Below are 121,896 nucleotides of genomic sequence, written 5' to 3'. Positions count from 1 at the left end.
TAACAGTTATCCAAAACAACACAACACCCAAGTCACAGACAAGTTGTAACCAACCCATTTGACTAGAATAATTTGCAGTTTCTGGAGCCTGGAGAAGAGTATATGAGTTAATGATAAAGTGACTATAGTGTAGTAACTAAACAATTAACTTCTCAATTAGAAAACATCAAGAAAAGAACAAAGATGAGGAAGGTTCTTAAATGGTGAAACAATTTTATTTTGCATAAGTTACTATCAAAATCATTTTGATTACAAGTAATTAATTCAAATAGGTCAATTTAATTCACAAAACTTGGTGATTTATGAAATAGTGGCAGCTGCAGAAATCTGCATTACAATACAGATTATAACCAACAGTCTTGGCATGTCTTACTACATTATGAAGCTTATGTAAAAATGAAAGGCACCAAGTAAACCATATTCCTGTAATAATGTCAAAAGGAAAAGCATGAGGGTTTAACCAAGAACTGAAGAAAAACAGTGGCTGTTTTACATGGGAGTTTAAATGCACCTAGTTGGCAAGTGGATATGTTTATCTGTAACTAATTCTCCATCATACCACAGAATAAGAGACTAGTAAGAATGGAAGTGCCATATTTTCAAAATAAATATGCATATGAAACAACACAAGTTGAATATGATATTCATTAATTTTTAAAAAAATGCACAGCCACCCCCAGTAATTATCTCATGCCCACCTACTTCTCCCTCAGCATCTACAAGTAGTTCAAGACAAATCAAAGTGACTGATGCAGTAAAGTTTCTTTTAAATTTTTAATCCACTGCCTTTACTCAGAATATACTCAAAATTACAAATTTAATTTGGTTCTTCCAATAAAGCATTTAAATAGTTAACCACCGTTCCCTTAGTGATGACAATTTTTTTGATTCTTGATAAATGGGACATTATATATTATTAAAACTTTTTTTTTACACAACTGACTAATCGTACAGAATTTCTTAAAAGATTACAGAACACTTTACACTTGTAAAAGGAAAATTATCCATCAAGTGTGTTATTTTTTGCTCATTAATACTGGTTATCTCAGTGTCTAAACAAAATTTTACATGTTCCATTTACAAAGGAGTCACCATTCAACTATTGCTGTATTGAAATGACGATCACATCAACATACTTGCCACACCTGAAACCTACAAAAGTTTCTTCCACTTGGTCATTTCACAGAATAAAAATAATTCCAACTCTTCTCCCATTTTGAAGTAATGTTGGTAAATATGCAAAAGGAGGCATAATACATTCTTTCTGCCCCAATGCGCCCTGAGGTTTGTGCAAGAGCAAGAATGTTTCCCTAAACATATGCTTCCTATTTAGTAGTCTCATCAGCTCAAAGGCAGAGTTTTATTCTTAGGGAGTTCAGTTATTTATTTACTTACTCAACTAACTTACCACCATTGATAGTTAAAAGAAAAATGTAAAAGGAAGCACTTACACATACTAAAATGGGAATGTGAAATCATCTTTGATAACTTTATATTGTGCTGTTTGTTGGGTGGAAAAGAAATAGGCGAAACCTAAAATTCTACAAAAAGTACAAATCTTGTATCTTCAGATTATACAATGCCATTGCCATCATCCAAGTAATTATTCTTTTCAAAAGATATGGAAGATTTATTGGTGACAGCAAGGATTCAAATAGCGACCATTAAAATTTTAACAAATTGGAGGTAACTTTGGATTAAAGTTAGCTCAGTTATATACACTAAATTCTGCGATTTGATTTCTACCTCTTTCCTTCTCTCCCAAAATACATTTGGAAATTAAGCACAGTATACATTTTATAACTAGTTTAACAATTCTCAATTTTGCAATACTCTAGTTTGTACAATGCGCTGACGTTTAATCAATTCCCGCAAATAGCTAGGTAATAAAATATTGTTTTATATGCTGATTAGTATAAAGTATATAATAGAAAAATACTAATGGCTAATTCTCAAACACATGCATTAATTACAAACACCATACAAACCCCTAGCTAGACAAATGTAATTAAACAATTCCCTCCACATGATCCCTCAAATAAAAAGTAGGGAATACGATGGGTGGGATTTCAAAGTGGCAATTCCGTAGCAATATGTGCAATTGATTTATCTGCAACTTTAGTGACCATCTTCAGATGGGTCAATTCTAGTCTAAAGACACTGTCTTCATGCAGTTTCAGATGTAGACATCTTTGGCATCTGTTGCCAGTAGCAAGTGTACAATGTAACAACCTTACAGAGTCAGTAGTCAGTTTATTTTAGATGCTGATCTGTCATTTGTTTTGGTTGGCTTCAATTTGACATTTGCAACAGCTTCTCTGCAGGGTGGCAGGGTGTGGGGGGAGGGGGGGAAAAAAGAAAGAGAGAGAGAAAGAAAACATGTTAATGCAATTAGTTATTCACAGAAACACAGCAGTGATACCATAACAGAATTGCATGCAAGAGCTTGTGGCACCCTGAATCACTTTGTGGTGAATAATGGAAACAATAAAAATTGGTCTGACTAGCTTATGGTTAAATATAAAAATATCTTTCTGCATCTGGAACAATGAATGTAGTTTATTCAACAGTAAAATTTTAAAATTTAAAAACTTGAATTTCAAAAGAATTCTTTCATAGTGCTATATTATAAGCATTATACCCTTTGTAAATGTTTAAAGTTTTACTTTGTTAGGTCACTTCTGAAAGTTCTCCTTCTAAAAGACGCATGTGAGAAAACATCTTTTTTTGCCATTCCTGGCATTCATATGCAACTGACAGACTACAGGATCACTGCTCCTTTAATCTGTTCAAAACTGTTCTTGAACTAGTTGCAAAATGTGTAGGTAGTGCAGAAAATGTGGTTTTACTATACTTCTGTACCTGATGTCTATTCTTACTGTGTCCCATATTGGACCAGGTTTTTAGGTTTTCTGACGTAACGTTACATTAGGTAATGTAGAAGACAAGAACTTAAATCGATTAATTTATACTTGGGTTCCTTTGGCAGATGGATTTCTCATCAAATTGAAATGTGTCCAAAGTTTAAAATTAGTGTGGTGCTGACGCCCAACTTATATTAACCTAACACTGGGATTGGTAGAATGATCAAGCCTCATAACTGAGCATCAAGTTTCAGCAACTCGTCTGCAACTTAATTTCTCTGCTTAAAAGATTTTGGAACTGAAAATTAAATCTTTAAGATAATTCTTTGAAAGTCATCAGCTGATCATTAAGGTTACATTGCAGGCTGCTTGCATTGTCAGTACTTTTCTGTGACACATCTGCTCTTGCCGTACTGAAATGGTAACACAACCATTGTGGGGGGGGGGGGGGGGGGGAATAAAAAAAATCACATCAGCCAGTAAATTACATGCCATAGGAGGACAAGCAAAGGGAGTTGTCAGCAATGAATCACAGAACCAAGTGAGTCAACGCCCTGAGACAATGAAGCATGTATGTGATCAGTGCAACAGTAAAGAGACCCAAAGTGCAGACAGCATTGAAGTTTATGAAATGACAGAAAATATCAACCTATTTCTTAACACAGTAAGAAAAGGGGAATGGAAATAACTTCTTAATTTTGTGTAAATAAGTTATTTGATAATAAATCTTTTAGGTAAAGCTTATTGAGCATATTTATGGTGATTTGGAGATACTGGTGTCAGACTGGGGCGTACAAAGTTAAAAATCACAACACCAGGTTTAATTGCAAGCACCGCTCCTTCATCAGATGGTTGCCTGGGTGCTATTCCTTAGAAGCCAGCTTTATTGGTAACTCCAATATAACTCCCCTGCGTGCCTCATGTAGTACTTCGATAGGTCCCACTTGACGGAGCAGCTTATGCAAGAGAAGCAGCTCTAGCTCAGAAGGGAAGAAATATGGCAGAGACCAGCCACATAACATGAAATGAAGTTTCTGTCAATCACTTGGGAGGTGGTACTAAACAGAGAGCATGGGAAGATAAATGCTGGCACAAAGCACCATAACAATGCCATGAGGACCATGGAAGATTCTAGAGATAATTGCCCTGATAAAGTTCTGACAATCCTAAATTTGAAATAGAGTTGAAAAATCTTTTCCAGTACTGCATTTGACACATTACAAAACAATGCAACAATAACATTTTTTCGCCAGTATGAAACATATAAACAGATGAAACTCAGGACTGTGGAGAAAGTGAGACAGAATTTGCCCATTTGTGAAGCCACAGTGGGAAATGAATGATTGTCACCAGCAACAGACAAGGTGATAAAAGTCAGACTGGCATAATGGTATGCCAAACTTACTAATCTAGAGAGGTCTTATATGTAGCAGAAGTTTAAATTCAAAACCTTTCAATCTCGGCATCAGAACTGTAATGAAAAAAATTCAGTCGATTTGTACCTATAATTGCAAAACTCTGGGGAGGGAAATTAACACTACAAAATATAAAATTCAGATATAACCATTAACAAGGCAGCAAAATTTTCATCAACTTCTTAGCAATGGAAGGCAACCTTCCTTCAATCAATGGTTCCAGAATACCATCCAGTGGAACGGATGCATATGGCCCAGTTGTTTAAGACACAACATATATCTCCAGGACAATTTGGGTTAGCAGTAGGAAACCCAATTATGTCCTGCTCACTACCCAAAGGGAAGGCTGCAAGTAAAGTCATGGCTAAGGACAGAACAGAGCTCTTCTTTTTGGTTCCAGCTGTGCAATGGTCTACTGACATTTACTATTAAAATCTTTGATTTAGTAATGATCACACAGTAATCAAAACCCATGGATTCATACTCTGACCATCAGTTCAGTTCAAAAAAAAAGGGCAGAAGAAAAATAATTGCACATAGGAAATTTTTAACACTTAAACTTTAAAATGCCACACTAATTTGAAGTGTCCATTGACATATCAGAACTTTGCTTATTTTTTACATAACCACCTTTACAAGCAAAGCATTTTCTACAAAAACATTTGAAGAATAAAGTGAAATACGAGTTACTTTCAGATGACACATCTGACAATAATTTACCATTCACAAAGATGGCTGATTGTAACATTCTTACAGATGGAGACTGTTTTCACAAAAGCACAATTTTGTGTTGCATGCTGACTGCCCGATAAGAAATCGAATAGTTAGCTATCCTAGCTTACAAAGCCAAAATACTATGCATATTGGAACTCTGAAATAAAAACAAGAAATACTGAAAATATTCAGCAGGTCAGACAGCATTTTTGCACAGAAACGGAATTAACATTTTAACTTTTTTTTTTCAGAATGACAATGAACAATATGAATTTGAAACCTCAACTCTGTTTCTCTCCACAGATGCTGTTTGAATTGTAATTTCTTGTTTTTGCATTTCTTGTTTTTGTAACCAGCCTGGTTTTGATCCTCCTTTTATTTACAAAATTAATCTATAAAGAGAGTGTGTTTGATTTATGATTTAGTGTGCTGCAAAGTTTTTCATTCCAATTTAAATAATACTTACTTCAAAGAAAGTCTTGAATTATTGCCATTTGGGCCCTGAAAGGAAGGAATAAAATAAATTAGTATTACAAGAATGCCCACTAGGTGTCAGCATCAAATCTTCAGTTACTATTCTGCTCAAACCTGCCCTATCACCAACTTGTTATGATGAATCTGAATGTAAGTTATTTCAACTTTCATATTGTGCACTCCACCAGGCAGCCCCAACACCAATGTGAAGTAATTGTTTTCTCCCAAGTATGAGTTTTCCTGAAGTAGTGAAAACTAAGAACTTGTGATTGCACATTTGTGTCACACTCTGGATGTCCCAAAAAACTTCAGAGCTAATAAATTACTTGAAGGATAGTGTTCCAAATGAGGACAAGTACAGGAGCCAAAGTGTGTGCAACAAGGTCTCACTTTTTAATGCAATTAAGGACTAGTTAACAAAAACAGAAATTACTGGTGAAACCCATGAGGTCTGGCAGCATCTGTGGGGAAAATGCAGAAGTAAGTTTTTAGATCCAGGGACCTTTCTTCAGAACAAGGACCAGTTACCCTGTTTTGGCTGAAGAACAAACACTGCTCAGTTAGGACAAAAGCTTTTTTTTGGAGAGCAAGGAGTTGAGGGCAGTGTTTTACATCAGTCCAATAAGGCAGGTGGAACGTCAATTTGAATGCCTAGAGAGTTGCACTGGCTCCGACAATGCAGCAGTCCTTAAGTATTTAGGAGATATAAACTTAGGAACTAACACCATAGTGTGGGGCTTGAACACACAACCTTCTGATTCTAAAACTGTTGCCGCTCAATCCATTACTTAGTACACTATTATCTCAATTTGTAGTTTGCCCACTTAGTAAAAAGCTGGTTGAATATCTGGTTTATTGCAATTTACAGTCTTTGAACAGAGTTTACATTGTTTCAATACATAACAAGCAGATGACCTAGAAATTTGGATTAAAGAGAGCATTCTGTAGCATGAAGAGGTCCACTGTGTGCAAACACTATGGTGTAATTAAAATCATGAAGGTCACTCTGTTTCTCGTGAATTGTTTTTTAACTTCGACTATGAGCTAACTAATCTTCTGCTGAGTAGTAGTGACTCAATAGCTCTGCTGTGTTGCTAATAACTTCTAAATCGTAGGCACATTGTGAGTATATTACTTAATTACCTGAAGACAACATGATGCCCAATTTTTCAAATTTAAAGAGTTAAATAATACAACTTTCTTTTAAAAAAAAAGCTACAAAGTATTAACAATGTTCAAAGTATACTCTGCTTTTAGTTATGCAGTTGCATTTGGCGATAAAACAAGCCAGTGCCTTTCCAAACAATTGATTTCATGTCATATGACAAAACACCATATTATTGCAACTCATCTTGCAGAGTTCCATTTCAGAGATGTGCTGTCACATCAGTGTGTTCATGGAAGGAGCTACTAATGTTAAATGCCATCATGGAATGAAGCTTTTTCTTTGCATTTGTGCAACACATTTTCCATAGTTGTTGCCCAAAGTCAAAGTCACAGATAAAATAGGATGTCATAAAAATATTGACATGGGATTAAGATAACTGCAGATAAATTTCAGGCCATAGCTCCGCCGTTTCCAAAAGTGGGACTAGGTGCATGCCTACTCAGGTCCACTGTACATAAAAGGGTCAGTTGAAATCAGAGTTGCAAGGATAGGACAACTGAAAATTTCAGCATACAATTCATAGCTCTTAGACTTTTATTAGGTCAGGGTACAATTAAATCAAGGCAGGTGTTTGGAGTTATGATAAACATCATACACTAGCTAATTGAAAGGTGAAACAGACTCAAGGGTGAAAGTTGATAAAATGTAGCTGGAAAACCACAGCAAGTCAGACAGTGTCAGAGGAGTAGGGGAGTTGACGTTTTGGGCAAGACTGATGAAGAGTCCTGACTGAAACGTCGACTCCTGTGCTCCTCTGATGCTGCTTGACCTGCTGTGATTTTGCAAGCTCCACATTTTACCGACTCTGATCTTCCAGCATCTGCAGTCCTCACTATCTTCAAGGGTTGAAAGGCTTACTCTTGTTCTTAAACTATGCCTACACATCACAAAACAGAACAATATCATAAAATGCAATTTGCTCAGGATTAACAATATCTAAATTTGAGATAAATAATGAGGTGATGTTAAACATTGATGGCAACACAAAATTATCAGTAGTTGTGTCAGTGTTAGAAATGCAAATCACAACAGCTCAGTTTGTTGAGAATATGTGATGCTCATTGGACTTTGTATTCAAGAACTGGGATCTTGTTGGACTTCTGGATAGTGGAAGGGCCCAGAAGGGAAAAGGTGAAAATTGGTGTTTGTGCTAAATTATAGATTTGCAATTTAAAAATTGCAAATCTCTTAAGGTCTACATATTCAACATATGAATATTGGTCTGCTAAACAAGTTAGACACTCCACTTGAATGCCAGAAATGGAAACTGAGTGGGATGTTGAATGTACTGATGATCCAATACTACCTGAACTATGCCCCGAAGTTGACAATTACATACAAAACATGTTTTAAATACCTGTGAGAAACCTGGAACTGCCATACTGTAAGGCCTAGGTTTAAAAGTGCTTGAGCTGGACACAACAGGAGATGTCATTTTTAAAGTTGAATTGTAGTCGGGTGGCGGAATGGAGAGATCTTCTTTCTGCAGGAGGTTCCCAGTGCTGCAGCTTTTGAGATGGTTCAAGCTGCAAGATACAAAACATGACAAAATTGTTACTTGGTAATAGATATGGATTACATCATTTCACACCATTTTATTCACCAATCAACTGTATTAAAGGCATTTTACATGGCAGCGTCAGTGAAGACAACAAATTTGCTGGCCTTGAGGACTCAACATCAATGCCAAATCTGAAAAGCACCCGTCCCATCTCAAAAAGTCTGTTGTGGTGTAAACTAGATTTTTTTTTATAATTAACATACTCTTATTAAACCGTCCACAGCATTAGCTCTTTGTTTTGACTGAAGTAGTGCTGCTACTATTCCCATTTCAGAACTTATAGGGAGAATTAATCAATTCAAACATGGAAACAATTTCTGGATGTTATGAACTCCAGATTAGTGAAATTAACTTTACTAAAAATAAATCTACTTTATAATGTTTATGGTTTTTCCAAGATAAATGTTTTCTGCAACACTTGAAAAGCATTGAGAATAGAAAATGCACTATTAAAAATAGGGGATATTCTATATGAAAATATAGGATCTGAAAAGGAAAGGAAACTAGGTTTAGACACTGGGTACTTTTAGATATTCTGGACTGGAAGATATAAACTGACAAACCTTCAGCTACCTCAGCATGAAAGATGCTTTCCCTAAATCAGGATCAAGACCTGCAAGTTCAAACAATTTGTATCAAATATACTCCCCTAGTGTGACAATATGCCTAACTGATATTGTGGTCTTAGCATACAGAGCATTTTCCAAGATTACAAATGTACTGATTTATAGCAATGATTGTTTATGAGAAGCTCTATTAGTGAAATTAAGTGCTACTTTTTGAATGGATGGGGGAAAATGATATTAAGTTAAACTAGCTAATAAATCCAGCCAAGAGAAAAATTCAATAGATTACCAAATATGACAAGTGAGGCAAAATGAAATCACAAGTCACGTGTCTGACAATGTTGTCAAAAATACAATATAAAATTTAATTTACTTCAACATTTATATGTTTATAAATAACTCTTGAAACCAAATTCCTTCTGACTTTAGCCTGGACACAATGAGCAATCAATACGATTTATAGTCTTTTGATTTACCATGCAAGACTTTTAGTTTAACATGAATTTAAGTAATTAAATGACAAAAGATGCTCACTTAAATAAATGTACATAACAAATGTTCAAGCAATCAAACAGAACAGACAGATTGAAAAAAAAACAGCAGTACTACATAGATAGGGTGCCATGACAGAAAATGGACCTAAAATGCCAGGTGATAAGCCAGAACTATTTTCATCTATTTCCTTATTGCATAGTTCACTAACATTAAGCATCACACATTTCTTTGCTAAATTTTTTATAAAACTTTTTCATAAAAGAAAAGAGAGTGTAGAAAGAACAAAAAAAATGCTTTTTTTCCCTTAATGGAAAGAATGTCAGAGACCAATTTCCACAAAAGAATGCTTAATAGTGGATGAAAGAGCTTTGAAGAGGAGTGTGCAGCACCAGAGATTAAACAGTTTTGAACAGCACCAGAAGATTAAAGGGTGTAAACGGTGCACACCGCACCAAAGATTAAATGTGTTTTAAAAGATAGGTGCAGCACCTGAAAGAAAACTGGACAAAATGGATAATGCAAGATGAAATTACTTCAAATAAAGGGTTTGGCACTTCAAAAGCAACCACATTAAAAATAAATCACTTTTTGCAAATAAGTTCTAATAAAGTCTGCTACACAAGTTGTACATTAACTTTGGTAATTATATGGTCTGCAAAAGCAGGTGGATACAACTCATGGTATCCTATGTCTCTGCCAGATAGCATAAAAGTTGTGAACGTAACAGAATTTTAAACAGAATATTTTGTTTAATGCATGGCTTTGGAACACTAACAACCATTCATTTGAAAACATCAGCACTATTATTAATTGCAAGTTTGATTGAAAGGTAATTTTGGTGTTAATTCCTCTACTGTCATTGCAACAAAATATATTTCTATTTCATCACCTACTTTAGAGAATTGCACCAATAGAAAAGTAAAGAAGTTACTTACTTGTGCAATAATCCACCCTGCATTACACGAGTGTAAGAGAATGGAAACCATCCTCTCCTAGAAAGAGAGAGAAAGATAGAATTAGTGGGTAGGATAATCTTATTCAGAATAAAACATCAGCTGGCCATAATGTCAACAAGCAGTTGTAATGTCTACAAAACACAGACAAGCTATTTATCCATGACAATGTTGAAAGGAAATATGAAACTGGGAGCAAATATAAACACACACACAATTTTACTTACAATCGCGTCTTTTCATTTTCTCCATAATGCCAGCCATCTTTAGCCTCAGGAACCAATAATGTGATGACATCTCCTTCGCTGAAGCTCAGCAGTGTGTTATTGCCTTTTGCCTGATGAGAGAAAATAGCTTGCACTTTGGTTCTTCCATTCTTTTCCAACCCAGCAGCCATTGAACTGGATCTGGGTAAAGTTCTGGTCTCAGCTGAAGAGTAAGAAAATGTGATATCACATTAGGTACAAAACAAAAGGAAAAGGAATATTTCTAATTTTTCAAGCTTCATTCTCACTGTTTTTCAGTTCCACCGTGAAACCCTGGCATAAATATAGTCTTTGCTAAAAGAACCTTGACAAAATATGTATATTGCCCATTACAGAGGAACCTCGATTATCTGGCATTCAATTATCCAAACAAGATGGCAAGGTCCCGATGCTTGGCTGAACTATGTTATCTGGCGTTCGATTATCTAAACAAAATATTCCCTGCCCGTATCATTCAGATAATTGAGGTTCCTCTGTATTATAGGCAATAATGCCAGAGGCAATAAGAGCAACACAACAGATTGTGGAAGTCTGAGATCAAAAAGATGAATATAACAAAACTACTGAACTGCTCTGGCACCACCTGTGATGAGTATTTCAAGTCAATGGTCTTTCATCAGAATAGTCATATTGGATGAGAATTACATGTGGAGATACCACATAAATTAGATATAGTTTCCTTTGACCAGCATTAGGGAAGCAGTCAGGATTTTTACAAAACTTTCACTGCTTTCAATGGTTAGGGCCATCTGGTATAGAAGCAGTTTTAGTGAACTTGGTTTTATATCTTGGTATAATGAGGATTTGGATCCATGACTGCTAGATTACTGGGACAGTGCATAAAGACAGGGTGCTCTGGAATTATAAAGCTTTATTACATATCTAATAATAATGGCCAGGAGTTAAGAGATTAACTGCCGGTAAATATCAAAAGGAGTAAAGTGTCTAAATTGTAAGTCAAATGCCATCTTCTCCTACATTGGAACCCATATCACTGACAGTACTAGTATGTAAAAGCAGCCAGCAGCAACTTTGCTATATCTGGACTGCAGTGGTAAAAATTGCCATGGTTATGGTAAAAGGTGTAGGTGTCTTTAATCCATATTTAGTACTATATTCACTAGAGTTTCACTTCAAAGTCTCAATTTAAAAGAAACTTTAAAAGCAACAGCACAATCCTTTCCAAACAGCAACCCTGGTATTGTGATATGTACAAACATGACAACATGGTATCTTTTGTGACTACATTGCCATGTATCCCAACAATACAAAAAAGGTACAGTCTACATCAGAAACTTTTGCTGAGCACTAAATATTAGTGAGCAAGAAGAAAATGTTAGAAATTCTGTGGACAGGCAGCATTGGTAAAGAATCTAAGTCACTCTGAAAATCAACAAGTTTTTGTCAAAACTCTGTTCACACTTGCTGAGTATTTTCAACAATTATTGTTTTTACTTCAGTATTTTGCTTTTGTATTAGCAAAGTAAACCTGCCTCAATCTTATGCCACAAGGTTACTGGTTGGCCTGTCAGTTCAAGGCTGAGCATGAAATTTATCCATTGCAAAAGCTATTTGTTCAACAAACTTGTAAGAGGTTTTAGTGAAACTGGAGACAATAAGAACAGACAATATCTGGAAATTTTGTCATAGCCGGCAATTGAAAACCAATGACTTTAACATAATCAATTTCATAGTGCTGCACTGTGTTGAAGTGCAGGTTTTATACAAGAGACAGGATCTAAAAGTTAACAGTGGTGAGGGCCTTTGAAATATTAATATTGATGCCACTGGTATGGAAATTTGGAGAGATTTAGGACAAAAGGTAACTAACACAAGACTACCTCAACTATTAAGGTGATTGATACAACACAAAAAAAATCTTCCCTTTGCATTAAGAAAATTTGAGTACATTTCACAATAATTTTGCATTAGGTCCACACCCAGTTAAATATCATTTTTAACTAAAGAAACATACAAGTCAGTGCAGGCTACTTTTGCTTTTGATGGCATTTATGTACATGCGCACATCAATAGAATTGCTTAATTCCCCTGAATATTACTAGTAATGCCTAAATTTGCATCACTCACCTGACAAAGGGCTGGCTTTCAATGGCATTGCTTTGCGTGTGGGTAAGGTGTTGGAGTACACATCAGATTGCTGTTGTTTTGGAAGTTGGGGCGGTGTAGGAGGCTTTGGTTTGGCATCAGGCTGGCCAGATTGCTGATAGTCCACAGAATTTGCATTTGATACGTCACCATTAGGTACTGATGGAATATCCTGGACCATCATGCGCTGAAACAGAAAACAGAAGTACATCAAGTATGGAGTATAATCTAATTTAACATTATATAGAAGTAAAAATATTATATTCTGAAACATACAGCACATATCCCATATCACCATAAATGCACATGGCCAAAATTAACAACTTTTCATCATTTCAATGTTATACATTTTTCATCAGCCGTTGAAGATTTTCCCTGTGTTTAATAATAATTCTGTTCACTGTCAATTAAACAAACTCCAGGCGGAGTTAATAAATAGCAACAGAATTTGTTACTAGCACCTGTAAACAAAATTCTATCTGTATAGCACATATTCAGTCTTACATATTAAATGATTTACGGCTAACAAATTATGCAAGTCCTTGATTAAGTTCCCTTTACTGGTAGCATTTTATGAGCATGAGATTTTGAGCCCGGGAACTCATCATTCAAAACGAGTAGCAGTGTGCGTCAGCACAGATTTGTGCAGTAACTGCACATCTGTGAACTGTGAAATATTACTGGTTGGGCCTCTGAGTGTAAATTGGAGGAGTAGGGAATAGGGAGTGAGAGACAATGATCTCAGAAATCTTCACTCTTATTGAGAGGAAGAGAGGGCAACAATTTGGAAGGCATGAATTTAGGAAGATCAGGATAGGACAGGATGATACTCTTGACTCTGACCCCCAGGTAAGGCCAGAGTGGCAGCAATTAAGATGAGCATTAACTTTTTCATTTTATGACATACAGTGCTAGGTGCATTAAAAAAAAAGACAATTAGATTTGTTCTGTGTGTGCAAACCAAAGTTGCAGGAAGGAGTAAAGTAGCTGTTCTATCCTTTTTTGATTATGCTAACAGCTTAATGCCTATTCCGGATGTAGGTAAAGGATGCCTCATTTGGTCCTTAGCAAACATCCAGCACAGCCTGCAACAGAATTGTGTCCATGTGCAGTTTGGGCATAATACAGCCCACTTTGCATCGACAAACTGGGCAGAACGGAGCCAAACATTAAGCTCTGAAAATCTAAGGACTAGCACATGCCAAGAGTTTGTACAAGCTAGCTTTAGGTTTTACATAATTTATTCTGCCAGATTGGTTAGTTCTAATTGCAACGTGTCAACCACAAAGAAACTTGGTAATACCATCGGCAATTCTTTTACAATATGTTATTCTTTATTAATTCCAAACACCAACTCAGTACCAGTGATATAGAGAGAGATTGGCTCTATTAATTCAAAAACAAATGCTTAGTCAGAATTTTATTTCCATTGAAACAGAACTCTCATCTATTAGCTCAAAGACATCAAGAAGTAGCTTTGAAGAAGTGACTCAAATATGATTAACCAAAATTTATTGATGTATTAAAATTAAAAGGACCGCTCAGATTCCCTATAGTATGGGAACAGGCCCTTCGGCCCAACAAGTCGACACCAACCCTCTGAAGAGTAACCCACTTGGACCCATTCCCCTAACCTACATTTATCCCTGACTAATGCACCTAACACTATAGGCAATTTAGCATGGTCAATTCACCTAACTTGCACATCTTTGGATTGTGGGAGGAAACCGGAGCACCTGGAGGAAACCCACGCAGACATGGGTGGGGGTGGGGAACTCCACACAGACAGACAGTCACCCAAGGCTGGAATCGAACCCAGGTCCCTGGCGCTGAGAGGCAGCAGTGCTAACCACTGAGCCACTGTGCCGCCCCGAGATCTTATTCTTCCATTATGTACTAGATAAATATATCTAACACATACACACAGTCTTACTCTCACCACCTCCTTAGTATGTCATGTGCTGAGTGGAAAGAAATGGAAGAATGCCCTGCACAATGTATCCCTCAATAGCAAGATGTTTGTATTGAAGCAGGTGGGATTTACAGGGTGGAATCTTCTGCTCTTGCTAATGGCGAGCTTGGAGGCGGGAAAGGCATTTAATTATGTGGGGCAGGGTTGCATTTGAACCTGCTGCCTTTCCACATTCCAACTGCTGTTCAATGTTCGTCATGTGGAATACATGACAAGTCAAGCTGTGCAGCTACTTGTCACCCAGAGTGCATCTTTTAATCAAAGGCAAAGGCAATCAGTACCTTATCAAGGGACCAGACATCAGAAGGATCAGGTTCCTGAGAGATATCCCCGACCCCTTTTCCTACAACCCTCAAAACGTACTGCCTGGTTGGCATGTGGTTCACTGGACCTTCTTCAAAAGTGGTCATGTAGATGCCTTGCCAGCTCTCAGCCAGCGGGTGAGACCTTCAACGCCTCAATAACATACTAACTATAAAGTCAGCTTTTCTTTCCTCAATAACAATGCTGTACAAGGAATGAGGTTGAAAACTATTAAAAGTGATTTGAGCTTTTTTGTAGGGAGATCAGGGAAGCCCTCTAGATGATATTCAGGAATGATCAGATGATACACAAAAAAAAATAGTAACATAAACAGATAATTTGACTGGCATTATTAAGGATGATCACAAAGTACTCCTTTTTACTCCACAAATGTTCTGCTTGTGTATCAGGTATTCAGGTCTTTGAAAATAAAATTCAAAATAGTTTCAAAAACACTAAATAGACTTTGACAAAACATCAATACTTACAGAACCTTGACCCAATCCACCTCCACCAACGAAAGGTGCAAGTTCTGGTGGCACTGGTAGAGGTTTAGCACCAGGAATAGGGTCTGATATAACCAGTCCTGATTTGGTGGAAGCAGCAGGGTCAGAGATGAGGGTTCCTCCATTGCCTGAAGACATCTGCTGCACCAATGACATTGCACGCTCAGGAATTTTGGATGGATCACTACAAGCCTGTTGCCAGCTAGGAAGCTTTTGTGTTATCATATCCTTGCCCTGGTAAAGAAAAGAAAATTCAGAGATTACTTCAGATGAACCCCACAGAGTAAAACATTTTCAAGGATCTTAATTTAATCAGTTTTAACAGAAGAGAAAAACCATTTGCCACGAATATTAAATTTTTAGGAAAAATAGTGATGAAAAGTAAAATGAAATGTTACAAGATCTTACTTTTGGATGTGTAGTTAGGTGGTTACAACTGAACAGGATCACTGATGTGCAAATGTTCTCTACCACCATCCCTCACCCCCAACCCCCACTAACCCTCACCCTTCCCTGGTCCTGATCATCGTTCAATAACTCATGCAGATTGTGTGGTTTGGGGAGGACAGAATCCGAACTGGCAGCAAAACCTTCCAGCAACATGTAGCCTCCTGACACCCCCTGTTAATTTTCATAAGTTAAGTGAAGCATGGATGATAACAGAATTGCACACGAGCAGAAAATCAAAACCTCAGGAGAGGCAAGGATAACAAGGAAACCGGCAAGGAAAAGAAGGGTAACTAAAATGATAATTCACTATAATTCCAGCAACAGAGGAATGGAAACTTATGAAAAAGGATGGAGTAACATTTTTCCTCAGGATATCCAATACAAAGAGCTTCTGTGGTGCTATTCATCTGATATGGGTGTGCACTACTACAACTAACTTAGTTATGTAGCACTACTTTTAGTATCATGATACTATCAAAATATTAGAACTGTGGAAGAATGTACAACATTGAGTAATACAGTTCAGGAAAAAGTGAATCTGCACCATAGTCTATGCTCAATAAGATGATTTCATCCAGAAAGGGTAGTTTGGCATTACAATTTCCATTACACCCATAAAAATTAGAAAAAAAAAGATGAATAATAAAATAATTCTGGTTTATGTTCCCAGTTGTATCATTGATGCCAACATTAGCAAAAAGGACAGTATCAATCTCAACTGTGTTACTCAGTTACAGTTCTGATGTATCAAAAATGGTCATTAGACTGAACTAATAAAGGCTCACAGATATCTAATGACAAATTGTCCATTTTAGTTGAGGACTAGATTAAAAACATTTAACCTAATATTTTTTTAAAAACTGTGTCTATATTTGTCTCTAACATTTTTGAAAAGCTGCAATATTGCAGTTTAGATTCACTTAATTTGAAAAACTTACCCTGCTGTGGTATACCATGTTATTCTTGGCGACTGCACACTGCTTTTCTACCAGAAAGCTGTATCGCCTACGCTCCTCGCTTAATGCTGTTTTGTAACCATTTCCAATGTAACTCTCCAGATCAGATTGCTTCTTGCTTATTGTCTCCACAAACTGTACAAGTCAGAGGAGATAAGAAAGCAAAAAGGACATTGAGAAAATGATGATGAAATAAAAGAAGAATGCAAAAACTTTCAGTTGTAATGACTGGCTATGGTTATGACATTAAATTAATATGGCTGCACAGAAAAAGATGAATGGAGGTATTTCATTTACATATTTTATACGTTGTTCAACATTTCGATTAATACCTGAAGACATATCCGAACAACGTTTCATTCAAAAAAGACAAGCTGCACAAAACACCGCATTGCTTCAAAGTTGGTCTTTCTTTTTCATATAAAATACTTTGTACTTCATTGATTCCCATCACAACCATAGTGTGATTAAAATTATCAAACAAAATTTGCTTTTGTGCATAGAAAATTGGCTTTTACATGATGAGTAAGAGACCTGCAGTGTTGGAACTCAATCTGCATCACGACGCTATTAGTTGAATTAATGCAATTTTTTTTGACAATTGTTCAACTTCTTAAGTATCAGTCAATTTATGCTAAATTGTAGATTCCTAATCTGAAAAATTGATCGAGATATTGTAAACAAAACTTTTATGAGAGTTTGGATTAAATCCAGAGTTACTCAGTACTAAAGCAGAGCAACATTTTTGCATTCAGAACATATGAGCCAATGTAAAGTGGCAAATGATAGCTATGAAATAATGAAAGTGGTCAAATAAGGTCACTAGCAAGTGTATACGCACTCGGTATGACCTCACAATATGCAATTCACTTTCTCGACAACAGGTGAAATGACAACCGTACAGATAATTAGAATTGAGCTCAATTTGCTTCTAGCTAGTGGGAATTAAATTTTCAACTTGTGGAATTTTAGCAGGGCATGCATATTTCTATGAGATTACAGTACTGTCTAAACTATGATTGTAGACTAATAAAGTCATTAAATGTTGAAAGAAATAGATGATGCCTCCGTTCCTAAAAAGTATTAAACTCAGTTCAAAATACCAGCCATTCTCCCATTTCTGTTCGCTGCACATCACATCAAATTTTGTTGCAAATGATGATTATAAAACAAGGCAACACATTTATACCAAGATGTAATAAACTTATTTGATAACACAATTTTTTTTTAAACAATTAATGGGAATACAGGATTTATGATCAGCCAGCACTAAAGTAACAAAAATGAAAGTTATTAAACTAAATAATCATTGTAATGGTTCACACGAAGTACAGCAGGACAGAATTCCTGAAACTGGTTATTTACGCTCCATTTTCATTGCTATGTTCTCACTGATGTTCAAGTGTGAATACATAATTCAACCAACAAGCAGAAGTTGCATTAAAACAATTTCTTTAATAAAAGTTAAAAAGTTAAGTAAACTTTTCATCAACAATGAGTAAACCTTTCTCCAGCATGTTGATTAAACACTGGCATTTCAAAACACACTGTTCAATGTATTAAATATTTCTGAGAGATGTTTGGAGGTAATTACAGAGATATAAACCCTGTGCATGCATCCAACATCTACTTCTTTAAACTCAAAAAAGATAAAAACTTAAATATATTGTGCCTTTTCAAAAGTCCTCCAGCAGCCTTTTAAAGCAAAGCTGATTAGCACCTGAGGAAGGGTAGCAAATGCTCTGACCGTATGCAATTAAATTCCCAAGCCCTAATAACTGACTTAGCATGTGTTTGAGGCAGGCAAGCCCAATGACTAAAAGTCACTGAATTATATCTGACATGGCAGACAGCGCTGTAAAACACAGAATTAATGTCAACCTTATGCTGGAAAAAAAGGTGACCATAATTTAAATTTCCCTCAAACATATTCACTGCTAGTTGTGTGTTTGAAGGTGTGAAAAGTTGAACACTAAGCAGTGAACACCAATACTTGGCTTGATTGCACGTTAAAGTTTGTAATTCTAATAGGATTTCTTAAAGTAAATCTGATTAAACGTTTTACAGTTTATATACATCTGTTCTTTAAGTTAATAGAATTGACAATAGCTTAATTGTTCAACTCCATTAATTTGTCCAGATATTTTTAAATCAAGTATCATGCTCACTAAAATTTCTGGACATATGAATTGTTTTATTGTGAACTTTTAATTCTATTTTTCTCTATTATAAAGAACAAGCTTCTTTGAATAATTTGAAGGCTAAGCAAGTACAACTGTCAAATCTAATTAAGTTATACAATTCTTTATATTGCAATTTTTTACATTATAAAACTACATTGAAAGCAAACTTGGAGCAGCCTGGATTGTTAGTTTTAAATGTATGAAGTTAGGCATAATTTATTTATTTCTTTTCAATACAAGTGCATGGCCAGGATAAAGTTACAAGTCCTCACTTAAAGCGAGTGTTGTTTTTGAAAATCATAACTTTAACTGAAACTTGTTTAAATAAATCAGAGCTGTCCATATAAAATCAATATTGAAGCCAGAGTTGGGTTCCTTTGTTTTATCTGGGTCAGAAATGTCTGATGCACAAGTTGAAATACTTTACTGTAGATATGCAGCCCTGTGCATCTCTAGCTAAAATAACAAAATACATAAAAAATATAAAATAAAGTACAATATGTTTAAAAAATGCATTCACCTGCACTGAATTGTGTTGATAGATTAACCAGGTCTGTTTAGTGACAGAGTTGCTCAGTGCAGGAAGGACCAAGTCCTAGGACTACCTGCACCACCCAATCTCTGCCACTAGATGGAGGACAGGACATGAGTGCTAGTTTAGAGCACGCAACAAGAGCAAAGCCAGGATTACAACCAGTAGAAAGAGAAGAAGAAGAACAACATATGTCAGGGGCTAAGGTAATTAGTAAGAATGGGAGGTAATTCAGGAGGTTGGGAAGAGGCAGAGAGGGGTAACACTGGGAAAGCGAGTGCATATAATGGGCAAGCCGCAGAAATAGGGAGCCTGTGGCAACCAGTATTACTGTAAAACTAGCAAATCTTAAAGATTATAATAATACTGTTTCACTTTAGTATTGTTAACAATGTTAAGTGAGTCAATATTAAACTCTGGCTTACAGTACCTAAATATACATTGTAACATAATAGGAGTTTAATTGTTTATTAAACTACCCAACGATCTATCAAATTTTGGAGATAGAAAAAGAGACAGGGTGACAAAAGTTCTGGCAAACTATGCATCCTGAAGACTTGGCAGAAAAGGAAACGAAACCTCATAATAAAGGCTTTATTCTGATGCACTGCCAACTAAAAATTTTTAAAGCTTTTTGAAAGTCAAAGAATGATGTCAGCAATTACTTTATACGGGTTCAACAATCAGCTTACTTCTGCGAATGATTCAAAACTAATCCTTTACCACAGAAAATAAATCTTTCTTCACTGGTTTCAAAAATAAAAAGTGAAATAGTATTTTCAAATTTAAATCTAGTCTACAAAATTACCCACATATACAGAAAAATTAGAATTAGAAGCAGAATAAAGTAGTAAAATAGATATTCATAGCAGTATGTAGCCAGCAATGACTAAATTAAAAAGAGATATGAACCATGCTCTACTTAACATGGTTCTGTGCAGTACTAATACAGACATGTTAAAAGTACAACCGTACCATTCTCCAATACATTACTTCAGATCAAAAGAGACTAAAGATATAACGAAAGGTATTAAAAATATGACCAGAGTCAGAAGAAATTGAATGCAAGTCAGTACTGTAAAAAAAAAACAAAAATGGAATAACATTGTCTAAGATTAACATGTAATCGAGGGGTACTGGTAAGGCAATACAATTCCTCTGAAATTTAATTGATAAATGCAAGTAAACATTTTCTTCCCCCACAATCAAACAGGGAAGTCTAAAATTGAAAATGTGCAGCATCACAATAATACATGCCTCCCTCACTTGTTTTGTAAAGGAAGGATCATGATGTAGAATAAATATGTAGCTAAATTGGACATCCAAAAAAAATTAAATTAATTTAGGATTTGGGATTTACAGTTAAAAGTCAAATGTTTTCATGATGTTCATTAAAGTGTATGTGCTTTTGGCAATCAAGGACTAACCTTGCTATGATCAAAGATGTAGCTCAAGATCTCATCTTTACTCATGTTTCAAAAGAAAATTAATTGAGCAAATCATCAACCAGTCAAGGTACAATTAAAAATCTGAAGCTGAAATTGTTGAGCTCAAATTCTCAAGGAGGGATAGGTTAAGCCACACCTGTACACACAATGCTCCAGAATAGATTCATAAGGAACATGACCACAGAAAAGTAGTGGTTAGTAGAAACAGATTATGGAAATGAGTATAAAAGAAAGTGGCCTACAATCATTGGCATTCTTCCAGTCACTAATTGAACTAAGTAAGCAGAATTCTCATCGTAAAAGCTCACTTACGTTCCCTTTACCTTTGAGCACTGCATTTTTATTTCACACAGAAAATGTAACTTTTGTTTCTTGACATTCTTCCATTGGTAAGATTTCCATAAACATCCTTGATCTTCAATTATTGCATGGAAATGTCACTTCTCATGACTCACAACTGTATTCCAATAGAAATGTGCTGATGATAGGCTGTTGCCATAGCAACAGAAAATAGGTCAAACCAGGAATTCTTTTCGTAGTACAGAACAGTATTACTTGAAAAGGATTAAATCTCAGAATGCTACAACAGTTAATAAAAACATAAGCCACTTCAGGTTGACACAATGGCCATAATATCAATTGCTCAGACAGACAAAATCAGAAATCAAATAATGCTACAATAAAATCTAAAAGTATTCCTAAGGACATGGAGATAATGATAGTCATGCTAGACTCATTCCATGAGTCACTGCCTGTCAGGGACATTCATTGTATATTCGAATCCTCCACTCATTTCATATAGGAATTAGCAAATGTCAGTGTAATATTGTCCTCTTTGCTCAGAAGAACATTCTTTAAGATATGGATTTTAATTCTAGGCCCTTCCTAAATGTTGTATGCCAGTCAGCCCATACAGTAACACATGTTTTGTTGTGATGGAGATGAGATGGAGGTCAAGCTAGTTACCAATTTTCTATCCTCCGATAGAAGTGTTGTTTTTAACATCCATAACAACCAGAGTGATAATCCAGAATGCCAAAAAAGCCCACATGCAAGTGCTAGAAGTAGCTCTCCATGTCAGATAATCAAGACAGGCTGTGGGAACAGTCTGTGCACTTGTGTACGAGCTGAAGGGTAAGAGGCTGGGGGTGGTGGAAGTGCAGTCTGGGAGCAAGTGTGAGGCAAAAGTGGAGGCTGGGGCTGATAAGGCACAGCTTTCTCACCACAATGTCTACAGAATAAATTTTTGCTGGCTGATCTCTTTTTGGGACACTTGTCCCCCTTGCTCTCTTGCCGCATAAAATCATAAATCTGACTGGAAATGTAAATAGACCATTCAATCAGAAAAATCACAAAATAAGTGACTGTACTAACTTGCAAAATGTTTGCTCTTTTGTGTCGCTTCCAAATCACATTGGATACCTCTTCATGCTTGTACACACTATGGCACCTAGACTTGACAATTGCAGCTTTCACAGCTTATAGAAACAGCTGCTTTGAAGAACTTTGTGAACTAAGCAGGATTTTTCTGCTCTGCCTCTTCAGTTCTACTTACAGGTTTCCCTAGGTGCTCTTGGAATAGCTTCAATGCAGTGTGAAATAATAAAACAGTATCATCTCCATTCAGCTTTTGGAAAATTCCATTGAAAAATAAATGCTGCCAATTTTTTTTCAAACATAGCAGTACCATGTTCAGTCTCAAGTGATTGCATTTAAATTCAGAATTAAACTCCTAAAATGTGGAAAATGAACTTTCTGCTTCCAATACAGAATTCAAACGTCCTGTATTCTTTAAGGGACTTGGGTATCCCTAATAAGACCAGCATTTGTTCTCTATCCTTAACTGCCCTAATTGAGTGGCTTGCCAGGCCATGACTGAGGGTAAATAAGAGTGAGGCAAATTGCTGAGCGTCTAGAGTCAGATGTAGGTCTCAGTGGGGAAGGATGACAGATTCCCTTCCTTCTAGGAGGTTAGCTTCATAGTCATCATTACACAGAGACTGGCTTTCAATTCTAGATCTTTTAAATTCCACCACAATGGGATGTGAACCAATGGCACCAGACCGTTAGCCTGATCCAAATACAGATTGACATAATTCCTGACTCCACACCCAGTGACACTTACTCACAGGAGCTAACAGGATTCAACTACACTCCCTCTGGAATAATGACGACTATTTGAATTCCAGTTTTTAAGACACAGCTGTCAAATTTTGAATACTGTGATTAACAGCTTTACCTTTCAGGTGAGACAATAAAGCAATTGTTTAAATATTGTTTTGTGGGATGCGGACATTGCTGGGAATCATTTATTGCCCATCCCCAATTGCCCTCGAGGACAGCAGCTAGGAGTTGTCTTCTTGAACTGCTGCAGTCCATGTGGTGAAGATCCACTCAGCTATTAGAAAGGATTCCAAAATTTTGATATAGCAATAGGGAAACAACGATGACACAGAATGCTGGAAAGCGTCCAAACCCATCTGTATGGACACCTTATTACAATGCAACAAAAATCTGCAGTGCAAAAATAAACTTAGAACGAAAATAATAAAAGCAAAACATTTTACAAAAAAAAATCAATTTCAATAGAAAAGAAATACCTATTGTGCGATTTATAAGGTAACTAAAAATAATGACCTTGTTCTATGCTTTGTAGTGATCTGAAAATAGGTACCATTCTTTTGATTTTGCATGCACAATCATTGGAAGAAATACAAAAACTGAACTCATTTATAGCATCGCCATAAATCTCCCTTCACCTAAGCCCCACTTCCCTCTTGGCCGTCTTAGTATCTCATCAATGCAAAAGTGCTGTGTACCTTTGAAGAACTTATACAATAAATCACAGGATAGACATGTTATGGGTGCAGTTCTTTAGGAACTGGAGAGAGTTCTAATAAAGAATTACACAAAACATTTTAACAGTGTAATATAATTATACACCTGCGGTGATTACATATCAAAAGTACTCCATTGGCTATAAAACTTTGAGACATGCTGAGATTATGACAGGTGCTATAGAAATCCTATCCAAGTAGCTTATTGTGAAGGTAATGACACATGCAATGAATAGCCAATGTACTCAGAGACAAATAATTTAGGGTCAGAAATCTAGGGTATGAGCAAAGGGAAGCTTCTTAAAATGGAAAGACTGAGCCAGTCATTTTTTTATAGCTATTGCAGTGTGAGGTTTAACAAATATCCAAAAATAACTTGCACTTGGGAAATAATGAAACCACATCAGAATTTACTGATGACACCAAATGGAGAAAAAAGGGTTGTTTACAAATTGTGACCAGGACTTTAAAGTCTCCACAAGGCCATATATAGAACAGCAGAAACAGTAGATAGGTCGAAAATGCAATAAATTGAACAGTTTCTTGTTTGTCCTTTCAGTCAAAGATGACCATGTACTGTTTAGTAGGATCCCAGTGGGTACGCAGATGACTATCAAGGACAATTTGTGCTTGGAAGTCTCTGTTGCAAATAGGATATCATACACAACTGAGTTTTGGAGGTCACTCTGGCTCAGGATTCTTCTGCTGACACTTTCCCATTGCTTCTGAAACATGCTAGCTTTTGAAGGAGGTCACACAATTTTTAATTCAGTTGTACTGGGCACATGACCCTGGGCAAGCTTTATCCAGGACTCAGGATTGATAGAAAAACTCCTAACCGAAGTCTTCAGAGTTTCCTTGTACCACTTCTCTTGACAGTCACGACAGTGCACCCCAGATTCAAGCACTCCATACAATGTAAAACAGTATCTGGTACTTTGCCTAGATGATTCTGTTGTGACCGCCTCAATATGATGGAGATGCTTAACACATCAGCTGGCGCAGCACCTCAGGTGTCACACATTTTGTCCCTCCATCTGATGTGGACTCTGAAGCAGTTTAAGTGAAAATGACTGGCTGTCTGACTGTGTATCAGCATTGGGCCAAGTCTTGCATTCATAAAGAAGAGTGGACTATTCATAGACTTGCATTCTCAGACTGATGCTTGAAATCGGAAGGCCCCACTTGTTTTGACAATTCTTTCATGGGGTCTCTGCTGCCAGCCTCTGCACATGGACATGCATACTATGTTTATTTGCATGACCAAAGCCTTTAGCAGTGAGGACGTTTGGAATTCAGTGCAGAAGCTCAGTTGGTCTGAAAAATTCTACCAAACAGTTCAACAATTCCACAGAAAGCATGTTTCCACATGTCCTGGATGACCAATTCCCAGTCTCTAATGAAATTAAACAAGAATTGCATGATAGCATCAATTTTCTTCATTTTTTTCCCCCATCATGCTGCCCAATGCTTTACATGGTGGTGATCCTGGCATGAAATCAGATATCAGATGAATGGTAGGTTGCTCAATCCAAGTCTACTCCATGCAAAGACTGAAGTGGCCAAAGACATACTTCATGATTTCCTGTTTGCCAATTATTATGCATTTGGTGCTGGTTCCAAGTTGAACATGAAATGTAGCATGAACTTGTTTTCCAATGCATATAAGATAATTTGGGCCTTAGAATGAGCACAAAAGAAAATTGAAGTAATATATCAGCCTCCTCCAGAAAAAGCCAATCTCAAGACCAAAGTTTCAATCCATGACCAGAACCTGTCAACATTGGATAAGTTCACATCTCGGTAGTACAAAAATATAATGTACTTTGGAAACAAGAGAAGGGAAAGGAAATTTAATTTTTGAAAGAGGAAACTTTGATGACCTTTGATTAGCACATACATGGTCATCGAATACAAAACCAAGGATTCCATTTGCACTTAAATCCTTTCAACATAATGTTTGGCCACATTCAGAGGCAAAAACAAAAGCAAGATTTCTACAACTTAAACCAGTTATAAAACGCTTGAAGCCACTGAAAAATTAATATAATGCTGGAACATAAACCCAAGTGTTTGCAATTCTAATTTCAAGAACACTTTTCAGTCTTTTCATGATCTAATTCATATCCTATTTGATTTGTCACATTAGTATTTTACAAACCCATTTATACTGTACTTGTAAAAGAACAATAATCAAACATACAATAAAGTGATTTTGTTCAAACTGTCAGGATTTGACAAGCTAAAACCCTCCATTACAGGGAAATCCTAGGAAATGTCTGGCAACGTAAGCCTAATTCTTACTCTTGGAAGCATCACTTGTATTGTCCTTCGAAATAGCACACCTACATAGAGCATTTAAACAGATTTAAAATGTTATGACAGCTTTTTAAAAGTATTGGTGATACACTGCTACCAATTGTACTGTGTATGACTCATTGTGGCTGGCTGTCATTTTAGACAAAGAGCATGTTGGGGTGGGAGGGGGAGGAGATGGGAAGTGCAGCAACAATCCATCCGTCATAGAAATAACTTTGTCAAAAGTTGGTTTGAAAGTTTTAAAATGCATTTTGGTTAGAGGTATAGGTTTGGGAGAACTAAAAGAAACTGCACCATAATATTAGCTACTTTACATATTCCCAACACACATTGTAGTATTCCTTGTGGTAGGATTACCTTGGATATCATCTAAGAAAAAAATTGCAAAGTATCATGTTAATTTGAAAAAAATTATAACCACCTACAAATGAATAAAATTCTCCTAACCTGTTCTTATTCTTCCACAAGCTACACCTGGCATGTCTTTTTCCCTGGGTGGGGGATGGGGGTGCGGTGGCGGTTGAGGCATATTGAGACAAGTTGATGTTCCAGAACTAAGGAAGAACAAATCCCCTGTAATTCTAAGAACTGTGGAGCATCAACATGTAGCATTGCTGAGTACAAAGCACAATAGTCCAAATGCTTTAGCATTATAAATTTTATTAGGAATATTTGTATGCAGCTAAAGTGAGCCTGCAAGTGATGTGATAACATGCATCAGGTTCACAAAGATACTCAGCAACACATCTACTGGCACATCTATAAAAATTAGTAAGAGACCTTGCGGACACTCAGAACTTCCTTTGCCTCCTGAGGAAATAGAGATATTGTTGTGCTTCTTTGACCATTTACTTTGACATGGGTGGACCAGGACAGATTATTGGTGATCATTACTCCCAAGAACCGGATGTTTTTGACTTCTGCTCCTTCCCCTCCCCCCACCCCCGTAACTGGATCCTCAACTTCCTGACCCATACACAGCAACACAGCAATAAGTATAGACGACAACGCCTCCTCCACCATAATCCTCAACAACAGTGCCCTGCAAGGCTGCATAATCAGGCCCTTACTATACTCCTTATAAACTTGCAACTGTGGGGTCAAAATCCACCCGAACTCTACTTACAAGTTTGGTGACGACACCATCACTGCAGGTTGGATCTCAAACAATGACATGACAGAACACAGGAAAGAGATTGAGTGCTTAGTGGCATGATGTAAAGACAACAAATTTCTTCAATGTCAGCAAAATGAAGCAGCTGGTCAGTGACTTCAGGCAGCAGAGTGGAGGGCCTGCCCTGTTGCATCAATGGTGCTGAAGTGGAGAGCGTCAAAGCATCAAAAGCATCAGGTCCCTGGGAGTAATGATCACCAATAATCTGTCCTGGTCCACCCATGTCAAAGTAAATGGTCAAAGAAGCACAACAATATCTCTACTTCCTCAGGAGGCAAAGGAAGTTCTGAACGTCTGCAAGGTCTCATACTAATTTTTATAGATGCACCAGAGAAATCATCCTATCTGGAAGTATCACTCCCAAGACCACAAGAAACTACAGAAAGTCGTGAACACAACCTAGTCCATCATGCAAACTAGCCTTCCATCCATTGACCCCATCTATATTTCCTGCTGGCTTGGGAAAGCAATCAAAGATTATTCCTCCCACCCCGGTTATATACTTTCCCACCCTCTTCCATCAGGCAGATAAAATAAAAGCTTGAATACACGTATGAATAGATTCAAGAACAGCTTCTTCCCTGTTTTTTAGGCTTTCAAATGGGCTTCTCAAATGTTAATTCTCATCTCACTCTCTGCATCTTCTCTGCGACTGTAACACTGTATTCTGCAATCTGTTCTGCTACCCTGATGCACTTTGTATGGTATGATCTGCTTGTAGAACATGCAAAACAATACTTTTCACTGCATCTCAATACACGAGACAACAATAAAATCAATAAATCACATTAAGTGTCTAGAATGACTGTCTTTATAGCATCAGACTCACAATAAATTTAAATTTGGCAAGGAAATAATTGTCCATATGGCATTTCACATCTTTTAATTGCCTATTTTCACTAGTTTCTATAAATCCAGTTCCAGTTTATATCACTTTATGATGAGAGAGAGCAAGGGACAGCTTTTCTTTCCATCAAAATTAGAAACTTAGTGAAACGTTAAGGGCAAATCAAAAAATTGAACCACAGTAAGCATAAATCAGCAAAAATGTTTATTCATGTCCGTTATTTCAATACTCTCCAAACCTACTTATCTTCCACCCTCTAGAGCTCAAATTCATGCAAAACTTCTGCCTTTTACCAGTTCAGCTCATCCATCACCCCTTTGCTCACTGTCACTGTGCAACCCCTGTCTGCATCAATTTTAAAATCTGCAAAATTGTTTCCAAAACTTTTACACCTCACTTCACCTGTAAAATCTTCTTACAAAAGATCAGAGGTGCCTCTGTTCCCCTGGATTCTCTCTATTCCTATTTTAGCAGTGGAGGCTGTCCATTCCAATTTCTAAGACTAAAACATTTGGGATTTCCTACCTAATCCTTTCCACCCCTCCAGCTCGTCCTTCTCCTAGAATACACCATTTCCCAAAGACAGATTCTTTTTCCTGAGCTTTGGGTGCAAAGGATTTTTTTTGGGGGGAGGTGGAAATTAATTAAAGGAATTTCTAATGGTAAACTATCAATTTTAAAAGGTTAAGTCCAATTACTTTAGCTAAAACATTTTTGGTTGGATCAACAGTCAAGTCAGTAGCTGCAACTTGGCTTTGGAAGAAAGTAAATTGAGAAAATGGATTCACAAGCATGTAACTTTTCAATACAAGTGTTCGCCAAGATCACCTCACAATTACAATGTTCCAAGACTGCAACTGGTCTGACTACAACATAACATTTTTCCGTTTATGCAAATTCTAGAGCAACACTCACATTAAAATTAAGAAGAATTTCATTCTAAATATCCAGTTTTTGACACTGAACAGGTCAGATGTTGCACAACTCTGTCTTAAGAGTCATACAGCACAGAAACAGATCCTTCAACGTGTTATATATTAAATGATCCAGCTCGTCCATGCAGACCTCGCAAACATATACTTTTGAATCTTAGAAAAGCATCCTCTGCTGCCTCAATCCACAATTCCCAATTAATCACTGTAGCCGATATGGAGGTCTTCCCAAACAAGACTAATATGATTGGCAATTTCACCGCGAATTATTTGTGCTGTGTCTTCATACTGGATATAAGATGCCTTCACAGAGTCTCCTTTCAGTTTTTAGTGAGAAATGTATTTTCATTACATTCTGGTTCTGATTCAGTCAGTAAGCCAGTTAATACTCTAATTGACTAGATTACTCAGCCTCCCAAAAATTGATTCCACCATATCCCAACACAACCCATGCCATGGAGATTAACCTAAGAGAATTTTTCTAAAAACAAAAGGAGTTCAAATAACTGAGCGTGTGAAGAACCACCAGGGTTGAGTCCTTACCTGCATTTCTTTATCTCCATATTTCTGTGGATTCTTACTCCCATGACTCTTTCTCCGAAGTTTCTTCAGTTCTGCATGGCACTTTTCCAATGACTCCAGCCTGGCTTTATGTTCGGCTTGATATTTCTTCAATGTTGCCTAAAAGGAAAAATGCAAGAAAAATTAATCTGAAAATGATGGAAATGATTACTTATGAACAGGAAAGAGATCTGCCTTTGTTGTTAATACAGGAACAGAATGAAATGAAGAAAAGAGCAAGAAAAAATAAGTTTGGCATATTATGATATTGATTTCTAATCACTATTGCTTCAATTCACTTCCTAATGGTTTCTGACAACCTATATGACATTTATGATTTCATATCAATAAAGTATACAGGTGAGAACATGTTCAGGTTTTCTAAAACAGAAAAAAAAAGTACTGATATAGTTTTTGTCTACCAATAAAAGAAGCTGCATCTCGTTCTATTGTCCACTATTCAGTAAGGTTTGAATATAGCTAAACCTAGGAGACTTGTTGGAATAGTGCTAAAATGACCTTTTGGAACAACTTGGGACTATAAGCTATATGAATGCAAAGTACTTGTTGCTTAGGCCAGCTAGCCTAAATCATGAGTGTTGCATTTCTGATGAATATTAAAAACATGCAAACTGACTGAAAACAAAACTATTTGCCGAAAGCTATATAATTCCTCAAAGTGCTTTGTAATGAAAATTCATGAAGTTCTCAGAACTTCTGTATAACGTGGCTCACAACAAACAAAGACTGTATTAAGCATCTATTAATTGACCAACTATTTACATAGAATTGCTTCTATAACGAACAGGAAATGACATCACCACAAACCCCAGGAACTCCATCCAGGAGAAAGATATAAATAGAAAGCAGGAGACAACAGCTTCGCTTCACTTGGAGGTCACCACTGATGCTACCTAGCCAGGTAATGAAATGTCTGGATATCAAACCTACAGCTCGGCGAGCAAACCTACACCCTTGGAAGACTGCCTTAGTGTTTATTGTGACATCTGAATGTTTCTCATCAGATCTGACCTGTTGACAACAGCATCCCTCTTCACTATTATCCAACTGGGTGGAACTGATTTCACCTGATTTCATTCTTGTCTATCTATCTAGTTAATCACCAGAGAATCCCTTGCAGTGGTTTCTCTTCCTACTCCTGCACCACTGTCTCTAGCATCCTTGGTCCCCTCCCATTTTTTCATCCACGTGATGTCCATTGATGATAATCGAGTCAAAATGAACAGCATTAATTTTCACACATTGTCTGATGACCCTCGGTTCCAGCTCATCACCACCTTTCTAGATTCCTACACTATTGTCTCTAGACTGGACTATTCCATAATATTCCTGGCTGGTTTTTTGCCACATTTTACCTTCTGTAAACTGAGTGATCCAAAACACTGTTTCCTGTGTCTTGACCCATCACACATGTTCGCTGACCTATACTGGTTCCTCATCACACAAGAACTAGATTTTAAAATATGATCAGCCTAATTTTCAAAATCCTCCATGTCCTTATCTCTCCTGATCTCTGTAGTCTCTCCCAACTCTAAAATCCTCATATCTCCATTTCTGAGCTTTGGTGTATTTCCAGTTTTAATCACTCCATTTGTGGTCAATCCCTCAGCTGCTCAGGGCATAAGCTCTGGAAGATCTTCCATGCACCTCTCCCTTCTTTACCTTACTTTCCTCTTAAAATACTCATTAAAATTTACCTCCTTGATCTAGTTTTTGATTATCTGAGAATGTTTCTTTATGTGGCTCAGGCTATTGTGAAGTACCTTAGGCTGTTTACTACATTGAAGTTGCTATATAAAGAAATGTTATTTGTGTTCACGAATAATATGCTAGTTTATAAGCTGAATTCTACAGAAAAGACTACAACAATAGGACTGCATGAGTAAAATGCATACGTAAAATTTAATTCATATGCATAAAATCAATCACCGCAGTGATTTTGCAATAACTGACAGAATGTCTGTAGCATTTGTTGATGGCAACTTTTGCGGTGGGATATCTTCTCCAAAAAGCCAATATGGAGATCTAAACCAGAAGTTTCAGAAGACTGTTGGGAACTAAGTCTGCCTGAAAATCATCCCAACCCTATGCTTTTTGAATCACCACTTTTTCCTAATAAATAACAGATGGATAGGAATAATTTCAAAGCTGTAATTCAACTCAAGTTTATAACACTTACAGTGGCAATTCTATTAGATTACAATGTTGCAATAAATTCATGCTTTGCTTACTTTACATTTGAAAATACACCTTTTTTCTTGCTGCAATATTACATGATAAAAAGTGAACAGAAAGACTAATGAGTTTATTAATCAAGAGATGTGATAGTGCAGAATTCAGCCTGAAACTTACACTTAAGTATTTGGCATCTAACTCAACCTTCTGCTCCAGTTGCATCAGCAAATCATTGTGGAACACTTTCAACTGCAATGAAAAGACAACGTCAGCAACATTTAATTTCAATAATGTCAAGAGTACAAGAAACCCCCTGAACACCCACACACGTTCTCTCACACACCCACGATGCAGAGGCACTGATTGTACCTTGGATCCTCAGATTAGTCATGTGCAAGTGATGCTTCCCTCCTCCATAAATTCAGCTCCTTGAAAGCTATAATTTCACCCTCCCCCCAAAACACATTCTCTCTACACTAATTGATTTGGAATTTTATCCTAAGGGGTACACATTACAATTCGGCATTGCCTTTTTTCCTGAAAGAATTCAATTTTCTCTATTGATTAAAAATCTTTAAAGCAAAGATGACAATTTTGATTTTTATTTTGAATTAAACTGCTATCCAGCAGTTTAGATTTTAATTTGCTGGCTACATGTCAACATGATTTAACCATATATGTATAATCTGCCAAAAGCAGCTATTTCAGTTTAAAAAGTATCCTCTTCTCAGGAACAAACAAACAGAACTTAATTTATAAAAATCTCTTGATAGAAATCTTTGTTCATCAGGTACAAGCTCTCACAAATCCATTATTGCATGTATACTACCTTAAAAGGAATACACACCATTTCTTCAAGCTGTATCTGAATTTGTCTGTGGACCTCTGCCATCTGGAACAAAACATCCCCTGCAAAATAACAAACGGAAGCTAAAATAACTATTTCCATCATTTTAGAATGTTAAGCACAGCATCCACACAACATATGGGCAAACTGATTAAGGCACATTTTTGCATCTTAACTGCCTCATCAAACAATACCGAACAAAAGTAGAACAAAAAAAACTATTTAAACATTGCTCTGAATTTTTAAAAAACATACAGTTTTGTCACTCATTTGTATTATTTCTCCAAATGAGGACACAGCAGCATATTGTACTGTCACTGGAGTAGCAATCCAGATATTACTACTGAGGACAAGAGTTCAAATCTCATGACAGCTGTTGCAATACATATTTAGTTATTGAATAAGAAATTAAAAATGAATCTCAGTAATGGTGACCATGACAATCATCATGGATTGTAATTAAAAACCCATCTGGTTCACCAATGCTTTTTACTGAAGAAAATCGGATGTTCTTGTCTGGTCTGCCCTACATGCAACTCCAGCTGCACAGCAATTTTTCTTCCTTTATTCTTTTATGGGATGTGGATGTCACTGGCAAGACCAGCTTTGGCTGCCCATTCTAAATCCAAAAGGCTTGCTCGGCCTTTCTGAAGGGCCGGTACGAATCAACCACATTGATGTGGATCCAGAGTCACAAATTTGCCAGAGAGTGTGTAAAGGTGGCAGATTTCCTTCCCTATAAAAGGAAATTGGTGAACTAGCTGTATTTTTGCAACAATTGATGTTCCATGGTAACCATTACTGAAAATAACTTTTTATTTCTAGATTCAATTAATAATGGAACTTAAATTCCACAAGTTGTGATGGTAGAATTTTAACTCATGACCACAGAGCATCAGCTTGGGCCTCTAGATTGCAAGTCCAGTGACAATGATTATATCCCTGTTTCTCCCAAATGACCTAACTGTCATGAAATGGCCTAGTAAATCACTTACCTCAACTGCGGGATGACAGATACAGGACAGATTTCAGAGGTAGGTTCTTTACTCTGAGTAGTAAGGGCATTGAATGCCCTGCATGCAACAGTAGTAGATTCATCAACTTTAAGAGCACTTAAATAGTCACTGGATAAATATATGGATGATAATGGAATAATGTAGGATAGATGGGCTTCAGATTGGTTTCACAGGTTGGCGCAACAGTGAGGGCCAAAGGGCCTGTACTGTGCTGTATTGTTCTATGTTCTATTGCAATTCGGAATGGCTACAAATGCTGGCCTTGCTGCTGACACATTTGTAAAAATTTTGTGGGATATAAATGTGGCTATTATCCTTAGTTAAGAGGTTAGTGTACATAGCCTTCAAATACTGTAGAACGAATAACTAATTGGTTCACTAAAAGATAGGAACATTGCATTTGGGAAGCTGATGTCACAAATCAAAACCTGTAACTTAGACTATTCAGACATGTTCAAAACTAACAATAAGCACCCTCTGTCATTATGACATTTTATTTTTCTCTCAGAATACTTTCCTTCCTCGATTTTTGAAGAAAACTCACTTCTATCAAAGCATATGTATAATATATATGGGAAAGGAAGAGAAGGAAATGGGAGAATCAGTCTTTATTACAGTACTTGCAATACCATATGGAATGGAATACAGCACTGAAAACACTAACCAGAAGCATAAGCTTCTGATCATTTAAAATTATATAAACAATCTAATTTTGAAGATCTAATTTTGCTTTATAGAAGTGCTAATCCACTTTTAATCAATTTACTGGAAGTCAGATGAAAAATGAAAATGAAATAAGATACACCTTTGACACGCGATCCAGTAACTTGAGGCTGGACTGTATAAGTGACAATGTAACTACTATACTGCACCTACAAAGTGTATAAACTGATGCTCAAAAGAGCCAATGGCATAAACACTATTGGGGTAGTTCATGGAGACTGACTAACTTAGTTCCTAGAGTTTGTTATATTCCAAGATGCAAGAGAGCACATACTGCAACTTTGTTCAATTGTATTCAAATACTTAGTAATTCTCGAGCAATTATTTCATTTTATACAAGTGGAAATTACAGCCGGTTCTCCTTCAGTGAGCACTTTCCAAAAATGGATTCACACACAACTGTAACAAAAACCAACATTTCATTATCAACCTGCAAATTCTGACCAACTCTCCGCTCCACCCCCTTTCCCACCAGCCATCCAACCCAACCCCACCACCACCACTTCCTGAAACTTCCAGCATTTAGGGCATTCAAGGTGGGTGCGGTGAGCCAGAAGATTTCAAGTTCATCACCTTGGGAGCAAAGTCCATGTTATTCTACTTGCTCAGTGCATTCAATATACTGGTGCCATACCATCGAACAGCACTGAATATAAATGCAAGAATACATGGGACTAGCTCTGTATCAAAAATTTAAACCAATTTAAACTTCTAAAACAGTTTCTAAGCAAATTTAAATAAGCATTACTATGTTCTAGCACAAATATACTTGAAGTAATCTTTTTAAATGGAGAAAGGCTACAGAATAGAGGGAATTGACAATCCTTGTGCATGAATCATAAAAAGTTCATCAAGTAATAGAGAAGACAAATGGAATGTTTGCCTTTATAGATTCAGAGTCTCACAGCATGGAAAAAGGCCCTTCAGTCTAACAAGCCCATGCCAATCATCCCAAACTCTTTTGCATAGTCCTAGCTGCCTACAATTGGCCCATATCTTTCCAAACATTATTCTTCATGTACTTATCCATATATCTCTCAAACATTGTAACTGTACCCTCATCCAACACTTCTTCTGGAAGCTCATTCCATACACGAAACAAATTGTGTAAAAGAATTGCCACTCTTTTTTTAAAAATCTTTCTTCTCCCGCTTTAAAAATACACCCCTAAGTCTTGAACTTCCCCACCCTAGAGTCATACACCACGGAAACAGGCCCTTCAGCCCAACCCATCCATGTTGACCAAGTTTCCTAAATTGAACTAGTCACATTTGCTTGCATTGGGCCTGTATCCCTCTAAACCTTTCCTATCCATGTGTCCATCCAAATGTCTTTTAAATGTTGCAACTATACTTGCTTCTACCACTTCCTCTGGCAATTCGTTCCATATACACACAATCATTGGTGTGAAAAAGATGCCCTCAGGTCCCTTTTAAATCTTTACCTCTCACCTTAAACCTATACACAAAAAAGACATCTGCCATTCATCTAACTTATACCATTCATTACTTTATAAACCTCTATGAAGTCACCTCTCAAACCCGTATGCTCCAGGTGATAAAAATCTCAGCCTATCCAGCCTTTCCTTCTAGCTCATACTCTCCATTCTCAGTAACATCCTAGTAAATCTCTTCTCAACTCCAGCTAATAGTATTCACCCTAACCATAAGTGATAAAAATTTCAAAGAATCATGTACCTAAACTCCCAAGTCTCTGTTCTACATCACTGCCCCAGGCCCTACTTTAATTGCAAACCCACTAACTGGAATAGTTTTTGCTTGAAGGAGCATGGTGTACAAAAGTAGGGAGGCTTTGCTAAAATTAGGCACTAGTCAGACCACAGCTGGATTACTGTGAACAGTTTTGAGCCCCTCATTTAAGGGACGATATACTAACATTGCAGAAGATGTTCAGTAGGCTGATACCAAGAATGGAGGAGACTGTTTTATAAGGGGATATTGAACAGCTTGAGCCTGTACTCATTGGAATTTCCAAGAATGAAAGGTTATCTTCGATTCTTAGCGGAGCTGCCAAGATAGATGCGAAAAGGTTGTTTCCTCTTGTGCAAGAGTATAGGGCTACGGAGCATAAATGTCAGATTCAAGGTTATACATTTAAGACAGAGGTGAGGAATTCCTTCCCTTAGAGGGCAGTGAATCTATCAAGTTTTTTATTGCAGAGCTATCAAGGCTGTCATTAAATATGTTCAGGGGTGAGATGGACAGATTTTTAACCAGTAAAAGAATCAATGTTTATGGGTAAAGGGAGGAAAATGGAGTTAAGGATTGTCAGGTCAGCTCTGAAAGAACATTCATGGGCTGCATAGCCTACATTTGCTCCGATGTCTTATTCTATCATTTCCAGCACAGACCTAATGACAACAAGAACCTCAATATATTCTTCTGTGAAAACCATCTTCATTTAATGTCAACTTTGCACTATATATGTATGTATTCTTATCCTCTGAACAACAAAGTACAAAAAAGGAAGAAACAGGCCCTTTACAGACCTATCACATGCATTAGGCTTCCCATTGTCAAAACAATATTTGAACATCTTCAAATGCAAGACCTTACAGTCAATTGCACTAACAAGCTGCAGATTTGACATTTGGACAGATTGGTACTCTCCTGGCTAGCGTTTCCATTTTATATTTTACAGAGTCCATAAGTTTGAGCTTATACTGTGCTTCTGATATCTTAACTCTCATCAATATTTGATCAGCACTTGCTGATCAAATCCATCCAAGGACTAAACTCTCCTGGTCTCCAAGCTCCAGTCCTACTTTGTCGTCTTCCAAAACTGGCCTCTTGCACATGCTCGGATTGAAACACTTTTGGGGTTAGACATGGCAATGGAAGTGCTCAACTTCTCTTGTACCTCTTCCCCTTCCTCTAATAATGTCTCCAAAACCTTTCTTTTATTAGTCATCCACAGGATGTGGGTGTCACTGGCCAGCCTAGCATTTATTGACTATTTAACGACCTTGGGAAGGAGGAGATAATGAGCCACTTTTTTGGAACTTCTAAAGGTCTATGCAATGTAGAGATGTTAACAGTACTGTTGTACTGTTGAAAGTCAAAAACTACTCTTCAAAGGTTTTAGGATTTTTAGTCAGTCACAATATAGCAATAGAACACCCCATCAGGATGATGTGCAGCTTGGAGGGAATTTACAGAAGGTGATGCTCCTTTGCAGTCGCCAGCTTCATCCTTCTAGGTAATAAAGAGTTGGGAGGTTTGGAAGGTGCTGTTGTAGGAGTTGACATGAATTTCTGTGTATATTTTGAAGTCAGTACACATTAATGCCATTGTGTGTCGGTGGTGGAAGCAGTGAATGCTGAAGGCTGTTGATTGGGTGCCAGTCAAGTGGGCTGCTTTGTCTTGGATGGTAGAAAGATGGAGACTTGTAGTTGCACTGATCCAGACAAGTGGAGAGAGTATTACAACACAGCTGACTGGTTACTTATAGATGGTTGACAGGCTTCGAGGAGACAGGAGTGAAGTCACTTGCAGATCGTCTAGCCTCTGGCTGGCTCTTGGAGCTATAGTATTAAGACTTCTGGTCCAGTTCAGCTTCTGGTTAATGATAACATCTATAATGTAGATAGTTGGAAATTCAGTGATGTTACTACCACAGAATACCTTTGTGGGCGAGGAAGAGGGTAGTCATTGATTAAATTCTCAGGTTAGATGGTCATGCCTGGCCATCCATCAACCCAGACATTGACTAGACCTTGCTACATACGGTGATTCAGTATTTATCTGAAGAATCACAAATGATCACTAATATGTGCCTTTATATGGTTTACTTTCAAAACGGTGTATCATTTAAAGCAGGTTAGCTTTTATTCAAAATATAAACTGGTTTTATATATTGGAAGCAACATTGGAAAGATGCAATAAATGCATAAGTAAAAAAATGCATAAATAAATAAAGTGGGGCTCATGTGATTGCAAATTATAACAGCGAACATAAATACATACTTATTAGTGGTTCCAAAGCAATGTAGCTGATTCAGTTTAAAAGTCTGAAAATCTTTTCCATATCTGTGCAAACTTCAATTCAGAACAACTTACACTGGTTAGACAATGATTGAAACATCCACATGAGGTGCTACAGTCAAATAAACATCTGTAAACTTTAATACTTATAACCAGCTTCTGAAATTAGAATGTTTACCTGACCAATCTAATCATATGAAGACGGTTGGATCACAATATAATGTACTTTATCCTTGATGCAATACAATGGTTAATTTTTAATGTGGCAGTACTGTATTAGGTTTTGCAAACATTTGATCTAACAGAACATCACACAGTTAAGGCAAGTTCTGCTCGTGGCACACCTTTGTTGTTGGTAGATGAGCCAGGTATAAATAGAAGGTCCGTTTGTTGCAGTTGCCAACAGAAACCGGTTTCTGCACTACGTTGGCCACACCCAATGTCAAAATATCTTTGCAAAAACAAAGTTGTTATTCATGTAGTGTCCTCAAACATACACACCTATATTTAGCATTGCATTCATGACAAATTCAAATGAAATTGCAAAGAACATGTCCTTCCTCATTAATTTTAACACAACATGTCAGAACAGATTTTTAAGTTGTGATAGTTATTGTGGATAGTTACTGTATAATTCAGATAGACTTGTAGGTCTGGGTCTTAATTTTACCTGCCATTTGCACATGCAATCACTCAGATTTTAATTATTCTCATTATAAATTGCAGACCAAGTTTAAAAGGAAAATGAATGGTGAATTTATGATTCCCTTGGGATGTACTTATCCTATAATTAGGATTACAATCTGGTCCTTGGGGAGTGCCTTCATAATTAGAAAAAATAAAATCAGTATGTAGATAAAAATAATTCTACCCAACTGTGCTAAACATATTGGGGGGGGGGGGGGGGGGTGCAGGTGCAGCAGTCAGAGGCAGATTTGATCAGTCATGAACATTGGAGTCATCATTTGCACCTTACCATACTTGTTCCCACACAGAGGCAGACAATACAAAAAGTCCATGCTGCTGAATGATTCAAAATGATTTGTAAGCCAGCAGGACTCACAACACTAACCATATGCAGGAACAAGAGAGGCCTAGTCACATTCCAGTTGAGCATGTTTTCGAGCTAACATTCCAGCTTCTAAAAGGAATGTGTGTTTAACATCACAAATGCTCCTGAAACCAAGTGGGCTCGAATGTCAGTGCAGAGAAAGGGCTCTGTGGTTCATGGATGTGGACAGAAGATGGGAGGCAAGGGCAACAGCCTCTGAAGGGAGTAGGAGCATTTGGCCATGATGTGAATTCCCAGACTCCAACACAAAGGACTTGGCAGATATCATAAAATAAGGACCTCGAGTAGATGGTAAAGAACGATACCTTGTGAAGATGCATTTATCTCCCAAATCACTAATCATTCAAATGGCATCACAGCCTCACTCAACCAGCAGAATTCTAAAGCAATCAGATCTTATTCCTCACAATGATAATTCCATTCCACTTCACCTTTGCACAACTTCCATTATGCCAACCTAATAATCTACATCTCAGACCCCAGATATCTCTAGCTATTATTTATAGCAGGCACAACACCCAAACATGGTGTGATCCAATCATTGACACGGTGCTCTTACTCCTGCAGGAAGATGTCTTGCACAATGGAAAAGATCAGCAGAGAACTGGTAGGACCTAGAGCCCAACCATCCACTGAGGAAATGAAGGAGATGGGACTCTTAAACAGGGGTCTGTGTGCAAAACAGTTTATAATAACCATTGTCCACTAAACCCACTCATTATGCCATCACATTATGGTACTTTTCAAATGTTTACCTCGGCTTTGTTTGGTTAAGTTGCAGCTTTGGAGAGTATGGACCTCTTGATTTATACCCATCCTCCTTCAACTCAATCCTCTCATTATATTATGCACTCAGAGAGCAAAGAATTGTCTCTTAGCCAGCCACACGTTACATAGACAAAAACTGAGCATGTGATCTCAAGTGAACTTGATTAAGAGTACTGCAGCTGTGAAGTAACTTATGCAAGCTTCTAGTGATGTAACCTTTTGCTGAGGGTTGATAGATTTAAGTGTCCCAGCAATTTGGACTCAAATTGCTGGGGCTTGGGGTAGAAAAGCAATTTTCTGATAAAACAGTGGCCACAGAAACTGATCTTCCAGTAGCTACATTATGAAGGCAACTCAGCAGAATTTATTGTTTACTAAATAAATAAGTTGCCTGATTTTGTCATTAATACATTTTGAAAAAAGATACAGCCAAAACTATTCAACATTCTCATTTTTTAAATAAAAAGTTCTAAGGTCCCTAGTTTGTGTTCTCTTATTTGCAACTCTAAAAATAGCTCCACAAATTGCTATTGAACAGTAACATCACATGCCCAGCAGAGAGCTTCAAATGTAAAAGGAGTCACATCAGCATTTGCAATAAACGTCACTGTGGTGAAAAGAGGTTATGGAACCTTGGACTTTCAACCCTTACTGTTGGAATCGGAGCTGCACGGAGGTAACTCCTATCAAATTTCACAAAACACACTTTGCATAAAGATCAGAGTTGAAGTACTGGAGATGGTGTTAGCCACAATGTGGGGCCACTGTTTTATCAGAAAATAGCTTTCTACCCCAACCCCCAGCTTCTTGAGTCCAAATTGCTGAGACACTTAAATCTATCAACCCTCAGCAAAAGGTTACCTCAAGAAGCTTGCACAAACTAGAATGTTTAAATGAATTTCAGTGTTAGGTGAGGAGTCGAAGATAAATTTTGCGCATCAAAACTAGTCCATATACTCTTCAATAAACTGGGGCTTTTTGTAATTATGAAAGATTATGAAATCAGAAGTAGAAAGTTGAACTTGATTTGAAAAGAAAGTCAGCCAAAAACTGCATTTGCACAAGAGTGCTGAAGGCATTACAGTACAAAATCAATTCTTTTTAAAACTGAAAAAAAAACTAATTTCATGCAATGTCTATAATCATTTGAAAGTAAGATGGCACATAGCCAGAAGAGGCACAAAGATTGGCAATGGAAGAAATGTGCAATTGCAGAATAATGTTTTCATTAGGTATTAATAGTGGTTGAGCAGGGAAAAGCAGCTCAGACATTTGGATGTGTTGCATGTGGCCATTACTCCCAGAACTGTTGTGGACAACTGCTATCTGGGCAAACCTGGTGCACTTATGCAGTATTATGCATCCAATACATTGCTAAAGCATCACATGATGATCTTACCAAATCAAATCTCAAAGGCAAAGGCAACTAGAGATGGGCAATAAATGCTGGCCAGCCAGTGACACCGACATCCCATATGTGAATCTAAAAAAAGTCTGTTAAAAGTGAAGTGCAAATTACTCTTCATCAGCATTAATGATAAATGCAGTAAAAGATTGCACAACAGAAATTAATGTTTTAAGCTAAACTGGGTTCATTAATGGTTTCACTAAATTCAAAATCAGTTTGGCAAATGAATGCTGGGATTTGAAAGCACAGTTCTGATTATGGCATGTCTTACTTGTTCAATTAGATTTACAGAGAATTGTGTTCATGCACACCAAGTAAAAGATGTACTTAATAATGGATATACCAAAGATCTACAAACATAGCTTCAAAGAGAATTTTTTGCAACATTATTTCCACTTCCACCTAATTTCTCTTAAAGTCAAATGTGTTTTGCAAAGGATGAATTCAGTTGCAATAATCACACCACATGGATTCTCATAGGGTGCAAAAAAATAAACGGATCAGAATTTAATATTCTAGCAGCCTGAAGGGAATTACAGTTCCCTAAAAATACTGCTGTCACTATCTTGACCATTTTGGAGAATGGCATTTTAAAATTCCTATTTAGCATCTATGCATCATTTCTTCACGAAGCTTGTTTTGACAGTTTTGTAGTGATTTCTGCAGATTGGAATCCCCAATGAAAATCAGTATACAGTATACGGCTGACATCACACCATCCTATAGCTGGCAAATTACAAGGCTCCACGTCTTATTCATTATGACAATAGAATCATTACCTAAAAAAGACAATTTCTGTCGAGCGCTTGGGGGGGGGGGGGGTAGAAAAGCAATTTTCTGATAAAACAGTAGCCACAGAAACTGCAAAAACTGCTTTTCCAGGAGCTACGTTACAAAGACAATTCAGGGGAACTTATTCTGTTTAGACCATTTAAGAATGTGTTCAGAACAGACACCACTCAAAACTGCCCTCGAACCTCAAAAAAAAAGAAACAGAATGAGATATATCCTTTCATATTGAGATTTTTACAATCATCTGTTGGAAATCCAAAAGTGTATTGCCCTTTGTTTTTACATATCAAAAGACTCAAACATGCCTTTTTATTATTTCAACAGGATAATAGAGAAATGTGTCTAAGTTGTAAAGTCATTCCACCACCCTCAGCACTCATTTATTTAGGGAAATTGAGCATGTGATATTACTGCACCACCTAAAACAAGTTTTCTTCCCAAAGATTCTAGATGTTTCACGGTCAGATTAATCATGTGCCCATATACTGGGCACCCAATTGACGTAGGCAAGAATAAAACAAAATGCTGGAAATATGAAATGAACACAATGTTGGAGAAACCCAACAGGTCTGGCAGCATCAGTGGAGAGAAACAGAATTAACAGTCTGGTATGACTTCTGAAAGTTGTCTATCCCAGACTTCCTTACACCACAGCAAGGGATCGGAGGTGCTGAACAGAAACAGTTCAACAAGAAATTTCTGTTCCCCACATGAAATCTCATTCAACAGCAGCATACACCAGATAAATAAAATGAACACTTCCAATCAAACAAGTTTTAGAAAAGGGACAGAAAAAGAACAGGTTTTTGCATACCATCTTGCTGACTCCAGGCATAACTCTGCCATCTGCACTATTATCGAGCGAGACTCTATAGAGGAAACAAGCCCTCTAAAAAATGTACCCAATGAACAGATAATTAAATAAAATTTGGGAGTTCAAAACTCCAACGGTCTTTTACAGCATCTTCAAGCAGTATGGACTTCAGTCTTCAGACAATATTTATGTCACGTTTAGTTGGACTGAAAGAATTGCATTTTTGTAATACCTCTCAGAGCCTAGTGTACAAAGTCTCACATACAGCAATTAAATGAAATCTAAATCATCTTTTTCATAATGATAAATATATGTCTAAACATCAGATTGAGAAACATCAAAAGGTAGATCCCTCTATTACAACTTAGATGGATAAAAGCATGTGTATCTCATTGAATGGTCTTTAACCGTGTTGGTTCTGGACTACATTGAAGCAAGTGATAACAAATTTACATTTGGGGTTGCAGATTGGTAAAGTCCTATTTTACTCCAATCAGGATCATTTTGGGTCTGTCATATAAGAAAGTGTGGCTTGCTACCAAAGAAAAACCATCTTAAGGGATAACCTAATCATGTAAAAGAAAATTTAAAAAACTATAGGATCACCAGGGCAGATTGAAAAGCACAAACATTTTACCAATGTATGCACACCCAACCTTCCACCTCTACACAAAAATTGTCCTAAAGATTTCTTTTAACAATAACCATAGATCACAATTTATTTAAGACTGCAGAAAGAATTACAGTTTAGACAATGACAAGCAAAAGTTGATTGTTGCCTTTTACAACACTTCTATGGCTGACATGAGGCAGAACTTTGACAAAACTGCAAAATATTGAGACTTCATTGTGGGGAGACAGGTTCAGAGAGGTAGCATGAGTGAAATTAATACAACAGAAGGTTTTAAATGTTGACAAATTCAGAATAAACTACATACATGACATTCTGTATTGCTCAGCAGATGGAACATAGCTTATATCTCAGTAAATCCCCAAATATAAGAATTTAATCTTGTTGACCTCGTGCTTTAATTTTGTTCTGCTCCTTCACAGAATATGAATGCCTCTGGCTAGGCCAGTATTTATTACCCAATTGCTTTCTGGTCAATTAGGGTTAAGTTTCCGCCACATTGCTGTGGGTCTGTAGTACAATGCAGTCCAAACTAGGTAAAGACAACAGCTCCCTTCCCTAAAAGGCATTAGTAAAGCAGATGGGTTTTTCTGATTATTGATAATGACTTCATAAATCATCATTGCCCTCCTAATTCCTGCCATGGCAGAATTCAACCCCATGTCTCCAGAACATTACCTGGGTGTCTGGATTTATAATCTAGTGATAATACCACAAGGCCATTATCTTCCCAATTACAGGTCATGAAGTCCCAAAGTTTTACAATGGTTCAAAAAGAAATGTGGGGATCTGGCAATCAAAAAAGGTACCATGTGCCAAACTTAGAGGATGAAATGGAATTGATAATGTGATCGACCTTAAGGACACTCCTTTAACTGCCTTCATTAGATATAATGTTTGACTGAGTAGAACTGAATAATTAACATGGAGCCAAGAGTAATATGTGACCACCTCAGCACAACCTTAGACTTAAACACAGCTGATTTGACAACAGTTTAACATTTAGTTTGATTTGTTAACATTACTGTGCAATGCCTCAACATAGCCAGAGTGCAGTTTGTCCTCCCCTTGATCGATTGCAACTCTTTCCCTGTTTTGCATTCTTCACACCTTAATTAAGTTACTGCCCTATGATTTCCTTCCCACTTTCTAAGACTTCATTGCCACTATTTGTACAAAATTAAATAGGATATAGTTCTGCTCTCACAAATAGTGACTTGTAATTCTTTAATTCTTTGGCAGCTTCATTAAGGTTTATGATTTTAAAAATAACTTGCAAACCCAAACAATTAAAACAGAATGAGCGCTTTAGAAACCATTAGCCCACTATTATTCTCACAGATGTCAAATCCAAAAGTGGGGAGACTGCCTTCTCAGTGAAATAGCTCTCCTTGCCTTATTGGAGTGTGTTGTGTCCTCATTCTCAGCATGTATGGATTGTAACTATTAACTGAATTCATTTTGTTGTGATGAAGTTACAATACAAATGGATATCAAAGAAACCTGATCTGCAGAAAGTGCCAATACGCTCATTTGCTGATGAAACACTTTTCTACCTTTGTTGCCTCTATGCTTCACAATTTCAACACACCCTCGCTGGTCTCCTGCTTTTCATTTTTCGTAAATTTGAGGTGATCAAAAAACTCTCCAGTCCAAGCCTTGAGACACACCAAAATCTCTCTTCCATGACCTTGTACTGACTCACCAGTATTAACTCATGGTTAAGGATTAAATTCTTGTCCTGATTTTAAGATCCTTCCTTGGCCTTCCAAGACCTCTAGAATCTTTCAATTTTGGTCACTTGATCATGCAATCTTTGGTACCCATGCCTTCTGCTACCAGAGCCTTTCCTAAACCTCACTTCCTCTCTACTTCTTTTTCCTCTTATAACATGTTCCTTAAAACATATTTTTTTGATCAACTGCCTAAATATCTTATTGGGCTCAATGTCAAATTTTGATTGATAATGAGCTTATGAAATTTCTTGCAATGTTTTAATATGTCAAAGGCATTACATAATTATAGCAGTTACTGAAGCAGGTGGATGAATAAAAATCTCTCAGCTCCGACAGCATCCATAAACACTACCTGTTTATGGCGGGAATGCCATCACCACGTGGACTGCAGTAGATGACAACCCACTAACATTTTCTCATTTACCACAAAATATGGTCAATAAACACCAGTGGTGTCAGTGATGCCCATACCTCAACATTTTCCCCCACTGGAATGACTAGCATCCCCCGCAACATTTAGTACCTTTGTAATGCTAGCTGTAGTGAGATGAGATTTGTGAATTAAAGCCTTTCAGATGTCCCAATCATATTAGCTTACAGACAATATGAATTAATTTTGTTTCTAAGCAATAAGAAACCAATGTTTATTTACCAGCTGAGATCATTAAGAGATCAACAGAATATGGTAGACTGACCTGGCTAACCAGAATACTACTGCATAAAAACGCGGTTAGTCTTATCGACACTAATACTGAAATGCTAATTAAAACCAAAAAGTGTAAAGAGATGCTGCAAAAGCAGGCTTTGAGGCTAGTGCAAACCCTACTTCAGATGTGCTTCACTGCATTATGAACTATAATGATACACTCAGTCAAATGGCAAATCTGAGAAAATAAACTATTTTTAAAAATTGCTGTCAGTTTAAATACCAATAAGCTTAATACAAGTACCTGATATGATGAGTTACTCAAAAATGAATGGTCTCTGCAGAAAAATATCTTCAATATTAACCAAAAAGAAGTTTTATTTAAAACAAATACTGATTGTAATTTACTACATAAAATCTAATCTATGGAAGCTAAAAAAGGTTTGGGATATGTGCACTTTCAAAATCCAATGGCTACAATGCTAATAAAAAGAAAAATGAAGGATGAACCAGATTGTACATCCCTCCTTTCTCCTCTATGCCACTCCAAATAAGTCATTAAGATTAGGGGAATTTCTGAACGCTCCACCAAGATTTTGTACAATGTGCTTCTAGATACTTTTCATTCTCCATCAATTTAAAAAAAGTGTTCATTATCGATACAGTAATTACGGTTTACTCAATCAAATCACCTCTTGAAAATATACACATTCCCTCCTAGTTAGTTTTAGACCATACAATCTGGTAACTTTAATAAAACATGCATAATCACTGCTGTGCCCAATAAAATAGAACTCAGAAGAGAAGCATTTAATTTTATTGAACAGACTGTTATAAATACAAGAGTTTTAAAATGGTGTTTTAAACCATTTCTAACTTAGAGTAATAAGGGATACTGGAGGGAGTAATTGATCTACTGCAAGTCCAACAACAGGATTGGTTAACATGAGGACTGGAGGCCCAGATCCAGTAATAATGAAGTGTGCGTGCCAAGTTTAACATCTCAAAGCAAAAAAAGGTAGAAGCAGATTTTATTTTTAACATTGCAAATCTTTTGTCTCAGGCTGCTAGTAACAATGAGAGAAGAAGAATAAAACAGGATAACAGGAGTCTCTGCAATCTACAGAGTGCTAACACTGTCCTCATACTTCCACTGTTTCAACTGACGTTTTGAATTTATTTGCACAAATTACAGTGCGTAAGCATGCCAAGAGAAAAGAATTATTAAAGCCAAGAAAGCTAGACTTGAAAACTAAATTGGGAAAAAAAAAGACATGGGCAAACTTTATTTTCAGTTAGCTCAGTGGGTTGGATAGCTGATTTGTGATACTGAATGACACCAAATGCATGGGCTCAATTCCCATATTGACTGAGGTCACCATGAAGGTCCTATCTTCTTGACCTCCCACTTCACCAGAGGTATAGTGACCCTCAGGTTAAACTACCACCAATCATCTCTCTCTAATGATAGCACAGTCCTATGTTCCTCTGGACTATAGCAGTTTTACCTTTCTAAACAAGGCTCTTGCAAAATGTAGTAAGCCATTGGCCATCAGATCATTTATGTTTTTGCCAAAATTAGATCAGGTTGGAGAACACAATATGGTAAATGCAATAATTTAGCCTGCCCATTCAAAACGAGGAAAGGCAAAGAAACTTTGTCTACTACTTACACAGCAGGGTTGAGTGTGTATTACTGGGAAAGTACAGCAGGTCAGGCAGCATCAAAGGAGCAGGAGAATCGATGCTTCAGGTGCAAGTCGGGTGGTGGGGCTGGTGGGTGCAGGTGTCCTAGAGATGTTCCCTGAAACGATCCGCAAGGCAGCATCCTGTCTCCCCGACGCAGAGAGGACCACATTGGGTGCAACGGATGCAGTAGATGACAGAAATATACCTGTACTGATACCAATGTCATCTGGGACACCCGCACCCATCAACCACACTATCCAGTGGCTAAACACTTCAGATCCCTCTCCCACTCAGTCAAGGACATGCAGGTCCTGAGCCTCCTCCACTGACAAACCATTGCCATCCGACGCCTGGGAGGAAGAACACCTCATATTACGCCTTGGAACCCTGCAACTACACTGGATAAAATGTGGATTTCAACAGGTTCCTCATTTCCCCTCCCCCCCACATTATCTCAGTCCAAAGCCTCCAACTCAGCACCACCTCCTGACCTGTCCATCACACCCCCCCCCCCCCCGACTTATCACCTTCATCCAAATAATGCTTTCTCAGCTACCTTCTCTCCAACCCCACCCCCTCCCATTTATCTCTCACTCCGTGCCTACGAGCCTCATTCCTGATGAGAAGTGTATGCCCAAAACGTCAATTCTCCTGCTCCTCAGATGCTGCTTGGCCTACTGTGCTTACCCAGCAAAACACTCATGACTCTGATCTCCAGCACCTGCAGTCCTCACTTTCTCCTAGTTGACTTACACAACAGGGATGACTTATATAAATGTATTTCACCACGTCGGTTTCCTCCTTTTTCAGTAGAAAGGGGATTATATACAGCAGGAAAAACAAAACCAAAATCAATAATTTCAAATGAAACTAAATATTTTGTAATTCTTGACTAGTTGCAGGAATAGTGAATATTTTATAGTAGTGTTTTAGTTACACTCACCCACTCTCTTTCATGATTTGCTTTAACCAATAACTTTTCAAACAGGCAATGACTGAAGCACACAGCTTTCAAATTTTGAGAGACATTAATTATTTCTGCATTAAAAATTTCCAAGTATCAATCAGTCAATCCCTCTAAAAAGGATGCTACACAGATTCTATGTCTCAATAACCCGTTCATCCATATGATCTGAAAACACTTGAACTGCTTATGACTTTGTGATCCAACTATGGTTAAAGTATTCACTTCACAAACCATAACCAGCTTAGATGCAAATCTACATATCATACAAGATCAGTAGTTTACAATTGCAATGCAAGCAGCTGATTCTGGCCTCACCAAGAAAGCAATTTGTTGCAAAAGGCTGATTTGACCAAGGTCAAGTGCACATTCTTTTTAAATATAAATAATTAAAATTAAATGAAAATATGTGGTCTTTTGAAACGTTATGAATATTGGACTAAAAGTTGAAAAAAGCCAGATCAAAGGAAAAATATGGTTAAGCTTTTGTGTGATTAAAACAAAATATCTTGCAACTATGGATTTCAAAAATTGCTCCTGCAATATGTATTTAGTTAACCAAGCTGAAAACACAAGCCCAACTTCACAAATAGGTTAACTATTTGGTCAGTTATCAGGACAGAAGAATACATAGAAAATACATACAACTGTATTTTATTCAAGGACAAATGATTTCCAAATGAAATTTGAAGCTTTCTACTTCACTGAATGAAATTACAATTCTTAAATCAAATTATACACAGACGGTATTCTTTTTTTCTGACCATAAATTCAACAATTCAGAACAGAACAGTCTATAGGTTACATTAACAATTTCAGTGAAAATAATGCAAGGCCTGTAACCTTTAGTTGTAAAAGAGAGGTGGATTCCTCTGTATATGTTATAGCAATTTTTTCCCCTCATCCATTACCTACCCCAACATTGCTGTGGTTATAAAGAGCCCCACAGATTGACTGTAAAACAAAAAACTTCGATTGCAAACGTCCTTGTTATGGAGCAACATTAACAATACAAAAGTCTCAAAGGGGACATAACTGTACAGCAATTCCCATTACGGAATAACACACTTGCTAGAGGCAAATAAACTATTCACGCAGCAGTCTAGCTTGTTTATTGGTGACTATGTCACGATAGTCCTACAGACTACCCTCTGCTTTCAATGAGTAGTTTTAAACAATGGTAGCTTTCCTGCAATACTCACTTTCACCATCACCTCTTAAAATAAGCTGTACCAACCAGTTAATTAAGGAACTTGCAGATTTTAAAAACTTCAATAGCGCAAATAATCAAATATTGCATTCAAAAAAACATGTTGTTATGGACATACATCTGGTGGATAGAACACGTCATATGTCAAAATAAGCTCATGGGTTCTCATAAATATAGAAACAAAAACAACAGGAACTTAAAGCTCATCTATGAAATTCCCTCCATGAGCATCTGGCTCCTATTGAACTGCAAAAAAAAAAAAAAAAAAAAAAAAAAAAAAAAATTTATGGTGCATTTATAATAATACCCTTCTGGCAACTTCACCACCCCTGGCATCAATAACAACTCTAATGCTTATGAGTTGTGCCACTAACTCAAAAGGGTTGAACACAACCTTGTGTAGTATTTTACCATTCAGCATATCCCCAGGATTTGAAAGGCACAGAGCTACATGCGGACATTAATGACATTTGCAAAAAGGCTTCTTCTTGAATTACGAGTACACAGGAAGATCAGAGAACCTCCACAGCAATAAAAATTAACCAACTTTTAATGATCGCCACTTGATTTTACATAGGTGAAAACTGCTCAAGGCAACTGTAACAGAAAATAAACATTAGGTAAAATAAAAAAAAGGTAAAGAACGATCACAAGCTTTATCTCAAAACAGTAAGCTATGAAAAGGAATACTTTGCAAGGAGGTAGACGTGAGGTCGGTCCAATACAAAGGGTTGAGAGAGACAAAAGTACAGCCACCAATTATAAGGAATACAGCGTGCACAAAACGTTGGAGTCAAAGGAACAGAGTTTGAGATGGCTGTGGAAGAGGTTCCAGAGAAGGAGGGGGAAGGCCTGAGACTGCTGGATATTTCACATAGCTCAGCATGTATATTTCCTCATTTTTCAGCATTGCTCCTTCAGGATCGGAAAGATTTAGAGGGATATGTGCCAAACAGGACTAGCTTAGTTTGGGAAAACTGATCAGCATGGATGAGTTGGACTGAAGGGTCCGTTTCCGTGCTGTATGTTTCTTACGGCTATACGATTCTGTAATTGTGACTGGATCTGGCAAATTGTGTTGGAAAGTGCATAGTCAAGACTAGAGTGATGCTGGAAAAGCACAAGACAGGCAGCATCTGAGGAGCAGGGGAAAAAAAAATTGACATTTCAGGTAAAAGTGCTGCATCAGGAATGAGCCCCTACCATGCTTTTCCAGCACCACTAGTCTTGACTCTGATCTCCAGCATCGGCAGTCCTCATACTGATGGTCAAATTGAAAAAAAATGTAAAAGACCCAAGAGAAAAAGTCATAGTTAGCAAGTCTTATGTTTATTTGACCTTCTGATCCTGCATTAAAAAAAAGCCTTTTTGTTCTCGCTGTGAATAGCGAACCATGCTAAAATGTCATAAGAATTTGTTTCTCGCTATTGTGTTTCAAGTTTACTCCATTGTTTCCTCGCAGGAACCAGCTGTTTGTGACATATTTGCATGGCACCCACAATATAAAAAGCAGACCTTTACTCACCATAAATCTAATGAGTATTTGCTATTCACTCTCCAACCTGAGTTTACAGAGCTGTTGGTAGCAATTACTTTCAAATGTAAAACATCTTCTAATCAACACAGCAAAGAAAGGTATAAAAGACCTAAATCTTATTGACAGCTTCTAAATGAGGCCTGCAGAAATATTTCATTGACTAACGTTTAAACTCCTGTCCTGAAAATGAGTAATTTATCATAGTAGGGAATATAAAAATCCTTCCCATTCCCTTTTGATGGTGAACAATAGGGTCATCAATAGAATTAAAAAGAGAAATTGCTGGAAACAAGTCTGAAGAACGGTCACTGACCAGAAACGTTAACTCTGCTTTCTCTCCACAGATGTTACCAGACCAGCTGCGTTTTTCCAGTAATTTGTTTTTGTTTGACTTCCAGCATCCACAGTTCTTTGGTTTTTCATGAATAAAAAATATTGTTTTTGCTGCAACATCAGTTCCAAACATCTTGCCAAGTCTTATGACAATCTTTCTTCCAACTACTACCAATGCTGCCATTTATAATTAGAGGAAAATCAATAAAATTAAACAGGAAGATTAACAGGTGCGATTATTTTAAAGACTAGAAGAAATAGGAACAACAATAGGCCATTCGGCTCCTTGAGCCTACTTGACCATTCGATAGGGTCATGGCTGATCGGACATTCCTCTTGTCTAGTTTTCTGCCTTTTTCCAATAGAATCCCTTATCAATAATCTCTCCCAGTCTTAAATATACACAAGGACAACACAAGGCTTTACATTTTTTTTAAAATTTCATTCTTGGGATGCAGGCATCACTGGCTGGCCAGCATTTATTGTCCATCCCTAGTTGCCCTTAAGGTGGTGGTAAGCTGCCTTCTTGAACTGCTGCAGTCCACTATTGTGGGTTGACCCACGATGCCATTAGGAATGGAACTTCAGGATCTTGACCCTGTGACAGAAATATATTTCCAAGTCAAGATGGTGACTGGCTTGGAGGAGAACTTGAAGGTGATGGTGTTCCCAATGTATCTGATGCTTTTGTCCTTTTACATGAAAGTGGTTGAGGGTTTAAAAGGTACTGTCTCAGGATCTTTGGTGAAAATTTGCAGTACACCATGTAGATAGTACACTGCTTCTACAGCACTTCAGTGGTGGAGGGAGTGGGTACTTGTAGACGTAGTGCCAATCAAGCGGGCTGCTTTGTCCTTGATTGTCATTGGAGCTGTACTCATGCAGACAAGTGAGGAGCATTCTATCACACTCCTGACTTGTGCCTTGCAGTTGGACAGGTTTTGGGGAGTCAGGAGTGACTTACTTGCCATAGTATTCCTGGCCTCTGACATGCTCTTATAGCCAGACCCGTAGAATTTCCGATTAATGGTAATGCCCAGGATCCCGATAGTGGGGAATTCAGTGATGGTAACACCATTGAATGTCATAGGGCAGTGGTTAGATTGTCTCTTATTGGTGATGGTCATAGCTGGCATTTGTGTGGCATAAAATTACTTGTCACTTGTCAGCTCAAGCCTGCTTAAAATGGACAAATAGATAAATAAGTTGCATTTTGCCCAGCAATGTTTAGTTTGAAAAATTCAAAAAAGCACTTTTCAAAGCTTTTACAGGATAGTTCCCATTTTGAACTAAAATCGAATGGAAGAAAAGAACAGCCTGTTGTCATGCTGCCTAATGCCAAGTGGGCTGTTTATTTATCACTGAGCAATGCCCTTTTAAAAGCAAAACAATGTGCATGTCTTAACACTGCCAATATATTACTGATACTAGCAACCTTAAGCATAATGGCAAAAATAAAATATATTGTCAACTTTTGACAATACCTGTGCTGTGCAGTCAAAACAGGACACCCCCACCAAAATATGTGCAATGTTGAAAAGGAAAACAACTTTTTGAAAAGTTGTCATTTCTCAAATGTACTTATTTGAAAATGAAAGGTTAGTAACATTTCACAAAGACAAGTTTGGAATGTACCTTAAAAGGATAACATTATATATAGTGTTAAGGAGGACAACTTTATCTACTTTTATATTCTGTTGAAAACTGCAACAACCTACAAAGCATTAACATTATCTTAAAACAATGTTATACTAATGGGACTGTTACCATAAATACGCATAGAAATAGGATTCAGCCTAACTGCCTGTTAACGTTTAGCTAGTTCTTCTTTGTTTAACCATTGATGCTGGATGTTCCAGAATAATGTCCCCACTGTCACAGTCAATAACATAAAAGAAAACAGCAGACAAGAGAGAATATAGTCGCACATAAACACTATTCTGTCTGATACAAACTTCTATTCAAGGCAGTGAACTTGAGCATAATACCATTTTAAAAAGTTGAGGAATAGAGATAAAATACTACAGCAAAACAATATAATCTCTTGTGCAAGTGGTGTTTTGGAGTCTGTTAACGTTGTTGTGATATCAGGTAGTGTTCTAAAAATACAGGTGAATAAAAGAAAAGACAGAAGTATTTGCAAGAAAATCATCTCTTAGCAAAAGAAGCCAATTCAATTACCTGGATTTCAATGCGGTATTCCCACAGGGAAACTAGACTTTTGTTGGTCTGTTGGGGTACTAATTGCTGAATAATTTATATTAATTTTTCTTATCAGGAAAGCTAACTCAAGGCAAAAGATATCCTGGGAGTTTAACAAGCTGCAACTGGTAGAGTGATTAAAAGGGGTTTGAAATGAAAAAAGATTTCTTTAAAAAGGTTTCGTTGAACATTTGTTATCAACGGGGTTTTTTGTTTTTGTTTTCACCTGTCATCTGGCCAAATTGGCAAGCTGGCTGACTCACAGTTGAGAACAGCAAGGTGAAAGTGAAGACTGTGGATGTTGGACAACAGCATCAAGATTAGAGTGGTGCTGGAAAAGCACAGGTGGTCAGGCAGCATTCAAGGATCAGGAAAATCGACATTTCATGCAAAAGCAACAGAGGCACCCTTGGAATACTCCTCAGAAATCTTGAAGGGCAAAGATCAGCTATTAAAAGTTTGAAAGAGCACAGGGTAAATGAGCGATCCTGCCAAAAGGAAGACACTGGCTGTAATTGGCAGAGGTACATCCATAGTCGAGAATAAAAGTGGAGCCAGCATCTCCAATTTCACTTCACTGGCACTCCTGGCGGAAAACCTGTAGCAATGGCATATTTAAAATGGGACTCCCACTCTAATCTTGATGCTGATCTCCAGCATCCACAGTCTTCACTTTCACCTTGCTGTTCTCAACTGTTAGTCAGCCAGCTTGCCAATTTGGCCAGATGACAGGTGAAAACAAAAACAAAAAAAACCCATTGATAACAGATGTTCAACGAAACCTTTTAAAGAAATCTTTTTTCATTTCAAACCCCTTTTAATCACTCTACCAGTTGCAGCTTGTTAAACTCCCAGGATATCTTTTGCCTTGAGTTAGCTTTCCTGATGAGAAAAATTAATATAAATTATTCAGCAATTAGTACCCCAACAGACCAACAAAAGTCTAGTTTCCTTGTGGGAATACTGCATTGAAATCCAGGTAATTGAATTGGCTTCTTTTGCTAAGAGATGATTTTCTTGCAAATACTTCTGTCTTTTCTTTTATTCACCTGTATTTTTAGAACACTACCTGATATCACAACAACATTAACAGACTCCAAAACACCACTTGCAAAAGAGATTACATTGTATATAAAAGAGATAAACATGAAAGAACACGATATTCGCCACCATGCTGTATTCTATGGTCACTTTCGGCCTAACATGCAGCCTTATAAATATCAGGTTCATTAGAATGCAAAAGTTTACAGGACATCTATCATCCAAGCCACTGACGTAATCATTTTAAAAACAGGAATATTTTGAAATTTAGGATCATGATTTACAGCAGGTGCTCAGAAAAAAGGAATAATGCAGTCTTAACAGTTTTATATTAAGCTGCAAGGCATAATTCAGTTATCAATAGAATAATGCATATGCATACAACAAGCAAACAAAACAGATGATTTAAAAAAAAAAGAGGGCCTGGATCTCCGTCAAAGCTTCAACAGCATAATCTCTAGCTCCCTCAATACATTACTTGCTACCTTAACATAAACGCAGAGATCAAAGACAATTTCATTTTTCAGCAGCCATCATAACTGTTGAGAAGGCAAATGAGCTGCACATGACTGGTAAATACCATTATGCTCTCAGTGGATTACCAGGTTATATCTGCATGCACTTCATTCTCATTATCTGCTGAGAATAGGAATATTGACTCCTCATGGACAACAAACAAAATGCGATACCACTCCAATCTAACTATCCTGTGTATTGCAAAGGACTATGCAATCAATCTGGGCGGGTCAGTGAGGAAGAAAATGGGATTTGGGGCCAAACCCACGAGTAATGAATCAGCAGAAAACAAGGATGAAATTAGAGATGAACCTAAAGAAAGTCCTCTTTGTGAGAACATGACAAGTTATTAAAAAACTACAGGAAGTAACATCAAGACTGATGTACTTGTAACAAAAAGGTATTGAAGAGGAATAATTATAAAGGGACTTTTAACAGAACAACATTTTTAAATACACAGAGGTAACACTGAGCTACAGAGACCAAATGTAGGATCTGCATTTTGAGACTGGGAACCCAGCATAAGGATCAAATTGGGTCCCAAACCTACATTAATTTTCCACAAACTAAGTAACATATAAAAAAAAGAGTACCAAAATCCAATTATAGGTGGCTTGCAGGCTCTTGAGAGTGGAAGGTCAGCCAAATGGTGACCCATTAATGAGCAACAGTTTCCTGCTGTAAGCGAGAGACAGAGACAGCTCATAGTCCCCAATTGCCAATAGGTAAGGAGGGCCATACATCTTGCCTGAAGTGCAGACAAGTCCTTGCGCTCAGCATGCTCTAATTTTCAGATACCAAGACACTAGTCACAAGACATTAATTAGGCAAAGTTGGTATTACAGATGCTGGAGATTAGAGTCAAGATTAGTGCTGGAAAAGCACAGCATGTCAGGCAACACCAAGGTACAGGAAAATCGACGTCTCAGACATTGCTGAAGGGCTTTTGTCTGAAACATTGATTTTCCTGCTCCTCGGATGCTGCCTGACCTGCTGTGCTTTTTGAGCATTACTCTAATCATGACAAGACATTAATTAGCCTCATGCAGCAGCATGAACATCTTTTACTTTGATAGATCTATCACAATAAATTTCACCACTTTGGTCTATTCACACAAATCTGACACATACTAAAGACTTGTGTGCATCCTAACAATGAGAATGTCCAGGACTTCAAGTTAACTAATCCTTTACTGAAAATGCACTACAATGACAAGGAGTATTGTACTCATTTTAACAAAGTAGTTTTGATAAGTAAATAGTTGGAACAAAAAGTCAAACAAATTTGAAGCAAATTTACTTTATTATCTAATCAAAGTTAGAAATTGTTGTTCGATATTTTAGCATCTAGATATTTTAATCAGTTTTTGTGCGGTTTAAACTTCATACTTCAAAACTGTCCTTGTCACATCATCTGTCTGTTAGGCATCTATGGATGAAGTTGCGGGGATATCAGTTTTTGGCAAATACTCTGCAGAGGTGTTCTTCTTCTCTTCACTGGTTGGAAGTGCTGCAGTGAGGCCCTTTTGAACAGGGTCCTAATGCAGCTTTGTGTGTTGCTGTTGTAATTCAGAACCTGGTCAGTGTGTGTAGCTTTCCTGGTCACTTTTGTAGTGAATTCACTGTTCTGTGTTCTTTGTACCATCACATCCAGGAATGGGAGTCGATTGTTGGTTTCCTCACCTTTCGTAAATCAGATCCCCATAGATATGGTGTTGATAATCCAGTGCATGTTCTCGATTTTTGTTCTTTTAATGATTAAAAAAAGTGTCGCCTACATATCTGATCCAGAGTTTGGGTTGGATTTGGGGTAAGGCTGTTTGTTCCAATCTTTGCATCAGTGCTTCTGCTGTGAGCTCAGAGATGGATGGCCCATAGGTGTTCCATTGATCTGTTCATATATTTGGTTGTTTCTTATTTTGGAACTTTCCAGCTCAGTGAACATACCCACAACCATGTCAACCGGCACTCGAGCTACAAATCTTTACACAAACCTTTAACAAATGCATTTTGGAAATCCATTTAAAAACATCCATAGACATTAGAGTCTACTACCTTAGTCACTTCCTCAAATATTTCAGTGAGATTTGTCAGTTATAACCTCCTGACATAATCCATGCTGGCATTCCCTGATTAACTAAAATCTTTTGAAGTGTTCACTCATCTCATCCTTTATTATATAGAGTCAAACAATTTCCTCATCACAAATGTCAAGCTAACTGATCTGTAATGCCCTGGTTTTCCTAGTTCACCTTTCTTAAAAAAGGAGAATGGCTCCAATGTTTCAAACAAAATCAACTGAGGCTTATGGAAAATAATGAGTTCAATGAAAGGTATGGTAGCTTAATGGTAATGTCAAGGAGTCCGTAGGCCAGGACCAATAATTCAATATTTCCACTATGGCAATTTGAACTGATAAAAACCAGGACTGAAAACAGATAATCAGTGAATCAAAAAGAACACTGAAGTTCTTGTAATATATCAACAATACAAATTATTTACTAATAATCATTTAGGAAGGAAAACTTTCTGCCTTAACTTTCTGTCTTATGTTGAACTCCAGTAAAACAATAAATATGATCAACTCACCTTCCTGCCAACGTGGCTTAACAATTAATAAATTTGCAAGCTACTAAACAGGTCTACAACCACCTTCTTACAGCTATCAAGGATGTGTAGTGTTATTCAGCGATGCCCATATCCCAGGAACAAATAAAGAATTCAGACATTCAATTTACATTTCTTTAAATTACTCTTATTTCACATTTCATTTTAAATACTGGTCAATCCTCATGTCTTTTTTTTTAAAATGTGAGCTAGCAGATGAATCATTGCAAATCACCTTTATGTAAGCAAATACCAATGAGCTGCATAGGATAATGACTTGACAAGGAAGGTTGAATAAAAATAATCAAATATTTATGGACTAAAATTCCATATTCCAAATCTTTAGAGTCTCGTTAGGGTCACAGCTGCTATCATTAGACAAACTGCTCTGCAAGTTACTTTAGATTACAAATCTAAAGAAAAAGCAGTTTGGCTGCAATTATTTTTTATATCATTTCTTCAAGACCAACCTTGCTTACAAGTGAAATAGATTAGATTAGATTCCGTACAGTGTGAAAACATGCCCTTTGGCCCAACAAGTCCATACCGACCCTCCGAAGAGTAACCCACCCAGACCCGTTTCCCGCTGACTAATGCGCCTAACACTACGGGCAATTTAGCATGGCCAATTCACCTGACCTGCACATCTTTGGACAGTGGGAGGAAACCGGAGCACCTGGAGGAAACCCATGCAGACACACAGGGAGGATGTCTGTGTGGAGTTTGCACAGTCACCAGAGGCTGGAATTGAACCTGGGACCTTGGTGTTGTGAGGCAGCAGTGCTAACCACTGAGCCATCGTAATTATCATCACCAAGAACTTGAAACAAAATAATGAGCAACTCCTCAATCCAGTTAACATGATCACAAATAGTTATTAATGTATCTTGTGACGATTAATATATCTGACAAAGGACTAAGAGGCTGGGAGAGGACTTACAAGCTGTAATTTGAGCAATGAGCTCTAAAGTCAAGTGGCTAAAATGAAGCGCAGCTGTTTAATGTCTGAATTAACAGCTACAAGAGTTAATTATGAGATGAGATATACAAGACACATGTGACATGTTTCCATAGACTTGTACCTCAAATATCTTGAGGTAACTTGCTTGGAAGGAAAGTACAATGTAACAAGGGATTCATATGGCAACCACCTAGATTTTCAGCTGATTGGTATATAGAGATTTTAAAAATAAAAACAAAATTAAAATGTAACAAGGCAATATTTCACAAAAAATACAAAAATACTATATTAAGAATCTGGTCTCCTTAAAACTTTCATCAGCGGAATGGGATGCATAAATACTGTTGTATAAGTAATAAGTTTCAGAACAATATAGCAAGTATCTGGGATATGTTAACAGCATAAACTCCATAAATAAAAACAGCATTCCATATAGGAATAGTCAAGAGTATTAAGCCAGATAACATTCTTCCTTCCCTCCTACCCTGAGGGAAGAATTTAGGCCTGGGTATGGTTCCATTGCTGCAAACAGCTCTTCAATACCCCCATTGAAAATCATGAAGATCATTGATTGTTAACAATCCTGTATGGCAAGCTATTCATCTTTCAGGGACAGCATAACTAAATTCAATTCTCTCCTCACATGATGCACGCTTCTCACACAGTTAGGTCATGGAAGAAGGACAAATCAGTCCTGAGTAATTTACATTCTTACCTTTCACCAGGCTTGCTAGAAATCATCACTTGTGATGAATGTAAATATTTTCAAACAAAACTGTTTCCAAATACTTTCACTTAATCATCACAATCATTAATAAAAATTTTAAAGCAGCACTTTCACTTTTCAAATTACAGAGGCTGTGCTTTTCTTATTGCCAAATTAATTGCAATCACAACTAAAGCCATGCCTTTACAACTCGTACAGACTTACAACTCATTCATAATCCAATAATGCTCATTACTTACCCATCTCCTTGGAAGCATGACTGTCGCTGGCGAGTTCACCCATCTTCACTAGGGCCTCAAAATAGCCTTTTGCAGCAAAGGTCATACCTGGAACATTGAGATTTCAAAAACTGTATTTGTTGATCAGAGCTTTAGAATGCAAGTGTACTTGAAAGTTATCTAGTTTCAGAGATCAAACCACTTAGTGCGATATTTAGCATGTTTTTTAATCATTCTGGTATGGTTTTAAATCTTGACAATTCTGCTTTTTAGAGAAAAATTCAAAAAAGAAAATAGTTTTGTAATTTTTTCAAATAACAGGTACATTTATTTAACTTTCTATTTAGATTTCTAAGTTCTGTCAGAGTTAAACTGGAAAATGAAGGCAATAACAGCAAAGCAGCCAGAAGAAACTGTATTTTTTGAAATGCTGACATACGTTTTGTGAGCATAGCTGGGATATATATTGAGCAGAAGATATTAGCCCAAATAAAAATCAAAGCACATAAAAATCAAAGTATACTCCCCATCACTTAACAGCCAATCACATACACAAGTTAGAAAATAAAGCCATTCAGATCTTTGTTACACACGTTTAAGCATGGCTGACTACATCTTTTTCACAATACACTATGTATGTAAATAACTTTACAGCCAGAATGGAATTATACAGTTATGAGTGACCAATGAGCTTCAGTTAGAACATTTACATTTATGGTCTATGAAGTTTGATTATTTTTATTTTAATTATTACTACATAATATTTTGCAAACATTTAGAAAACCAATTGATTGGTCACCAGCCCTAGACAGCTTGTTGTTTATCATTGTCAATTTCACATTTTTTTATTCAATAAAGAAGACGACAGGAAGTGTCAATTTCCTTGAATAATATTAAAATTAAATCCAATTATCTAACTTAAATAAAAATAAAATTGAATTAACTTCTGAAGTGTGCATTCCAAAAGTTCCATTTTATTCTTTGTTGAGGCATGACAGGCATTATCTTTCAATCACTTCTATGCTGCTTTATTCCTGGAATAATTCTGCAATACTCTGAACTGATACAAAAACATTAAGGGTGAAACGTATTAAAGTAATAGTATCATTTATGTTGTTGTTGCTGTTAAATCCAAAAGTTTTCTTTTACAATACATATCCCAGTTTTCTAGCAATGATACATGTTGCCACTTTTATTAAAGATAGTGTCTTTTAATAAATTAGTTCAAGCAAATTGGAACCAATTATAAAAATCACCGAAAGAGAAATATTAAATTTAAAACAGATTTCCAAATATTTGTAACATGCAGAGATTTAAATGGTTCACTACAGCTGAGTGATAAGGGGACAACATGTTACTTTTATTTCAACCCAGCTAAGAACATAGACCCCATGTATAACAACTCAAGTAGCTTTGTATGGCAGTCTCAAGGTAACATTTGTTTTTAAATTAAGACAACGATATATTTTCTGTTATGGTAAAAACAATTTCACTGAACAGATCTGTGCAAAAATATCAGAAGAAATTACAGGTTATTAGTTGCACAGGTCCACAGTTTTGAAAATTCAGGATAACAATCATATTTACATTATTCCAAAGCACCTGTACATTGTAATATAAACATATATATTATGCTGCTTAACCCAAAAAAGGGAATACCACACAATTTAATTTCAATGTGTGGGCTACTCCCTCTTTGTTGCTCATTTCCATGAAATCTCCTTCAGCCTGGGAGTAATTTAGCCTTCACTATGCTGATAGGCTGACAAGGATCTTCTAGAGGGAAAGACAGAATTCTTGTCTACTTTTACATAATAAGATTAAAGGTTCTATTACAGCAAGATATTTCTTAATTTTAAAGAAAACTTGTTAAGGATACATTATAAAAGAGGCCGAAAGATCCCAAAATTAGACAATCCTGGGATTTGAACCAGACTTAGAGATGAATCTTATCACTGCACTACTCTGACAAACTCATGCCTTTCTTTGTAGCAGGAACACAAGTTACATAACTCTACACATGACTACTTACCTAGTCACAATGAGTTTTACACTACAAAATTACTACTAAAATATTCATTACAATGTAAACCAAAAAAAAAGTTAAAACTTCAGGGCTCGAATTTAATATTAGTTGGCTAACCTGGTCTTAAGTAACCTCAGTATACTATCAAATCAGTTTTTTTTTAAACCCATCAAGGGCTGAAGGAAAAAAACACGGCCCATTATACCTACATTCACGTTCCATCACGGTGTTGTGGTCTTTTTTTAAAAAGCAAAAATCAACATCAGTAATGGAATTAGGTGGTGGAGCAATAACAAAATGCAGCAGCCGTCCATGCACAAATATGCTTTGATTCATTACACATTTAATAGTATTTCTCACCTGTTCTGGCTTTCTTGATCCAAAATTTCTCTGCACCCATGTGGCCTGAGGTAATGTTTGAGAAAAGGTTTGAGGAAAAGACAGTAACAGTAAAAAAAAACAAAAATTTAGGATGGTGTTCCCAGTAGAACTAGTGATAGCTACAACCACCAGTAAAAATTTACCATGGACAGCCACTTGGTTTTATTGATGTTGTTTCAGTTTGGATTCCAGAAGATTGGCATCCAGGAAGTGGTTCCTGTCACCTTTAACCTGACTGCAAAATCTGTAGACTTGCAAGTATTACCAACAGGCTGTAATTCGGAGCAAGATTTTAAAGCATCAAAACCAAAAGCTTGCTAGCTGAATCCAAATTAAAACAATGGCAATGTATAAACACCTGAAGAAAGATTTAGATTCAAGTCCCAAGATTACTATTTATCAGAGTTTGTGTTTTAATGACTTCCCATGGCAAGTGGAATTTCAGTTGGATAAGATTTGAAATTTTTACTAGCAAATGTGCTACCACAACAGTCTAACACTGAATCAAATCAAAAAGGAAACATTTAAATTGTACACTTGTTTCAAGTCTACAGTCAGTATCTCACTAGGGTTCTAACAATGTTTTTAGTAGTCTGCAAATGCTATTATTTTAGACCTTAACAGTAGAATTTTGCAAATTGCACAGTCATCAATGTGCTTGAATATTTAAATCATGCAGTTTTGTTTTGGAAACAAATGTTTTGTGTTAATCCAAGTATATAAAACTAATCGACGTTGTTTGCTGTGCTATAGACTTTTTTCTCAGCAGTTAAAATACACATCAGTAAATCCTGATGAAAGCTCTAAACCTCAATGCGTCTGTTGCGTGATACTATACTCTGGCCATAGAGACAGAGAATATAAAGCAAGAAAGTTATATAGCGCTTTTATAGAATACTGGTATCATGTTTTAGGAAGGATGTCAAAGCTGTAGAGAGTTACACAGAAGTTTTAACAGAAGATTTCAAGGAATAGAAGATTTACTTGCATTGAGGGATTACAAAAACTGATCTTATGCTCTTTTAACAGAGACAGTTTAATAAGAGACATCCAAAAATCTCAATGATTTTTGCAATTTTTCTTTACAGTCTTGCAAGTTACAAACTAGACTTAAGCAAATTCAGTTATAATTTTCAAAAGGAAATTGATTAATACTTGAAATGGAAAAACTTCCAGTGTTTTGGAAAGAGACCAAGAGTAGGACTATTTAAATAGTTCTTTCAAAAAGTCAATATTGGCATGATTGGCCAAATGGTCTCCTTTGTACTGTATCATTCTATTTTAGCTGATGTGTAATTCACATATGACTCTACATTGGTTCAACATCCACCTCAATCACAAAATAAAATTTTCTTGAAAACAACTGTTGTTATACTTAAATTTGATTGCAGTCTCTCCAAATGAGAAAGAAACCATTATGAATGAGAAATCTCAGTACACGTATTGTGGCCACATTTGTGACCACAAAGTCATTTGACAAATTACCCATTTACAGCTATATTATGGAGACATTTAACTAATCTCAACTCAGTATACTAAATCATTTTGAGCCCAACTTCCACTTCCAGCCGGTACCACTGTTTAAGAAGGGTGGTAAGGACAAGCCAGGGAACTATAGACCAGTGAGCCCGACCTTGGAGGTGGGAAAGTTGTTGGAGGGAATCCTGAGGGACAGGATGTACATGTATTTGGAAAGGCAAGGACCGATTAGGTATGGTCAAGATGGTTTTATGCGTGGGAAATTACGTCTCACAAACTTGATTGCGTTTTTTGAAGAAGTAACAAAAGAGGACTGACGAGGGCAGAGCAGTAGATGCGATCTACTTCATTAAGGCATTCAACAAGGTCCCCCATGGAAGACTGATTAGCAAGGTTAGAGCTCACGGAACATAGGGAGAACTAGCCATTTGGATACAGAACTAGCTCAAGGGTAGAAGACAAAGGGTGGTGGTGAAGGGCTGTTTTTCAGACTGGAGGCCTGTGACCAGTGGAGTGCCACAAGGATCAGTGCTGGGTCCTCTACTTTTTGTAATTTACATAAATGATTTGAATGCGAGCATAAGAGGTACAATTAGTAAGTTTGCAGATGACACCACAATTGGAGGTGTAGTGGACAGCGAAGAGGGTTACCTCAGATTACAATAGGATCTGGACCAGATGGGCCAACGGGCTGAGAAGTGGCAGATGAGGTTTAATTCAGATAAATGTGAGGAGCTGCATTTTGGAAAATCAAATCTTAGCAGGATGTATACACTTAATGGTAAGGTCCTAGGGTGTGTTGCTGAACAAAGAGACCTTGGAGTGCAGGTTCATAGCTCCTTGAAAGTGGAGTCACAGGTAGATAGGATAGTGAAGGCAGCGTTTGGTATGCTTTCTTTTATTGGTCAGAGTATGGAGTGCAAGAGTTGGGAGGTCGTGTTGTGGCTGTACAGGATATTGGTTAGGCCACTGTTGGAATATTGCATGCAATTCTGGTCTCCTTCCTATGGTGAAACTTTAAAGGATTCAGAAAAGATTTATAAGGACTTGGCCAGGGTTGAAGAATTTGAGCTATAGGGAGAGGCTGAACAGGCTGAGGCTGTTCTGCCTGCAGCGTTCGAAGGCTGAGGGGTGATCTTATAGAGGTTTACAAAATTATGAGGGGCATGGATAAGGTAAATAGGCAAAGTCTTTTCCCTGGGGTCGGGGAGTCCAGAACTAGAGGGCATAGGATTAGTGTGAGAGGGGAAAGATATAAAAGAGACCTATGGGGCAATTGTTTCACACAGAGGGTGGTACATGTATGGAATGAGCTGCCAGAGGAAGTGGTGGAGGCTGGTACAATTGCAACATTTAAGAGGCATTTGGATGGGTGTAATAATAGGAAGGGTTTGGAGGGATATGGGCCGGGTGCTGGCAGGTGGGACTAGATTGGGTTGGGATATCTGGTTGGCATAGATGGGTTTGACCGAAGGGTCTGCTTCCATGCTGTACATCTGAATGACACTAAATTTTCAATAGTTTGTCATCTCCATCCCATTTTCACCTAATTTTTCAGCGTAATTGTAAAAACAAAACAACAGGCATTACTGGTGAAACATTTACACAAGCAGAAAGATTCACATACACTTAAGCCAGTAATTGTTAGAATGAGTACACAAAGGAAACTTGCAGACTTACAAAGGAGCAACACAACTGAGTGTTTTTACTTAAGAAATCTGCCCTACCTAGTGCAAAACCTATACCAGGCAAAAAAAATGTTTAATATAACTAACCATGTCTCATTCAAATCCAGATGTGAAAATAATCAAGTGGAACACATTGCTTGACATGACCTCTTCTGTACAGCGGTACTTAGGACATTAAACTCTAAATTTCTGAACGTATTCTTTCAAAAACTCTACAGCTAGCTAAAAGAGGTAGAAAACAGAGCTTCCATTACAATGATATGCTGCTAAAGTAATTTCACTAGCATGTCAAAAGTTTCATTCTAGAAATCTGAAACTATCAAATTGAAACAATGGCAAAATGAATGAATTTTTAAAAAAATTTAGATTCGAGCCCTGGGATAAAATGACCTTCTTGTAGGCACTACATTTTACAGATATTAAATACAATATCTGACTGCAGTTTTCTTTATTACAAATACTACTTGGCAGACAACATTAACTAAAGAACATGGTTTCAGCTTATACAGCTGATGGTACAGTACAGTAATTAAGACACAGTCTCTTAAATCAACTGTGATAAAAAGTTTAAAGTTGCAGCAGTGGCTACTATCATTCAAATCATCCACCACATGGTGCACCAAGTTTCATTAATTCTTAGTAGGAATACTGAGTGGCAACAGTTTGGGCAGAAAAGGGACACTTCTGTCTCACCCACAGCTACTAGCAGAGTGAAAAATCATGAGGATCAGTGGCTGTTGAGTGAGTAAATAAGTAAATCGGGTCACCCACCTAGCCAGAGAATGCATGGAGATGAGCAAACATACTTACACGGAAAAAACAAACAAGGACAATGCAGACATTAATATAAATGGATATTTAAAAAAAGGTTATAAAGCATGATTAATATGTAAATGGACAAATAACTTACTGCTAAGTGTCTTTTCATAAGACTTGCCCATTGCGATGAAGTTTTTCAAGCTGGGGTTGAATTGGTCCATAATAGTCTACAAAAATAAATGGTGGAATTTTTCTTCATGGTCAGTGTACAGGATACAACATATTTTCTTCCATCTAAAACCTTTCATTGGCAATAAATATTAATAGTTCAAACAAACTTGAAATAAAAATTTAAGACAAATAAAAATCAGTTTATCCTTGTAAGCTATTTCATATCAAATTTCTTCTTTCTACTAACAATGGTAAATGTTTGAAGAGCTACACAAGTCATTACCTGTCATGTGATTTGTCTCATTACAAAGGATAAACATAAAGTAAAGTAGTATTTAATGTCATTAAACAATCAATACAACTTTGCTTCACATCATATGAAAATAATTACAGGAGCATAGGCCATGATTCTCTACTAATGGGTGAACAACTGGATTATGGTTTTAAAAAAGTTCATTTCTATAATGTAATTCTGATAGAGATTGCCTGAGAAGCATAGTGATGACAAGAACAGGTTGTTTGTACAACTATTTAGTTTTACAACCACAAATTTTGAAATATCAGTTGGATAACTGTTAAAATCAGAGTTAGCAAATTCTAACCAGATTAATGCTTAATATTCTAATTTTTCACCCATATTACAGTTCTGAACCTAATGCGTAATTAATGAGTTATCCTGTTTCATATTGGCTAAGATACTCCCTTTTAACACATGGTTTTGAAAAGGAATGCACACAAACAAGTAATGAGTTTCAGTGTCAGATACTTTTTTGAAATCCACCCATTTTAGTTTCAGGGTGTGAAAAAGATAGTGTTGCATATTGGAGACATTTAGCTTTTGATAAAAAGCATATTACTGTCTTCTGTCCAAATTTCTTCTCTTCTCAGAACTTCTACCTGTTTCCTGGTGTTATCTCAGAGGCAGATGGCCCCTCTCTCAGCATTTGTACTTCTTGGTTGTGATTAAAAACTCAGTTTAAACAGTTCAATACATCTGACTTTTGGATCACCACTTCAAGGTTAAGGGTAAAAATTTTGTGTAAATTAATGCTCATTAATCTGATTAACTATTAAAAGCAATAATCACAGTGCAAGTTCAGCCCCATATTATAGTTTTGAGAGATAAGAAAACTGTTTGCAATTCTTAGATGACCATCTGAATTCCAAGTGTTTCCTGGAGGGAAGGGAAGGAAATCTAAAGCTATACCAGTCTACCTGACACAGATAGTTCACTTCAATGCACTTTGTGTCTCTTTCCAAAGGGGAGGTGGGAAAGCTTCAATTTGGTGACTCTTGTTTTGACTATTTGGTTTTGGTTTTGATTGGCTTGTCAGATGGGTTAGTACTGAAAAGTAGCTCTAGTTTCTACTTCATTATGGAAACAGTTTAAATTTGGAATGCAATCAGCTAATGGGAGGAAAAAGCCAACTAACATTCAGCACACAGTAACTACAACAAACATTTCAAGGTTTCTAAAGTCACCCAGTATGAATCATCCACAAGTTGACTGTGCTCCACCATGAATCCTGGCCAATTATTTCCCAGCCAGCTTTAACCTTCTTGCTCACATTTAAAGAAAAGTGCTGATTTAATGACTCACTGTTCTGAAGAAAATATATTCAGTGTTCAATGTATGTACACCAATTTATCAAGACCCAAAGGCCATACACAATCCAACTTCACACGCCTTCCTGCTGCTGGTAATAATTTGGTATAATCACAACAGGTCATATGTGACAACACATGCTCAAGTTGCAAAAAGTTGTAAATACAGTAAGAGACAGGCAATGTAAAGACTAACCAAATGTAATGTACTTCATACATTCAGAAAAATCACAATGGTGTAAGTGTGCAAGTTGATCCATACCTCTAAAGACTGTCCTCATATTATTAATATCAAACAATGTATTGTCGGTCATTTTTGTTTGTGTCCAATCCTCATTCATCTTAAAAGGCTCAGTGATTAACATTTTTGCTTCATAATGCTAGGGACCTGGGTTGAATTCCAGCCTCGGGTGACTGTGCAAACTCCATGCAGATATTCTCCCTGTGTCTGCATGAGTTTCTGCCATATGGTCCAGTTTCCTCCCACAGTCCAAAGATGTAGAAGCTAGATGGATTGGCAATGATAAATTGTCTGCCGTGTCCAGGGATGTGTAGGTGAGGTGGATTGGCCATGGTAATTACAGCATTATAGGAATAGAGCAGAGGGCTGGATGGGATGCTTTTTGGGGGTGGGGGGTCGGTGCAGATGCGATGGGCCGAATGGGCTCTTTCTACACTGTAGGAATTCTGTGATATGCAAGCCCGAACGTGAAGCTCTTTGAAGCCTTGCATACAAATTTTCACTCAGATGATCCTTCATCTTAGTTTACTGAGTAACACAAACTTAATGTTAGTTATAGGATCTCTCATTTTATCCATCAACTTACTTTAAAAGATAAGCTAATTTTAGAGATTTGTTCATTTTTAGAACTTCTCTACTATTTCTCAGAAAAGGCAAGCAAAACTAAAACCACCTCTTCAACTAATATACTCCATATATAGTCAAAAACCTTAAAATTACCCCTGCGAATACTCAAATGTTCTTTTGCTACCATCATACTTTTAATCAAAACTTTTTTTTTGCTTTCCAACATTATCAAAGCTAACTAACCTGACTCCAGATTCAGAAAGAATATTAATGCCCATCTTCTAAACTGTTTTTAGTCATCAGCCATGACCAACCACGATCTTACTAAATGGCAGAATGGACTTGAGTTGAATGGCCTACTCCTGTACCTAGAATATGTACTAACCATGATAAAGCAAACAATTGTGCAAAATACTCCTAACTTAAATTTTGTCCCAGCATATGGTCCTTTCCTGTATTATTACAAGGAAGGTCATGGTAGATAGCACAAGGAATTATGTTCTTCCATATAAATTCATAATAGATATGGCAAACATGTGCTGCATGTGTTTCCATGTTAGCATCATCATCAAATCAAATGCCACAAAACATTTACCTCAGTGCCCTGATTTACTAAGTGATACATCAGAACAGCCATCTAAAGAGGTGGGCAAAAACCAACGAGACAACACACAGCATGCTGGGAAGCAAAATGTGTTTTCTGTGGATCTCAAAACCACTGTATTTGAATAGTAATACGATGCAAATATTTTGTCTGATATTCCGTTTTCTCCATATAAATTAATATTTTATAGAAGAGAGGAGTTGTGTTTAAGATGTGTTTGAGGTTACAATATCCTCAGAGAAGGAAGACCTGAATACGATCACCAGTTTTTCTTTGTTCCCCATGATGACTACCCATCCATCACTTCTATGCTGTTGTGTCACTTGTTATTGCCCACCCACTGCATAACAGCAATAAGGGCACCAACTGGTTTCTTCCTGAAAAAATGAGATCCACAGTGAAATACAGTAAACCTGAAACCATCACTGCTCAAACATTATTGTCTAATTCCAAGGTGTTATTTTATTCTACCCTACTAATTGTTATGAAAAATCTGACAACTTTGAATTTCTTGCAACAAGTTAACCTGGCAGCAATTCAACTATGTGACAATTCAACTTTCTGTTGTTACAAAGCTAAAATTTGTGATGTCAGCATTGGTACATCACTGATAAATGATAAACTAATATGAAATCTCACAGGAGGTCCTAGAGTCAGGGAATTTATGACATAATATATGAAATAAGATCTCAGATTGGACAAAGTGGATACAACCAATGCAACCTAATAGGATAAAATCTCAAAAAAAAATCACCATTGGTTCTGACTGTAGTAGACATCTCTTTTACCCAAATCCTGCTTACTGTAGCATTCTCATACCACATGCAGTGCTTTGAGCAAAGTATGTCAGAGGGTGGGAAGAGCAAGTATAGGATCAACATTATTCTTTGGCAATCTTCCTTCAGCCAACCCTCAGATTATACATTATCTTCAGGACAAAGTGAATGCTTGCCTGCTGGTAGTTAAAAGATAAATCTTGCAAATGAATAATATTATTCTTAACTTCTTTGGCTGCTTATGCAGAATGAAATTGAATTTTGTGTTCTTTAGCCAAAGACTATCCATTACAAAATTATCTACACAACAATTGAGATCTGAAGGGCAAAGATTCAAATCAGTTGGAAAATGTTATATCAGCTGATTACTTAACTTTCCCTTAGGTAATATAGTACCAAATATTTCATTAGCATTTATCTTTAAATCTGATACTTACCTAAAAAAACATAAAATGTAAAATATTCTGCATAGGTACATCACTCAAACAACAAGCTACAAATTTACTGAAGCCTATTGAACAAATAAAAAAAGGGCAGAATATTCTTAGCTAACTTTATACTGACTTAAGATGGTGTTCAAACGAATTTAGAAGGATCTGAGAAATTCTCTGTAAACGAACTTATTCTAGTTTTGAGCTATTACAGACTAGTTAACAATCCAAACTATTACGATCATACTAAAGGAAAGGTCTAGTCTGCACATTTTTTTAAAAATAGGAAATCGTCTGTTTGTAGGGGGGGGGGGTGGGGTGGTGATGAGGTGGAAGGAGCAAGTTGCTTTGAAATTCAGCATCCAAAAGAACACTCTGGGCATTTAACATTACACGACATTTCTTGACACAAACGATACAAGGTAAAAGACATTTTTTTGACGGGGCTTAAGATTTATCGGGCGTGTTCAGCTTAGGGTTCCGATGATTAGGAAAGAGACCCAGCTTTGCTTTCGTATCTCATGACATCAACTAGACTCGGCGCTTTGATTGCTGTCCCGGAATACACCCACACCCATTCAGGATCTCCGATTCTTACATAGTGAAAACGCGAAATCTATTAATTATCTGCAGCATTTAACTTATAATTACACTTCCCATTTTGAGATTTAAAAACAAAAAAAAAGTTTAAACACATATCTGGCACAACAGTGGACGTTTCGAAGTGTTAAAACAAAAAAAAACTTAACAATCAAGGTTTTAAAAGGCTTCCTTGGCAATTACTAAACTCTCTATGGAGTGCAAGTCGAACTAGGGCGTTGCTTTGGGAAACCAAAAAAAAAGTGGGAAGTTCTGAAAACAGAATCGTACACCTGAAAACACTCTTTTCAAAATAAAAAGTAGCCTTCATTGGGACGCGGGAGTACGGTTAGGAATCCCCCTCTGAATTGGAATGAGAAAGATGGAAAACTAACTAGGTATTTAAACAAAAAGAAAGGTTGGGGAGGGGGGGGAAGGTTAAGAAAGTTACCGTTGGCTGGCATTAAGTTGTAACCGAACAGAGGCATGAGATTAATTAAAGATATTAGAAGGTGACCCCTCTGAAGCTGGGGCCAACATTCACTCACCTTGTAGACATTCTCGGTCATACGATGCACTTCATCCGTGCGAGACATGGTGCCTGAAAAAGTCTTCGCTCCTTCTCCTCAGTCAGTCAGCACCGAGCAACTTGCAAACTCTGATCTAAAAGTTCCTTCACGCCGCGAATAAAAAGCCTCTTTCGCCCCCTGAAACTTTTTTTTTCTCTCTCACACACACTTTCACAGCTTGACAGTGATTTCCAATCCACCCACGCAGCCAGGGTGTGAGAGAGGAGGGAGGGAGGGAGGGAGGTGGGGGGGGGAAGGCAGCAGCTCCTGGGTAGCTCCCTCCGCGCGCGCAGCCGCCAACACCACCGTCTTGGCCGCCAGCCACGGTTGCCTTGGAAACGCCGGAGGCGGAGGAGTCCTCCCGCCGACAACCAAACCTGACGGTTGGGACGACTCCGCCCCGCTCCCTGCGATTGGCTGGGCTCGGGATGGGGGGGGTTACTCCGCGCTCCCATTGGCGCCCCCCCCATGGCGCCCCGCCCCACAGACACGTGATTGGGTCGCGTCGGCACGGCTGACGTCACGTCCCCGCCTCCTGCCCTCGAGCGGATTCCGTTGGACTGATTTCTAAGCCAAGATCTGAGAGGGATTTTGTCTTCCCTGCCTTTCCCCAACCCCCCCCCCACTTCATCACACGCAAAAATTATATCAATAAGAAGAAACGTAAATCGTCTCCACAGCAACCCAGCTCGTATTACGTTAGAAATTCCCCCTTCGCGTGTACCAGATTGTGCAGCCCGTGCGTAAATATTGCCAGTCCGGCAGGGATTTTGCCCCCACCCCCAACCCCCTCTGGTCATAACGTTCCTGTTCTTTTTGCAAGCATCATTTGCCATCGAAAAACCAAAAGGGTAATTATTTGCAAATTAATCTAGTGTGGGCTCATCTGGTGGGCACTGACGATGAATCATCCTCAACCAGCGGTTACTCAGGTGCTCAGGGATGACTAGCCCCAGCCTACTTCATTGTAATTGTCACTTCCAAACTCATCACTGCACCGAGTTACTCTCAATGCTGGGTCCAAAAAAGCCCAAACTGCAGCCCGCAATTGCAGCACCGATGTAGACTTCGCTGCTGCTCCATGTTTTATGCGGGTGTTGTCTCCATATCCCCCCCAACCCATCCTTTCCCCATTCCGTCACGCTGTTATTTCTCTAAATTTTCAGTGAGTTTCAGAGTGCAAGTGTCCTCCCATTCCTTGTTCCCTCTCGGAGATTGCCCCTGTTTTACACAGTTGCTGGCTTCCAATTTCTCTAAGCAGTTTCCCATGGCGTCTTTCTGTTTTCTCTCAAACAAAGTGTTCTTTATTCCGGGGGCTTCAGATGCAATTATCCTCTTTCGGAAGAAAGTGGACGTCTAGGTTGGAAAATTTAAGGATGTTGTCCACACGTATGAGTCTTACACGTCCCAGAAAATTTTCCTTCTCCCCTCTCCCCCAAATACCTGAGAAGGATGGCTAGCTTCCTGACTCTTGTCCTCCGGGATTTTAATTTATTGTGAATTGTTGACCACAAAAATAGAAATATTTTACTTTGGAACAAAGACAATATCTAAGTAATGTATGAATGATTTTATTCTCGACCAGTTGTTTAAAGACCAATCAATACATTTTTGAAAAGGTAAAACTTGAATTAATAGAGATTAAAGTTTACAACAAGAATTGACTCACAATTAAATACCAATTGTAGGCAGATAGTAACTAATAGTTAATCATATCTGACAAATGGTTTCTTTGGCTTTACTTCAGGTCAAGATTTGTCAGATGTGTGGAGTTTAACCCTGGCATTTACTGGGAGAAATCTTGTCTTTACCAGACATTTGTCGCATTAAAAGCTTGTGCACAGGAGGAGCATTTCGTGATTTCATGTCATCATTAAGGAAGCCCCATCCTAAATTCCTGCTAAGGACCACACCATGTGAGCACAGCCGTGATTACAAATCAGTTAGCGATCTTTGATGCATACGTACAGCAATCTATCCTATGCATGGTTACCCTTTGTTTAACAGATCATGCCAGGATGGGTTAACATCCTGTTCCCAGGCGACAACAAAATGCATCTGTCAGCCAACTACATTACTGTATGTGGAGCTGATCAGAACTGCCTGTACTGCGCTCAACATTTCGTCATTGCAACTCAGTGGAACTGGGAAAGTCTGCCTAGCGCCACATGCTGGCATTTTATATAATGCATAATGACCATTATTTTGTTGTTAATTTTCTTCATTAGATTTCTATATCTATGTTTCTTCACTACAGCAGATACTGCAGCACGATTTTATAAAAAGTATTTGATGTTAAAAAAACCCAAACCTTTCAGAGAAGTGTAACTGGAAAAAAAATGGCTGCTGAATAAGAGAGACACAGGAGACTGGAATGACACAACAAGCCAGGCAGCATCAGGTGGAGTAGAAGTCGACATTTCAGGTGTAATCCTTCTTCAGGACTTGGGGGTGAGTGTGGGGGAGCTGCAGATAAATGGGGAGGCAGGGGCAGTGTGGTGAAGTGGGGATAGGTGAAGACAGGTGGAGGATACAACCTGGTTGGTCAATGTGAGGTATGAACAAGAGAGGTGGCTATTGTGAGCTCTAAATAAAATATAGTGAGGGATTTCAAAGGAGGCATTTAAAGGTCAGTATAGTAGTACCTCCAGGCCTAACTGGCTTAGTAGATGCAAAATTTTCCTTTTTTACCATTGCTGAAACACTTTATGTTCGGTCATGAAGTCGCAGGTAGAAGATGTTTGGTGTGCTTTCCTTTATTGATCAGAGCATTGAGTACAGTAGTTGGTAGGTCATGTTGCAGCTAATCAGGGCATTGGATAGGCCACTTTTGGAATACTGCATTCAATTCTGGTCTCCCAGCTACAGAAAGGGTGTTGTGAAACTTGAAATGGTTCGGAAAAGATGTACAAGGATGTTGCCAGGATTGGAGGAGTTGAGCTAAAGGAAGAGGCTGAATAGGCTGGGGCTGTTTTCCCTGGAGCTTCAGAGGTTGAGGGGTTACCTTATAGAGGTTCATAAAATCATGAGGGGCATGGATAGGGTAAATAGACAAGGTCTTTTCCCTGGGACAGGGAGTCCAGAACTAGAGGGCAAATGCTTAAGGTGAGAGAGGAAAGATTTAAAAGGGTCCTAAGGGGCAACTTTTTCACACAAGGGTGGTGTGTGCATGGAATAAGCTACCAGAGGAGGTGATGAAGGCTAGTACAATTACACCATTTAAAAAGCACCTGAATGGATATATGAATAGGAAGGGTTTAGAGGGATATGGACCAAGTGTTGGCAAATGGAACTAGATTAATTTAGAATATCTGGTCGGCGTGGATGAATTGGATCGAACGGTCTGTTCCATGCTATGACTCTATGGCTCTAAATACTCAGTTATGCTTGCCACTTCCAATACTAGGAGTAGCCAAATATTTGTTATACTTCCATTGTACTAGCCAAATAAAATTATTCCTTATAGAGACAAGGGGAAAACTGGGTTGCAGCTGCCATGGCTGATGGCAAAATCTGAATTCAATAAAAATCTGGAATTCAGTGTACTGATAACAAAACCATTGTTGATTGCACGAACTCCCAGGAAAGGAAATCTGCTGTCCTTAGCTGGTCTGGCCTACATGTGACTCCAGACACAGAGTCAATGTGATTGACATTTAGGTGCCCTCCGAAATGGCCTAGCAAGCCACTCTGATGTTTCAACTGCTAGAAAGTCTTAAAAAAAATGAACCCAGATGGAGGCATGAGAAACTATAAATTAAAACTCATCCATGTTAACCCTGCAAAGTACTCCTCACTAGCATCAGGAGCTAGTGCCAAAATTGGGAGAGTTGTCTCACAAACTTATCAAGCAACAACATGATATAATCATACTCACAGAATCGTACCTTACACACCATGTCCCAGACAACGCCTTCACCATCCCTGAATAAGTCCTGTCCCACCAGCAGAAGTGGTGGCATAGTTTATACTCTGAGGAAGGAGATGCCTTGGGCATCCTCAACATTTACTCCAGACCTCATGAAGTCTTATGGCAACAGGTCAAACATGAACAAGGAAAACATTACCACAAGTCACCATCTCTGCCACCTCTAGCAGAATGTCACCATCTGACACATATTTCCCTCACTTCCCTTGTCAGCATTCCACAGGGACAGTTCCTTCTGGGACAGCCTGGTCCACTCCCAATATCGCTCAACACCACCACGGCATTTAGCCATACAATTACAGGAGGTGCAACACTTGCATGCTTACCTCCTCCCTCCTCACCATCCAAGGCCCTGGACACACCTTTCAGGTAAAGCAGCAATTTACCTGCCTTCCACAAAGTCTACTGTATTTGCTGCTCACTATGCATCTCCTCTACACTAGGGACATGAAACACAGAAATTCATGTTCTGTTTGTAAAAATGACCCCAAACTTCCAGTTGCCTGCTGTGTCAATACCATGTTTCCATGCCAACATTTCTGTATCAGGCCTCCTGCAGTGCTCCAGCCAGACACAATACAAGCTGAAGGAACGACACATCATCTTCTGCTAAGATACCTGACAGCCTTCAGGATGCAACATCGAGTTTAACAATTCAAGAATATGAACACCTCCTTCCATGTTTATTATCTACTCCCACAATCTCAGGTCCTATCATGAACTCTGATTTCTGTCCAACAGTGCTGCTAGACTTCCTGTGTTTCTCCAGTCATTTATGTTATCATTTGTTTCAGGTCTCCAGCATCCACAGTTCTTTCTTTTGTATTATGAGCAAGGAAATTTCCTGCTGATTGTTACGTACTTCTCTTTTATGACTAATGAATCAGTTGTTCTCCATGTTGAACACCACTTGGAGGAAGCACTTGGCAAGGGTGAAGAATGTACTTTGGGTGGAAACTTTGATATCCACCACCAAGGATGGTTTGGCAGCATAACTACTGACTGAGCTGGTCAAATCCTAAATGACATGACTACAGGATTGAGTCTGCAAAAAGCGGTGAGGAAACCAATAAGCGAGAAAAACAAACTTAACTTCATCCTCACCAATCTGCCTCCCATATTTGCATCTGTTCAGGATAGGCTTGATAGGAGTGATCACTGTACAATCCTTGTGTTGATTAGGTCCCGACTTCACATTGAGAATACCCTGTATTATGTTTGGCACTATCACCATGTTAAGTAGAATAGACTTTTATCAGACATAGGAAATCAAGACTGAACATCCATGAGACATCATGGATTAGCAGAAACACTTTGTATTCCAGCACAAAATGCAACCTCATAGCCCATCATATTTCCCACCCTGCCATCCCATCAATTCAGAGAATCAACCTCAGTTGGATGAAGAGTGCATGATGGCATATCAAGAGCAGCATTAAGCAAACCTAAAAAGGTGTCATCCCTGTGAAGTTACAAAACAGGACTGCTTGCATGCCAGACAACATGATTGGAAACTGACAGATAGAGCTAAGCGATTCTACAACCAACAGATCAGATCTAAGTCCTGCAGTTCTGCCACATCCAGTTGTGAAAAGTGGTGGATAATTAAATAACTCACTGGACAAGAAGGTTCCACAAACATCCCCATCTTCAAATATAGTGGAGCCCAGCACACCAGTGCAAAAGATAAGGCTAACGTATTTGCAACAATCATCAACCAGAAATGCTAATTGATGATCCATCTCAGCCTTCCCCAAAGGTCCCCAACAGTACAGATGTCAATCTTCAGCCAACTGGATTCACTTTATAAGATATCAAGAAATGGCCAGAGATACTAGGTATTGCAAGGGCTATGGACCCTGACAACAAATCAACAAGAGTACTGAAGATAGGCAAAAGAGAGGACTGCAGATGCTGGAAACCAGAGTTTAGATCAGAGCGGTACTGGAAAAGCACAGCAGGTCAGGCAGCATCCAAGGAGCAGAAAAAAATAATGTTTCGGGCAAAAGCCCTTCATCAGGAATAGAAGCAGGGAGCCTCCAGGGTGGAGAGATAAATGAGGAGGTGGGGGGGGGGGGGGGTGTTGGGCTGGGGAGAGGGTAGCAAAGAGTACAATAGGTGAATGGGGGTGAGGATGGAGGTGATAGGTCAGAGGGGAGGGTGGAATGGATAGGTGGGAAGGGAGATTGGCAGGTAGGACAGGTCATGAGGACAGTGCTGAGCTGGAAGGTTGGAGCTGAGGTAAGGTGGGGCGAGGTGAAATGAGGAAACTGTTGAAGTCCACATTGATGCCCTGGGGTTGAAGTGTTCCAAGGCGGAAGATGAGACGTTCTTCCTCCAGGCGTCGGGTGGTGAGGGAGCGGCGGCGGAGGAGGCCCAGGACCTGTGTGTCCTTGGCAGAGTGGGAGGTGGAGTTGAAATGTTGGGCCACGGTGCGGTGGGGTTGATTGGTGCAGGTGTCTCGGAGATGTTCCCTGAAGCACTCTGCGAGGAGGCATCCAGTCTCCCCAATGTAGAGGAGACCTCATCGGGAGCAATGGATACAATAAATGACATTGGTGGATCTGCCTCTGCCGTATCGGCTCCCAGGAGGACCAGTTCCACCACAGAACACACCAGATGGCCTCATTCTTTAGAGATCGCAATTTCCCTTCTCACGTGGTTGAAGATGTCCTGCGACGCATCTCATTCACATCTCGCACCTCTGCCCCCAAACCCTACCCCTCCAACCGTAACAAGGACAGATCCCCCCTGGTCCCTACCTTCCACCATACCAACCTTTGCATTAACCATATCATCCGCTGACATTTCCGCCTCCTCCAAACGGACCCCACCAGATATATTTCCCTCCCCACCCCTTTTCCGATTTCCACAAAGACTGTTCCCTCCGTGACTACCTGGTTAGGTCCTCGCCACCCCCCCCCCCCCCCCCCAACAAACCACCCACCTGTCCTGGCACCCTCCCCTGCCACCGCAAGAATTGCAAAACCTGCGCCCACACCTCCTCCCTCACCATCATCCAATGCCCCAAAGGAGCCTTCCACATCCCTCAAAGTTTCACCTGCACATCCATCAATGTCATTTATTGTATCCATTGCTCCCGATGCGGTCTCCTCTACATTGGGGAGACTGGACACCTCCTTGCAGAGGGCTTCAGGGAGCATCACCGGGACACCTGCACCAATCAACCCCACCACCCTGTGGCCCAACATTTCAATTCCACCTCCCACTCTGCCGAGGACATGCAGGTCGTGGGCCTCCTCCACTGCCGCTCCCTCACCACCCAATGCCTGGTGGAAGAATGCCTCATCTTCCGCCTCAGAGTACTTCAACCCCATGGCATCAATGTGGACTTCACCAGTTTCCTCATTTCCCCTCCCCCCCACCTTACCTCAGCTCCAACCTTCCAGCTCAGCAGCATCCTCATGACTGGTCCTACCTGCCAATCCCCCTTCCCACCTATCCGTTCCACCCTCTCCTCTGACCTCTCACCACCATCCTCACCCCCATTCACCTATTGTACTCTTTTCTACCTTCTCCCCAGCCCCAACCGCACCCCCCATTTATCTCTCCACCCTGGAGGCTCCCTGCCTCTATTCCTGATGAAGGGCTTTTGCCCAAAATGTTGATTTTCCTGCTCCTCGGATGCTGCCTGACCTGCTGTGCTTTTCCAGCAACACTCTGATCTAAACAATAGTACTGAAGACGTCTGCTCCAGAACTTGCTATGCCCCTAGCTGAGCTGTTTCAGTGCAGCGATAACACTACCATTCACCCAGAAAAATATGGAAAATTGTCCAAATTTGTCCTGTATTCAAAAAGCAGAGTGAATACAACCCATCAAAATACTGGTCCGTCAGTCTATTTAGATTATTAATAAAGTGATGAAAACATTATTAGAATGCTATCAAGCAGTATCTGCTTAGCAATAACCTGCTCACTGATGCTCATTTTGGGTTCCTACAGTGCCACATAACTCCTGACCTCATCATACCTTTGGTTCAAACATGGAGAAAAGAGATGAATTCCAAAGGTGAAGTAAGGTGAGACTGACTATGCTTGACATCAAGGCCTGATTTGACCAAGAAGGCATCAAGTAGACCTAACAAAACTCAAATCAAGAGGAATCAGGGATAACTTTCCTCCAGTTGTAGTCATAACTGGCACACAAGAAGATGGTGTGGTTATATGGGGTATGATTTGGAGATGCCGGTGTTGGACTGGGGTGTACAAAGTTAAAAATCACACAACACCACTACCACCTGATGAAGGAGTGTCGCTCCGAAAGCTAGTGTGCTTCCAATTAAACCTGTTGGACTATAACCTGGTGTTGTGGGATTTTTAACTTTGTATGTGATAAGTCATCTCGGCTCCAGGACATCTCTTCGAGAGTTCTACAGGTAATGTCCTTGACCGGACCACCTTCAATTACTTCATCAATGGTTTTCTCTCCATCATAAAATGTTCACTGATGATTGCAAAACTTACAGTACCCTCCTCAGATCATGAAGTAGTCCATGTCTAGCTGCAGCAAGACCTGGACAATATCCAGTTTTGGGGTAACAAATGGCAAATGGTTTTTGTGCCACACAGGTGCCAGGCAATGATCAGATATAATAAGACAAAATTTAACTATCACCCTTGATATTCAATAGCATTATCATCACCGAATACCACATTATCAACATCCTGGGGTTATGGTTTCCCAGAAACTGAACTGGTCTAACAGTTCAGTCGGACATCACTGAAGAGTCGGACATCACATAGAGCCGTGGTAATAGGGGACTCCATCGTGAGAGGAACTGACCGGGGTTTTTGTGGCAGCAGACGGGATTTAAGGATGGTGTGTTGCTTTCCTGGTGCTAGAGTGAAAGACATCGCGGACAGAGTGCAGGACATCCTCAAGGACGAGGGTGAAGAGCCCGAGGTGGTGGTACACGTCGGCACAAATGATGTCGGGAAGAAGAGGAGGAACATACTACAGCGAGACTTCGCAGAACTAGGAAGAAGGCTAAAAAGCAGGACGTCCAAGGTGGTTATCTCCAGTTTGCTTCCAGTTCCTCGGGCTAGTGTGGCCAGAAACCGGGAGATAATGGACTTGAACGTGTGGTTGGGGAACTGGTGCAGGAAGCAAGGTTTCAAGTTCTTGGATCACTGGGGTATATTTTATGGTAACCATAAATTCTACAAGAGAGATGGCTTGCACCTTAATAGAACAGGGGTCGGCATTCTGGCAGGCAGGTTTTCTGCTGCAACACCGCTACATTTAAACTAAGTAGCGGGGGGGAGGGGACAAGCTGGATGTTTAAAAAGGAAATTGAAGGGGTAGTTAGAACAAGAGAAGTCAAGAAAGACAACTGTATCAAGGAGGCAGAAAACTGGAAAAGGCATCATGCTGTAAAGTTGAGTGAAATAAGGGTTGAGGGGAAGGGTGAGAGCAGTAACAAATTAAAAATTCTATATATGAATGCACGAAGCATTAGACACAAGGTGGATGAGCTTGAGGCTCTTTTGGAAATTGGCAGATACGATATTGTGGGGATAACTGAGACGTGGCTTCATGGGGACAGGGCCTGGGAAATGAATATTCAAGGCTACACGTGTTATCGTAAGGATAGACTGACGGGCAGAGGGGGTGGGGTGGCCTTGTTGGTAAGGGAGGATATTCAGTCCCTTGCGCGGGCGGACCTAGAGTCAGGGGATGTAGAGTCAGTGTGGATAGAGCTTCGAAACACTAAGGGTAAAAAGACCCTCATGGGAGTCATCTACAGGCCCCCAAACAGTAGTCTGGATGTTGGAGGTAAGTTGAATCAGGAGCTGAAATTGGCTTGTCGCAAAGATGTTACTACAGTTGTTATGGGGGATTTTAACATGCAGGTAGACTGGGTGAATCAGGATGGTATCGGGCCTCAAGAAAGAGACTTTGTGGAGTGCCTCAGAGATGGATTTTTAGAGCAGCTGGTGCTGGAGCCGACCAGGGATAAGGCGATTCTGGATCTGGTATTGTGTAACGAACCAGAATTGGTCAGTGACCTCGAAGTGAAGGAGCCATTGGGAAGTAGTGACCATAATACAATAAGCTTCAATCTGCAATTTGAGAGGGAGTGGGTACAATCTGAAGTGACAATATTTCAGTTGAATAAAGGGAAATATGGAGCTATGAGGGAGCAACTGGCCAAAGTTCAATGGTTTAATACCTTAACAGGGAAGACCGTGGAGGAACAATGGCGGATATTTCTGTGTATAATGCAGAAGATGCAGGATCAGTTCATTCCTAAAAGGAAGAAAGATCCCAGGAGGAGACATGGGCGGCCGTGGCTGACAAGGGAAGTAAAGAAACATATAAGGTTAAAAGAGAAAAAGTATAACTTAGCGAAGATAAGCGGGAAAACGGAGGACTGGGAAGCTTTTAAAGAACAACAGAGGATTAGTAAGAAGGAAATACGCAGAGAAAAAATGAGGTACGAAGGTAAACTGGCCAAGAATATAAAGGAGGATAGTAAAAGCTTTTTTAGGTATGTCCAAGGCAAAAAAATGGTTAGGACAAAAATTGGGCCCTTGAAGACAGAAGCAGGGGAATATATTACTGGGAACGAAGAAATGGCAGAGGAATTAAATGGGTACTTCAGATCTGTGTTCACTGGGGAAGACACAAGCAATCTCCCAGAGGTAACAGTGGCTGAAGGACCTGAACTTAAGGGAATTTCTATTTACCAGGATTTGGTGTTGGAGAGACTGTTAGGTCTGAAGGTTGATAAGTCTCCGGGACCTGATGGCCTGCATCCCAGGGTACTAAAGGAGGTGGCTCGGGAAATCGTGGATGCGCTGGTGATTATTTTCCAGAGTTCAATAGAATCGGGGTTGGTTCCTGAGGATTGGAGGGCGGCTAATGTTCTGCCACTTTTTAAGAAGGGTGGGCGGGAGAAAGCAGGAAATTATAGACCAGTTAGTCTGACCTCAGTGGTGGGAAAGATGCTGGAGTCTATTATAAAGGATGAAATTACGGCACATCTGGATAATAGTAACAGGATAGGACAGAGTCAGCATGGATTTATGAAGGGGAAATCATGCTTGACTAATCTTCTTGAATTTTTTGAGGATGTAACTCGGAAGATGGACGAGGGAGATCCAGTGGATGTAGTGTACCTGGACTTTCAGAAAGCTTTTGATAAAGTCCCACACAAGAGGTTAGTGAGTAAAATTAGGGCGCACGGGATTGGGGGCAAAGTACTAGATTGGATAGAGAATTGGTTGGCTAATAGGAAACAAAGGGTAGTGATTAACGGCTCCATTTCGAAATGGCAGGCAGTGACCAGTGGGGTACCGCAGGGATCCGTGCTGGGACCGCAGCTTTTTACAATATATGTAAATGATATAGAAGATGGTATCAGCAATAACATTAGCAAATTTGCTGATGACACAAAGCTAGGTGGTAGGGTGAAATGTGATGAGGATGTTAGGGGATTACAGGGTGACCTGGACAAGTTAGGTGAGTGGGCAGATGCATGGCAGATGCAGTTTAATGTGGATAAATGTCTGGTTATCCACTTTGGTGGCAAGAACAGGAAGGCAGATTACTACCTCAATGGTATCAAATTAGGTAAAGGGGCTGTTCAGAGAGATCTGGGTGTTCTTGTCCACCAGTCAATGAAGGCAAGCATGCAGGTACAGCAGGTCGTGAAGAAGGCTAATAGCATGCTGGCCTTCATAACAAGAGGGATTGAGTATAGAAGCAAAGAGGTGCTTCTGCAGCTGTACAGGGCCCTGGTGAGACCACACCTGGAGTACTGTGTACAGTTCTGGTCTCCAAATTTGAGGAAAGACATTCTGGCTATTGAGGGAGTGCAGCGTAGGTTCACGAGGTCAATTCCTGGAATGGCAGGATTGCCTTACACGGAAAGACTGAAGCGACTGGGCTTGTATACCCTTGAGTTTAGAAGACTGAGAGGGGATCTGATTGAAACTTATAGGCTTATGAAAGGACTGGACACTCTGGCAGGAGGGAACATATTTCCGTTGATGGGGGAGTGCCGAACCAGAGGACACAACTTAAAAATACGGGGTAGACCATTTAGGACAGAGATGAGGAGAAACTACTTCACCCAGAGAGTGGTGGCTGTGTGGAATGCTCTGCCCCAGAGGGCAGTGGAGGCCCAGTCTCTGGATTCTTTTAAGAAAGAATTGGATAGAGCTCTTAAAGATAGTGGAGTCAAGGGGTATGGAGATAAGGCTGGAACAGGATACTGATTAGGAATGATCAGCCATGATCATATTGAATGGCAGTGCAGGCTCGAAGGGCAGAATGGCCTACTCCTGCATCTATTGTCTATTGTCTATTGTCTATTGTCTTATAAATCGGTAAGAGGTAAGGAATCCTGCAGAGCGGAGAATAAATGGTTTGGCATTAACACATTTTTCGAATTAGTTTTAACAGAAAGTTATTTAGAAGTTGATTATTGATCAGTTTTAGTGCTCAGGTGCAAAAGGATGCTGGGTCATCAGGTTCAGCTAAGTTTATAAGATGTCACAATATTCGAAAAGACTCAAGGTCTTATGGTCTCATGATAAGGATCAACCAGTTAGAAGTGAATTGAGGTGCTTGATTAGAGGATTGTCAATCTTTGGACTCTTTGCCACAGTAAACTCTTCAGTTGCTGAGTGCATTCAAGACTGAAATAAAAACAGAAACTGCTGGAAAAATTCAGCAGATCTGGCAGCATCTGTGGAGAGAAATCAGTTTTAATGTTTTCGGTTGAGTAACCCTTCTTCAGACCTTGGGTCGCTCGACCTGAAATGTTAACTCTGATTTCTCTCCACAGGCGCTGCCAGATTTTTTAGATTAGATTTGATTCCCTACTGTGTGGAAACAGGCCCTTCAGCCCAACAAGTCCACACTAACTCTCTGAAGAGTAACCCACCCAGACCCATTTCCCTCTGACTAATGCACCTAACACTATGGGGCAATTTAGCACAACCAATTCACCTGACCTGCACATCTTTGGATTGTGGGAGGAAACCGGAGCACCCGGAGGAAACCCATGCAGACACATGGGGACAATAGACAGTTGCCTGAGGCTGGAATCGAACCCGGGCCCCTGGTCCTGTGAGGCAGCAGTGCTAACCTGTTTTTGTTTCTGATTTATAGCATCCACAGTTCTTTGCATTCAAAACTGAGATTAATTTGATTTTTGTACAGTAATTGAATCGAGTACAGGGGGCATGGAATGCAAGTGGTGATCTTATGCTCTTACTGAATGGCAGAACAGTTTCAAGGAGATGTATGGTGTACTGTTGCTCCTATTTTTTATGCTGGTATCTATAATTACAAAACAAAATCGCAACGTGATCATTTTAAAACAAGCATACCAAATGTGTACCTTTAAAGAAAAATCTTTATGCTGCTGCATTTCGTGGATTACCCTGATCTAAAAACAGCCCACTTTGCAATAAGAACGATCTTTGAACTTCACAGTAGCTTAATAACATTCTCCCTAATGTGTTGTGTCTAGAGTTGGAAAAAATAGTCCAATAAGTGATTCATTAATATTGAACATAATTTCCTAATGTTACATGCTATGTCTCTACTTAAAAAGCTAACAATTTTTTTTAAAACAGCCTTTTCATCTTGTCCTGTCACTTTAAAAGATGTTTTGCTCTACTTTGACTTAACACCTATAAATAGATATCCTTTCCAGACTCTGCAGAAGTGAGAGGCTGTGATGAATTTATGAGTAGATTTAAAAAAATCCTTTTAAGAGCTTGTTAAATCTCCACTTTACTGAACAAGTACAGCACTGTAACAAAAAAAAGATGTATCATTAAATCCACTACTCCTGATCACTCTGGACATCTTGATCTTGGAAGTGCCAATACACCTTTAAACCTAAGCCTTTTAGAGATCAAACAGAGGAAAGTATCTAATTAGAAACACAAAAGTAAAATATCACAGATGTTGTAAATCTGCAATATGAACAGAGAATGCTGGAATACTTGTTTCTGCAAAGAGAAATAAGTAGTTAATGTTTCAGGTCGATGACCTTCCAAGTTCTGATAAAAGGGATCCCATGTGACAAGTCAAATCTGTCTCTCCATAGATATTGTCTGACTTGTTGATTATTTCCAGTATTTTCTACAATTATCTTCTGATTTTAGAACTATGGACTTCAGTAAGGTGTTCAACAAGATTCCCCATGGGAGACTGGTTAGCAAGGTTAGATCTCATGGAATACAGGGAGAACTAGTCATTTGAATACAGAACTGTCTCAAAGGTAAAAGACAGAGGATGGTGGTGGAGGGTTGTTTTTCAGACTGGAGGCCTGTGACCAGTGAAGTGCCACAAGGATCTGTGCTGGGCCCTCTACTTTTTGTCATTTACATGAATGATTTGGATGCGAGCATAAGAGGTACAGTTAGTAGTTTGCAGATGACACCAAAATTGCAGGTGCAGTGGACAGCGAAGAGGGTTACCTCAGATTACAACAGGATCTTGATCAGATGGGCCAATGGGCTGAGAAGTGGCAAATGGAGTTTAATTCAGAGAATGCAAGGTGCTGTATTTTGGGAAAGCAATTCTTAGCAGGATGTATACACTTAATGGTGAGGTCCTAGGGAGAGTTGCTGAACAAAGAGACCTTGGAGTGCAGGTTCATAGCTCCTTGAAAGTAGAGTCACAGGTAGATAGGATATTGAAGAAGGCATTTGGTATGCTTTCCTTTATTGGTCAGAGTATTGAGTGCAAGAATTGGGAGGTCATGTTGCGGCTGTACAGGACACTGGTTAGGCCACTGTTGGAATATTGCGTGCAATTCTGGTCTCCTTCCTATCGGAAAAATGTTGTGAAACTTGAAAGGGTTCAGATAAGATTTACAAGGATGTTGCCAGGGTTGGAGGATTTGAGCTATAGGGAGAGGCTGAACAGGCTGGGGCTGCTTTCCCTGGAGCGTCAGAGGCTGAGGGGTGACCTTATAGAGGTTTACTAAATTATGAGGGGCATGGATAGGATAAATGTCTTTTCCCTGCGGTAGGGGAGTCTAGAACTAGAGGGCATAGGTTTAGGGTGAGAGGGGAAAGATATAAAAGGGACCTAAGGGGCAACTTTTTCATGCAGAGGGCGGTACATGTATGGGATGAGCTGCCAGAGGAAGTGGTGGAGACTGGTACAATTGCAACATTTAAGAGGTATTTGGATGGGTATATGAATAGGAAGGGTTTGGAGGGATATGGGCTGGGTGCTGGCAGGTGGGACTAGATTGGGTTGGGATATCTGGTCGGCATGGATCAGTTTCCATTGGCTGTACATCTCTATGACTCTATGAATAAAATGGTGAAAAGGTGAATAAAATGTGTATAAGAATACTTCCTTTGCTCTGAGTGGGCCCAGTTTAAAGTTGGTGAACTTTGCACAGTTAGTACTCACCAAGTTAGTTGCTTTTACTTTCAGTATGTGATGACTCAATAGAGAATTCATTTTCCTCCCAAAAAGAAATGATGTCAAATATAATTATAGTCTGACATAACTAATGCTTAAAGAGAGTAAGGACTGCAGACACTGAAATCTAGAGTCAACAGATGTGGAGGTGGAGAAACACAGAAGGTCAGACAGCATCAGAGGAGCAGGAAAGTTGATGTTTTGGGCCAAGATCCTTCATCAGGACTAGGGAGTGGGAAGTGAGCACAGAAATAAATGGAGGGTGGGGGGGGCTGGGGAAGGGTAGGTGGGATGGTGATAGGTGGATACAGGTAGGGGATAGTTGTGATTGGTTCATGGGGAGGGGTGGAGCGGATATGTGAATAGGAAAATGGACAGGTAGGTCAGGTCAAGGAGGTAGGGAGGAAAGGGAGGGCTGGACGTGAGATGAAGCTGGGGCTGGGGAGATTTTGAAACTAATGAACTCTAGATTGAGGCAGTTGGACTGTAAGCTCCCGAGGCGAAATATAAGGTGTTGTTCCTGCAGTTTGCGTTGGGCCTCACTTTGATAATGGAGGAGATCCAGGATGGACATGTCACCAGGGAAGTGGGAGGGGGAGTTGAAATGGATGGCAATCAGAAGGTTATGTTGATTGTTGTGTACAAAGCGCAGGTTTCTACGTGCAGAAAATTAGGCTTTACGCTTCAAAACAATCAAACAACTCAACGCTTGACTGTGCACAGCCAGTAAATGAAAGAACTTTCAAAACTACCCTTTGCCCTTTGTTTGAAGAAAGTGCCTTGAAAGGCATGTTGTTCATGGCCAATATCATCAAAAGGGTGGAAAGAGATGCAGATGGTCACTATAAAGAAAAATGTTAAATTATGTATTGTACTCAATCGACTGTTGGTAGGCTTTAAGGAGGGTAGAGTATGACATGCAGCACATATTGTTTCACAAAATCTTAAATTTCCTATTCCCTTTCTATATATGTGAACATGTTCCTTTGATTACACAGTGGCTCAGTGGTTAGCACTGTTGCCTCACTGCACCAGAGACCCAGGTTTGATTCCACTTTAGGCGACTCTCTGTGTGGAGTTTACAAGTTCTCCCTGTGTCTGCCTGGGTTTCCGTCGGATGCTCCGGTTTCCTCCCACTGTCCAAAGATGTGCAGGTTAGTTGGATTGCCCATGCTAAATTACCCCTAGTGTTCAGGAATTTGTAGGTTAGGTGTGTTGGCCATGGGAAATGCAGGGTTGAAGGGTCAGGGTAGGAGGATGGGTCTTGGTGGGATGTTCTTCAGAGGGTAGGTGTGGACTTGTTGGGCCAAGTAGCCTGTTTCTACACTGTAGGGATTCTATAAATTTTGGTATATTGGAAACATCACAGAAGCAGGTTGATAGACCCAACCAGTCCATGTCACGTTACAACGCAGTACAGGCCCTTCGGACCTTGATGTTGCGCCAACCTATGAAATTAATCTGATGCCCATCTAACCTACACCATTCCATTATTATCCATATGTATGTCCAATGCCCGTTTAAATGCTCTTAACGTCGGCGAGTCTACTACTGTTGCAGGCAGGCTATTCCACACCCGTACTACTCTCTGAGTGAAGAAACTACCGCTGATATCTGTCCTAAATCTATCACCCCTCAATTTAAAGCTATGTCCCCTCGGGTTAGCCTTCACCATGCGAGGAAAAAGGCTCTCACTGTCCACCCTATCTAACCCTCTGATTATTTTATCCATCTCGATTACATCACCTCTCAACCTTCTTCTCTTCAATGAAACCAGCTTCAGTTCCCTCAGCCTTTCCTCATAAGATCTTTCTTCCATACCGGGCCACATCCCAGTAAATCTCCTCTGAACCCTTGCCAAAGCTTCCACATCCTTCCTATAATGCGGTGACCAGAACTGTACGCAATACTCCAGGTGTGGCCTTACCAGTGTCTTGTACAGCTGAAGCATGACCTCGTGGCTCTGAATTTCAATCCCCCTACCCATAAATGCCAACACACCATATGCCTTCTCAACAATCCTATCAACCTGGGTGGCAACTTCCAGGGATTTATGCACCTGGACACTGAGATCCAAAGATGTGCAGGTCAGGTGAATTGGCCATTCTAAATTGCGCATAGTGTTAGGTAAAGGGGTAAATGTAGGGGAATGGGTGGGTTGCGCTTCGGCGGGTCAGTGTGGACTTATTGGGCTGAAGGGCCTGTTTCCACACTGTAAGTAATCTAATCTCTCTGCCAAGAATTTTACCATTAGTCAGTGCTCCACATTCCTGTTATTTATTCCGAGTGCTCCACATTCCTGTTATTTCTTCCGAAGTGAACTACCTCACACTTTTCCGCATTAAGCTCCATTTGCCACTACTCTACCCAGCTCTGCATCTTATCTATGTTCCTCTGTAACCCACAACATCCTTCAGCACTATCCATAACTCTGCCGACCTCAGTGTCATTCAAACATTTACTAACCCATCCTTCTACGCCCACATCTAGATCATTTATAAAAATGACAAACAGCAGTGGCCCCAAAACAGATTCTTGCGGCACACCATTGGTAACTGAGCTCCAGGATGAACATTTCCCATCAACCACCAACCTCTGTCTTCTTTCAGCTAGCCAATTTCTGATCCAATTCGCTAAATCACCTTCAATCCCAAAACTCTGTATTTTGTGCAATAGCTACCGGGTGGAACCTTATCAAATGCCTTACTGAGGTCCATACACACTACATCAACCGCTTTACCTTCATCCACTTGTTTTGTCATCTGGAAGAACTGAATGAGGTTAGTTAGGCATGACCTACCCTTCACAAAACGGTGTCAACTATCTCTAATCAAATTATTCCTCTCCAGATGATTATAAATCCTATTTCTTATAACCTTTACCAACACCTTACCCATAACTGAAGGAAAAGCTCACTGGCCTATAACTACCGGGGTTGTCTCAACTCACCTTCTTAAACAAGGGAATAACATTTGCTATCCTTCAATCTTCTGGTGCTACTCCTGTCAACGATGATGACATAAAGATCAAAGCCAAAGGCTCTCCAATCTCCTCCCTAGATTCCCAGAGAATCTGAGGATAAATCCCATCCAGCCCGGGGGTCTTAAGTATTTTCAGATCTTTCAAAATTGCTAAAACCTCCTCGTTGTCAACCGCAATCCCATCTAATCTAGTAACCTGTATCTCCATATTGTCACTGACACTGCCTTTTTCCAATGTGAATACTGACGAAAAAAAATTCACTTCCCCTATGTCCTTCAATTCCACACACAATTCTCCACTACTATCTGTGATTGGCCCTAGTCTTACTCTTGTCATTCTTTTATTCTTGATCTACCTATAGAAGGCCTTAGGGTTTTCCTTGATTCTATCCGTCAACAAATTCTCATGTCCCCTCCTGGCTCTTCTTGGCCCGCTCTTTAGATCTTTTCTGGTTAACTTATAACTCTCAAGCCCCCTAACTGAGCCTTCACACCTCATTCTCACAGAAGCCTTCTTCTTCCTCTTGACAAGAGCTTCAACTTCTTTAGTAAACCACAGCTCCCTCTCTCGAGGACTAGCTCCCTGCCTGATATGTATCTACTAATCAAGGACCAGCAGTAGCTGTTCCTTGAATAAGCTCCACATTTCAAGTGTGTTCATCCCCTGCAGTTTCCTTCCCCATCTTATGCATCCTAAATCTTGCCTAATTACACCATAATTGCCTTTCCCCAGTTATATCTTTTTCCCTGCGGTATATACCTTTCCCTGCCCATTGCTATTGTAAACATAACCGAATTGTGGTCACTATTGCCAAAGTGCTCACTTACCTCCAAATCTAACACCTGGCCAGGTTCATTTCCCAGTACCAAAACCGATATGACATTGCCTCTTGTTGGACTGTTTACATACTGTGTCAGAAAACCCTCCTGCACACATTGAACAAAAGCTGATGCATCTAAATTACTTGAACTATAGTATTCCCAGTCAATATTGGGGAAGTTAAAGTCCCCCATAACAACTACCCTGTCGAGAATCATCTTTGCAATCCTTTCTTCTACATCCCTGGAACAATTCGGAGGCCTATAGAAAACTCCCAACTGGGTGACCTCTCCTTTCCTATTTCTAACCTCAGCCCAAACTACCTCAGTGGATGAATCCTCACATGTTATCTCAGCCTGCTGTAAAACTACCCTTGATTAACAATGCCACACACCTCCCTGTCCTCCCCACTTTTTTTTTACCATCTTCTCTGTTCTTACTGAAAGAAATAAGTCGACTTGTTTGTAGCCATTTCTATGCTTTTGTTGTGTCACCGTAGTCTTACCAGGGGCTCCTCTCTCATTAAAAAGAAGTGACTGATGGTGATTTAACCTGAGGGCCACCAGACCTCAAGCAAGGGAAGAGCTTGAAGAGGAGAGTCCTTCATGGGAACCTCAGCTGGTGATGGGAATTAAACCCATGCTGTTAGCATTACACTACGCTGCAAGCCAACAATCCAGCCAACTGAGCTAAACTGATTCCTCATCTGAATCTAACATTGTAGTCCTCCATCCAATTCTCCTTAAAATACTTTTTTAACCTTCCCTTAATGGCATCTCTTTAGAAGATTTTTGAGTGCGAGCAGCAGCGGAGGTAAGACGAACCCGAAAGACTGCAGCTAAAGTAAGGCAGTTTTTTAATATTACTTACCGGTAGCGGACAGCGGTGTTTTCCCTTTCACAGAAGGAGCGGGAACAGCGGAGGAAGTGATGAGGACGCAGGGAAGGAAAGCAGTGACCATATGTATCAGCAAGGCAGCTAAACCCGAGACTCTACAACCGTCTCCCACCCGTCCTCCTCCTCTAACCTAGTTAATAAGTTCATTCTAAACTTCCTCGATCGAATATAAGTTTGTTATTAATTTTATAGCAACCTGAACTAAGCTTTCTACTTTAGTTCTGAGTGGGTGTTCAGATAAGTTGGGTATGGATGCTAGGGCAGTTGCTTGCTCCTCCTGCAGAATGTGGCAGGTGGGAGACATGGCACTCATCTCCGCTGGCTACATCTGCGGGAAGTGCACCCAACTCCAGCTCCTTGAAAACCGTGTTAGGGAATTGGAGCTGGAGCTAGATGAACTACGGATCATTCGGAAGGCTGAGGGGGTAATTGAGAGGAGTTACCGGGAGTTGGTCACTCCTAAGGCTCAGGACAAGGATAGATGGATTACAGTTAGGGGGAGGAAAGGGGACAGACAGACAGTGCAGAGATCCCCTGTGGACATTCCCCTCAACAATAAGTATACTGTTTTGGATACTGCTGGGGGGGGGGAATAACCTACCAGAGGAAAGCCATAACAGTCAGTTCTCTGGCACTGAGCCTGACACTGTGGCAAAGAAGGGAAGGGGGCAGAATAGAAAAGTACTCGTGGTAGGGGACTCGATAGTTAGGGGAATCGACAGGAGATTTTGTGGTCAGGATCGGGATTCCTGGAAGGTATGTTGCCTCCCTGGTGCCAGGGTCCGGGTCGTCTCCAATCAGGTGTATAAGGTTCTAAAAGGGGAGGGCGAACAGCCAGAAATCGTGATACATATTGGCACTAATGATATAGCCAGGAAAAGGATCAAGGATATAAAAAGTGATTTTAGGGAGTTAGGATGGAAGCTGCAAAGCAGGACGAACAGAGTAGTGTTCTCTAGTTTACTACCGGTGCCACGAGATAACGAGGCGAGGAACAGGGAGCGGGTGCAGCTTAACACGTGGCTACGCAGCTGGTGTAGGAGGGAGGGCTTCAGATATGTAGATAATTGGGATGCCTTCTGGGGAAGGTGGGACCTGTACAGAAGGACGGGTTGCATCTGAACTGGAAGGGGACCAATCTCCTGGGTGGAAGGTTTTCTCGAATATTTCGAGAGGGTTTAAACTAGTATGGCAGGGGGGTGGGAACCTGAGCTGTATACCAGAGGTGAGAGTTGATGAAGATGAGGCAATAGCAAGAGGTAGACCAGCTAGTGACTTGGATTTTCCTGGGAAGGAACCGAGGGATCGGTTAAAGTGTGTTTACTTTAACGCAAGGAGTATCAGAAATAAAAGTGATGAACTTAGAGCATGGATCAGTTCCTGGTGCTATAATGTTGTGGCCATAACAGAGACATGGGATTCTCAGGGGCAGGAATGGTTGCTGGATGTTCCAGGGTTTAGAGCATTTAAAAAGAATAGGGAGGGGGGCGAAAGAGGAGGGGGTGTAGCACTACTAATCAGAGAGGGTATCACAGCTACAGAAGCTTCCATTGTTGAGGAAGATCTGCCTACCGAGTCAGTATGGGTGGAAATTAGAAACAGCAAGGGAGCAGTCACCTCGTTAGGGGTTTACTACAGGCCCCCCAATAGCAGCAGTGAGATGGAAGAAAGCATAGGTTGGCAGATTTTGGAAGAGTGTGGACGTAGTAGGGTTGTTGCAATGGGTGACTTTAACTTTCCCAATATTGACTGGAACCTCCTTCAAGCAGAAGATTTGAATGGAGCTGTTTTTGTAAGGTGTGTTCAGGAGGGTTTCCTAACTCAGTACGTTGACAGGCCGAGGAGGGAAGAGGCCATTCTAGACTTGGGCTCGGAAACGAGCCGGGGCAGGTATCAGATCTTGTGGTGGGAGAGCATTTTGGTAATAGTAACCACAAATGCCTCACATTCTACATAGCTATGGAGAAGGAGAGGATTAGGCAAAATGGAAGGATATTTAATTGGGGAAGAGGAAACTATGATGCGATTAGACATGAGTTCGGAAGCATGGATTGGGAGCAATTGTTCCATGGTAAAGGCACTATAGACATGTGGAGTCTGTTTAAGGAACAGTTGTTGCAAATGATGAATAAATATGTCCCTCTGAGACAGGCAAGAAGTGGTAAGATAAAGGAACCTTGGATGACGTGAGCAGTGGAGCTTCTCGTCAAAAGGAAAAAGGCAGCTTACATAAGGTGGAGGTAGCTAGGGTTAGACCGCACTTGGAATACTGCGTCCAGTTCTGGTTGCCCTATTATAGGAAAGATGTGGATGCTTTGGAGAGGGTTCAGAGGAGGTTTACCAGGATCCTGCCTGGACTGGAGGGCTTATCTTATGAGGAGAGGTTGATTGAGCTCGGACTTTTTTCATTGGAGAAAAGGAGGAGGAGAGGGGACCTAATTGAGGTTTACAAAATAATGAGAGGCAGAGATAGAGTCGATAGCCAGAGACTATTTCCCAGGGCAGAAATGACTAACACGAGGGGTCATAGGTTTAAGCTGGTTGGAGGAAAGTATAGAGGGGATGTCAGAAGCAGGTTCTTTACACAGAGAGTTGTGAGAGCATGGAATGCGTTGCCAGCAGCAGTTGTGGCAGCAAGGTCATTGGGGACATTTAAGAGACTACTGGACATGCATATGGTCACAGAAATTTGAGGGTGCATACATGAGGATCAGTGGTCGGCACAACATCGTGGGCTGAAGGGCCTGTTCTGTGCTGTACTGTTCTATGTTTAGATTTACTCACTCTAAAATCAAAAATAAAAACTGGTTCGTACCAGTTTTCAAGTATCAAAATACAAAGTGAATATTTACATCTGTGTTCAATGGATTCTTTATTGTATGTGTGGAAAGCATTGGTTGAATATTATCTCCCTACATAGTCTCTGAAGTATTTTGTTCTTCCACTGGATGAATTTTAATTTGCCTGTGTCTGTTGGGGTGAAACACATGTACCCCGGGTGTGGGGCGGTGCAGTGGCTCAGTGGTTAGCACTGCTGCCTCACAGCACCAGGGTCTCAGGTTCAATTCCAGCCTTGGGGACTGTCTGTGTGGAGTTTGCACATTCTCCCTGTGTCTATGTGGGTTTCCTCTGGGTACTGTGGTTTTCCCCCACATTCCAAAGATGTGCAGGCCAGGTGAATTGGTCATGCTAAATTGTTCATAGTTGTTAGGAGCATTAGTCGGGGGGGTGGGTTACTCTTCAGAGGGTCAGTGTAGACCTGTTGGGCTGAAGGGCCTGTTTCCACACTGTAGGAAATCTAATCTAAAGCTGAAAGGTTGGTTTGATTATTTCATGATCTTGCTAACCTGTGGAACAACTTTTTAGTAATTGGTTTATTTAAACTCCACAATCTCTTTGTTCCTCCGCAGCACTAAGAGTTGTACCTTCTAAGTAAAATGTGACCTCTGTATACTTCCCACTAAAACATGTTGCCAAATACCTGCCTGCTTCACAAGTTTATTAAAGCCCTCCTTTAATTTGTTGTAGTTCCACTTAGTATTGACTATTTCCCTCAATTTAGTATTGTCTACACATTTAGATATTCAGTTTTGGATTCCAAAGCCTAAATCACTAAAGTAAATTATGATCCCAGCACTAATCCTTGCAAGAAAACAACTTCCAATCTCTGCCACTCTGAATAACTACCCTTTACTCCCATTCTTTTGTTTTCTATCTTGAAGCTAGCTAGCAATCCATTCTGCCACCTGTCTCATAACTCCACATTCCTTTACCTTATTTTTTAATTTGAGCTAAGGGATCCTTACCAAAGGCTCTTTTGAAAATCTAAGTGCATCTACTGGATTCCAATTGTCAACCTTCTCTATTACCTCTTCAAAAATTCAATAATTTGGTGAGCAAAATTTTCCCCATTGTAATTCAAGCTATTAATTATTACATTTTCTTATTTTTCTAGATATCATTTGCTCTTCAATTTCTACCTTATTATTTTTCTTTTTTTACTCATTCACAGAATATGAAAATCTTTGCCCAGGCCATTGTTCATCTGCGGTCTTCACTTTCTCCCTGTTATGAAGTGTTGGCATGTATCTCTTAAAACTCATAAGATGAACAGAAAGAAGTAGAAATGTGGACTAAAGGGACAACTTGTCAACATTCTTACTCAAGTATTACCTGAAATGGGGAGCTAGATCATTAGCTCTACACAACAATGAGTTACATTTACATGACAAGTTTTAGAGAGAAATTATCACACTTAAAGAGATATTTTGGTGTCAGCATTTACACACCAAGCATATTTGATCTAATTGTACATGATGAATAAAAAGTGCATTTAATATATCCTGTCTATTGATAAAGGGACCTACATTCTGACAGGCAGCTTAGAAAAGTCAACAGTAGTGTTCCTACAAAAGCAGTTGTTCCTCTAGAAAACTATTTCTTTCCCCATTATTATTCTTTTTAAGGTTTGGAGATGCCGGTGTTGGACTGGGTTGTACAAAGTTAAAAATCACACAACGCCAGGTTATAGTCCAACAGGTTTAATTGGAAGCACACTAGCTTTCGGAGCGACGTTCCTTCATCAGGTGGAATGAGCAGCGCTCCTAAAGCTAGTGCTTCCAATTAAGCCTGTTGGACTATAACCTGGTGTTGTGTGATTTTTATTCTTTTTAATGTAGTAAAATGTCCCAAGGCAATTCTCAGCAGCAAATATCAAACAAATGTTTACACAAAGTAAAATATTAGGGCACGTCACCAAAAATCTAATCAAACAGATAGGGAAGAGGGGTAGAAATGTAGAAGCGTTCAAGGAGAGAACTCATGAGCTTAGGCCCTTGGTAGCTGAAGACATAACCATCAATGATGGAACAAAGAAAACTGGGGATATGCGATGGTCCAGAATTAAATGAGCACAGATATTCCAAAACATTGTAGAGCTGGAGGTGGTTAAAATCAAATTGTTGCTGGATTGATTGGCAACAAGAGGCATGATAAGTGAATGGAATTTTGTGCAAGTTAGAATATAGGCAGTTTTGGATGAACTTATGGTTATGGAAATGTACAGTGGAAGACCAGTCAGAAGAGCATAGAAATAGACAAATGAAGAATTAATAAAAGTATTAATGAGGGTTTCCTTTGAACTGAGGCAGTGGCAGAAACATAAGATTTTATGGAAGTCGAAAAGTAGGTAATCTTGGTAGGAGAAAGGATATAGCATCAAAAGTTCTGTTCAGCATCAAATAGGATTCGGAGGTAGCAAACAGTCCAGTTTAATCATTGACAGCCAATGACAGGAATGGATCAATGGCTAGGGAATTAGGTTTGTAATGGGGATCTAAGATAATGGCTTCAGATTTTTCAGTTTTTAACTGCAGAAAAAGACATCATTTTCTGTATTGGATGTTAGACGAGTGATATACGAAATCAGAAGCAGTGAAGAAATAAAGGGTAAAGTAGTGAAGAAGTAAATGGTATGGGTAAAGCTAGATGTTATTAGTGGATACATGAAACACAACATATTTGGATGACATCACTGAGCAGCAGCATTCAGATGAGAAATGCAGGACTTCAAAGATGACTATTGTCCTGGTCGTGTACCATGAAACAACCCTTCAGTATATTGAGCAGCTGTAGCCTTCTGATATACCTTTTATGTTTTTAGGTAAAAATGAGGACTGCAGATGCTGGAAACCCGATTCTGGATTAGAGTAGTGCTGGAAAAGCACAGCAGGTCAGACAGCATCCAAGGAGCAGGAAAAAGCCCTTCATCAGGAATAGAGGGTTTTACCCTTCTGGTAAAATTTTTTGATTAGTTTGTCTGAGCTAGTGAAGGTGAATTAAGAGTTTCCTCATTGCATCTGCATCATTTAAATAGCTGACTAGAATTTACATTCCAAAAATACATATTTTTTTTCTGGTGAACTTATTGCAAAAGCTGTCTGAAATAGAGTACATCTATGACAATTGACTTTTTAAACTCAACCAGAGATCACCTGAAGGGGCTTGTGTTTCTCATGACTCAGGAAAAATGGGACAATTAAAACAAAATCAATTCTCTACAGCAGACTTTGTAATCCAGTACCTCAGTAAGCTTGGGTCTGCAGTACTCCACGGCATCACTGATGATAAATCAGGCAACCTTGCTCATTAATTAACTTATTACTGGGGTAAACATATTGCTGTGATCAGGAATTTTTCCCACTTGTCTTGAGCACTAACAAATAGGTCTTGGAGAGATAAGCAAATACTTTTCAAATTAAGCTGTTTAAATTGCAGTATCCCTGAAAACAAATGAAGGATGCTGATAATTTGCTACTGTAAGTGCAAATTCTCCTTAATGAAGAAAAAATATGCACCTCATTGTTATTTCTTTTGGGGGGTGTGGCGGGAGCTTATTTTGAAGCCTCTGAGCATTGTGATGGCTTTCAGATATCTGATGACCAAAAGAAAAAAGATCAATTAAAACAGCTTTTGATTGTGGGTTACTATGTATACCAAATGAAGTGTTAAATATTTCTGTGCAAGAAATAAAATGAGAGTGTGGATGTTTAGAGTTTAAGGATAATTTATTTACAATAAGACTTTGTATTTTGGGTCTGCTACCTCACTGTCTTGTATTTTGAGTTGATGCAGCTTTTTATGGCAAGTTATTCAATTATTAGGATACAGAGCAATTATAGATTACAGTGATGAGATTCAATATGTCCACCAGCTGTGCACTGAATTAATCATAAGACCAAAGTGGTAGGAGCAGAAATCGGCCATGCAGCTCGTCAAGTCTGCTCTGGCATTCAATGAGACTATTGCTGCTCTGACAATCCTCAACTCTCCTTTCCTGCCCTTTCCCATAAACCTTGATTCCCTATAAAATAAGTCCACGGACGCAAGCAGCCTGTCACCAAATCACCCTTTATTTACAAGAGAAAAGTCCTTGACACTGGTCCAGCTCCCTCAGAGCCAGCTCTCAGAATGAGGATATCTGACACTCCTCTTTTTATCTGTCAGCCAGGGCTCCCTGATTATACTAGATTAACAGCCCCAATCAGGGAACTCATAATTTATGAACTCCATCTGACTGACCTCGTTACAATCATTACATTCCTCCTCCTCTGAGACTGAGGACAAAGGCATGTCCTTTCTCTTATAGCACCTCCTGGGGTGTTTTAGTACTGGGTCAGGTTCCTCTGATTCTGCTTCAGATATGGTGGCATGTAATGCACAGGAGCCCGAGTGAGAATTTGTTCTCTTCTTCCAGAGACAAAGACGTTGATGCAGCGAGATCCGCTGTGTCCATTCAGATTCAGAGGTCTCTTCAATGCTTGATGGAGAGGGAGAATCCACAAGTTTTGATAGCCTTTCCAAGTGTTCTGAGGAGCAGGGCACGTTTTGCTCCCATACTATTTGCATGTTTGCAGTTTTAATATGGTCCACATGCTTGTTCAGAACTGCCATTCCTACCTGAACTTTATATGTCACTAGTCCTGACCTTGCATCAACCAAGCCTCTTATCCAGGGCCAGTTCTGTGGTTCTTACACCAAACTTTGTCGTCTGTAGTAAACTGTCTCTCTTGATGGCGCCTGACAGAGTCTGGCATGCAGCACTAGCATTCCTGATGCTGGTTCACCCTTTCCCCAGGTCTGGAATAATCAGATTTAATCTGGTGTGGGTTAACAACTCTGTGGAGCTATCCCTGTAATTGCATGAGGGGTGGTCCTATAATCAAACTGGAATCAGGACAGTTTGGTTTCTAGTGAAGCAATGGGCTGTTTTTCTGAGCCTACCCTTAAAGTGTGGACTGCTCTTTCTGCCAGGCCATTGGATGATAGATTATATGGAGCTGTCCTTATATATCTAATCCCATTTGACTTTAGGAAATACTCAAATTCCCTGCTACTAAACGATGGCCTGTTATCTGTGACCAACACTTCCATGAATCTGTGTATTGCAAAAAATGTGCGCAGCTTTACTATCATTCCCATGTTTGATGAGTCAACTCTTAGCATGTCTAACTACTTTCAGTGGGCATTTACAATGACTAAGAACATTGACCTAATGAAAGGATCAGCATAGTCGATATGTAACCAAGTCCAGAGATTACCCAGCCATTCCCACGAATAAGGGATAACTCCTAGGGGTAATTTTTGTCCTTATTGGCACACTTGGCACTGCCCGATCAGTGTGGCGATGTCTGCATCCAAGTCTGGCTACTAGACATAACATCTCATTAACATCTTCATTTGGATACCCTTGGATGACCCTGATGGAGTTCAGCCAGTATCTGGCAGTGACCTTTGCTTGGACAATCACTCTTGCTCCCCATAATAATGTGCCATCCTCTATTGTGATCTGGTCTCAGTAAGTCTAAGAAGATTTCATTTCTGGTTGTGATGGTCCTTTGATTTTCCCCGTCACCAACAGCTGTTTCAGTTTTGCCAGGACTGAATCTGATATTGTCAGCTGTGACTGTGTCCAGAAAATTTAAAACCATTACAGACTCATCCAATGGTGGCTACATCAGCGGAGTATCTGCCAGAGGAACAAGCCTCGATGCATCCACATTCGATACTTGGCCTCCAGCACGGTGTTCTAACTTGTAATTATAAGCAATTAATATTAGAGCCCACCACTGAATTCTACCTGAAGTTATAAGTGGCACTGCCTTGTCCTAATTAAGTAGACCAAGCAGGGGTTTGTGGTCTGTTATTATGACTAATTTATGTCTGTAAAGGTGGGACTTCCTGACTCCAAGTATGACTGTCAAACCTTCCTTCTCTGTTTGGGCATATTTATGCTCTGCATTAGCCAAAGTCCTGGATGCTTACAGTATTGAGCATTCCTCTTCTAGGGTTTAATACTACCCCGATTCCGTATGAGGAGGCATCACATATCAATACCAGATCTCACTTGGGGTTATAGTATGCCAACACCGTAGAGGATGATCGGTGCTTCTTCACTTCCCTGATAGATATGACTTGGCTATGCAACCAGGTTATGTTTGAACTTTTCACAATAACTCACCAGCCCAAGGGAAGACCTAAGTTCCCATATAGATGTGGGAGCCGAGCACCTTTAATTGTCCTCACTTTATCTTCCAAAGGGTGTAACCTGGTCTTGTCAATCCTGTAGCTCAAGGTCACGTGGGGTGACTGGAACACATGTTTTCCTTCTAACCCTTTATTTACACGTGGAAGTCCTTCACACTGGCCCAGCTCCAGCAGAGCCAGGTCTTAGATTGTGAGAATTTCTGACACTGCACTTCTCTATCTGTCAGCTAAGGCTCCCTGATTGAATGAGATTAACAACGCAAATTTTAGGGAACTCCAATTCTGTGAGGTCCACTTGGCTGACCTCAGTACAATCATGACTCCTTTAGATTGAAATCTGTCTATCTCAGCCTTTAATAGACTTACATAGCCTCTGCAGTCCCCATTGGTAAAGTATTTTGTAGACTCTCTACCCTCTAAAAGAGGAAATTTCTCCTTATCTCTGTCTAACATTGATGACTCTTTATTCTGAGATTATGCTAATTGGTCCTAGGCTCTCCCACAAAGGGAAACTTTTCTGCATCTACACTCAAGAATTCTCTATGTTTCAATAAGGTCACCTCATCATTCTCCAAACTCCGATGAGTACAAGTACAACATATCCAATCTCTCCTCATAAGACATTTCCTCCATAAGGGGATCAATTAGCTAAGTTAGTTGGACAGTTGTTTTACAATGAAGAGTGACACCAAATGTGTGGATTCAATTCCTATACTGACTGAGGTTACCAGGTCCTGCCTTCTCAATATTGCTCCTTGCCTGAGGCATGATGACCCTCAGGTTAAACTTACCACTAGTCATCTCTTTCTAGTCAGAGAGCAGACCTAGCATTCTCTGTGATGACAATGGCTTTACAATTTTTGTTATTACCTGGGATCAGCCTAGTGAACTTTCTCTGGATTGCCTCTAATGCAGTACATCTTTCCTTAGGCAGGGGCCCAGAGCTATTAATGGTATTCCAGCTTTGGTCTGACTAGTATAGCTTTTGACAGGTTTCCCTACTTTTATACTCGACTCCCTTTCAAATGTATGTCAACATTCCACTTGCTTCCCCTATTACTTGCTGAATTTGTAGGCAGGCTTTTTAATGTTTATGGTTGAGAGACCCCCTTATCCTTCTCTGCTTTAGCTTTCTGCAGTCTTTCTCCATTTAAATAGTATTCAGCTCCTTTATTTTTCCTGTTAAGGTGCATAATCTCAAATGTTTCCACATTAGATGTTTTCTGCCAAGCATTTGAACACCCTTTTAACCAATCTAAACCCTCAGCAGACTCTTTGAGTCATTGCATCACTTGCACTCTCATCTATAATTGCATATCCGTAGACTTGGCTACAGTACGTTCACTTTCCTTATCCGAGTCATTAATATATATTGTAAATAATTGGGCCTAGCACCGATCCCTGTGGCATTCCACTCATTAAACAGGTTGCCACCCTGAAAATGCCCCCATTACTCTTGTCTTCTCTTAGTTAGCCAATCTGCTGTCCATGCCAACTTAACCTTCTTACCTCACAGGTGGCACGTTGGTCAGTGGTTAGCACTGCTGCCTCACAGTGCCAGGGACCTAGGTTTGTTTCCACCTTAAGGTGACTGTCTGTGTGGAGTTTGCACATTCTCCCCAAGTCTGTGTGGGCTCCCTCTGGATGCTTCGGTTTCCTCCCACAGTCCAAAGATGTGCAGGTTAGGTGGATTGCCCATGCTAAATTGCCCATCGTGTCTTGGGATGTGCAGGCGAAGTGGATTATAGGGATAAGGTGGAATGCTCTTTGGAGGGTCGATGTGGACTTGATGGATCAAATGGCCTGCTTCCACACTGTAGGGATTCTATGATTATTAAGTAGCCTAATATGTCCCTTATTAAAGGTGTACTGAAAATCCAAACATACTAAATCCACTGCTTCCCCATTATTAATCCTGTTTGCTGTTTCCTCAAATAGTGATTTCCTCTTATTGAAGCCAACCTGACTCTGCTTGTTCATATTATCTGTTTACAGTCAGAGAGTCAGAGAATTGTACACCATGGAAACCGACCCTTTCGGTCCAATTCATCCATCCGAAATTAATCAAGTTCCATTTGCTAGCATTTGACGCCTATTCCTCTAAACCCTTCCGAATCATGTACCCTTCCAATGCCTTTTAAATATTGTAACTACTAGTCTCTACTGCTTCCTCTGGCAGCTCATTCCATACATGGACCACCCTCTGTGTGAAAATGTTGCCCCTTAGTTCTCTTTTAAATCTTTCCCCTCTCAGTTTAAACCTCTGCCCTCTAGTTTTGGATTCACCTTCACCAGGAAAAAGATCATGACTATTCACCCCATTCATGCCCCTCATGATTTTATAAACCTCTATAAGGTCACCCCTCAGCCTCTGACCGTCCAGGGAAAATAGCCTCAGCCAATTCGGCCTTTCCCAACGCTCAAACCCTCCAACCCCGGCAGCATCCCTGTAAATCTTTTTTTGCATCCTTTCAAGTTAAGCAACACCTGTTCTTCAGCAAGGAAACCAGAATTGAATGCAGTATTCCAAAAGTGGCCAAACCATTGTCCTGTGCAACTGCAACATGACATCCCAGTCCTATCCTCAATGCACTGACTATTAATGGCAAGTGTGCCAAATGCCTTCTTCACTACCCTGTCTCCCTGTGACTCCATCTTCAAGCAACTATGAACCTGCACTCCAAGGTCTCATTGTTTGGCAACACTCCCTAGGTCTCTATCATTAATTGTCTAAGTCCTGCCCTGATTTGCAACACCTCACATTTATCTAAATTAAACTCTATCTGCCGCTTCTTGGCCTACCAGCCCTGTGATCAAGGTCCCATTGTACTCTCTCTTGTATCTTTTTTTGACTCTAACGTTTTTTCCAATAACAGACATTAAGCTAACTGGCTTATCACAATCTGTTTTTGTCTCCTTCACTGCTTAAAGAAAAATGTTACATTGGTAGTTTTCCAATCTTCTGTAGCTACTTGTTTTAATATTCGAGGATGCAACCCATCAGATGCAAGAGACTTGTCAGTCTTTAGTCCCATTAGTTTTCCTCGCAGCTTTTTTCTTCAGTGATAGTTATTGTATATTTTGTCATAATGTCATAAAGCATGAAAACACACCTTTTGGTCCAACTTTTCCATGTCAACCATGTTCCCAAACTATTCATCCTTCTTTTTCTTGACCAGAGATTCAATTTTTCTAGTCATCCAGCATTTCTTACACCTACCAGCCTTATCCTTTGCACTAACAGGAATGTACTGTCTCCGAATTCTCATTATCTCATTTTTGAAGGCCTCCCACTTTGCAACCGTCCTTTTACTTGTAAACAACCTCCCCCAATTAACTTTTGACATTTCCTGCTTAATACTGTCAAAATTAGCGCTACTCCAATTTAGAACTTTAACTTTTAGATCAGATCTATCCTTCTCCAGAACGATTCAAAACTAATAGAATTATGATCACTCGCCCCAAGTACTTTCCCACTGACACTCAGTCATTTGCCCTACCTTATTTCCCAAGAAAAGGGTCATGTTTTGCTCCTTCTCTTGTAGGTACAAGCACATGTTGAATAAGAATTTTTTTTGGACACATTAATAAATTCCTCTCCATCCAAGCCTTAACACTATGACAGTCCCAGTCTATTCTTGGAAAGTTAAAATCCCTTAACATTACGACCTTATTATCCTTACAGATGGCGGAGATCTCCTCACATATGTGCTTTGCAGTTTCCTGCTGACTGTTTGAGGGGCCTATAGTACAATCTCAATAATCCCTTTCTTATTTCTCAGTTCCACCCAAATAACATCACTGGATGTTCTCCCAGGAATATTCTCTCTAAGTATACAAAGTTAAAAATCACACAACTTTGTACACCCTAGTCCAACACCGGCATCTCCAAATCATGATTACTCTTTAAGTATAACTGTAGTGTTATCCTTAACCAAAAACACCACTCCCCCCTCCTCTGTTACCCTCACTTTCCATCCTTCCTATTACATCTGTACTTTAGAACATTAAGCTGCCAGTCCTGCCCCTTTCTGAGCCACCTTTCTGTAATAGCTATGATACCCCAGTCCATGTTCCCATCCATGCCCTAAGTTCATCTGCCTTATTTGTCAGGCCTCTTGCATTGAAATAAATGCAGTTTGGTCTGGGAAACTCTAATAAATAAATTCTATGAATTTTTCCTTGTGGCTACTTCAGCCAATCAGACATGGAAAACTACATGAAGACTAAAGTCACCCATGACTAATGTACTGCCTTTTTCACATGCCCTTATTATCTTCTGATTTAATCTCAATCCCTCTGGATAGCTATTGTTGAGGGCCTACTCCTACCTGTGTCTTATTTTCCTTTTTATTTCTTATCTCCACCAATACAGATTCTTCATCTTCCAATCCAAAATCATTCCTCCCTATCATATTTATTCCATCCGTACTAGCAATGCTACCCCTTTCCTTCCTGCCTGTCCTCTTGGAAAGTCACATACTTCTGAATACTTAGTTGGCAGCTTTGAATTCATCTAAACTTGTAACCGGCTCTGTTTGACTCCCAAATGCCTCCTGAGAATTCAGAAAAAAAGCAGAAATGCACGGCTGGAATTGATTTCTTCTGTGAAAAATACCAGACATTGAATAGCAAATGTTTTTCCTAACAGAATTGTCCTCTACCACCTACAAACTAGAGTGTGACAGGACTGCAGAGGGCCTTTAAGCATACATGTTCGAGAGATTCAGATGTTTTATTTGCATATCTTTTGAAAGCAGATCAGAGCTATGTTTTGCATTTTATTTCCCATTCATCCCTCTTGTTTATTGTCCTTTATTAACTCCCTGTGGGAAATCACCTGCTGAATACCATCCCATGGTATCTGAGACTTACATGTGAGAAGATTAATGGACGCATCTGGCTTCCATCCTTTTCATATAAGTGTAGATTGAATGTTCAGTATCTTGTACATGTTATTTGTGCCTTATTTTAAATGATGCTTTTCAAATTTATTGCAACAAACTGGAAGACTGTTTTGTAAGATACCACATTGTTTTAGCTTTATCTATGCCTTACATGGTGGTAATTCATTGTTAAAACATGCAACAACATAAGAATCCATTGAACAAGAAAAGGTCTCTCAGCTCATCTACAAAAAACAAATTATTTAGTCATTATCACATTGTTATTTATGGGAGTTTGCTATGCACAAATTAGCTGCGTTTTCTGCATTACAAGCACCTAAAATTGACCTGTGAGCAAAGTTATAGGTCATGGTATAAAGGGGACAGTACAAAATTGGCTGTGTGAAAGGAAACTGAGAGTCAATGAACGTATTTTGGGCTGGAGGGAGGTTTATAATGACTGTCCTCAGGGTTCAGTATTGGGACCCAAGCTTGCTGAGTGAATGTGAATGATTGAATCTTGGTGTGCAAGGGGCAATTTCAAAGTGTTTTGCTCAAAACTTGACAGAACTGTAAACTGTGAGGAGGCCAGGGCAGAACTCCAAAAGGGCATTGACAATATGGAAATTGGTTGGATAGGTTGCGCTGAACTTCAATGCAGAGAAGGTGTGAGGGGATGCCCTTTGGTAGGAAGAACATTGAAAAGCAATATGAAATAGTGAATACAGTTCTAAAGGGGTGCAGGAGCAGAGGGGCCTGGGTGTGTTCGTGTAGATCATTGAAGGTGGCAGGACAGGTGGAGGTAGCAGTTAATAAAGCACACTATGCCCCTATTAATAAAGCTGAGGACGCTGAGACAATGTTGAATTTGTATAAGACTCCTTTTAAACCTCAGCTGGAGTATAATGTATATTTGTAGATGCCATCTTTACAGGAAAGATGCAAATACACTGGAGAGAGTGAGAAGCGACTTACAAGAATGGTTCCAGGAATGAGAAACTTCAGTTTTGAGAATAGATTAGAGAGGTTAGGACTGTTCTCCATGGAAAGAAGAAGGCCGAGAGGAGATTCAACAGAGATTTGCAAAATCATGAGTGGGCTGGATAAAGTAGACAGTGAGAAGCTGTTCCAGATCATGAATGTAACAATAATAAGGAATAAATTTAAAGCGATGCGCAAAAGAAGCAAGGCTGTTGTGAGAAAAAAAACTTTTTCACTCAGGTTTTTTTTCTCACAACAGCCTTGCTTCAGTTAGTTGCCTCAGCAAGTAGTCAGGTAATTCGTTAATTCATGCAGCACAGAAAAGGCCTGTTGGCCCATCGAGTCAGCACTGAGGTGGAGGTATTCTGTTGAGGTATTCAAGAGGGCATTGAATGATAATTTGGATAGAAATTGTGTGGAAGGGTATGGGGACAAAACTGGAGATTACCACTAAGTAATACTGCTCATTTGAGGAGCTGGTGCAGGCACAATGACCCAAATGACCCTCCTTCTGTGCTGTAACAATTCTGTGATTCTGTCATTTTTTTGGAAGTAATTTAACAAATAGAAGCAAAGAGCAAGAAGTAAATTAGGTGAAATATATTTATAAACATTTGTTTATCAAATATAACTAAAAACATTTCTGGCATTTTATGATCTGCTATTAGTTCATACTGACTGTGGAACTTTCCATTATGTATCAATGACTTTAAAATTTAATAGCAATTTTGACGCTGTGAACTGATATTCTTTGGAAACCATCGAGGATTTATCATTTGGAATGATTAATAGTTGGTCTTATTTTACAATGACAAATCAAATATCATCTTCAGATGAAATCAGGCAAATAGCCAGGAAATAATTGAACTAGACCATAGAGACATAATTCAAGCCCCATTTTAAATCCCATGTTTGCAGTTCTAATGGAAACTGAAATTCTTTCTAGTGTGATTACACTCTTCTCCCAGCTGAGGTGCTGAAGTAGAGGGAGGGTGTAACTACAGACCAAGAAGCTTTACACAGGCTGAGTACAGGATTAACACAGGCTGTCATTATTGTAAATGAAGTATTTTCAATCTAAGATGTACCTATATTATAAAGTCGGTTTACTTTTGAATATTTGATTATGGAAAGAGGCTTTAAAGAAAATAGTATCATGATAAAAGTTAAAGAGAGATGCAATAATTGATATGAGGCATATGAAGAAAACACTTTCCCACTCAATGATAGCTTAAAACATAAGATGTTTTGCTAACTGGGTTTCTGCTTTCAAAATTTAAGATTGACGATAATCCTTTGCAACATTTATATGCAAACTAACACACTTTACTCACTCTGCTTGGAATGACTTTTCCAGTATAAGGACTTTTCTAATGTGTCCAATTAAATAAATATACCTTGATATTGCATTGTAGTTTGCAGTTGGACTGAAGGAAGTTCATCACAGCCTTCACATTTTACACTGTTACTTAGATTCGAAGAGTATAGACATTGAAAGGATACTAAGCAGCATTCAGATATAAAATAGGAGTCTTACTTAAATATTCAAGTCAAAACTTTAAATAAAACTTAACATTCAGACCTCACACCTATTGTCAAAATGGCAACTTCCATTTCTTTTGGGGATAGGGCCAATCTCCAGTTTTAACTGGCTTCATATGGCATGCTTGAACTTGGGAACTACAGAGACAATGTAAGAATTAACATTGTACAACTCACTGGAATAGACTTATATTCTTTCATACTGCAAAAGAAGTGCTTTAAGCACTGTAATTATTTAAAAGGCATGTGTACTTTAAATGTAAACTGAGCATTACAAATTAATATATATATATTTTGCAAATGCATGTTTTTAGTTTACATGCATATTTAGTTAGGGGCACAATCCCATAATTTACTTCATCCTGCCTCCCTCTAGTTGTGGGTGACAGGTGCAGTCGTGAGCCTTTCCCTGTATCACTATGTGCCTGGGAAGCACTGTCAGGCTGTAAGTGGGTGGTAATGTGTGGTTGCAGCCTGCTCAGCACGCCTACACATTAAGTCACAACACTAGCACTATAGTAGCAATGTTACTCCTTTTACAGCTAATATTTTATTATATATTAACTCTACTTTTTGGCAGGTTGCTAGTCTTAAGATTCCCAGCATTAGTGATCCTATCATATACAGTGCCAGAAAAAAGGCACACCACAGCCTTCCTCTCATACCCTACTACTAATGTCTGTTTATTTCTATCTTCATATGAACCTGGGATTACAAGTGAATTTCCAAACACAATTCTGCTTTATCTTGTACATTCATCAAGTCTTACAAAATGAGAATACAATAGCAAGGAGATAATTAGACAGCAAACGCATAATTTAGTTCAAATTAGTCACATAATCATTCACTAACAACAAAACGTCATATTGATTCAGTGATAGAATGTTTATTTCTAAAACAGAAGATTAAGTTCAAACCCCACTCAACGGTATAACCTTAGCTGACATTGAACAAGAAAGAAAATTGTCTTTGAAATAAGAGCTGCAACTCTAGGTTAAATATTAAGGATACTAGCAATAATTGGCAAATGGATTTGGCCTTTATTGCCAGGGGATTAGAGTTTAAAAATAGGGAAATCGTGTTACAACTATGCAGGATGTCGGTAAGGCTGGACTGAGAATACTGTGTAGAGTTCTAGTCCCCATATTTAAAGTGATGTATTAGCAGTGGAGGCAGTTCAAAAAGAGATTCATTAGGCTGATTCCTGGAATGAACATGTTGACTTATCAAGAACAGATAAAAAGGTTAATCCTTTATTCATTAGAGTCTGGAATAATGAGGAGTGATTTTATTGAAACATACATGATCCTAAAGGAGTTTGATCGGGTAAATATTGAGAAGATAGTGGGGGAATATTGAACAAGGGGACATGTGGGGAGGTTGTGATATAATGGTAATGTTACTGAACTAGTAACCCAGAATATCAGGCTAATGTTCTTAGAACATGGGTTCAAATCCTATAGTGAAATTTTAATTCAATAGAAGTCTGGAATTAAAAGTCTAATGATGACCATGAAACAATTATTGTTTTTAAAAATCCCTATGGTTCACAAATGTTCTTTAAGGAAGGAAGTCTGTTGTCGTTAACCTTTCTGGCCGCTTACCCAATATATCTTTCTGGGTGCTCATGGGAAAAAACTTTTTAATATTCTCACTTTTAGTGCAAGGAAAAATATTCAAATGTTTTGGGTCTCTGAAAAACCCTGGGGTCTGTCGGGTTGGCATAGGCTCATCATGGAACATATTGCACTGGACCTTTTTATGAATATGGTACACCAGAAAACTGAAAATTTGCATAGGATATGGTGGCTCTTTTTGGACTAACTGGGTGTAGATTTATCTGCCATCTTACCTAGGGCTTTTGTGTAGCCATGACAGTTTGATCTAACGTACATGATGTCCTTGAAGGAAGAACTTCGAATAAATTACTGTGTAATATTCAGTGCTCTCGGAGATCAGGAACTAATGTTTTGTTGTGCTGAGCTATTTTATTTATTTATTTATTATTACCTTTACTGATTTTCTTATTTTGCACATGAGTATAGTTGTGTTTTGTTTGTGTTGTGCTTTTCATAGTTATATACACATAGAATAATTTTTTGTTGGTTAGCTGGTGTTGTAACTTTCTGTAATTTTATTTTTTTAAATCTTCCTTTCTTTAAAAATATCCATTTAAAAAACCTGTCTGACCTACACTCGACTCCTAACTACCCTCTGAAATGACCTAGCATGCCTTTCAGATCAGGGGGCGGTTAGGGAGGGCATGTAATACTAGGTCAGCCAGCAATGCCCAGAATCACTAAATGGATTTGTTAAAAAATAGATACAGACCTGTGGAGGCTGGAAAATGTTCTGAAGGTTGAAAATACTTAGATTTTTGAAATGGAAGGAGTTGAGTCCCGGGGCAGATCAGCCACATGAATCTATTCTTCAAATTATGCCATTATGAAGTACCTTACCAAATGTCTTTTGAAACACCAGATTTGAAAAATCTACAGCACCCTCTTTATGAACATGTTACTCCAACAAAATTTATGTTTATTAACCCAGTTTTTCCAAGTGAGAATTAATTTTATCCTTAATAGAGTTTTCACAGTTTTCGCTTCATTAAACTGATTGCCATATAGTTATCAGGTTTATCCCTTTCCCTTTTTCTAAATAGGGTGCAACAGTTGCAATCCTTTGACATCACTCCAAAATGAAAAGTGGATTGTGGTCACACCTTCTTCCCTCAGCAATCTAAGGATTCACACAACTGGACCAGGTAACTTGCTAACTTTGAGTAATGCCCACCTATTTAATACCTCTTTTCTCTGTATTTTTAAAACATATCCAATGTCTCAATTTTCTCTCCACTCTACTCTGACTTGAACTACTCCTTTTGCACTGTCCAGCACATGTCAATCTGCATTTTAGGAAGAGTGAAAGGGAAAAATCAGGGGATTACAGAACAGTTAGCCTAACATCTGTGATAGGGAAATTTTTGAGTCTATAATCAAGGATGAGATAACTGAACATCTCAAAACTGTTCAGTTAATTGGGAGAATCAGCTTGGGTTCATGACTGACAAACCTCATTGAATGTTTTGAAGAGGTGACTAAGGTACTGGGCTGGAGAATGTCTATAGATGTTGTTTATATTGATGTCCAAAGGAATTTAATAAAATCCCACATAAGGACTATTTATTAAGGTAGAAGCCCATAGAACTGAGTGCAAATTTATGACATGGCTGGGAAATTGATTGAGTGGCAGGCAACAGAAAGTGGGAATAATGGGGTAGACACCCAAATTAGCAGAACATCATAATGGTGTCCCAGAAGGATGTGTGTTAGGGCCTCAATTATTCACATTATTTATGAATAATTTATTAATGAACAGATATCCATATTTGCTGATGATAGAGTTAGGCTGCACTGTAGACAATGTAGATGATAGCACAAAATTCCAAAGGGATATTGATAGACTAAATGAAAACTGTGGCCAATGGAGCATTAGGAAGTGTGAGGTTATCCATTTTAAACTAAATAAAAGTAGATCTGGATATTTTATACAGTTAAATACAGTGGAGAGAGACTTGGGGGTTCAAATGCACAGATCTTTAAAATGTCACAAACAGGTGCAGAAAATAATCAAGAAAGTTAATGGAATGCTGGCCTTTATATTTAGAGGATTACAGTAAAAAGATGCAGACATTATGCTACAGTTATACAAAATCCTGGTTAGACACCACTAGTAATTCGGTGAGCAGATCTGGACACCACACTTTAGGAAGAGTAATGTTAGCCTTGGAGGGAGTACAACTTAGGTTTAAAAGAATGATGCCTGAACTTCAGGTGTTAAGTTATGGGGAGAGATACACTCATTAGGCCTGTTTTTTCTAGGATTTAGAGATTATGGGGTGATCTGATCAAAGTCTTCAAGATATTAACAGGAAAAGACAGGATAAACTATTTCCACTGGTTGGGGTTTCTAGAACTAGGGGGAAGAGGCTGAGAATTCGGAGCAGAAGAGATATTAGGAAGCACTTCTACCCACAAAGAATGGTCGATGTTTGAAACTCTCTACCACAAATGGCAATGGATGCAGATCAGTTGTTAAGTTTAAATATGAGATAGAATAATTTTTGTTAAGCAAAGATATTAAGGGAAATAGGCCAAAGGCCAAAGAAATATGGAGACCAGCCATGATCTCATTGAATGTTGTAACAGGCTTGAGGGGCTGAATGGCTTGCTCCTGGTCCTATTTTCTGTTTTCCTTTATTTAGTGAAGACAGAATGAAAGTACTCATTCAATATCTCAAACATGTATTCTGTCTCCACAAGAAGATTTCCTTTTTTTTTGTTCCTAATCAACTCCACCCTTTAAGTGTTATTTTACTTGTTTAACAATAAAAAAATGGGTTTCCTTATTTTTACAGAATCCCTACAGTGTCAAAACAGGCCCTTTGGCCCCACACCAACTCTCTGAAGAGGAGTAACCCACCCAGACTCATTCCCTGACCCTATATTTACCCTTGACTATTGAAATTTGGTCTCTTTCAGTGTAGGATTTCACTTTAGATTGTCCCTCTCCATAACTACTTTAAATCTAATAATATTGTGATCATTATTACCTAGCCAAACTTGTAGTGAAAAACATTCAATTTCCCTTTTTCATCATTAAATATTGAACTTAAAGCATATTGATTGAAAACCATTTTCTTGTACACTTGTTAGGAATTAATAATAGTCCTTGCCTTTTAATATAATCTGGAGTAATTTAGATCCCTATTATTATTTCAGATTATATTGCTGGTTCCCATAGTAACCAGGCTTCATGAACTAAGCTGCTGCTGTTGGTCATTTGTCCTTGGATGTGATGTACATGAACTACTCAGCATTGTGAAGTGGGCCTTGCATAGTCATGTCTAACATTCTTACTGACATTTATAGTTTCATTGGTGTGAAATCGTGAGAATTGGGAGAACACCACAAATGTAGCATAAGGTAAGATTACAGAAATATACAGAAGCATAGCATGGTGCCTTTGAACTCATCCTAAAATTGAATCTGTATTTCTAAAGGAGATTGCTTTATTTCTGAAACCCCAAGAAACTGGCACATTAAAATCAGCTGAGACAAGCATTGCTAGATAATTTTCAGGGGCAAGTATTATACATTGCAAAGACTGCAATTCTTTTATTTTTCTGTATTTTTAATTGTGAACTGAAATGGGAAAATGACTTTTAAAAAACTAAAGATTGTAGAAGAAAATGTTGCATGTTTAAGAGGCAAATCACAAACTCACAAATCATGAAGAAAGCCAGTTTATTTTAGCTCACCAGCTACTGCAACCTGTGGCCTTTAACCAGTAACCAGATTTTGCAGTTGGAGGAGCATCACCATCACCTGTGCCTCCTGTGAGAATGTGAAAAGAACCAGGAGAAAACAGATTGAAGAACAGAAAGTGCTGGCAAGCAAAAGTATCACCTCTGTGATACCTGTGGACTGAGGCCGTTGAGCTGCTTCCCCAATTATTTTTCTCTCTACTCATAACACCAATGTTTTTTTGTCCGTCTGGAACTATCTGTCTGTGTATATAACACAGTGGCTAGAAGGGGGTTAGAGTTTTAACTAGTAGACTTATATGTTGGCGGTTCATAGCTGTTTGCCTATGGCTGGAATCTATTTGCCTGTAATAATAATAGTTCTTAATAAGTACAGAAAGCTAGTTTGCATTTTCTGTTAGCCTGGGTCTGACAGGTAAACTGGAGACTTTGTGTACTCTAATTAAATTTTCTACTTTGTGATGATTCTGGGAGTACTGGGGCTTGAGTCTCAGTGTGCTAACAATATACCATTTTTCTTTTTTTTAAACTCCTGAAAATGTTGCTGGAGAATTTCCCTGGACTTGTGAGCTAGTATTTTGTCTCCTAGACAACATTATTGTGCTATTTCAGGATATTGAATATATTCTGTTTTAATCTCCAGACTGAAGTTTCAGTATGCTATTTTTTGTGGTTATCAAAATACTAGCTCACAAGTCCAGGGAAATTCTCCAGCAACATTTTCAGGAGTTTAAAAAAAAATCTTTTAAAAATTAATTTATAGCATGTGGGTGTCACCCAGAAGACAGTTTAGAGTCAACCACATTGCTGTGAGTCTGTCGGCTACACGAGGTAAGGATGACAGATTTCCTTCCCTGATGCATATTAATAAATCAGATTTTTGTTTTACAACAATTTACAGTGGTTACAAGGTCTTTATTCTCTTTATTACAAACTTTTATTGAATTCAAATTTCATTTCCCGCCATGGTGGGATCCTAACAGATGTCCTCTGACATATAATATTAGACCAGGGTTCTGGATTACGAGTCCAATGATGCTACTTATTTATACTCGGATGTGTGTTTTAGATTTTTACAACTGTGTAGGATTTTTACTTCAAGTAGAGAAGAACAATCAGTTCAATACAATATAATACAGCACAGGAACAGGCCCTTCAGCCCACCAAACCTGCACCAATTCCTAATCCTTACTTAGACTTGCTATTTATTGCTAACATGCCTGCTTCCACCACCTCCACTGGCACTGCGTTTCAGGCACCATCCCCCCCCTCTGTGTGAAAAGTTTTTCCTGCTTTTTTTTCCCCTAAACTTTCTCCCTCTCACTTTGAACCTATAGTTGACATTTCCATCCTGGGAAACGGCCTCTGACTTTCTCCTCTCTCTCAGTCTCTCATAATTTTGTAGACCTCTGTCAGATTTCCCCTCAGCCTCGGTCTTCCAATGAAAACGATCCAAGTTTATCCAACCTCTCCATCTCATAATTAAAACCCTCCAGATCAGGTAACATCCTGGTAAAAGTCTCTGCACCCTCTTCAAAGCATCCATGTCCTTCTGGTAGCGTGGTGACCAGAACTGCACGCAATATTCCAAATGTGACTGAATTAAAGTTTTATACAGCTATAACATAGCTTGCAAACTTTTACATTTGATATCTTGGCTGATGAAGGCAAGTGTGCTGTATACCTTCTTGACTGCCTTATACACCTATTTTGCCACTTTCAGGGATCTGTGTGCCCAGATGCACTGTTCAGATTAAACTCCATCTGCCATTTCTGCCCAAATCTGCAATCTATATCCTCCTGTATCCTTTGATAATCGTCCTCACTATCTGCAATTCTGCCAATTTTGGTGTCATGTGCAAACCTACTAATCAGACCACCTACATTTTCCTCCAGATATATATATCTCACCTAACAAATATACCCAGCACTGATCCCTGTGGAATATCACTACTTTCTGATCATTTTGAAAAGCATGCTTCTACCATTACTCACTGTCTTCTATGACCAAGCCAGTTTTATATTCATCTGGACGGCATACTTTGCACCCCAACTCTAAATCATCAATGTAAATTGCATCTTCTCCAACAGCTTCCTGACCACTGACATTGGACTCACTGGCCTGTAATTACCTGGATTGTCTGTTTCCCTACTTAAACAAAGGAACAATTTTGGCCATTCTCCAGTCCTTTGGAACCTCATCTAAGGCCAAAGAGGATGCAAAGACTTCTGTTAAGGCCCCAGACAGTTCCCCCCTTGTCTCCCACAGTATCCTGGGATAGATTCCATCTGGCCAGGGGATGAGTCTACCTTAAAGCATTTCAAGACACCCAACACTTCCTCTTTCATTTTGTTGACCAGCCGAGAGTATTCATACATTTTGCCCTAACCTCAACATCCTCTTTGGTGAATACTGATATAAAGTACTCATTAAGGATCTCATCTATTTCCTCTGGCTCCACACATAACTTCTCTCCCTTATCCTTAAATAAGCCTACTCGTTCTCTAGCTACCCTCTTGCTCCTAATGTATGTATAAAATGCCTCAGAATTCTTCTTAAATCTGCTGGCCAAGAATATTTCATGACTCCTGTTAACTCTCCTATCTTCTGGTTTGAGTACCTTCCTACTTTCGCTATACCCTTCAAGGACTTTGTTCTTAGTTGCTTAAAATTTAGATATGCTTCCTTTTTTGACCAAGCTTATAATTTCCTCAGTTAACCAAGGTTCCTGAATCCTGCAATTCCTGTTCTTCATTTTCACAGGTACATGTCTGTCTTGCACTCTAATCAACTCCTCTTAAACTGGACTACCACATGTCAGATGTGGGTTTACCCTCAAATAGCTGCTCCTAATCCAGATTCTCCAATTCTTGCCTGATTCGGTTCTAGTTGGCCTTCCCCCAGTTAAATAATTTCATCTGAGGTTCACGCTTGCCCTGATCTATAGGTATCCAAAACTTACAGAATTACAGTCACTATTCCCAAAATGCTCCTCCACTGAAACTTCGATCACCTGGCCAGGCTCATTTCCCAAAATCAAGTCCAGTATGGCCCCCTCCCTCATTGGATTATCCACAAACTGTTTCAAAAACTTTCCTGGACATACCTAACAAATTGCTCCCCATCCAAACCCCCAGCACTAAGGGGGTCCAAGTCAATATGAGGGAAGTTGAAATCACTCACAGCAACGCTGTTATTTTCACATCTTTCCAGAATCTGACGACATATCTTTTTTTTTCTACCTCCCGCTAGCAAATTGGATGTTTATAACACAATCCTAGCATTGTGATTGCATCTTTCCTTCCTATTCCTGAGCTCTACCCATTGTACCTCGCAGCAAAATCCCTCGAGGGTATCCTCAGCACAGCTATGATATGTTCCCTAACCGGTAATGCAACTCCTACACCTCTGGTGCATTCTCTTCCGTCTTGCCCTAAACATTTTTATCTCGGAACATTAAACTACCAATCATAATCCTTGGATGCTGCCTGAACTGCTGTGCTCTTCCAGCACCGCTAATCCAGTATTTGGTTTCCAGCATCTGCAGTTATTGTTTTTACCAATCATAACCCCCCTATCTCTACAACATTTGAAGAATTTTACCCCATCAAACAAGTTGCGACTAGATTTGTCGAAAAATACCAAAATACGTTTAATCAGGTTTTTCCTGGGCCGTGATGGTAATAAAGCAGTGCTTCCGGTGAGACCCAATTTTAATACCCCGGACTTCATATGACTTTGAGGCGAAAATATGGGGAGCTGTTCAGCAATAGGAGTGGGGGAGAGTGAATCTGAGCCTGCCTCATCTCCCCCTCCTTCACCCCACAATTTCCTGTCCAGATGTCCACCCACCCACCTCTTTTCCTTTACCCCATCTCTCTCTTTCACCAACTATCTACATTGTGTGCAGGAGCGAATAAAGAGCCTGGCTTTCTTTGCAGCTGTCAAAACAGTGCAAGGGTCACATCAGCCAAATGCTGCCTCAGAGTCAGGGATACCGAGACGAGAGGGTCATGTGGAGTTCACAAACACCTCAGCTGCGAACTAACGGTATGACTAGACAAGGTAGAGGAACACAATGGCCTAACCTATAGGTCGGTTCAGGAGAGTATGGACTGCAATTGAACTGATAATCAGGCATGATTTGGAGATGCCGGTGTTGGACTGGGGCGTATGAAGTTCACCTGATGAAGGAGCAGCACTCCAAAAGGTAGTGTGCTTCTAATTAAACCTGTTGGACCATAACCTGGTGTTGTGTGATTTTTAACATGATCAAGCAGCGTGTGACGGTCGGCCGACCCGAATCCGGCTGTTTTTGAGCCACCACCTGAGATAAATGTCTCAAGTCTTGCCTGGCAGCAAGTTACCCATCTTCTTAATCTGGAAATATGTGTGTGTGTGTGTGGGCGAGGGAAATATGGGGAAGCCTACCGCGGTAGCTACAGAGAAAATTAAAAAATGTAGGAGGGTTCCTGAAACCGATGGCAGTTTCCTCGGGCTTGAAAAGAACTAATGGCCAAAAAAAGAAGCTTGGGCTTTATACATCTCTAAAGAGAGAGATAACAAATTCACACTTTTAAATTACAATTGAACAGTTCTGGCAGCGTCCATGGATAGAGAAGCACAGCTGACGTTTCGAATCCAATTTCTCCTCTTTGGAACTGGAATTCTGCGGTATTTCGTTCTTACTTTAAATTAAAAGGTCAGCCATAGTCAGCAAAAAGTGCTGACCGCATCAGTAATATTGGATTCGAGCGACTGCAGTCAGAGCCCAATTTGCACCGAGGAGGTGGTGACATTCAAATTATGCAGAGACGTCAAGGTAAAACTCGGCAGTGATATTCAACAGTAGCACAAAAAAAATCTGAGTCAGACAGCAAACCGTTTAAATACATATGCATACATTGATTAAGGTACACAGGGGAAGGTTACACTTGTTCATTTTTTTTAAAAAAAAGGTCAGATTTCACAGGTACTACTTAGTTTGACGTCGGTTCTTCAAAATGAGTAGTAACAGGAACTGCCAGCAGGAAAACTGCCAGCGTCACGGTGGCTCGAGAGGGTGCCACGGGTCCAGATCTTCTGACATGTTTAAAGTGTGCGAGGTGTTTAAAGTGCTATCGCTGACTCAGGCAGCCGAGTGAAAAAAAATGTTACAACGTGGGAAGAGTATGAAACATTGCTACCCCCTTGCAACCACCCACTAGCTAATTTGCATTATTTTACAAGAGGCTGAGTCATGATTAACAATATGTTAAGCGCACATGTTTACGGGGGAGACATATGCTACTGCTCGAGTGTCATCCGATTTGAAAAAAAAACTCTGACCGGTTCATTAGTATGGGTAGATTAAAACGCAGTGATTCCCCTTTTTGATTCCATGATAGCTGATTTAAACAATCCATTGTAAAACCATAACTGTCCCTGCCTCCGCACAAGGAGACATAGGTTAAAGGCTCATCTGTTCCAGAGATCTATCATACAGTAAAATATGAAACCCAAAGTGGTGAGATACGTGTTTTTACCCTCACATGTTCGCTACCTTTGTGTAATAAGGAGCTGTGTAAATGAACATATTTAACATATATGAATGTGTACTGATAATGAAGTATCATTTGTGGTTGTGTCCCTGATAGCTCACCTTGATAAGTGATCCATACTCTCCTGCCTCACTCTGCACCCACTTCAAGCATGTTCTGTACCTGCTCTGTAATTTAGAGGAATACTGCACTGTTACCAGGAACAACTGCATTTCTATTGTTTGCCATGGACTACATTGCTCCAAAGTGTCAGTTCCTCCCAGCGTTCTCCAATTGTGGCCCACTGCCTCCTGCCTCTTCGTACACTTCTTGAATCAACCAAGGATGGCATCAGGCAATAATTGGAAAGAACCTTACTGCAGGAGAACAGGATGTGGAAGCACTGGATTAGTGGTGCTGGAAGAGCACAGCAGTTCAGGCAGCATCCAACGAGCAGCGAAATCAACGTTTCGGGCAAAAGCCCGAAATAAAGGCAGTGAGGAATAAAGGCAGTGAGCCTGAAGCATGGAGAGATAAGCTAGAGGAGGGTGGGGGTGGAGAGAGAGTAGCATAGAGTACAATGGGTGAGTGGGGGAGGAGATGAAGGTGATAGGTCAAGGAGGAGAGGGTGGAGTGGATAGGTGGAAAAGAAGATAGGCAGGTCGGACAAGTCAAGGAGACAGTGCTGACCTGGAAGTTTGAAACTAGGATGAGGTGGGGGAAGGGGAAATGAGGAAGCTGTTGAAGTCCACATTGATGCCCTGGGGTTGAAGTGTTCCGAGGCAGAAGATGAGGCGTTCTTCCTCCAGGCGTCTGGTGGTGAGGGAGCGGTGGTGAAGGAGGCCCAGGACCTCCATGTCCTCGGCAGAGTGGGAGGGGGAGTTGAAATGTTGGGCCACGGGGCCGTTTGGTTGATTAATGCGGATGTCTCGGAGATGTTCCCTAAAGCGCTCTGCTAGGAGGCGCCCAGTCTCCCCAATGTAGAGGAGACCACATTGGGAGCAACGGATACAATAAATGATATTGGTGGATGTCCAGGTGAAACTTTGATGGATGTGGAAGGCTCCTTTAGGGCCTTGGATAGAAGTGAGGGAGGAGGTGTGGGCACAGGTTTTACAGTTCCTGCGGTGGCAGGGGAAAGTGCCAGAATGGGAGGGTGGGTCGTAGGGGGGTGTGGACCTGACCAGGTAGTCACGGAGGGAACGGTCTTTGCGGAAGGCGGAAAGGGGTGGGGAGGGAAATATATCCCTGGTGGTGGGGTCTTTTTTGAGGTGGCGGAAATGTCGGTGGATGATTTGGTTGATGCGAAGGTTTGTAGGGTGGAAGGTGAATCAACCAAATCATCCACTGACATTTCCGCCACCTCCAAAAAGACCCCACCACCAGGGATATATTTCCCTCCCCACCCCTTTCCACCTTCCGCAAAGACCGTTCCCTCCATGACTACCTGGTCAGGTCCACATCCCCCCTACAACCCACCCTCCCATTCTGGCACTTTCCCCTGCCACTGCAGGAACTGTAAAACCTGTGCCTAAACCTCCTCCCTCACCTCTATCCAAGGCCCTAAAGGAGCCTTCCACATCCATCAAAGTTTCACCTGCACATCCACCAATATCATTTATTGTATCCGTTGCTCCCGATGTGGTCTCCTCTACATTGGGGAGACTGGGCGCCTCCTAGCAGAGCGCTTTAGGGAACATCTCCGAGACACCCGCACCAATCAACCAAACCGCCCCGTGGCCCAACATTTCAACTCCCCCTCCCACTCTGCCGAGGACATGGAGGTCCTGGGCCTCCTTCACCGCCGCTCCCTCACCACCAGACGCCTGGAGGAAGAACGCCTCATCTTCCGCCTCGGAACACTTCAACCCCAGGGCATCAATGTGGACTTCAACAGCTTCCTCATTTCCCCTTCCCCCACCTCATCCTAGTTTCAAACTTCCAGCTCAGTTACTGTCTCCTTGACTTGTCCGACCTGCCTATCTTCTTTTCCACCTATCCACTCCACCCTCTCCTCCTTGACCTATCACCTTCATCTCCTCCCCCACTCACCCATTGTACTCTATGCTACTCTCTCTCCACCCCCACCCTCCTCTAGCTTATCTCTCCACGCTTCAGGCTCACTGCCTTTATTCCTGATGAAGGGCTTTTGCCCGAAACGTTGATTTCGCTGCTCGTTGGATGCTGCCTGAACTGCTGTGCTCTTCCAGCACCACTAATCTAGTATTTGATTTTCAGCATCTGCAGTCATTGTTTTTAGCAGGATGTGGAAGCAGTTTAGCTGGAGATGAAGAAACGTAGGGGAAATAATTCATGTCTGGGAGTGGACTACAGCTCCCTTGCAGTATGAAGTATACAAGGAGAAATACTGGGTGCTTGTGATCAAAGGACAGCAATAATTATGTGA

General features: G+C 39.3%; 1 protein-coding gene across 3 annotated transcripts; it reads right to left on the bottom strand.

Moving 5' to 3' along the window:
* Positions 1 to 208: 208 nt before the first annotated feature.
* Positions 209 to 72,377, bottom strand: LOC140464078 (BAR/IMD domain-containing adapter protein 2-like). 3 transcript variants are annotated; one of them, XM_072558763.1, is made up of 16 exons: positions 72,116 to 72,377; positions 66,745 to 66,820; positions 62,647 to 62,691; positions 60,282 to 60,368; positions 32,646 to 32,707; positions 31,976 to 32,047; positions 29,585 to 29,722; positions 16,752 to 16,904; positions 15,346 to 15,597; positions 12,565 to 12,769; positions 10,438 to 10,639; positions 10,193 to 10,249; positions 7,993 to 8,161; positions 5,460 to 5,494; positions 4,270 to 4,335; positions 209 to 2,318 (listed from the first exon to the last, which is right to left on the bottom strand). In XM_072558763.1, the coding sequence occupies exons 1-15, from the start codon at positions 72,161 to 72,163 to the stop codon at positions 4,308 to 4,310; spliced, it is 1,629 nt and encodes a 542-aa protein (XP_072414864.1). In that variant the 5' UTR covers positions 72,164 to 72,377; the 3' UTR covers positions 209 to 2,318; positions 4,270 to 4,307. The 3 variants fall into 3 exon arrangements, with proteins under 3 accessions (XP_072414864.1, XP_072414863.1, XP_072414865.1); XM_072558762.1 differs by lacking the exon at positions 4,270 to 4,335 and having other exon boundaries at positions 210 to 2,318; XM_072558764.1 differs by lacking the exons at positions 4,270 to 4,335; positions 62,647 to 62,691 and having other exon boundaries at positions 210 to 2,318.
* Between the last annotated feature and the right edge of the window lie 49,519 nt (positions 72,378 to 121,896).

This window comes from Chiloscyllium punctatum, chromosome 39 (genome assembly GCF_047496795.1).
Source record: "Chiloscyllium punctatum isolate Juve2018m chromosome 39, sChiPun1.3, whole genome shotgun sequence".
NCBI lineage: Eukaryota > Metazoa > Chordata > Chondrichthyes > Orectolobiformes > Hemiscylliidae > Chiloscyllium > Chiloscyllium punctatum.
Note: the sequence above shows the minus strand (reverse complement) of the source record. Positions and strands in the feature narration are given on the sequence as shown.

Bases quoted from the DNA above. Each gene is read 5' to 3' on its own strand.
- LOC140464078 (XM_072558762.1), bottom strand. From the start codon at position 72,163: ATGTCTCGCACGGATGAAGTGCATCGTATGACCGAGAATGTCTACAAG. The intron at 29,723-31,975 runs GTAAGTTTCAGG...TTTTCCTTTTAG, and splicing joins TAGATGCCAAATACTTAAGT to GCAACATTGAAGAAATATCA. The intron at 10,640-12,564 runs GTGAGTGATGCA...CTTACTCTTCAG, and splicing joins GAAAGCCAGCCCTTTGTCAG to CTGAGACCAGAACTTTACCC.